Source organism: Scyliorhinus canicula, chromosome 22 (assembly GCF_902713615.1).
Source record: "Scyliorhinus canicula chromosome 22, sScyCan1.1, whole genome shotgun sequence".
Classification (NCBI taxonomy): domain Eukaryota; kingdom Metazoa; phylum Chordata; class Chondrichthyes; order Carcharhiniformes; family Scyliorhinidae; genus Scyliorhinus; species Scyliorhinus canicula.
This window is the reverse complement of record NC_052167.1, coordinates 21,334,447-21,443,963: the sequence shown is the minus strand read 5'-3', so window position 1 is coordinate 21,443,963 and position 109,517 is coordinate 21,334,447. Positions and strand designations below refer to the sequence as shown.

Here is a 109,517-nt window from a genome sequence, read left to right as displayed (position 1 = left end):
GCCTGACAGGGGGGGGGCGGGGACTGAGGGCAGTCACTGTTTGTCCAGTGAAGCTAGGAAGATTGCTGTCGGTGAACAGCGCACATTCTCCAAACCCTCTTTTTTTAAAAAAGGAAAAGCGGAAAATGTTGATAATGTACAATAAATCAAGCAGGTGAAACATCGGAAAAGGAGGAATTAACGACAAAAAAAAATGAAGACACGTGCCGGCTCTAGGAATTGATTCACTCCTCAGGTTTGGCACCATCCTCATTCTGTGGTCGTTGACGATCATAACAGGTCACCTCTTTCAGAAAGAAAGGAGACAGTGCACCTGAGATGATGATTAATGAGAGTAATCTTCAAACTCCAACAGGCCGCTTTAACTGTTTGAAATATAATGCTAATCCTGTTGGAACATCAGCTAGAAATGTTGGCTTGTCGTATCGGTGTTCATTTGAATGACATTCTTCATTTCTTCAAAGTGGGGAAAGAGTTACAATTTATTGAGTCCCAACCTCCAAACATCACAATGCAGTGACCACTCTGGTTGGGAAATGAGTGAATGCCTCCATCCAAAAGCTACAGAGAAAGGAAAATGCTGAGGGCTGTTGGAACGTCAAGATGTTTAACCGTGGGGAGTGCTTATGCGATGCAGAGTGAATGCCAACGTTGTGGGTTCACACCCCGTACCGGCTGAGGTTATCCATGAAGGCCCCGCCTCCTCAACCTTGCCCCTCGCCTGAGGTGTGGTGACCCTCAGGTTAAACCATCACTAGTCAGCTCTCCCCCCCTCAAAGGGGAAAGCAGCCTATGGTCATCTGGGACTATGGCCACTTCGCGTTTTACATTCCCATCTTCCCCGGTAACCTTTGATTTCCTTGCCTGGATGAAAGCTGCTACCAATGCACCTTGTAAGAGAAAAATGGAGAATTACTTTAATAATAATAAAATAATAATCTTTATTAGTGTCACAAGTAGGCTTACATTAACACTACAATGAAATTACTGTGAAAATCCCCTAGTCGCCGCACTCCGGCACCTGTTCAGGTACACCGAGGGAGAATTCAGAATGTCTGAATTACCTAACAGCGCGTCTTTCGGGACTTGTGGGAGGAAACCGGAGCGCCCGGAGGAAATCCACGCAGACACGGGGAGAACGTGCAGATTCTGCACAGGCAGTGACCCAAGCCGGGAATCGAACCTGGGACCCTGGAGCTGCGAAGCAACAGTTCTACCCACTGTGCTACCGTTTTAATAGGAACGATCTACATGGCTGGGGAGCGAGCTCACGGCAGGGAAATTTGTTTTTCAATGTTAGAAAAGCGGCCCCTAATTTCTGTGCGGTAGATTTCTAAGATTCTATGCCGCAAACTTTTCCGTTGGAAATGTATTGTTTTGAGTCGAGGAAGACAATCGGCAGTGGAAATGATTTCCTGAGCGTTCTGAGGTATTTCATTCATTTTATTTTGCCTTCTTACTCAAATATTTATTCATGACTGAATCATAATTAAATGCAAATTCCAATTTTAAAAATTCCAACACAGGCCAACCCACTGAAAGCAAATGGAAAGAAAGATGTGGATTTATATAGCGACAGTACAAAAGGGCGACAGTACAAGGTACAGTGACTGAGGGGAGCTCAGTGAATAGGCCCAGTAATACTCAAAGGAATAAAACGGGATGTAAAAACATAAATGGAAAGCGACGCGGCAGGTTGTTACATGAAGATATGGGTTCAACGACAAGGAAAATTAGGAGAAAAGTTAAGAGGAAAAAGGTTACTGATTAAGGTGTTAAGATTCAAAACAGAGGTAAAAAGCCAACATAAGTGTACTTTATCTGTATGCTCGCAGTATTTGGAATAAGGTAAATGAGTTGATGGCGCAAATCATCGTGAATGACTATGATTTAGTGGCCATTACTGAAACATGGTTAAAGGATGGTCATGACTGGGAGTTAAATATCCAAGGCTATCAAACTATACGGAAGGACAGAGTGGATGGTAAAGGAGGTGCTATAGCTCTGTTATTTAAGGATGACATCCGGGCAATAGTAAGGGATGACTTTGGTGCTATGGAGGATAAGGTTGAGTCCATTTGGGTAGAAATCAGGAATAGTAAGGCGAAAAAGTCACTGATAGGAGTAGTCTATAGGCCACCAAATAGTAACATTATGGCGCGGCAGGCAATAAACAAAGAAATACCTGATGCATGTAGAAATGGTACAACAGTTATCATGGGGGATTTTAATCTACATGTCGATTGGTTTAACCAGGTCGGTCAGGGCAGCCTTGAGGAGGAGTTTATAGAATGTATCCGCGATAGTTTCCTAGAACAGTATGTAATGGAACCTACGAGGGAACAAGCGGTCCTAGATCTGGTCCTGTGTAATGAGACAGGATTGATTAATGATCTCATAGTTAGGGATCCTCTCGGAAGGAGCGATCGTAATATGGTGGAATTTAAAATACAGATGGAGGTTGAGAAGGTAAAATCAAAAATGAGTGTTTTGTGCTTAAACAAAGGAGATTACAATGGGATGAGAGAAGAGTAGACTAAGGTAGACTGGGAGCAAAGACTTTATGGTGAAACAGTTGAGGAACAATGGAGAACCTTCCAAGCGATTTTTCACAGTGCTCAGCAAAGGTTTATGCCAACAAAAAGGAAGGATGGTAGAAAGAGGGAAAATCGACCGTGGATATCTAAGGAAATAAGGGAGAGTATCAAATTGAAGGAAAAAGCATACAAAGTGGCAAAGATTTAGTGGGAGACTAGAGGACTGGGAAATCTTTAGGGGGCAACAGAAAGCTACTAAAAAAGCTATAAAAAAGAGTAAGATAGATTATGAGAGTAAACTTGCTCAGAATATAAAAACAGATAGTAAAAATTTCTACAAATATATAAAATAAAAAACAGTGGCTAGGTAAATATTGGTCCTTTAGAGGAAGAGAAGGGAGATTTAATAATGGGAGATGAGGAAATGGCTGAGGAACTGAACAGGTTTTTTGGGTCAGTCTTCACAGTGGAAGACACAAATAACATGCCAGTGACTGATAGAAATGAGGCTATGACAGGTGAGGACCTTGCGATGATTGTTATCACAAAAGAGGTAGTGATGGGTAAGCTAATGGGGCTTAAGGTAGAAAAGTCTCCTGGCCCTGATGGAATGCATCCCAGAGTGCGAAAAGAGATGGCAAGGGAAATTGATAATGCACTAGTGATAATTTACCAAAATTCACTAGACTCTGGGGTGGTCCCGGCAGATTGGAAATTAGCAAACGTGACACCACTGTTTAAAAAGGAGGTAGGCAGAAAGCGGCCAATTAGCTTAACTTCGGTAGTAGGGAAGATGCTGGAATCTATCATCAAAGAAGAAATAGCGAGGCATCTGGATGGAAATTGTCCCATTGGGCAGATGCAGCATGGGTTCATAAAGGGCAGGTCGTGCCTAACTAATTTAGTAGAATTTTTTGAGGACATAACCAGTGCGGTAGATAACGGGGAGCCAATGGATGTGGTATATCTGGATTTCCAGAACATTTTTGACAAGGTGCCACACAAAAGTTTGCTGCATAAGATAAAGATGCATGGCATTAAGGGTAAAGTAGTAGCATGGATAGGGGATTGGTTAATTAATAGAAAGCAAAGAGTGGGGATTAATGGGTGTTTCTTTGGTTGGCAATCAATAGCTAGTGGTGTCCCTCAGGGATCAGTGTTGGGCCCACAATTGTTCACAATTTACATTGATGATTTGGAGTTGGGGACCAAGGGCAATGTGTTCAAGTTTGCAGATGACACGAAGATGAGTGGTAAAGCGAAAAGTGCAGAGGATACTGGAAGTCTGCAGAGGGATTTGGATAGGTTAAGTGAATGGGCTAGGGTCTGACAGATGGAATACAATGTTGACAAATGTGAGGTTATCCATTTTGGAAGGAATAACAGCAAAAAGGATTATTATTTAAATGATAAAATATTAAAACATGCTGCTGCCCGAAGAGACCTGGGTGTGCTGGTGCATGAGTCGCAAAAGGTTGGTTCACAGGTGCAACAGATGATTAAGAAGGCAAATGGAGTTTTGTCCTTCATTGCTAGAGGGGTGGATTTTAAGACGAGGGAGGTTATGTTGCAATTGTATAAGGTGTTAGTGAAGCCACACCTGGAGTATTGTGTTCAGTTTTGGTCTCCTTACCTGAGAAAGGACGTACTGGCACTGGAGGGTGTGCAGAGGAGATTCACTAGGTTAATCCCAGAACTGAAGGGGTTGGATTACGAGGAGAGGTTGAGTAGACTGGGACTCTACTCATTGGAATTTAGAAGGATGCGAGGGGGATCTTATAGAAACATATAAAATTATGGAGGGAATAGATAGAATAGATGCGGGCAGGTTGTTTCCACTGGCGGGTGAATGCAGAACTAGGGGGCATAGCCTCAAAATAAGAGGAAGTAGATTTAGGACTGAGTTTAGGAGGAACTTCTTCACCCAAAGGGTTGTGAATCTATGGAATTCCTTGTCCAGTAGAGCAGTTGAGGCTCCTTCATTAAATGTTTTTTAGATAAAGATAGATAGTTTTTTTGAAGAATAAAGGGATTAAGGGTTATGGTGTTCGGGCCAGAAAGTGGAGCTGGGACAGCAAGGCAATTAATAAGAGGATCGGGGGTTATGGAGAGAAGGCAGGAGAATGGGGATGAGAAAATATCAGCCATGATTGAATGGTGGAACAGACTCGATGGGCCGAGTGGCCTAATTCTGCTCCTATGTCTTACGGTCTTATTCTTTGAATGGTATTATAAGATCTTTGGCAACCACACCAACCTCTCCCAAGGGGGAGGCAGCCAGAGGCTTGGCTTGACATTTAAGAACATCGACTGCAACTGGATGCAGTAAAACGAGAAACAGGCTTCCGACACAGGAGATGGTCCAACACTGTTTTATTGAATCTGTTGATTGCTGTACATAATCTGCTGTGGGTTGACACTCTATTAACCTAACTGATAACCTCCTACTGGCTTGACCAGACTAGCTCTCTATCACATAGTGATGACGTTCACTGGCTTGTGCACTGCGTCTATCTTCCTGGCTGTGTCCTGTGAGAGAGGGAGAGTCTTAATGCCCTGTGGGCTTCATAGTGGTGGTGTCCTGTCTGGTGATTGGTTGTTCTGTGTCGTGTGTGTTCATTGGTTATCCTGTGTGTCAATCACTGCCTGTCTGCATCTCATGATATACATGAGTGGATATAGTGACAAGCCTCAGGACACTTCAACATATTAAAAAGTACATTGCAAAGGCAAGCTTGGGCCGGCAGGGTAGCGCAGTGGTTAGCACTGCTGCATCACGGTACCGAGGACCCAGGTTCGATCCCGGCTCCGCGTCACTGTCTGTGTGGAGTTTGCACATTCCCTCCGTGTCTGCGTGGGTCTCACTCCCACAAGGCAACTTATAGATCATCTTTTCGTCTATTCCTGATATTCAGATCTTCCTTTTGGTATGAAGCTTTGAATTCCGTTTTTTAACAATGGGCAAAATAATAATTGCTATTTGTCTCGCATCATTGGGAGGAATAAAATATTAGGTCAAAAAGCTGCTGCATAACCCATCTTCTCATTGTTTATGGCATGAATCTGTTTTAAAATCCAAAGCAGGCTTTTAGAAACCACAAATAAAGATTTTAGTGAAGATTGATTCAATATAGTGACAGACTCTTGCTGGAATCAGAATGCTAAATGCCTGCTTGAACCACTTGAATAATTGCCAGGAGTCAGCTTGTGCCATAGAAGGACCCCGCCCCAGGATCAGCTCATCCCCCAGGTCATGGACGAACCTAGTTCTGTGGCTTCCTCTGGACTGGAACCCAAGTCAATCCGGCTCTTTTCCGGGGTGGAGAGTGTTCACTGACACGCACACACACACACACACACACACTGGAGTTTAGACCCAATACCATGAGCGGGAAACACAGTGATTCCCCTCATTCCTGTCATGATATGCAGACATACAAATAATGATATACAGGCAAGCAGCTAATGGACACAGAGAACAGGACATGACCAATAAGCAGGCAGGACACTCAGGGGTGGGATCTGACTATAAAAGACAGGAGGCGCTCACACTCCGCCTCTATCCACTGATGAACATCTAGAGAGTCAGTCAAGGGTGTTGTTACAATCTCACACCTCCATCGTGTGGCTAAGAGTTAGTCTGGTTCAGTCAGACAGAGTGACCATGCTTAAGTTAGCAGAGAACTCACAGAGAACTGTGCTATTAGTTCAATAAACCTGATTGAACTAACTTCAAGGTCTGGAGTATCTTTCTGATCTAAGCTGCATCCAGTTGCAGCCAGTGTTAGACGGGTGCACCAAACACGACAGTTCCCAGCATCTCCCTCCACCACTCACTGCCCCACTCCTGGGAGGGGCGGATAAGCTAAAATCCAGCTCCTTATCTCCGGGAATAGTGACTTTGAGAGCCTGGCGGATTGCAAAGATCCACGGTTGGGGTTTCAAACCAGCTGTCTGAGATTTGCAAGGAAGGAGGTGAGTGACCACAGACCTCATTCTGCTCACTGTCGATGTGAGGCATCAGCAGGAAGTGACTTCCTATCCAGAGAATGCTAAATAACAACAACTTCTTACTTATATAACACCTACAACATCATAAAAGGTCCCCGGTGCCTCACAGAGACATTATAAAACAATATTTGACACCGAGTTACATAATGGGATTTACAAACTTTTTTTTTTTGGAAAATTATTTTACTGAGGCATTTATATATTCACACAACAAACAAATTTTTTTATAAATTTAGAGTCCCCAATTCATTTTTTACAATTAAGGGGCAATTTAGCATGGCTAATCCACCTACTCTGCACATCTTTGGGTTGTGGGGGCGAAACCCACGCCAACACGGGGAGAATGTGCAAACTCCATACGGACAGTGACCCAGAGCCGGGATCGAACCTGGGACCCCGGCGCCGTGAGGCAGCTGTGCTAACCACTGCGCCACCGTGCCGCCCTATTAACACAGCATGCATAATCGCAAATCAAATCAAGCCAACATGGCTGCAAATGACCAACTCAATGAAATATCTCAGTGCCATCTTGTTAGCTGGAATGGTGCGTGTGGGGAGTGTAATGTGTGTGTGCAGCTGCAGCTTGTCAGCCTCCCGAGTGTCAATCACAGACCCGGCGAATCCCGCACCGTTACAATCGATTGTGTTACACGTGGCGCCGGTGCCCGCCCCTCCGCAGTCTCTGAACCAGCCCAGTTGTCAGTTTTGCTGTCGTGGAACTCCACGAATTCCGCCCCCCCCCCCCCCCGGCTTCAACACTTAGTCTCAGGAACGGAGAATTCAGCTGGTGAACTTTAAATCGAGGTGCTGCTTTACTGAAATCTAATGTGGGTCAACGAGCACACCGGCGATGGAGGAACAGGGTCGGATGTGAGTTCTGACATGGGCAGCTTGACGTCACTAAGGGGCAGCGTTTGGCTGAGGAATGGGTAAGGGGGGTCAAGGTTGCATTCTTGGGAGACACCAGAGGTAACGGTGTGCGAACGGAAAGAGAAACTATTGCTGGTGATTATCTGGCTTTGGCTGGATAGCGAAGAATGGAACGAGGCAACTGCAGATACACCCAAAGAGGTGCCAGAAGATGTTGCCAGCTGTGTCAAAGGTTGCAGACAATCTGAGGAGCATGAAGAGGGATAATTGACCTTTATAACAGCCACATAGGACTTCACCAGACTATTTCACTACTGTAACAAAGCTGGAAATCATTGGACGGAGGGCGGGGGGGGGGGAGGGGGGGAAGGGGGGGGGTGTGTGCATTGGTGGCATCGGAGGCCGTCCAGGGAGAATTCACTAAGTTGATCCCAGGTATGGAGGGATTTTCTTACGAGGAGAGGTTGAGTAGGTCGGGTCTGTACCCACTGGAGTTGAGAAGTATGAGAGGCGACCTTATTGAGACATATCGGATTTAGAACATAGAACTTACAGTGCAGAAGGAGGCCATTCGGCCCATCAAGTTGGCACCAGCCCTTGGAAAGAGCACCCCACTTAAGCCCCACACATCAGATCCAGTCAAAATCTCATTGAATGGCGGAGCAGACTCGATGGGCCAAATGGCCAACTCCTGCTCTTACCACTTGTGTTCATCTTATGGATAGGTTCGAAACTGGTATTCGACGAAAGATGGGCATGTGGGTATCTGCACGTTCATTGACTTTTGAGAAGAAAGGGAGCTTAGGGACGGGACTTTAGCGATTGGGACATTGGAGCAGGAGTAGGCCATTCAGCCCATCGAGACTGCTCTGCTATTCAGTGATATGATGGCCGATCTCCAACCTCAACACCATTTTCCCACACTATGTCCCTTGATATATTCAATATTTAGAAATCCACCAATCTCAGTCTTGAACATGCTCAATGACTAAATTTCCACAGCCTCCGCAATAGGGAATTCCAAAGATTTACAACCCTCTAAGTGAAGAAATTCCTCCCTATCTCAGTCCTAAATTGTGGACCTGCTTATTCTGAGATTGTGTCCCTAGTTCGAGACCATCCCTGTGGCCAGGGACAACGTCCTTCCCTGTTATTTACCCGGTCGAGCCTGTAAAAATTGTGTATGTTTCAATGCGTTCACCTCCCATTCCTCTAAAAGCTACAAGACCCAGTCTCCTGAATGTCTCCTCGTAGGACATTCCCGCCATCCCAGAAATGGATGATCCCAATCTTAGTGTCAAAAGCATCCATAATGTTGCATTCATTGTTGGAGGGGAGGGTGAAGAAGACATGGATGGGAGATTTCAGAGGACGAAGCAGTACTGCTACAAATTGTTGCAAGTGTAGTGTTAATTTACTATTTGAACAAGACCAGGCCATATCTTATAGAACATAGAACATAGAACAGTACAGCACAGAACAGGCCCTTCGGCCCTCAATGTTGTGCCGAGCCATGATCACCCTACTCAAACCCACGTATCCACCCTATACCCGTAACCCAACAACCCCCCCTAACCTTACTTTTATTAGGACACTACGGGCAATTTAGCATGGCCAATCCACCTAACCCGCACATCTTTGGACTGTGGGAGGAAACCGGAGCACCCGGAGGAAACCCACGCACACAGGGGGAGGACGTGCAGACTCCACACAGACAGTGACCCAGCCGGGAATCGAACCTGGGACCCTGGAGCTGTGAAGCATTTATGCTAACCACCATGCTACCGTGCTGCCCCTATTTTGAAGGTACCAATCATTACAATTCCACAAGCATGTTAGCCAGTAACTAATCAAAGTGAGCATTATTATTGGCCAAGGCGACATGGCGTCACAGCGGTTAGCACTGCTGCCTCACAGCGACAGGGACCCGGGTTCAATTCAGTCCTTGGGTGACTGTCTGTGAGGAGTCTGCACGTTCTCCCCATGTGTGCGTGGGCTTCCTCCCACAGTCCAAAGGTGTGCAGGTTAGGTGGATTGTCCATGATAAATTGTCCCTTTGTGTCCAAAGATGTATAGGTCAAGTGGGATTATGCAGGTAGGGTGGGGAATGGGCTTGTTTGATTGCTGTTTTGGACAGTTGGTGCAGACCTGATGGGCTCCTTCTGCACCGTAGGGATTTTATGATTCTAAGCTAACAGCCATTTGCACGTTGATTGAGGCATAACGCAGTGTTCTTCAAAGTCGGGGGCGCAACCCGCGGGTGGGTCACGGGTGGGTGTCGGGAGGGTCGCGGAGCCGTTGTCCGCGGCGCTTCCGATCGCACAAATCACGATGATCGGGCACGCATGCGCAATGCGGCCACTATTTTTTTAAACGCATGCAGCTTTTTGTTTTACAAGTTCTGTAGTGGTTTTTATTTATTTATTTATTTATTTTTTCATTTGTTTTATTCATTTTTTTTTACAAGTTCGGGGTGGGGGGGGGGGGGGGGGGGGGTTTATTTGATAACATTTTACAGGAAAAAACATTCATAACTTTGGACAGATGGAGACTCCATACTTTCCGACACGGGAAGGCTTCACCTTCGTCCAACAGGTTCCATTGGAGGAGCGTGTACGAGGGCCAAAGGGACCCAAAGCCATTTCCTCCATTTTTGTCCGCAGCAAACAAGGTAAGAGAAAATGGTGGGTTGCACAGGTCAGCCGGCGTGGGTCGCGAAGGTCGGCCGGCGTGGGTCGCGAAGGTCGGCCGGCGTGGGTCGCGAAGGTCGGCCGGGTTGAATCTCGAAGGTTGGCCGGTTGGTAACAATGGGTCCCCGGAAAAAAAGTTTGAAGAACACTGGCATAACGTGTACCCCTGATCTGTCTGACTCTGGCGTTGCTTGGATGCCTGAGGCTTGGCTCTAAGCTGTTGGCGGAAAGCTGGACATCTTTTTAGCTTTGCACACGAGGCCTGTGCAGGGCAACAGGTTCTGGGAGTGATAGCCACGATGTAGCTTGGCGAGCGAGCCAGCCTCTGGCCAAGCTGTGAATGTGAGATTACGGTTCTTAGCTGAGCAGGAAAAAGGGATGGCACGCACTGGGATTGGCACATGACACATACACCGTCAGCACTGCTATTTCGAGACAGAGCGTTAGGGGGCCAGGGACACAGCGTCCCAACAGGCATGAGCAGGGTGCGGGATGCTGGTCAGTGATCAGAAACGCTAATCCCCTAAACTCAACAAGATAACTGACTTCCAACCTATACTGAGGTCACCACTCGCAAGCAAATTCCAACAAAGGTCAGTGGGTTGCAATTGGTGACCTTTGCTGGATTTTCTTCCTCATCACTAATAGGAAGTTGAAGACCATTTTGCAATTGCTGTTCTGAGAGAAACCAGATGACTCAATGCCAACGAGGGAATCAAATTTGGATTGTTCTGTGTGTGCTTCTGTGGAATACAAAGCGATGGTTTCATCCAGTAAGCCATCTGGGAGTTCCCTAACCTTAAAACCAGCCCCGAGTCTTGTTCAACCTTAATATCTATATAAATATTATGAGCGATACCTCAGACTTGTTTATGATAACTTTTGATGTTTTATATTTTAATGGTTTATTTTACAGTATAATTGCATCATATAATAATCATCCGCAGTCAAAATTAATAGTTTAAAGGGCGTATAGTCTCAACAAGAGATACTGTTTAGGAAACGTATTTTTTCATCGGTGTTGGACTGAGTAAAAAATGGACCCAACGAGCACCACCAGGCAGTTTGAGAGACTGTCGAGAATGTCCCGGGTCTGAGGGATTTCAGATTTCAGAAGTTGTCCTCCGATGTCAGTGATGTGGAATCGGCAGCCGGCAGGCACGTTTCTCAAGTTTCTCAAGGCACGTTTGAGGAGGTTCGGGATGGGTATTCCGTGCTTCTCGTGGTGTGCAAACGACAGCAGCCGGAATGCCTTTGGCGTGGAAAGCAGGAGAGGCAGAGAGTGTTGCAAACAGCCTTCAGACACAGAGAACTGTAGAGGCGGACTGAGATATCAGAGAGAACACAGCCAGTCCATTGCACATACTGTTATACTGTGTAGGCAGTCAGCAATGAATATTTCCCCTTGGAAGAACAGACACCTCATTAAGATTGTGTCGAGCTAATTAGTTACACTGTCACCCTGATCATTTTGTCACGGACACAGTGATGCACTAAGTTATATCACTAGACTGACGACCTAGAGGTCTGGGCTAATGATGCAATGAGTGGCAGTTTCAGAATTCTACTTAAATAAATCTGAAAATAAAACGCCGTTTGTCAGGAAAAGTGGCCATAAAGCTATTAGAACGAAGAATAAATAAAAGTACAGCACAGGAACAGGCCCTTCGGCCCTCCAAGCCTGTGCCGACCATGCTGCCCGTCTAAACTACAATCTTCTACACTTCCTGGGTCCGTATCCTTCTATTCCCATCCTATTCATGTATTCAAGATGCCCCTTAAATGTCACTATCGTCCCTGCTTCCACCACCTCCTCCGGCAGCGAGTTCCAGGCACCCACTACCCTGTGTAAAAAACTTGCCTCGTACATCTCCTCCAAACCTTGCCCCTCGCACCTTTAACCTATGCCCCCTAGTAATTGACCCCTCTACCCTGGGGAAAAGCCTCTGACGATCCACTCTGTCTGTACCCCTCATAATTTTGTAGTCCTCTATCAGGTCGCCCCTCAACCTCCGTCGTTCCAGTGAGAAGAAACCGAGTTTATTCAACCGCTCCTCAAAATCATGTTGTCAAAATCAAATGCTTTCGGGAAGGAAGTCCGCCATCCTTATCTTATCTAGCCAATAGAATTTACAGTGCAGAAGAAGACCATTCAGCCCATCGAGTCTGCACTGGCCCCTGAAAAGAGCACCCCACGCAAGCCCACGCCTCTACCCTATCCCCGTAACCCAGCAACCCCACCCAATCTTTTTAGGACACAAAGGGGCAAATTTAGCTTGGCCAATCTTTGGGCTGTAGGAGGAAACTTTCTCATCTTTGGGCTGTAGGAGGAAACCCACGCAGACTCCGCACAGGCAGTGACCCAAGCCGGGAATCGAACCTGGTGTCATAATATATACCAATATATCATGGTGCAGACACACACTGATAGGCACACACAGGGACCAATCAACATGTACAAACACCGCAGCCAATCACCAGTTAGAATACACACACTATAAAGGCAGAGGGCACCACGGTTCCCACTCGTTCTGGGTGCTGCCTCTGAGTGTAACAGGAACTCATCCAGCCCAGCACGGACTCACACCACGTGCTGAGAGAATCAACTGGGTCGGACAAGGCTTAGGTCTCTAGTTTAAGTTAGCATCATTTAGACCCACAGTCATCGTGTGTTAGTTAGTTAGAAGGAGTTAATAAAATTGAGTTGAACCTTCATCTGTGTTGGAAGTGTCTGTTCATCTCTCAAGCCTACACAAGCCAACACATCACCTAGGACCCTGGAGCTGTGAGGCAACAGTGCTAACCACTGTGCTACCGTGGAGCCGCTTCTAGTCCCGCGCTAATATGCAGTACTGCTTGAGGTGACCGTCGCATACTCACACCTCCAGAAAGAAAGGAAAATGGTTGTGTTGGTGGAGGCCCGGGCCCAGGGCAACACTGCAGGGCCTTCGTCCAGGGCCTTTAGCCACTTCATCGATGAGAGTCAGAGGTGGGGCTGTTCACTCATAATGGGGCGTTACTCCACACACCTCACACCTGGGAAACATTCATGCTAGTAGAGCTTATCAGTGCCAAGTAATGTTTGCACCACCCCAAATGCCAGGCAATGACCAACTCTAACCGACTGCCACTTCCCCCACCATCAACATCCCATGGGGATCAAAATTGACCAGAAACTCACCTGGACCAACCACATGATTGCCAGTGTTATTCTAGAACGCAGGGGTCAATACGGAGAATAACAGACTTCAGCTAGCCAATTCCCAGCTAAGTCAGGTGTCCCCAGTAAGTCACAAGTGGCCACGGCCAAAGGTTGACACCAAACGGCGACTGGTTTCCGGTAGAATTTCCCAGTTGTTTGGTTGCTCTTAGCGCATGCTGGTTATTAGGGTTTGGGGTCGAGTAGGGATCGACAATTGCTGCCTTCAACCCAAGAGGCTGGTTTAGCTCGCTGGGCTAAATCGCTGGCTTTTAAAGCAGACCAAGCAGGCCAGCAGCACGGTTCGATTCCCGTACCAGCCTCCCCGGACAGGCGCCGGAATGTGGCGACTAGGGGCTTTTCACAGTAACTTCATTGAAGCCTACTCGTGACAATAAGATTTTCATTTCGTTTCATGCCAGCTGACTTCCTATTCTGGGCTGCAGCATGTGGTTTACCACCTCACCTTCTGCCCTAGCCACCAGCACAGAAGCACAATTCAGGAATGTGATGGAATATTCGCCATTAGCCTCGATGGCTAAACCTGCAGCAACACTCGAGAAACATAACGCGGTCCAGCGGTTCACTCGATCAGCACCTCTTGCGCTTCCTTGAGCATCCGTTCCCTCCACCCTGCATACAGGATGCAACTCGCTAAGGCTCCCTTGACAACACCTCCCAACCTCCTGACCGGCGCCACCTTCAAAGACAAGGGCGTGGTGAATGTATCGTACTAGTAATTCACCAGTGTATTAGTGTCATGTTCTGCCATTGTGTTACAGCTATGTTGTGTTGTTGACCTTGTGGGCTCCACCTATGGGCCATTGTGTGGCTTCACCCACAGGGGGATATGTTGGGGCATGTACGGGCTCCGCCCATGGCTCCTCCCCTTGAAAGGAAGTATAAAGAGCAGTTGACCTGTAGGCGGGTCACAGTATTGTACCAGTCGCAGGCAGGCACTGTTCTAAGCTGATTAAAATCTCGGTTTACTTCTACTCCTGTCTTTGAGTGAATTGACGGTCACATCAAAGGGCAAGAGAACACAATGACCTCCAAGCTCATTGCCAATAATTTGCCGTATAGACTGCCCTGAATGAGAGTTGCCAAAGTCCCCGAGGACCATAGGCTGCTCTCCCTTTTTGAGAGAGAGCTGACTGATGGCAATTTAATCTGGAGGGCAAAGTTGAGAAGACGGGGCCTTCGCGGATAACCGCGACTGGTACGGGAATCGAACCAGCGCTGATGTTGGCGTTGCTCCGAATACACAAGCCAACTGTCTAGCCACCTGAGCTAAACCGGCCCACAGTACTGGAATTCGGAAGTCCATCACCACCACCTGAAGGGCAATGAAGTGTTGGCAATAAATGCTGGCCTTGTTCACAATGTCCACCCACTGAGATTTCATTTGAGAATGGACAGTTTGGTGTGCTTCATACGGAACGCCTTCAAAGGGCCATTCACAAGGGTCAGCATCACGTTTTACACGGCCATCTGGGCCATGTTATGAGTCAGCTCTGGCCTTTAAGTGGCGGTGGCTTCTCGTAGCAAAAAGAGATTGTGAATGGGCTTTTCACAATGCTGGGAAGATTGCAAACAATCCCTCCAAAAAGGAACTGACCTTTATTGCAACTCGCCATGAATCAATCCTCACCGTCCCATCGGGCAATGACAAGCTCGGGAGAATTTCAGAGCTGAACATATCCATTCAATCACAGACGACACGAAACAGGGGCTGGTTTAGCTAAATCGCAGACCCAGGCAGGCCAGCAGCACGGTTCAATTCCCCTATCAGCCTCCCCGAACAGGCGCCGGAATGTGGCGACTAGGGGCTTTTCACAATAACTTCATTTGAAGCCTACTCGTGACAATAAGCGATTTTCATTTCACATAAAAGCTGTAGTCTCTTTCCACTGGCCAAATAGATCAGGGTCACCCCTTCATTTTATCTCCAATGCGAACATACTCTTTTTTGCACAGGAAGAAGGGGTGGGATTCTCCCTTCTGGGGACAATGTCCCTCTGCCCGCCGGAAAACGGGCGAGAATCACTCCGGGTTTGTTCCTCGAAGGTCCGGGGTGATTCTCCGTTTCCCAGGGGGGTAGCAGAGCCCCGGCATGCGTCCCGCAGCTCTGGCTGCTGGTGGGGCCGTGCTGGCCAGACCACGCATCAGCACGGCGGCCCCACGCGGACCCGCGCGGAGGGAGGTAGGTCCCTCCCAGATGGCCCGCCGATTGGTGGCCCCCGATCGCGGGCCTGGCCACTACTGAGGCCACCCCCCCCCCGGAGTCAGATACCCCCAAAGTCCAGGACCCCCAACGTTATCATAGCCACTTTCTCCTGTATCGCCACCTTCAACAGTTTGTGTACATTGCGGGGGGGGGAGATCGATACACACATATGAGAGAGAAATGATAGATCAATAACGGCGGTAGGAGTTTCAGGCGGAGCTGAAATGCCAGCACGAAAACGTTGGGCCTGTTACTGTGCAATGTATTCTGTGCAATACCAAGTAATCATTTGTAGTGTTGAAAAAAAAGTGCTGGGGGAGGTTAACATCAGAGTGCATTTCTAGATTATTGGGCGGGCATTAAAAATAACTGGGTACTTTAAATTTTTTATTGATAAAAAAGAATTCCACAGATTCACTACCCTCTGAGAGAGGAAATTCCTCCTCACCTCTGTCAGAAATGGGCCCCTAGACCCTGCCACGAGGGGAAACGACCCCTCAGCATCTAACATCTCAAGTTAGAGGGCAACACAGATCAGCCTTCTGAAATTTCCCTTCCCGGTGTTAACCGCATCAAGTAACCTATTCAAAATAAAAGAGGACTGCTAAGTGCAGTGAGGATTTCCAAACAATATCTTGTTTTGACACCTTTTCTCTTCATGATTTAAAAAGTAACGGGCCGTTAAAGATACATGGAAACCTTGTTCTGTCAATTTTCTCTGCTGACTTGGGCTTTGAACCAAATGCTGAATTGACTTGCGCAGTGCTCCCTCAGTGAATGACACCAATGGTAAACGGCTCAGTAACGGGATTACCGGATCGTTCATTATGCCAACTTCTGGGTGAGCTGCTCAATGTCAGAGAAGAGGGAACAGTCGACCTGAGCTAACGTTAAGCGCACACGAATCAATCGGTGGAGCTGCTCTTTATGGGATCTTGCTCTGCACAGTTTGGCTGCTGTGTGAGCTGGTTTAGCAATGGCTACACTTCGTACATAACTGACTTGAGTGAGAATCACTCCTGGGGGGGGGGGGGGGGGGGGGGGGGGGTCAGGCAAGGGGGTGAGAATAGGAAGACATGAAAAAATGTGTTGCTTTCCGAAGGAGGAGCCAGTTACCTGTGGAGTTGATTTCATCGGGTCACTGGGCTGATTTGAGGTGACCCTGACTGGCGGTCATGGCCTGAACATGAGGTGGGATAAGCGTGCTATCCCACCCGGATGGACACAGAAGGCCTGGTTGCATTTCTGAGGTAACTGCAGCTCGCTGTTGTGTGTATTAACCAATGGACCTCAAACCTCCCATCAGAAGATGCCGAAAACGCTTCTTTTCCATTTTAATTTCTGCAGGGCCCACAGTCAAAAGTAAAGTTCGGGCACACTGTCAGCCCATGAGAGGTGCGTGTCCTTCTCCGAAATGCACCCCTCCCTCCCTCCATCCACTCCTACCCCCCAGGCTCCATGAGGGAGTCAGATGATTCCCCACCCTCGCCAATCAATGCATTGACCCCTTAGAGCACCCACATGATGCCCTGAGCCCCCCGGCTGAATTTAAATATTGGTCTTGTCAATGATGCCCGCCTCTCAGTGAGGGTGGGGGGGGGGGGGGGGGGGGAGCATCTTTAAACGACCACTTTAAAGAAGAGAGAGATTCAGAGAAATAATTCCAGAGTTCAAAATGTAAATAATGGGAGGTGGAGGAATTCATCGCACTGACAATGTTGTAATGTGGAGCACTAAGGCTGAGCACAGCAAGATCCCAAGGCAGCAATATATGACCAGTTCATCTGAGTCAGTGACAGGCAGTGGGGGGGGGGGGAGAACAATAAAGGACATTCCTGCCCAGGATGCCATCAAACTTCTTTTGTTCCATGCGAGAGAGAGGGAGAGAGAGAGAGAGAGCGAGAGCAGGCGTACGGGGTTTAGCATCCTATCCAGGACAGATTATCTTTGGCGGTGTCACACTCCCCTCACGGCTGCCCAGATTTGACGCTCCTGCTTCTGGGGGTGGTGGGGTAACGAACCCACAATGTCCTGGTTCAGATGTAAACAGGCTGCAGCCTGAGTCATGGCTGAATCAACCTGTGGCGAAGCCTGCATATCAAGCGGGCGGAACACTCAGTACTGATCCGCTGAATGATTAGACATCTGTAACCGCTGGAGCACCAGTCATGAACACCTTGTGTGAGGCAGGAAATCTACAGTTACATTAATTCTAGAAATATCATTAATATTATATAGTAGCTTATTGTCACAAGTAGGCTTCAATGAAGTTACTGTGAAAAGCCCCTAGTCGCCACATTCCGGCGCCTGTTCGGGGAGGCTGGTACGGGAATTGAACCCGCGCTGCTGGCCTTGTTCTGCATTATAAGTCAGCTGTTTAGCCCATTGTGCCAGCCCCTATAATAATAGACATCCTCATCGTTAGAGATGAGAAAGGCGATTCTGGAGGGAGGGAAGATCACATTAGTTGATCAGCTGTGGGATTGAAGGACTAGTAGAGTGAGGTTTTATTTTGGGGGCACAACAGGCCGAGAATGTCCTTCCATTGCAGATGCTTCCCTCAAAGTTACAGCGGAACAGTTTTAAAAAATAAATTTAGAGTACCCAATTCATTTTTTCCAATTAAGGGGCAACTTAGCGTGGCCAATCCACCTATCCTGCACATCTTTGGGTTGTGGGGGTGATACCCACGCAGACACGGGGAGAATGTGCAAACTCCACACGGACAGTGACCCAGGGCCGGGATCGAACCTGGGACCTCGGCGCCGTGTGGCCTTTGATCAGTTAGATGTGAATAAATACTCTCTGTACTCTGCTCCAACAACAGGGCTTAACCCCCGACTTCAGCAGATCAACTCAACAACGATCCAGGTCCCGACACAAGACAACGTCGCAACAGCGTGAATCGGACAGGATTCGACATGGAACCACATTATGGGACGGCCAGGTGACGGAAAGTTTGGTAAAAGCGGCTGGTACCTCGGGTGACAAGTAGGAGCAAGGGAGGTAAAAGTCATAGACGTTTATGGAGGTATTCCCTGAGGGGTTTAGGTAGCTGACGGCACGGCCACCAATTTAGGGTGGAGAAAATCGGGGAATGGATAAGGTCAGAATTAGAGGGCTGTGAGGGGCTGGAGGGTATAGAGATAGGGAGCGGCAAGGCCATAGGGAGGATTGAAGTCAAAGGCCTCAACACTTGGGGTTCCGAAAAGTGGAGTGGAAAGGTCTTTCCTGACAGGAAACGTGTTATTCCAGACATCCCTCCTTAAGGGAGACCCTCCCTTCTTTCAATAAAAGTAGAGTACTTGTTAAAATGGAAGAACACAGCCTTCTTAAAAACCATTCTTCACTGAACCCTCGAGATCAGGTTGGCTGACTGTGCCCTTCCAGCCTCTGTTCAAACTGAGTTGGGATGGGGTTTGATACTTTAACATTTAACGTGACCTACCTACCCCCATTTGTCCCATCCTCAACACAAAGGATGCAAAATCTGAAATCCAGTTGTTGTCCGACCAGGGAGCTAATGGTCGTTAGCGACGGGTTAACGGGATTTGGCATCAGTTAGGGTTCGGGTAACAAAGGTGAGTTCAAGTTCAAGGGTGATGATCGGAATAATTGAGCCCAGGATGTAACAAAAGTATGGTTGACTAGGCCCTAATGCACCAGGGTGACATTCCCATTATACACCCAGGTCTCAGAGGAGATGTGAGTGTGCCAGGCCACGTGAACCTCACTCAACTCAAGAAAATGCTTCATAGATCTACCAATAATGCAATTAGCTTGGCATATTGACTGATGTACCCAAAGCAGAACTCACTGGAGGTAGAATGGCAGCTCTGTACAAACACTTAAGGGATGCTAGAGGCCCATTATAAGGGCGCACGGTGGCACAGTGGTTAGCACTGCTGCCTCGCAGCGCCGGGGACCTGGGTTCAATTCCGATCTTGGGTCACCGTCTGTGCGGAGTCTGTACTTTCTCCCCGTGTCTGCGTGGGTTTCCCCCGGGTGCTCCGGTTTCCTCCCACAGTCCAAAGATGTGCAGGTTAGGTGGATTGGCCGTGCGAAAATTGCCCCTTGGTGTCCAGGGATGCGCAGGTTAGGTTACGGGGATAGGGCGGAATAGACGAGGGTGTGGGTAGGGTGCTCTTTCGGAGGGTCAGTGATGGGCTGAATGGCCTCCGTCTGCATGATAATGTTTCTGATTCTATACACCCATTGGGTTGAATAGTCTCAGTTGGGTTGTGACCTCAAGATCAGCCTCAGTTCCAGGTCAGGGATCTGGAAGTGACCTCGGTGGAAGATCCCAGAAGCAGCGATTAAAGCCAGGAGCCCCGTCCGATTGAGGCACCTGTCTGCTCAGGTGTGATTAAGATCAGTTGATACGAACTGGGGAAAGGTTAAGGCAAAAATCTTTTTTTTTTAAATTTAGAGTACCCAATTCATTTTTTCCAATTAAGGGGCAATTTAGCATGGCCAATCCACCTCCCCTGCACATCTTTGGGTTGTGGGGGCGAAACCCACGCAAACACGGGGAGAACGTGCAAACTCCACATGGACAGTGACCCAGAGCCGGTATTGAACCTGGGACCTCGGCGCCGTGAGGCAGCAGGGCTAACCCATTTAAGGCAAAAATCTAAGAACCAGTCTCTCTACCTATTCAGAGGAGAATTAGTCTGCATTTATATTATACTGGGCTTTGTGAATAAACCTGTGGTGAAGACAGACAGGCTCCAGCTCCTTCCTTTGCCAAATGCGCGTTCACCCCACTAACAGGGGCTAGTCAGTGGCTGGGAGGTTGTTACCCGACACTAACCAGTCCTCAGCCTCATTCAGGGCCTGACCACCATCTGGAAGTGGCGTGACCACTTTACCCTAAAGTGGGGGCTAAATTGAGCATGATTGACTGCTGGGCGTGTAGCCAGTGCTCTGCCAAGACACATGAAGACCACCTTGAGGCAAAAAAAATCTGAAGTTTGCTATTGGTCCACTCGTGGGCGGCATGGTGACGCAGCGGTTAGCACTGCTGCCTCACGGCACCAGGGACCCGGGTTTTATTCCGGCTTTGGGTGACTGCCTGTGTGGAGTCTGCACGTTCTCCCCGTGTCTGCGTGGGTTTCCTCTGGGTGCTCCGGCTTCCTCCCGCAATCCAAAAATGTGCGGGTCAGGTGGATTGGCCATGGTAAATTGCCCCTTAGTATCTGAAAAGGGTATGTGGGGTTTGTGCACTCATCCTCCTTTGATAGGTGTGACAGCAAAGACGGAGCCAGCCCAGCTGTTAAAGTCATCACTGACATACAGACAAAATCAACTAAGCTTTTTCAATTGATCTATCCAAGGGGTTAACGAAGCACAAAGGATTTACTGAACTGATAGAAATGGCTGTGGCCTGAATTGATTTGGAACAAGACAATTATCATTGAATTTACAGTGTAGAAGGAGGACATTCGGCCCATCGAGTCTGCACCGGCCCTTGGAAAGAGCACCCCACTTAAGCCCACACCTCCACCCTACCCCCGTAATTCCACCTAACCTTTTTGGACATTAAGGGCAATTTAGCATGGCCAATCCACCTAACCCATACATCTTTGGACTGTGGGAGGAAACCTGAGCACCCGGAGGAAACCCACGCAGACGCGGGGAGAACATGCAGACTCCGCACAGACAGTGACCCAGCGGGGCATCGAACCTGGGACCCTGGAGCTGTGAAACAACTGTGCTAACCATTGTGCTACCGTGCTGTGCTACCATTGAGAATGATCCGCTCATTTTCCAAATACAGTCAATTGTTCAGGATGAACGGGATTGGTGGGAGTGCGACAATCTGTCACCCATTCAGATGATTTATTTTTCAGGATTTTATTTATTTGTCAATGGCTTGGAAATTAGAGATCAGATAAAAACAACCAGAAGCAGGAAAACTCTGGGAGAGCGGGAGTTCGCCCCCAGACCTGGAGTCGGGAATTCTCCCACAGTCCCTGGTCAACATTCCACCCTCGACTAATTTCGCGACAAATCGGATGAAATCATCATTCGTCTCTGTTGTGTTATGCTTCTTGATGTAGCATGAGCTGCTTCCTTGATGTAGACTCTGACAAAGGAAGGTTCAGACTTGGAGATTAGTTTAGCACATTTATTGAACAGTTAACAATTCTCCTACTTGAGTTCGGCTCTCCTGCTAACCTTGCTGTAGTAACTCGGTCTAACTAACCAGTCTCAATCGCTGCTCTGGCGTCCTACATTCTCTGAATGGCTGCTGTCTTTTAAAAAAAAACACATTTGTTCTCAGAATAGAGACGATGCTGCCAAAGCCATATTCAGTGCCCGCACCTCGAGAATCAATCGTAAAGGGTCACAAGCCTGACCGGATCGAGTGGCAGAATCTTTCTTTCACTGAGAGACATGAGCTGGGTTTTGGCAGCTTCTGTGATCATTTCACCTGCTTTGGGGCACAAGTCAACACGTTCGGTGAGTTCAGCTCCCCAGTGGCCCAAAGTGGGATTTGAACCTGCAACCTCCAGACTGCTAATTGAGTATCACACCCTAAGGTGGCCCTACGCCAACCTACACACTTCAGAAAACAACTGGATGCTCTGAGGATATGGTAAACGTTAAGTTTTATCTTTTAGTTCCTTTACGTGGGTAGGAATATTGTATCCAAGTCCTGGAGAACGGGAATTCTCCCCGTGCGCTGGAGAGCGGGAACTCCATCGCAGTCCCGGAGAGCGGGAATTCTATCCCAGTGTGCTGGAGAGCGCGTATTCTATCCAAGTCCTGGAGAACGGGAATTCTCCTCGTGCGCTGGAGAGCGGGAATTCCATCCCGGTCCTGGAGAACGGGAATTCTATCCCAGTGTGCTGGAGAGCGCGTATTCCATCCAAGTCCTGGAGAACGGGAATTCTCCCCGTGCGCTGGAGAGTGGGAATTCCATCCCAGTCCTGGAGAGCAAGAATTCTATCCCAGTTCCAGGGATGGGAATTCTCCCTGTGTGCTGTAGAGCGGGAATTCTATCCCAGTCCTGGAGAACGGGAATTCTCGCCGTGTGCCGGAGAACAGGAATTCTATACCAGTTCTGGAGAGCGGGAATTATATCCCAGGCCTGGAGAACAGGAATTTTCCCTGTGTGCTGGAGCATGGGAATTCTGTCCCACTCCTAGCGAGTGGGAGTTACCTCCCAGTGAAGGAGGGCAGGAATTCTATCCCATTCCTGGAGAGCGGGAATTCTCCCCGTGCGCTGGAATCATAGAATCTACAGTGAAAAAGGAGGCTATTTGGCCCATTGAGTCTGCACCGGCTCTAATCTTGGCTCGAGGTTCAGTGTTGTAAGCTGTTTTATAATTTTTCTTTATTCTTGCGTTTATTTTTTTTAAATTTAGAGTACCCAATTCATTTTTTCCAATTAAGGGGCAATTTAACGTGTTCAATCCACCGACCCTGCACATCTTTGCGTTGTGGGGGCGAAACCCACGCAGACACGGGGAGAATGTGCAAACTCCACACGGACAGTGACCCAGTGACCGGGATCGAACCTGGGACCTCGGCGCCGTGAGACTGTAGTGCTAACCACTGCGCCACCCTCATTCTTGCGTTTATTGTCCATTCCTAATTGTCCTTGAACTGAGTGGAGGCTGCCTACGAGGGAATCTAAGAGTCAACCACTTTGATGTGGGTCTGGAGTCACCTGTCCGCGAAGCCGGGTTAGGTAGTTTCATAGAATTTACAGTGCAGAAGGAGGCCATTCGGCCCATCGAGTCTGCACCGGCTCTTGGAAAGAGCACCCTACCCAAAGTTAACACCTCCACCCTATCCCCATAACCCGGTAACCCCACCCAACACTAAGGGCAATTTTGGACACTAAGGGCAATTTATCATGTCCAATCCACCTAACCTGCACATCTTTGGACTCAGGTAAGGTCAGCAGATGGATTTTTATGACAATTGACACTAGACTTCTTAATCACAGATTTTATTGAATTCAGATTTCACCAGCTGCTGTTGTGGGATTCGAACCCAGATTCCCAGAGCATTACCCTGGGTCCCTGGATTACTATTGCAGTGACAATACCACTACGCCACTGCCTCTCAGCTTTTGAGTACGTGACGTACGTACATATAAGCTGTTACTGTTGTCCCCCTCCCAAACACTGCAGAAGCTGATGGATGTATGGGACAGGGGAATCTTTCACCTGCCCGTGGGAATTCTGCCTGAGCCATGCCCTGATAGACCCAGCGATCCCTGATAGACCCAGCGATCCCTGGGTATGTACTCTGTAAGCAGGAATGGATCCCTCATTCAGGGTCCTAGGCCCCACAGCAGTTATTGACCCTGGTCACCGATTATCATGCCTCATTTCCCAGTGGCCCCCTGACTGAAAGGTTTGAACCATTTTTCTGGCTTCCCTTTGGGTTGTTTGAAGTTTGCCCTCCCCGGGGGCGGGCCCAGTGCTGTGGGCATGGGTGCCACTATGAATAGTTCAACCTTGCCTCAGGGCAGGAGGCCATTGGGTGAATCTGAAAATAGATTGGGGAGTTGTAATGCTTTGTAGGTGACCGGCAGGTTCAAACCAGAACAACCTACTTGGCCGTGCAGCTTGCTGGAGACTTTGTTAGTTCGAAACCAGCGTAATGACTAGACAGCTTAAACAAATAACGATTACTTCAAGGACAAGTCTGAGAGCATCTCACATGACTTCAATCAGCCTGGAATCTATGCACTTGGCTGGAACCTTGTGAGTATACAGGGTGGGTGATTAAAAAAATTAATAGGATGTGGGGGTCGCTGGTTGGGCCAGTATTTATTGCCCTTCCCTAATTGCCCTCGAGGGGGCAGTTAAGCGCCAACCACATTGCTGTGGATCTGGAGTCACATGTAGGCCAGACCAGGTAGAGTTCCTTCCCCAAAGGACATTGGTGAACCAGATGAGTTTTTACAACAGTCAACAATGGTTTCATGGTCATCATTCGACTTATAATTCCAGATTTGTATTGGGATTTCAATTTCACCATCCTTCCCGGGTCCCCGTTACCCTGGGTCTCAGGGTTGCTAGTCCAGTGACAATACCACTACGCCACTGCTTCCCTAGGGCACGGCAATCACACCCCTGGCATCGGAGGCGATGCCCATGCTGTACCGAGGGTCGGGCCTGATGTATAGTTGGACGGTGAGTTCCAACGTCCACAGGCACCTTTGTAAGTGGGAAATGGATTCCGATGGCCAGGTCGCAGAGACGTGCCGGAATTTGATCCAGGCCCGATGGGGTGGGGGAAGCAACGCCCAGGGCCAGGCGATTCCTCAGAAGCAATAGCGCTCCGTTCGGCCTGACAACAATCAGGGAAATAAACGTGCCATTTTCCCAGGAGCCTGCGGCAGACACTTTAAGGAGGCGTGAGTCAGCTGTTTAACATCTGGTAACAATGGGGGGGGGGGGGGGGGGGGGGGGGTGGTGGTGTGCCCAGCACATGATGTGCCCTTTGACATCGCCAACCTGCCCCAGAGCTCTACTTGCACCACCTGAACCCGATGAGACGCTCACCTATGTGGGAATCCCCAAGACGGAATGGCAGGATGTGGGAATCGAGTGGTAGGGGTTCTGCTGTGGGCGCCAGAGCACCGTTCCCTCTAATCCAGCTAACAGAACACATTCAAATCAGCCTCTCGTGTGTTTTAGGTGATATCTCAATCTTGGGCCAATGTGTCCTAACGTGATCTTTGTTACAATTTACAAATCTGTCTTTGGTTTTGTTCATTCTAAGTTTAACTTTGTTTTGACTGATCTCCTCCCAGAACAGGCACTGAACTTCTTCTGAGCGAGGTGAAGGAATACAGGCTAAAACCTCACCTCAGGTCATTGACCAGGGAACCGTAATGAATCTTCGCACCCGGCACTTTGGGTCGTAGGTCGATACAGCACAGAAGTGGGCCGCTTGGCCCATCGCTTCCCTGCTGGCACTCCAGAAAGAACTGCTCAAGCAGCGCCACTCATTGGCCGGGATTTTCCTTGCCCCCAGCGGGCGGGTTGGGAAAATTTGGAGAGCTTTCAGCGGCTGTCCAGGTTTTCCCGTCTTGCCGCCTGGGCCCGGGAAATCCCGCCGCTCGCCGATTTTCCTTAAGCCGGAAAAGTCCCTATTTTTCAAGAATTTCTCCCAATCCCTTTGGAAAATTATGTCGGACTCCGCGGCCCCGCCTCTTTGGTCAGCGTATTCCCGATCACAACACCTCGCTGGATTTTTATGCCAATTATCTTAAATCTGTGCCCTCTGCTTACTGACGTTGCTGCGAATGGAACCAACTGGGACAGGCGGCAATACCGATGAAGGAGTGCTAGTAAAATCGTAGACCAAAAGACCTCTGACCAAGATCAGGAAGGGCCAGTTGGAAATTCTTGGGCACAAAATAAATCATGATCTAGAAAGCTCAGGCTAAAGCTCTGGGGACATGGGTTCAAATCCCACCATTGCAGCTGGTTAAATTTAAATTCAATTCATAAATCTGGAATACAATATAGGGCGGGATTCTCCCCTACCCGGCGTGACGGGGGGTCCCGGAGTAGGGGAGTGGCGCCAACTACTCCGGGGTCGGGCCTCCCCAAAGGTGGGAAATTCTCCGCACCTTTGGGGGCCAGCCCCGCGCCGGAGCGGTTGGCACCAGAAGACTGGCACAAAAGACCAGCGCCCCCGGCAGCGGGGCTGGTCGAAAGGCTTTCGCCGGTCGGCGCATGCGCCGGCAGTGACGTCAGCGGCACGTCACCACCGGCGCATGCGCGATGTGGGTTTCTCTTCCGCTTCCGCCATGGTGGAGGCCGTGGCGGCCGCGGAAGGAGAAAGAGCACCCAGGGCACTGGCCCGGAGTCTGAGCGGGGGGCCCCGATCGCGCGCCTGGCCACCGTGGGGACATCCCCGGGGTCTGATCGCCCCGCGCCCCCCCCCAGGACCCTGGGGGCCCGCTCGCGCCGCCGATCCCGCCGCCACCAGAGGTGGTTCAAACCTCGGTGGTGGGAGAGGCCTCCCAGCGGCGGGACTTCAGCCCATCGCGGGCCGGAGAATCACCGCAGGGGCCTCGCCCATCGGAGTTATGAGATTCCCGCCACCGCCACTTCCCGGGTGGCGGAGAATCTCTGCCACGGCGGGGGCGGGATTTTTGGCGGCCCCAGACGATTCTCCGACCCTGCTGGGGGTCGGAGAATTTCGCCCCCAGTGCCAGTAATGGTGGCCATGACAACCATCATCGATGGTCGTGAAAACCCATCTGGTTCACTAATGTCCTTTAGGGAAGGAAATCTGCCGTCCTTACCCGGTCTGGCCTACATGTGACTCCAGACCCACAGCAATGTGGTTGATTCTTAATACAAGTCAGGAGTGTGATGGAACACTCTCCCATTGCCTGGATGAGTGCAGCTCCAACAACGCTCAAGAAACTCAACACCATCCAGGACAAAGCAGCCCATCCACCATCATTCACTCCGTCCACTACCGATGCACAGTGGCAGTCAAGTATACCCTCTACAAGATGCACTTGCCAAGTCTTCTTAAGCAGCACCTTCCAAACTCACAACCTCCACCATCTAGAAGGACAAGCGAGATAGACACCTGGGAACACCACCATCTGAACATTCCCCTCTAAGCCACACAGAATTGTAGAATTTACAGTGCAGAAGGAGGCCATTCGGCCCATTGAGTCTGCACCGGCCCTTGGAAAGAGCACCCTACCTAAGCCCACACCTCCACCCTATCCCCATAACCTTTTTTGGACACTAAGGGCATTTTAGCATAGCCAATGCACCTAACCTGCACATCCTTGGACTGTGGGAGGAAACAGAAACACCCGGAGGAAACACACGCACACACGGGGAGAACGTGGAGACTCCGCACAGACAGTAACCCAAGCTGGGAATCGAACCTGGGACCCTGGAGCTGTGAAGCAGCTATGCTAACCACTGTGCTACCGTGCTGCCACAACATCCTGACTTAGAAATATATCGCCGTTCCGTCACTGTCACTGGGTTGAAATCCTGGAACTCCCTCCCTAACAGCACTGTGGGTGCACCTACACCACGTGGACTGCAGCGGCTCAAGAAGGCAGCTCACCACCACCTTCTCAAGAGTGACTGATCGGAGTCTGCACATTCTCCTCGTGTCTGCGTGGGTTTCCTCCAGGTGCTCCGGTTTCCTCCCACAGTCTAAAGACGTGCAGGTTAGGTGGATTGGCCGTGATAAATTTCCCCTTAGTGTCCAAAAGGGTTGGGTGGGGTTATTGGGTTACAGGGATGGGGCGTGGGCATTGGCCAAGATAGGATACTCTTTCGGAGAGTTGGGGCAGACTCTCTGGCCGAATGGCCTCCCCCTGCACCGTCGGAATTCTCTGACTCTAACATAGACATCAGCCACCTCCACTTTCAAGATAATAACCCCAGTGTGCTGTGTTGTGTTGGTTGCGCCTTGTCTGGCTGGAGTAGCCTGGATTGATTCACTTCTACCACTGTTCTTATGTACACATACATTGGTGGCAACATTCCTCCCTATGCCTATACCTTGCACAATTATTTACATCTGTTTAAAGAGAGGGTAAGGTTTGCTTTCTATTTTCTGTGGCCCTCAGGAAGTGCTCGTAAAAACCCAACCGGTTCAATGTCCCTTTGGGAAGGAAATCTGCCGTCCTTACTCGGTCTGACCTACATGTGACTCCAGACCCACAGCAATGTGGTTTATTCTTTGTAAAAGTCAGGAATGTGATGGAACACTCTCCACTAGCCTGGATGAGTGCAGCTCCAACAATGCTCAAGAAGCTCAACACCATCCAGGACAAAGCAGCTCTCTTGACTGGCGCCCCATCTATTGGTTTCACAGCCAGCGATGGTCTAAGGAACCCAGGAATAACCAGAAAGAAAACATAAGCAATATCTATCCAGTTCACCGTCAACCACCCTGGTGGCCACATGATACAATAATGGAATTCTTGAATAATTACAGCAATCAATTGTAACGGTCAGTGGTTTTAACTGTTCTGTGTTTAGCTGTGTGTCTGTTTACTGATCCTTGCTCACCGTACTTATTAATTGAGCCTGGGTGTGGACTCTGAGAAAAGTGTAGAAAGAGCTGGAAGACAGAGCCGAAGACAGGAACAGGTATTTGTATCACTGAGTGTAGAGCAAACCCAGACGTGGATAACTCCAGTGAATGAACACTCCCACCGTGACTCCCAAAGTCCCTCCTGCGAATGCAACACATTGTCGGGCGAGATCTTCCGGCTGTTCGTGCCAGTGGGATCTTCCGGTCCTGCCGATGGGTCTCCCGCCTGCCTGGGGTGGATCCAATGGGAAATCCCATTGACGGCAGTGGGACCCGGAGATCCCGCCACCGACCAATGGCAAGGCACCTCCCGCTGCCAGCAAACAGGCCAGAGAATCTCTCCACTTTGGGTCTCAAATTACTCATAACGTGCACCCCCAAATCACCCGAGTGATGTTCTGGGGACCCCGGTTCGAATCCCACCTTGTCAGATGGTGGAACTTGAATTTAATAAAAATTTGGAATTACAAGTTGAAAGGTGACCATGAAGCCACTGTCAACTGTCGCAAAAAAAAACCTCAGCGGGTTCACTAATGCTCCTTTCGGGAAAGAAGTCTGCCATCCTTACCCGGTCTGGCCTACATGTGACTCCAGATCCACAGCATTGTGGTCGATGCTTAACTGCTATGGAGCAGATTTGATGGGCCGAATGGCCTACATCTGCTCCTATGTCTTATGGCGTGGGCAATTAGGGATGGGCAACAAATGCCGGCCCGGCCAGCGATGCCCACATCCGATGAAAGAGTAAGGGAAAGTACTCATCCACGCTCAGGCCTAACAATGGTCCCCCAGCTCCGCTTGAGGAGAGGTCTGACACCTGTCAGCCATATCCTCCTGAGCGAAACAGGGGGACAGCAGCACAAAGAGGGCAACATTCCTGTGCCGAAAAACACCACCAATCAGGAACTAGGGGGAGGCCACCAGCTTCCTGCTGGCACCAGCCCCACCAGTACTCCACCGTCTTCATCATGCCAATCCCCCAGGTGGTGAAAGCCTCTTTTACAACAGAACTTGAGCGCAGTGAACCGTTTCACACGCAGCGTCTCAACGAGAGACTGCCTGGCAGCAAGAGAACTTTCAGGGCTGTCGACCGTTTGTCAGCTGCATTTTTCACCTAGCCACCCCCCCCCCCCCCCCCCCCCCCCCCCACCCCCCCCAAGCTCACCACTGTGAATAACTCCAGGAAGATCAAACATCAGGGCTTTTTAGGAAAAAAAAACCTTTTACAAATAGTAAAAAGTTAGCTGAGAATAAGGAAGGCTGTGAGGGTCCTGGGGGAGGTGCAGAGGTGATTTTCCACGGTCCCAGGGGGTTGTGGGGGTGTGGGCGGGCAGGGGGAAGGGGGATTGTTAGCTACAAGGTTAGATTAGAGAAGCAGCTGGGGCCGTTCCCCTTGGAGCGGAGGGGACCGAGGGTGATGTGACAGATTTCGATAAGGTCGACAGGGAAAAGCTGCTTGCAATTGGCTGGCGGTACAAGGACTGCAGGAAAGAGATTGAAGGTTTTTGAGTAAGAGATGCTGAGGGGTGTTGTGGGGGGGGGGGGGGGGGGGGGATTCTGAGGAAGAATTATTTTTTACACAGCGAGCAGTAATATATTTTTATATTCGTTCTTGGGATGTGGACGTTGCTGGCTGGGCCCAGTATTTGTCGCTCATCCCTAATTACCCCATAACTGAGTGGCTTGTTCAGCCATTTCAGTGTTGGCCGGGGGGGGGGGGGGGTTCAGTCCAGATTCAACCGTGTCAAGTAACATGTAGGCCAGACTGGGTAAGGACGGCAGATTTCCTTCCCTAAAGGACATTAGTGAACCCAATGGGGTTACAGTAATCGACAATCATTAGCCTTTTAATTCCAGATTTCTACTGAATTCAAATTTCACCATCTGCTGTGGTGGGGTTCGAACCCAGGGTCTCTGGATTACTAATTCAGTGACAATACCACTACACCACCACCCCTTTAATGACCTGGAGTTCGCTGCTTAAGAGGGTGGCGGCAGCAGGCTTTAAAAGAAAATTGAATGGATATTTGGGAAATACATTTTCAGGGCCATGGGGATAGAGAGCGGGGACTTGGGATTGACTGGATTCCTCTCCAGCGACGGCTCAATGGCCTCTTTTGCGTCATTATGACTCTATTGGAGTTGGAGGGGGGGGGGGGGAACGGATTCAGATGCTGGGGGTGGGGAAATTGGGGAAGCCACCCACTGGATCAGTGCCCCGAGGCATTGCCCCCCTCCCCCCCCCCCTCTGTGCGCTTCTGCTGATGGTGGGCTTCGAGGGCCAGCAGCGATGAGCATCCTGATGGGCAGGTTTGAGCTCCTGTTTGGGGCCGATCTCAGGCAGTGACAGTATCGTACCGGCATCAAATTGGCCGCTTGCCGAGTCCGGAGGTTAGTAGCTTCTTCCTCCCGCAGCAGGCCAGAGGGCCTTAATTTCCTGCCTCCTCTCACCGCTTCAAGGAACCACCCACAGGAATAAAAAGCCTTGCATCCATTTTGAGGGGCTCCCGCCTCAGGAACTCGCCCATGGATCCTAATTGGACAGCAAGCACGGTGCCCACTCCGAACTGGCCACCTGCCATGGGATTTCCCCGTCGGCGACCTTTAACCCCATACAGGCCCTCACCTGAGACCAGAACCAATGGTGACACGATTCTGCCCAATTTGAGTCTGTTTTGATTTCAACGGGCAAATTCCCAAAAGCGGGAAGGAAGATGGAAAATGGTGGAAGTGTGGGGGGGGAGGGGCCGTTCAAGCTGGGATACCATGTGACAGAAATTCCAGGAATAGACTCCGAGTTGGCGACTCCTATGAAGAAGATTGAAAGTATGACTAAATGTCGACTTCATACGGACAGTGCTCGTTTTAATTAAACATATCGCAAAAACAGAATGATTGTAAACAATGCTGACTGCAATTAGTTCAACTCCAGATTAATAAAATTAAATTGGGCAGCACGGTGGCCTAGTGGTTAGCACAACCGCCTCATGGCGCTGAGGTCCCAGGTTCGATCCCGGCTCTGGGTCACTGTCCGTGTGGAGTTTGCACATTCTCCCCGTGTCTGCGTGGGTTTCGCCCCCACAATCCAAAAATGTGCAGAGTAGGTGGATTGGCCACGCTAAATTGCCCCTTAATTGGAAAAAATAATTGGGTAATCTAAATTTATAAAAAAAACAAAATAAAATTAAATATACATTCAAAAAAATAAATGCTGCAAGTCTCTCAGGGCCTGAAATTTAGGACCCTGGTTGAGTTCAAAGTTCAAAGTGACAGTGGCACTTTGCTCATTGAAATTGAGTCTACCCAACCCCATAATATCAGGGGAAAACGCACCACCAATTAATTAGTTCAAAATAAAGTGGTTTGCCGTTACCCGGAGAACAAGGGGAGTGATACTGGTCTCGGCAGATTAGCCGCCATCGTAAATCTCCCCCCCCCCCCCCCATTATCTTTCCCACTGAAGTCAGTTCTCATTGTAGGCCGTGATTCAATCTGCAGCCTGTGCTCAGCTCATGGATTTCAGGGTCGATTAGTCCACTGCACCCAGTGGGGCGGTGTGTTACAAAGAATTTCAAAGTTTGCGGGGCAATACGAAATTTGGAAGCAATGAAAACCGTGAGAATGGTGCAGAACTTGGAAGGGACGCAGACAATGTGGTGGAACGAACCAAATGTTCTTTCGGACCCAGGAAGTGCAGAAGATTTTAGTTTAGACGGGCAGCATGGTCGGCGCAGGCTTGGAGGGCCGAAGGGCCTGTTCCTGTGCTGTACTTTTCTTGGTTCTTTGGAACAGACAGGTGGCAGATAATGTTCAATGCGGGAAAAAGTGAAGTGATTCATTTTGGTAGGAAGAAAATGGAGAGACGATGTAAAGTAAAGGGTATAAGGGGGTGCGGGGCAGACGAAGCTGGGTGTAAAGGTGCATAGATCATTGAATGTGACAGAACCGGATGAGAGAGCATTTAATGAAACATAGAGGGCGGAATTCTCCGCTCCCGGGAAAAATCGGGAGGGCCGTCGTGAACTCGGCCGAGTTTCACGATGGCCTCGGAGGCCGCTCCTCGCCCCCTATTCTCCCCTCCCGCCGGGGCTAGGAGCGGCGCTCCATAACTCTCGGCCGCAGGGACGTCGAGCCAAGAATGACGCGGCCGGCGCGCCTAATGACGTCATCCGCGCATGTGCAAGTTGGCCGGCTACAACCCGCGCATGCGCGGCTGACGTCATGACGCTGGCGGCACGAACCCGCGCATGCGCGGTGGCCGTCTTTCCCCTCAGCCGCCCCGCAAGACGTGGCGGCTTGATCTTGCTGGGCGGCGGAGGGGAAATAGTGCGTCCGATTTGGATGCCGGCCCGATGATCGGTGGGCACCGATCGCGGGTCTGTCCCCTCCCGAGCACAGTCGTGGTGCTCTTTCCTTGCTAGGCCACCTACAAGCCCCAAACGGGCTTCTCACTCCCGTTTCACGACGGCAGCGACCAGGTGTGTTTGCCGCCGTCGGGAAACGGCTGCGAACGGCAGGCCGCTCGGCCCATCCAGGTCGGAGAATCGCCATTCGCCGTGAAAAACGGCGAGCGCCGATTTTTCTGAGCGGGGGGGGGGGGGATTGTGGGGAGCGCCAGGGGGGCGTGAAATTTGTCGGGGAGCCCTCCCGCGATTCTCCCACCCGGCGTGGGGAGCGGAGAATCACGCCCAGAGTATCTGAGGCTTTATTAGTAGGGGAACAGAGTACAAGGGCAGGAGGTTGCATTGAACTTGTGTCAGAGGCTAATTCAGCCCCAGCTGCAGTGTTGTGCCCAGTTCTGGAGGCCGCACTTTAGGAAGGATGTGAAGTCATTGGAGAGGATACAGAAAAAATCCACGAGAATGATTCCGGGGTGAGAAACGCCAGTTATGAAGATACATCGGAAAAGTTAGCACTGTGTCCGCTTCAGCTCTGGGTGCTGCTCCTGGCAGCTTATGAATATATGTTGGAACATGGCAGGAGCAAAGATCCCGTAAGCGGACGCCCTCAGCTGACTTCCACTGACACCCGCCACCTTGGATGAGGCAATTGCGGCGTTACACTTCATGAAGTCCTTAAAAGTTGTGGTAGTATGACTAGGGGTATTACGGTACCTGGGAGTGTGAGCTGCCATTGGTGCAGAGGATTCGCTGCCCATTGGCCCAGGTATGTCATGTGCCGATTGGCTGAGAGGTAGGTAGCTCTGCCTACGAGGCGGGGTATAAGAATCCGTGTTCCCCGGCAGTCTGCCATTCTTCCGTACGTCTTCTGCTGGGTCCACTTCTTGTGTATTAAAGCCTATCGTTCAGACTTTATCTACGTTTCGTGTCCACTGATTCTGCATCAAAAGTATCGACAGGCAGAGGGATCTGTGTATACAGGTCCACAAGTCACTGAAGGTGGCAACGCAGGTGAGAAGGTAGTCAGGAAGGCATACGGCATGCTTGCTTTCATTGGCCGGAGCTTTGAGTACAAAAATTGACAAGTCATGCTACAGCTGTATAGGACCTTTGTTACAGCACACTTGGGAGTATAGTGTTCAATTTTGGTCGCCACACTACCAGAAGGATGTGGAGGCTTTAGGGAGGATGCGGATTTACCAGGATGTTGCCTGGTATGGAGGGCATTAGCTATGAGGAGCGGTTGAATAAACTCGGTTTGTTCTCACTGGAACGAGGGAGGTTGAGGGGCGACCTGATAGAGGTCAACAAAATTATGAGGGGCATAGACAGGGTGGATGGTCAGAGACTTTTTCCCAGGGTAGAGGGGTCAATTACTCAGTCTGTGCTGTACTTTTCTTTGCTCTTTGTTCTAGGGGGCAGAGGTTTAAGGTGCGAGGGGCAAAGTTTAGATATGTGCGAGGGAAGTTTTTTACGCAGAGGGTGGCGAGTGCCTGGAATTCGGGAGGTGGTGGAAGCAGGGACGATAGTGATGTGTAAGGGGCATCTTGACAAATACACGAATAGGATGGGAATAGAGGGATACGGACCCTAAAAAGGTTAGGCGGGCATCATGGTCGGTGCAGGCTTGGAGGGCCGAAGGGCCTGTTCCTGTGCTGTACATTCTCTTTGTTCTCTTTGGAGATAGTAAGGCTGAGAGGCGATTTGATAGAGATGTTCAAAACCAGGATGATCCTGGGCAGAGCAGACAGGGAGGAACTGTTCCCCTTTGCGAACGGACGAAGAACAAGAGGGCACAGATCGAAGGTAACTGGCAAAGGAACCAAAAATGATGTGAGGGAAAAACCTCTTTCACGCAGCCAGTGGTTGGGGTCTGGAATGCACTGCCTGAGAGTGTGGTGGAGGCAGGTTCGATTGGAGCATTCGAAATGGAACTGGATTGTTGTCTGAAAAGGAAGAATGTGCAGGGTTAGAGGGGAGAAGGTGGGAGAGCAGCACTCAGGGAAATTGCTTGTGGAGGCACAGTGGGCCGAATGGCCTCCTTCTGTACTTCTGTGACAATTCGATGATTATGTGAGTCCGAGTTACACTTTTTTCCTACATGTTGGAGGCGGGAGCTATGGATAGTGATGGCAGAGCCTCCAACGTTCTTTCCCTCACATGGCTAACGAGCTTTTAACTCCCGCCATTGGTGTGTTTGTGTGTTGGGAGGATTTGCCGATTGATGCCCGGGTTAATTTGGCCACATTATGGACGCACCTTGGTCGGGACAGACAAATTGGAGAGGATCCTGGCTCCCAACTGCTCTGCAGGAATGACTTGCTGGAACATTGTGGCAGGCCCATGAGGGGGTAGACCACAGAATGTCGGCAGTTCAGAAGGAGGCCAGTCAGCCCGTCAGGTCTGCACCGACCCATCGAAAGGGCACTTTACCCATGTCCACTCCACCATATCCCCGTAACCTAACCCGCACAGCCCTGGACACTAAGGGACAATTTAGCACAGCCAATCCACCTAAATGGCACATCTTTGGACTGTGGGAGGAAACCGGAGCACCCGGATGAAACCCACACAGACGCGGGGAGAACGTGCAGACTCCGCACAGACAGTGACCCAAGGTTGGAATTGTACCCGCGATTCTGGAGCTGTGAGGCAGCAGTGCTAACCCGCTGTGCCATCGTGCTGCCCTGGCCATGATGGATTGGGATTTTCTCTCCACCCCACCCCACCCCACCCCACCACTAAACCAAACTGCTCACACTCGCAGCCCTGGCTCAGTGCATGAAGAAAAGCTGCTTTGCTGAGCGATTGACGGGCAACCATCTTCCGGAGGGGGTCAATAAAGTGGGACAAATCAGGGAAGGACAAACAACAAACAAAAATAGCGCCTCAATCGCAGGAAATCATCTAAAGGTGCTTCACCGGAAGGTTATCAGGCAAAACGACGACACCAAGCTCCACAAGGAGACATTCGGACGGTTGACCAAAAGCCTTGGCCAATGAGTAGATGGCCTCAATAGAGAGAGAGGCATGGACATGTTTGTCGGGAGCGGATTTGGGAGCACAGCGCCGAGGTGGCTGAAGGCACAGCCATGACTGGCGTGTTGAAGGGACCAGAGAATGTGCTAAGAGCTCAGAGTCAGGGGAGTCCTCAGACTCTGGGAAGGAAGCAGAAGCTTTCATGGAGGGAGGTGAGTGACCGACAATCCGGGATTTGTCCATTCCGAATGCATTAAACTCAACGGAGGCCGAAATCAAGTGATGAATCTGTTTTTGGCGGGGCGGGAGAAACTTGGGCAGTCCAACTCGCGTTCCCCGGTCTATCTCACGCAGACGTCTTTCACCTCAAACTCCCCACTGCCAGAAAAAGGTCGGCGAGTCAAAGTTCACTGTCCCGACCTTGCCGTTGACGAACACACGGGAGCGTGTGCAACTGATAAACTGATTAAACTGGAAAGGAAGAAAAACTGGGTGAAAGGTCAGATTAAACCACCCAAAGCAAAGCTTAGCGAATAGGAGGTGGAATTACGTGAAACATTGCAGAACTGGGTTTGCGAGATTAGCTGACATATGGCATACTACAGATTTGATCAGTGGCCGTTTAAAACGACAATACTTTGATCGCTGCTCCGTCCCAGGTCGTTTACTGTTTTCCGCATCAACGTTCTCCTTGCTGATCGCTTCGCCAATATCACCAATTAATTCCACGGGCTGCATCTGGAAAGGGGCAGGTTAAGGTTGATTTTCCTGACAACTCATTTGCGAGGTTGGGAATTTCCCTCTGAGCCTCGTGTAAATGGAACTTGCGTTGCGCTTCCAGCAAAGCTACAGCAGGGAGGAAGGATGTGGGGGATTGGGGGTTGGTTGGGGGGCAGTTCCAAGGAAATTGTCGGACTTGCTCCTCTGGCACTTTGACTGGGGCGCTCAGTGTCGAACAAGTTCACCGCTTTCTCCGAAGCCTACGCCCTCTCGGAGTGTAGCTTCTTGCACATTTCCGAGTTGGCGCTGTGCAGCGGTAATTCTGTGCCCTGAACCCTCAGCGTCCTCTGCTTCCTGATGGTCAACTGGGCCCCCTTTGGCAAAGACTCGTAGATTGTGACCGTCTCTCTGAAAACAAAGGGACAACTTTCAGACTCAACATATCCTCCCCGCGGAAAAGCAACTTTCAACATTTAAAAAGCGCTTAGGTGAGCATTTGTAACGCCTTAGCGCCCCGGGTTACGGAGCAAGGGCTGGAAAATTGAATGACAATAGAAAGATGATTGGACAGCTCTGGGTCACCGTCTGTGTGGGGTTTGCACATTCTCTCTGTGTTTATGAGGGTTTCGCCCCCACAACCCAAAGATGTGCAGGGTCGGCGGATTGGCCACGCTAAATTTCTCCTTAATTAGAAAAAATGAATTGGGTAATCTAAAATTATTTTTTACAAAATAATAGAAAGGTGCTTGATGGCTGGCCCAGACACGATGGGCTTAAGGGCCTCTTATAGTGGTTAGCATTATGGCTTCACAGCGCCAGGGTCCCAGGTTCGCTTCCCAGCTTGGGTCACTGTCTGTGCGGGCAGCACGGTAGCATTGTGGATAGCACAATCGCTTCACAGCTCCAGGGTCCCAGGTTAGATTCCGGCTTGGGTCACTGTCTGTGCGGAGTCTGCACGTCCTCCCCGTGTGTGCGTGGGTTTCCTCCGGGTGCTCCAGTTTCCTCCCACAGTCCAAAGATGTGCAGGTTAGGTGGATTGGCCATGATAAATTGCCCTTAGTGTCCAAAAATTGCCCTTAGTGTTGGGTGGGGTTACCGGGTTATTGGGATAGGGTGGGGTTGTTGACCTTGGGTAGGGTGCTCTTTCCAAGAGCCGGTGCAGACTCGATGGGCTGAATGGCCTCCTTCTGCACTGTAAATTCTATGATTCTAAGTCCCGAAAGACGTGCAGGTTAGGTGAATTGGGCATTCTAAATTCTCCCTCTGTGTACCCGAGCAGGTGCCGGAATGTGGCAACTAGGGGCTTTTCACAGTAACTTCACTGCAGTGTTAATGTAAGCCTACTTGTAATAATAAAGATTATTATTATTTTGTGCTGTCAATGTCTCCGGGCAGGATTCTCCGCCCGTGATGCCCGGAAATCCCCGTCCGAGGTCATTGGACCTTTACACGGTCCGCGTCCCGCCCCTGCTGATCTTTCAGCGGGTGGGCAGAAGAATCAGCCCTCGAAGGTTGATGAAGGGAATGTGGTGGATGTTGTTTATATGGATTTGAGGGAAGTGGGAATTGACAAGGTACCAAGGCTGGTTAACAAACCCCAGGCTTACACAACAGGAGGATTATTGCCCAGTTGAAGAAAACAAACTATCTGCTGGGCAGAAAGCAGCGAGTTGTGGTACAGAGTTATTTTCGCACTGGAGGGCGGTAGACAGTGATGTCCCCCAGGGGGGTCAGTGCTGGGATCGCTGCTCTTTGTGCTATATATAAATGCGGAGCTTGGAATACGGAGTAAAACTTCCAAAATTGCCCATGATGGCAAACCAGGAGGAGAGGCAGACAGTGAGGATGATACAAATCGCCTGCAAAGAAGACAGAGAAAGAATGTGCAGACAAAGTGACAGGTGGAACTTAATACAGAGAAATGGGAGGCGATGCATTTTGGTAGAGGGGTTAGCGAGAGGCTTAATGAGAATTCTAACAAGTGCGAAGGAACAGCGGGGCCTAGGGGCACATGTACATCGATCTTTGGAAGGAGGCAGGGATATTGAGAGTGGTTAGCACGACAAATGCGGTCTTGGGCTTCATCAATGGTGGCATTGAGTACAAAAACAGGGAAATTATTTTAAACATTGGATCCCCTTATCTAAGATCATAGAATCATAGAATTTACAGTGCAGAAGGAGGCCATTCGGCCCATTGAGTCTGCACCGGCTCCCATAACCCAGTAACCCCATCCAACACTAAGGGCAATTTTGAACACTAAGGGCAATTTAGCACGGCCAATCCACCTAACCTGCACATCTTTGGACTGTGGGAGGAAACCGGAGCACCCGGAGGAAACCCACGCGCACACGGGGAGAACGTGCAGACTCCGCACAGACAGTGAACCAAGCTGGGAATCGAACCTGGGACCCTGGAGCTGTGAAGCAATTGTGCTAACCACCATGCTACCGTGCTGCCATACTGGCATTGGAGGCAGTCCAGAGATAGTTCACTAGGTTCTGATGAGGAGAGGTTGAGTAGGCTGGGCCTGTGCTCATTGGAGTTTAGCAGAATGAGAGGCGACCTTATTGAGACATATCGGATTCTCAGGGGGTTTGACAGGGTCGATGCTGAGAGGTTGTTTCCCCTTGTGGGAGAGTTTAGGGCCAGAGGGCATCATCTCAGAGTGAGGGAGTCGCCCATTTAAGACAGAGATGAGGAGGAATTTCTTCTCTCAGAGGGGAGTGAATCTGTGGAATTGTTTTTACCATAGAGAGCTGTAGGGGCCGGGTCGTTTAGTATGTTCAAATCTGAGTGGTTAGCACTGCTGCCTCACAGCGCCTGGGACCCGGATCCCATTTTGACCGTCGGTGGATTTCTGTGTCTGCGAGAGTTCTCCGGTTTCCTCCCACAGTCCAAAGATGCGCAGGGTAGGTGGATTGGCCGTGCGAAATTGCCCCTTAGTGATTTGCCGGTTAGGTGGGGTTACGGGGATAGGGTGCGGGAGTGGGCTACGGCTAGAATGCTCCTTCCGAGGGTCAGTGCAGACTCAATGGGCCAAATGGCCTCCTTCTACACTGTCGGGATTCTGTGATTTAAAAAAAAAATCTGTAATGGAATCAAGGGTTATGGGGATAAAGTGGAGTTGAGGATTATCACAGCAGATCTGGCATGATCGCATTGAATGGCAGAGCAGACTCGGTGCGCCCTTCTGCTCTGATGCCTTATGACCCCAACTGGAATATTCCATCCAGTTCTAGTCAGTGCACTTGAGGAGGGTCCTTGAGAGGGTGCCGATGAGGAAGTTCCGGGTTGGGGGAGGAGAGGTTCAGTTACAAAGTGAGGTTGGAAAAGCTGGGGTTATTGCCCATGGAGTAAAGGAGATTGAGGGAAGATTTGACAGAGGTGTACATGAGAAGGTGTGACAGGAGAAAACGTCCCATGAGCTGATGGTAAAAGACCAGGTTCACAGATTGAAGGTCTTGGGCAAGAAATACACGGTGAGGAAGAACTCTTCTCATACAGTGAGCAGGATCGATCAATGGTTCCAAAAGGAAATCGATGGGCGCTTGAAAGAACTGGAGTTTCGGGGTTCTGGGGGTCGAATGAGGGAGTAGGACTGCTCCATGGGGAGCTAGCACAGACGCGATGGGGCGAATGACCTCCTCCTCCACCAAGGTTTGCTTGTCATGCGCTCGAATAGCGAGCCTCCCACCCACTACTGGCTAAGGCTAACGGGATGAGGCCCTTAAGTGGGCAATAATCATCCACTTAAGGCCTTCGGCTGATGACAGAGAGGGAAGGCGGTGGGCAGAAACATTCCCACCAGCCTTCTAGCCACAGGCGGAGCAGAGGCAGGAAATGGCAGAGTCCCCACCCACCCGCCCAAGGAAACGGCCTCTAGCCAAACCCATCGTGCAGTAGACGTGCTTTACCTGTACGGGAAGGGTTTCTTCAGCATCTGCAGGCAGATCAGAATTGGAGAATCCAAAAACTTGACATTGCTGACAAAATCCAATGAGGCAGCAGCTTCGGAGCTGCTATTGACTCCGGCTTGAGCGAAGGGCGTGTCCACGTTGATTAGAGAATGAATCACCAGGGTTCCTCTGCAGATCAATCGGAAAAGTATTACAATCATAGACCAACCTTCAGCAAGTAACCGAGCACCAGGTTTCCATTTCCCAGTGCTTGCCCGTTCCTCATTAACCCGCCCAGGGTGGACGGGCAGGTTTAGTAAATCATACAAACCCTTTCTTAAACTGCCAGAGTTTTACAGATGGCTCGAACAGCTCTTAATGCTTCTGGCTGAAGCTTGTTGCGAATGCCTCAGCCTTGTCTTTTGCACATACGTGCTGGCCTCCTCCATCATTGAGGATGGAGATATTTGTGGAGCCTCCTCCTCCAGCGGGTTGTTTAATTGTCCACCACCATTCAGAGTACATTCTGTGCCCTTGCCACCCGCAGTGCTTCCTCCAAATGGCGTTCAACATGGAGGAGTACTGATTCACCAGCTGAGGGGGGCCAGTCTGGGTAATCAGCAGGGAGCTTCCTTGCCCGTGGTACTCATGGTCAGTCACTAAACAGAAATGTTCAATTTGCAAAATGGCAACAGAGATAGGAGCTCGGATTCTCTGAGCTACAATCGGGCTCGGTGCGCGGGGGAGGAGAATGGGCGCCCGACCCGCGATCGGGTCCGACGCCGCTCCCGCGATTCTCCGGGGACCAGAGAATCGCCGCCAATCGCGTGCGCCCGGTCGAGACGGCACCGGTTGGGGGCCCCCGCGGCGATTCTCCGCCGACAACTGGCCGGGTTTCCGCCAGCGTGGTTCACTCATGGTTCCACACAGCGGGAGCTCGGAGTGGCGGCTGCGGAGTCAGTCTGCGGCCTCCCTGGTTTGGGGGGGGGGGGGGGGACCCGTCACCGGAGGGGGCCTCCAGGAAGGCCAGGCTCACGATTGGGGGGCCACCGATCGGCGGGCGCGCGATCTTCGGGGGATGGGGGGGGGGGGGGGGTCCTGTATTGTCGGGGTCGGCCTGTGGTGTGCGTCCGTCATGTTGCAATGTTGCACAGGGCCACCACCGCAGGCGGCCGACGTGTGCATGCGCGGACCGGCGGCCAGAGGTGCATGGCCCCATATCGGCAGCCAGAGCTGCGAGGACTACCCCAGGGCCCTGCGAGCCCCCTGCATAACGGAGAATCACTCTGGACTTTCTCCAGGAAATGGTCTCACGGGCGTGGGGACACAGCCTCATTATCAGAGAATTCCACCCAGACCAGAATCATGCTCCACAGAGGCCTCTGGTGGCCAGGTCCTGACACTCCACTGTGACAGTTGACACTGAAAAATTGAATGTCTCAACATGGCGTGGTCACTCCTAAATGAAAATCGCTTATTGTCACGAGTAGGCTTCAAATGAAGTTACTGTGAAAAGCCCCTAGTCGCCACATTCCGGCGCCTGTTCGGGGAGGCTGGTACGGGAATTGAACCCTGCCTGCCTTGGTCTGCTTTCGAGCCAGCGATTTAGCCCAGTGTGTGAGCCTCGACTGTCAGTACCAATTGGGAGGAGGCAGCAGGTGAGGCAAATAAATCAATCAAACGGAAAAGGGTGAATTCCATGAAGGGCAGGAAATGCACTGTCAGATTGTCACAGCGGCTGGTTTAGCACAGTGGGCTAAGTAGCTGGCTTGCAATGCAGAACAATTCCAGCAGCGCGGGTTCAATTTCCATACCGGCCTCCCCAAACAGGTGCCGGAATGTGGCGACTAGGGGCTTTTCACAGTAACTTCATTGAAGCCTACTTGTGACAATAAGCGATTATTATTATTATTATAGATGGGGAAGACCAAAATCTACTCCTCAATAAACAGGTGCAGAAGTGAACATAACCAGAGTTAATAAGAATTTGCCTTTGACATAACCATCCCAAGAGACTTCACAGGGCTGTTTTATTAACACTGAGCCACATATGAAACATTAGAAGAAGCGACTAACAGCGTGGTCAAAAGAGGACATCTTTAAGAAAACTCTTAGTGGAAGAGTGGGAGATGGAGTTGTTTGGGGAGGGAAATATTGAGCATTAGCCATGGTCTAATGGCTTCTCATTCCTGATGTTTGCTCAAGTTTGCCTTCACCAGAAATGGCTAAACCACAGACACTCTAACTGAATTGGATATTTAGAAACAACTTCAGGGAAGTACCAAGGGCGAGATTCTCCCAAAACGGGAGAAATCGTAAAGCTGCCGTAAAACCCGGGCGGGTTTTACGGCAGCGCGCCCCTTCCCGACGGGGGACCGATTCTGGTCCCCGGTCGGGGCTAGCAGCCCGACGCCGTAGGCTCCGGCAAGACAGGCTTAACGAAAATCGTTAAGCCCGCTTACCGGAGTTAGCGCCGGCTGACGCGTCATATGACGTCAGCCGCGCATGCGCAGTTTGGAAGACTCCAACCCGCGCATGCGCGGGTGACGTCATCGCGTTTTTGCGCGAAACCCGCGCATGCGCGGGCCGGGTTGCCCCTCAGCCGCCCCGCGAATGGATACTGCGGGGCGGCGGAAGGACAAGTAGTGCGCGGGCATCGGGCCCGCTGCCCACGATCGGTGGGCACCGATCGCGGGCCCATGGCACCCTTGGCACGGCCGTGGTACTGCCGTGCCAATCGGTGCCATGGTTATAAAAAGCGAGTTGGTGACGCCGTTTTTACGAACGGCAAGACCAGGTGTGTTTGCCGTTCGTGAAAACGGCGGAAAGGGCTGGGACTTCGGCACATCTAACAGCTGAGAATCGCTGCCGGCCGTAAAAAAACGGCGGCAGCGATTCGGGTCGGGACTTCGGCGGGGGGGGGGTGGGAGAATAGCGGGAGGGCGGGAAAAATGTCGGGAAGGCCCTCCCGCTATTCTCCCACCCGTCGTGGGGGGCGGAGAATTTCGCCCCAAGTGTTGACTTGGAACTCATTGGAGCTGAACTGCTCGTGATAGTGCCGAGTGACCGACATTGGCTGTTTAGCACACTGGGCTAAATTGCTGGCTTTGAAAGCAGACCAAGACAGGCCAGCAGCACGGTTCAGTTCCCGTAACAGCCTCCCCGAACAGGCGCCGGAATGTAGCGACTAGGGGCTTTTCACAGTAACTTCATTGAAGCCTACTCGTGACAATAAGCGATTTTCATTTTCATTTCATAGTGGATGTGGGGCACTGAATTTGGTCACAGGCAGACTACTTGATGGGAGTTCATTGTTAATAAACTAAATTAATACATTTTTGAAATTTGTTTTTTTAAAAGTTAGCATATCCAATTCATTTTTTCCAATTAAGGTACAATTTAGTGTGGCCAATCCAACTACCCTGCACATCTTTGGGTTGTGGGGGCGAAACCCACGCAGACACGGGGAGAATGTGCAAACTCCACACGGACAGTGACCCAGAATCGGGATCGAACCTGGGAACTCGGCGCTGTGAGGCAGCAGGGCTAACCCACTAAATGAATACATATAATGAACCATCAAAAGTTAATAGCTTGGCTGTCGCTAGGTCAGCACAGTAGCATAGTGCTTAGCACATTTGCTTCACATCTCCAGGGTCCCAGGTTCGATTCCCAGCTTGGGTCACTGTCTGTGTGGAGTTTGCACATTCTCCCCGTGTGTGCGTGTGTTTCTTCCGGGTGCTCCGGTTTCCTCCCACAGTCCAAAGATGAGCAGGTTTGGTGGATTGGCCATGATAAATTGCCCTTAGTGTCCAAAATTGCCCTTCGTGTTGGATGGGGTAACTGGGTTATGGGGATAGGGTGGAGGTGTGCGGTTGGGAAGGGTGCTCTTTCCAAGAGCTGGTGCAGACTCGATGGGCTGAATGGCCTCCTTCTGCACTGTAAATTCTATGAGGTCATGCTGTTTCATTGACTAAGGGCAGTATGGTAGCACAGTGGTTAGCACTGTTGCTTCACAGCGGCAAGGTCCAAGTTTCCATTCCCGGCTTGGGTCACTTTGGGCCTCACGGTAGCATGGTGGTTAGCATCAATGCTTCACAGCTCCAGGGTCCCAGGTTCGATTCCCGGCTGGGTCACTGTCTGTGTGGAGTCTGCACGTCCTCCCCGTGTGTGCGTGGGTTTCCTCCGGGTGCTCCGGTTTCCTCCCACAGTCCAAAGATGTGCGGGTTAGGTGGATTGGCCATGCTAAATTGCCCGTAGTGTAAGGTTAATGGGTGGATTGTTGGGTTACGGGTATACGGGTTACGTGGGTTTAAGTAGGGTGATCATTGCTCGGCACAACATCGAGGGCCGAAGGGCCTGTTCTGTGCTGTACTGTTCTATGTTCTATGTCTGTAGGAAGTCTGCATGTTCTCCCCGTGTCTGCATTGGTTTCCTCCGGGTGCTCCGGTTTCCTCCCACAGTCCAGAAAGACGTGCTTGTTAGGTAATTTGGCCATTCTGAATTCTCCCTCTGTGTACCCGAACAGGCGCCGGAATGTGGCGACAAGGGGATTTTCACAGTAACTTTGTTGCAGTGTTTTTTTTAATGTTTTTTTTAATTTTAGAGTATCCAATTCATTTTTTCCAATTAAGGGGCAAATTTAGTGTGGCCAATCCACCTTTTTGTTTTAGAACAGTACAGCACAAACAGGCCCTTCGGCCCTCGATGTTGTGCCGAGCAATGATCACCCTACTCAAACCCACGTATCCACCCTATACCCGTAACCCAACAACTCCCCCTTAACCTTACTTTTTAGGACACTACGGGCAATTTAGCATGGCCAATCCACCTAACCCGCACATCTTTGGACTGTGGGAGGAAACCGGAGCACCCGGAGGAAACCCACGCACACACGGGGAGGACGTGCAGATTCCGCACAGACAGTGACCCAAGCCGGGAATCGAACCTGGGACCCTGGAGCTGTGAAGCATTGATGCTAACCACTATGCTACCGTGCTGCACATCTTTGGGTTGTGGGAGTGAAACCCACGCAAACACGGGGAGAATGTGCAAACTCCACACGGACAGTGACCCAGAGCCGGGATCGAACATGGGACCTCAGCGCCGTGAGGCGGTTGTGCTAACCCACTGTGCCACCGAGCTGCCCACTTTGTTGCAGTGTTAATGAAAGCCTACTTGTGATAATAAAAAAAAACATAATTGTGTTGTGAATTGTTCCAATACTAACTTAACAGAGAAACACAAATTGAGATATCAGACATCTCGGGCAGCGTTTTACTTACGTACCTATTTCGAATGTTGGTTTTGGATTGTTGACTCCACAGGCCGAGTTCGATGCTTCCCGAAATGTCAATTCCTAGCCCTCCTTGGAATTCAGTGGCTGCTTGAAGCCCAGACTGCAGTAGGATTGCCTGCAGGCGAGAGGACATTGAACTGGATCATTGCAGCAATCGCAAGTGTTTTCAATCTGTGTTGACTGCGTCGGGAGGACAATGTGTCACCTCTGCTACTTGCAATGCAGTTTAAAATTCCCCAAGCTACCTGAATAGAAACAGATTAATCTGAAACGACACTGACTTCTGCAGTCGTCGTGTTTTCAGAACTGTTTTAATTTCACACTTTTCCTCCCTCGTTTGCTCAGTAACTGCGACACCCTTTTGCTGTGATTTTAACATCTTTCAATTCACGAGTCCTCTCTATTTCCCGACTGTCGATTCTGATGAAATTGATACTTCCGCCCTTCTCTTACTTTTCAACTTCTGCATCCAAAACACAAACCGGTCCTTGCGTACGGACCAACCTGTGTTTCCAGCATTTCCTCCTTTTGACTCCTCAATTTACTGACTTGAATTTCATTCAATTACATTGCAAATAGGATATAGGGGATGGTTTAGCTCACTGGGCTAAATCGCTGGCTTTTAAAGCAGACCAAGGCAGGCCAGCAGCACGGTTCGATTCCCGTACCAGCCTCCCCGGACAGGCGGTGGAATGTGGCGACTAGGGGCTGTTCACAGTAACTTCATTTGAAGCCTACTCGTGACAATAAGCGATTTTGATTTCATTTTCATTTCATATAGTCAAGCGATTCCTCCCACAGTCCAAAGATGTGCAGGTTAGGAGGATTGGCCATGCTAAATTGCCCTTAGTATCCAAAACTGCCCTTAGTGTTGGGTGGGGTGACTGGGTTATGGGGATAGGGTGGAGGTGTTGACCTTGGGTAGGGCGCTCTTTCCAAGAGCCGGTGCAGACTCGATGGGCTGAATGGCCTCCTTTTGCACTGTAAATTCTATGATAATCTATGATTCCCCCGGTTGATTATATTATCCGGCGTTTAAGGGAAAGATTGCGAATTGACTCAATGCCTAACATTGGACTTTCCAGGGCAGCACGGTGGCAGAGTGGTTAGCACTGCTGCCTCACGGCACCAAGGACCCGGGTTCTATCCTGGCCCTGGGCCACTGTCCGTGTTGAGTTTGCACAGTCTCCTCTTGTCTGCGTGGGTCTCACCCACACAACCCAAAGAAATGAAATGAAAATCGCTTGCTGTCACGAGTAGGCTTCAATGAAGTTACTGTGAAAAGTCCCTAGTTGCCACATTCCGGCGCCTGTCCGGGGAGGCTGGTACGGGAACCGTGCTGCTGGCCTGCTTGGTCTGCTTTAAAAGCCAGCGATTTAGCCTGGTGAGCTAAACCAGCCCCTGTACAAAGATGTGCAGGTTAGGTGAATTGGCCACGCTAAATTGCCCCTTCATTGGAAAAAAAAATGGACACTCTAAATTGATTTTTAAAAAAACATTGCGCTTTCTGCATGTTAGTCAGGATTTCGCCGTGGTAATGAGGGATTGCTGCACTGTCAGAGGTAGCGCCTCTCCGATGTGACACCCGGCTGATCTGGCGATGGAGAAGATTCTGTCAACAGTTGGAACGGAGCAAGGAGTGTCTTGGCTAACATTCCTCCCTAAAGCAATGCCACTGAAACCATTCATTCATTTCCAGTTGCTGGAACCTGTTAATTCCCTGCCGATTACATTGTTGAGGTTCATTAATGTCATGTCAATTATATGGTGAAGGTTCGTTAATAACTTTGTGACATGACAAGAGAAACAGGTGATAGGGACTAATAGTTTTTCAGCCTTGTGTGGGTGAAGAGGCTGGTAGAATCCCATCCTCAAGGAGGTAAAAAACTCGAAAGCAGAGGCAGAAAAATGGAAGGTTTTCCTCGAGGCAACGGGAGGAATAGTTCAACTGGAATAATTTTCTTGTTCCTGCCAATCCATAGCCTGGATGATACCGTGGAGACCAATTCTTAAGTCTTTCTCAGTCCGCTTCACCATTTGGTGACTTGGAGCTTTTCCTGGGCCTTAAAATATCAACAGGGAGCGTAGATTGTCCAAAACATTTTTTGTGTGTGCGTATGTCTGCATATTATGGTGTTATACCACTTTCTAAAGTGTTAGGAGGATGTAGTCAACTTTCAAACAGAGTGACGGAGACGCTGTAAGTGCCCACTCTGTACAGCAGGCTTCACTAGCAAACAACTGAACCTCCATCTGCATCCATTGTCATTTTCATCCCACATTAAATGGGGAAACCTACAATTAGGGGATACCTGGGGCACTGGGCAGAGCGGGAGGTGAGCTGTGAGACTGAGCAAGTCAATGAACTCTCTCAGTAAAGAACATAGAACAAGCAGTGCAGAAGGAGGCCATTTGGCCCATCGAGTCGGCACCGACCCACTTAAGCCCCCACTTCCACCCTATCCCCGTAACCCACTGACCCCTCCTAACCTTTTTGGTCACTAAGGGCAATTTATCATGGCCAATCCACCTAACCTGCACGTCTTTGGACTGTGGGAGGAAACCGGAGGAAACCCACACAGACACAGGGAGAACATGCAGACTCCGCACAGACAGTGACCCAGCGGGGAATCGAACCTGGGACCCTGGCGCTGTAAAGCCACAGTGCTATCCACTTGTGCTACCGTGCTGCCCAAAGAAAAGCTCTGTGTCTTGGCTTCACCAACTGGCTTGATCCAGAGGCGGTGGCGTAGTGGTACTGTCACTGGACTAGTAAACCAGAGACCCAGAGTAATGCTCTGGGGTCCCGGGTTCAAATCCCCGCCACTGCAGATGGTGAAATTTGAATTCAATAAAAATCAGGAATTAAAAATGTCTAATAATGACCATAAAACCATTGTCAATTGTCGTAAATGCCTATCTGGTTCACTTATGTCCTTTGGGGAAGGGCCTGGCCGACAGGTGCCCCCAGACTCACGGCAGTGTGGTTGACTCGTAAACTGCCCCTTCGAGGGCAATTAGGGGTGGGCAATAAATGGGCGACACCCACGCCCCACGAACGCATGAAAGAAACAGTCCTTGCTGTGCACAGATTGGCTCCGTATTTGCTTACAGAACAACTGCCCCATTTCAATATGAATGCGCTAAACTGATTCATTAATACACATGCTTCCTTTCCAGGAACCTGCAGTGGTTCCAACCAGAGTAACTACAAGATATTAATTATTTAAAACAAGGAGATGATGTGAAACGAGATCAGGGATAGCTGCAGAAGTGGATACCATAATATCAAACAATAAATTGCAACAATATCCTCATTCTGGACCTCAATTACTGTTGTACATAAAATAAAACCTCATTTTCTCTGCTCAAATACAATTGTTCATTGCCATGGTTTTGTCATTATCTTGGTTTCATTGAGTGCTACAACACATCCTGCTGTACAAACATCATCAACGCCAACTTTTAAGGGCTGGTAAATTAATAATTCCAATTGCTTTCCTCCTATGTTATTTTTTTCCTATTGACTACTGCAGATCAATGGAAATATTATAAGAATATTATTACAGGAGCCACTCGGCCCATCGAGTCTGCTCCGCCATTCAATCATGGCTAATATGGTCTCATCCCCCTTCTCCTGCCTTCTCCCCATAACCCCTGACCCCCTTATTAATCAAGAACCTGAGCACGGGTGGCGCAGTGGTTAGCATTGCTGCCTCACAGCACCGAGGTCCCCGGTTCAATCCCGGCTCTGGGTCACTGTCCGTGTGGAGTTTGCACATTCTCCCTGTGTTTGCGTGGGTTTCGCCCCCACAACCCAAAGATGTGCAGGGTAGATGGATTGGCCACGCTAAATTGGTCCTTAATTGGAAAAAATGAATTGGGTACTCTACATTTATTTTAAAAAATTAATCAAGAACCTATCTATCTCTGTCTTAAAGACACTCAGTGACTTGGCCTCCACAGCCTTCTGCGGCAAAGAGTTCCACAGATTCACCACCCTCTGGCTGAACAAATTCCTCCTCATCACAAAGGATCGTGTCTTCAGTCGGAGGCTGTGCCCTCGGGCTCTAGTTTTTCCTACTGGTGGAAACATCCTCTCCACGTCCATTCTATCCAGGCCTCTCAGTATTCTGTAAGTTTTAATGAGATCCCCCCTCATTCTTCTGAACTCCATTGTGCACAGACCCAGAGTCCTCAACCACTCCTCATACGACAAGTTCTTCATTCCGGGCATCATTCTTGTGAACCTCCTCTGGACCCTTTCCAAGGCCAGCACATCCTTCCTTAGATACGGGGCCCAAAACTGCTCACAATATTCAAAATGGGGTCTAACCAGAGCCTTATACAGCCTCAGCAATTCTGGGACCAGTGTACATAGAGTCTTTGATCTACATTAATAAACCTTTTGTTTCCTTATGCTCCTGATTGGTCGCTTCCTCAAACTCAACAAGGCCCATCATAATTTTGGTCACCTCAATTGGGGCACCCCTTAACCTCCTCAGGAAAATAACCCCAGCCCACCCAATCTGTCCTCCTAGCTGCAATTCTCAAGCCCTGGTGACCTTCTTATCAATCTACACGTCTTCGATGGGTCGTCACTGGTATAATGTGAGAAACGAAAGCAGCCAATTTATGCACAGCAAGCTCCCACAAACAGCAATCGGATGCTGACCAGATAATCTGTTTACCCAATGCTGATTTAGGGATGAATATTGGCCAGGAGACCACAAATATCTCCTTTGCTTTCTCTTAAAGAAATTGTCATAGATGTAGGTGGATGTATTTATATATAGACAAGTTACATTTTACACAGCATCTCACTGCCCGTGTAGGCCTGATGGGGAGGGCCTGAAGTTGGCCTGCTGCTATCCTATGGTTTAACGGGCCCCAGGACGCGGGTCCACCCCCTACCTGAGGAGCCCATATTCGATAAGCCCCATTGGGTGATCAGTGATTGTTTTTTCATGATTCTCATGGGGGGGGGGGGGGGTTATAACACTTTCCTTCACACCCATTAAACAGGCACCTCCAACAGTGTAGCACTTCCTCAGCACTGCACTGGAGCCTCAGTGTGGATTTTTGTATTCGAGTACCTGAGGTGAAACTTGGGGAACCTTGTGAATCAGAGGCAGGAAGGTTACCAACTGAACCACGGCGGAGTCTACTTTGGGTATAGGATGTTGGCGAGACCACATCTGGAGCAGTGTGTTCGGTTTTGGTCTCCTTATTCGAGGAAGGATGTGGTGGCATTGGAGGCAGTTCAGAGGAGGTTCACCGGATTGATTCCGGGGACGAAGGGATTGACGTATGAGGAGAGATTATACTCGATGGAGTTTAGAAGGATGAGAGGGGATCTGATCGAGGTGTATAAAATACTAAAAGGGATTGATAAAGTAAACGGAGACCAAATGTTTCCCCTTGTGGGGCAATGTGGAACAAGAGGTCACAGATATAGGTTGAGAGGCGGTAGATTTAAAACTGAGATGAGGAGGAACTACTTCTCGCAGAGGGTAGTGGGAACTCGCTGCCCCCTAGTGCAGTGGAGTCTGAATCATTAAATTGTTTTAAGAGGGAAACAGATATATTTTTGATTTTAAAAATGGGTTAAAGGGAAATGGGGAACAGGTGGGGAGGTGGATTTGAGACCAGGAACAGATCAGCCACGATCTGATTGGATGGCGGAGCAGGCTCGAGGGGCTGAATTGCCCACTTCTGCTACTAATGCCCGTGTCCCTATGTTCTAGTCAGCAGCAATCCGTTTGTCATAACGAGGTTGAGTTGCCCTCCATTACCTGTAGATGGTCAATAAATAAGATGGATCCTTTTACGATGCTTATAGGTTCTTCAGTGAGGGACCAGACCTTTTCCATTAAGTCAGTAGATCCTTGGAAAAACACAACAGGTGGGAGCTGGACATCAAACAGGATCATCGACATACCAGCCGTGGCTTCAGCATCATCCCGCTCAGCTTCATTCGAGCTTTCTGTGAAGAATGAGTCCAGACCTTGGGCTTCGATTGTTACCTGTTCCAGATATAAAGAGTTGTACATGTTAAACCCAAACCCAAACCTTGGGTAGACAAGGCCTCGGGGGGGGGGGGGGGGGGGGGAACCAGTCTATTTATGCATTAAGACCCTTAAAGTGGCCAGTTAATGGTGTTTTCCCGCCCTGCCTTAACTTTTAGGCTGCTGGGAGTGGGTGCGAGGAGGCCAGGAAACAGGGAAAAAGACCCTTTCTCCATTGTCATAACCGCTATCCTTATGAGACTTACAATTTCTGGGGTCTTGTTTTACCAGAATCAGGACTGAATTCTGGGAGGAATGATGTAGTACCGCGTCTGGCCACTGTAGCGCTGTGCCATCCGGGTTAGATTGGCCAACAGCTCTCACAGGCGGGACTTCCTTCCAAGGTGGACTCGGGTAAGTGAACGGTAAATAACAGTGAACCTCCAAGAGTCGTAGAATCCATAGAATTTATACTGCAGAAGGAGGCCATTCGGCCCATCATGTCTGCATCGGCCCTTGGAAAGGGCACCCTATTTAAGCCCACATCTCTACCCTATCCCCGTAACCCCACCTAACCTTTTTTTTGGACACAAAAGGGCAATTTTAGCGTGGCACATCTGGGCGGGCGCACAGTGTACAGTGGATAGCATTGTGGCTTCACAGCGCCAGGGTCCCAGGTTCGATTCCCCACTGGGTCACTGTCTGAGCAGAGTCTGCACGTCCTCCCCGTGTCTGCGTGGATTTCCTCTGGGTGCTCCGCTGGGACCACGTGGCCCGTGCCGTTAGGGACTCAGGGGCTGAACTGAGGGGCTGGTTTAGCACACTGGGCCAAATCACTGGCTTTTAAAGCAGACCAAGGCAGGCCAGCAGCACGGTTCAATTCCCGTAACAGCCTCGCCGAACAGGCGCCGGAATGTGGCGACTAGGGGCTTTTCACAGTAACTTCATTTGGAGCCTACTTGTGACAATAAGCGATTTTCAATTTCAACCCATCGGAGGCAGAGCATCGCAGGTGGGCCCGATAATTAAATGCAGGCGGGGTTGCGGCTGTGCGCGCCACGCGTCCCGAAGACACCGATCTGAAGGGGATGCAGCACCGCGACCCGCCGTCAAACGGGCGCCTGCCCCGATTCCTGCGTCGGGAGCCATTCTGCGCCCAATCGCCGTTCCCGATTTCGGCGTCGGGCGATGAGAGCATCCCGGCGATGATGTTCACCCCGTGCAACACGTCACACCCCTCCCCCTTCTCCAGCGCCACCCCCAACTCCTCCGCCCATTTAGCCTTAAAACTATATTTGAAAAGGAAATAGAAAGAGAGATTTCTAAGTTCTAAAAGGTGTCAAAGGACGTGGGGAGAGGGCGGGAGCATGGTGGTGGTTGAGATAGAGAATAGGCCTTGATCATGAACGGGATAGCAGGTGCGAGGGGATGAAAGGCCTACTCCTGTTTCCTGTGATTCTCAGCGAGGTCAATTGTCGGGTTATGGGGTTTCATAAATGGTAATGTAACACGATAATGCTGCCCCTGCAGACACTAGCCGGCCGCAGGTTGTAGGTGTGAGGCCGGGCAGAGTGAAAAGTGAGGGACGCACCTGGCTCACGTGAAGCTGACTTTCCCGGGTCGATACGAAGATGTCGGAGTAACTCTGCTGCAAGATTCCACTATCTCCGAAGAGCAAATCCATCTTGTAGGAGGACACCATATCTGGGGTGACTTACAAAGAAAGAAAATGAATTGCAACGCATGTCTTCAAACAGGCAAGACAGAAATTGTATTTAACGCAATCCAATTTGAAATGTTAACGCGGGGTTGATTTAATTACTACCTGCTAAGTAACCCGAAGATGAAGATGAACTCCCAGTTCTGGACAGTCGGTTGTAATTATATATCACGGAGTCGTTCAGGATTTTGCGAAATACTTCACTGTGGCAAGTAAAAGTAAAAGTGTTTATGTAACTATTTCTCATACAATTCTCAGTAATTGCTGGAAATTGTGACCACGGAGAAGATAATTGCATCCAACTGAACAACAATTTAGTACTAAGTGACCTATCACAAGCCTTATTATTTTCACACCTCCAAACCAAAGACATGGAAGTACCATTATGTATGGTCTGGAGTGGCAGCTTGGCACAGTTCCTAATGGGCAAAAGTCAGCAGAGGGCACATTTGGCAGCTTCAAATAGATTTCACGAGGGTTGCTGACGTGGGGAAGAAAACACTTCACACAGTTTCAGAAGTGTTTATTCGACGTTTGAGTCTGTGACTATTTGTTGGGGCGAAGCAATGGAGACATTTGAATTATTGAATCCCTATAGATGGGCCTCGCATTAATCAACAGAAATTGGCAAACACAAACTTACTCACATAGCCCCAGCAGGGCCGACAGAGGCCCATTTGTTCGGAGCTTCTCCAGCTGCTGTGCTCTTTCCGGAACCATCTAAATACAGTTCCGCCAATCAGCCCCTTCATTGTCTTTAAAAATTCATTCACAGAATACAGGGCTAGGCCCATCGTTTGTTGCCCATCCCTAATTCTCCTCGGGAAGGTGGGGGTGAGCTGCCTTCTAGAATCGCTACCGTCCATGTGGTGGAAGTACACCCCCCAGTGCTGTTAGGGAGGCAGTTCCAGGTGAGTGGCTCGGGAGGGGAACTTGCAAGTGGTGGTGTTCCCCATGTGTCTGCTGCCCTTGTCCTTCCAGATGGGAGAGTTCGCAGGTTTGTAAGATGGCTGTCTGAGGAGTCTTGGTGAGTTCCTGCAGCGCATCTTGTCAATGACAGGGGGAGCGAATGGTTGCGGATGGGGTGCCCAATCAAGAAGACTGCAAAGTTCTGGATGGTGTTGGGCTTATTGAGTGTTGTACTCATCCATTCAAGTGGGGAGTATTCCATCGCACTCCTGACTTGTGCCTTGTAGATGGTGGACAGGCTTTGGGGGGTCAGGAGGTGAGTTACTCGCTAAAGGATTCCGAGCCTTTGACCTGCTTTTGTAGCCACATTTGGTAACATTCATGCTGAAGAACTGCTCCAGTACTGGAAATTCTACGTAAACGTTTAACTGGGTCCTAAATGCGTCTCACAGACTGATTGAGTGGATTTACTGCTGCCTGACAGTCAATAGTCCACTGTTTAAGAGGAACTTTCTACATTTTAGCTCTCAGTCTGTGTACACCAGCAAGGGAACGGTTCCCTGCAGCTATCAGTCTGAGGCTGTTGAAGGAACACAGAGCGGGATTCTCCCATTTTTGGTGGCAGAGTGCCCGCGCCGTCGGCAACGCCGTCGCGTTTCACAACGGCGTGAACGGGCCGCTGGGAGTACCGATTCTAGCCCCTACAGGGGGCCAGCACGGCGCTGTAGCGGTTCACGCCACTCCAGCCTCCCATCCCGGCGGGAGTTCAGGGGCCGGCGCGGAAGAAAATAGGCCCGGTGAGCGAGAGGCCAGCCCACCGATCGGTGGCTCCCGACTGCGGGCCAGGCCCCCCCCCCTCCCCCCCCCCCCCCCCCCCCCCCCCCCCCCCCAGGTTTGGAGCCCCCCCCCAAACAGGCCGCACCCCGACCCTGCGCGCAGAGTTCCCGCCGGCTGCAACCAGGTGCGGACGGCGCCGGCAAGATTCCGCTTTCTTAGAGAGGCCACTCGGGCCGGAGAATCGGCGGCCTGGCCACGGAGAGCGGCCCGCGCCCCGGCACCGCGCCAAACGTGCCGGCCCCAATGGCGCCGGTTCTCCGCTCCGGGGTGAATCGCGTGCTGGCGCCGGGGCACCGTGGCCCGGTTGCGGGGATTCTCCGGCCTGCCCCCGGGCTGGGAGAACCCCGCCCAGAGTTCTCCTCATTAACTCTGATCCTACCTGGCTGGATGGTGTTCCGAGTGCAGAATACTCTGCAGTTTTTCTGTGATGTATTTGGATGGTTCGGATTCGATTTCCCCAACAGACAGCAGGATATTCTTCAATTCCATTTCTGAAGGCTGGTTATTGAGAAGCACATCGAGTGCAGCCAGTCGAACGCCAGCCCCGTAGCGATTACTGCTCTGGTGAAAAATCCTGTTCATCCGCTTCTTCACCTAATTGTCAAGAAGTAAAATCTTGATAGGTGCAACAGGCCGTCGGCATCACAACGCACGCGATTTAACGCTGCGTTCTGCTTAAGCAAGAACGCAACATGGCCGTTAAATAGCGGCAGAGGCCAAAAACGGGAAACATGCTGGGCATCGATCTGTTCGTGATCTAAGCGGCCCGCCTCCCTTGGCAAATCTGGATCGTGCCGTAACATGGCGAGAAACCAATAATCGCCAGTAAAAGCCAATCCATATAATTAATGGGAGCGACCCCCTATCTAATGGCTTCCATGATCGAACGGCCTCCCCAGCACGTGGTCACGCGACGTCAATTAGTGCTGCGTAGGCCCGAGGAGATGAGTAGCCATCTTCGCTCACAAGCAAAGAGCCCTGGGGGCACTGGGGTTGCTGCCTCGGTGCTCAGTGGAGGTGGAGGAATCACTGGGGGGGGGGGGGGAAGGGGAGTGGCAGCCTCGGTCGGGATGGGCTGCCATGAGGGGGCTGGTGGATGGAGGAGGGGGTGGCCGCCCATAGTCTCGGCTGGGATGGTGGGGGAGGGGGTTTAATGACCCGCGGGTTGGGCATGCTTCAGCATCTGAGGAGTTGCGAATGCCGTTGGCATCGTGCAATCATTAGCGAACATCCCCACTCCCGACCCGACGATGGAAGGAAGGTCACCGAAGAAGCAGCTGAGGACGGTTGGGCCGAGGACAGGTAGTTGGCCAAAGAGGTAGGTTTTGAGGAGCAGCTTATAGAAGGAGAGAGAGAGGCGGAGAGCTTAGGGAGCGAACTCCAGACCGCAGGCCTGAGCAGCAGAAGGCATGGCCACGAGTGTTGGAATCGGGGAGGCCAGAAATGGAAGAGTGGAAATCTCATCGGATTGCAGAGCTGAAGGAAGTTATAGACATATGGAGGAGCAAAGTCATGGAGAGACTTGAAAACAAGGGTGAGAATTTTAACATTGAGAGACATTTCTCGGCTGGGAGGCAGTATGGGTCAGTGAACACAGGGCGAACAGTCCTAGTATGAATCAGGAAATGGGTAGCAAGGATCTACATGAACCCAAGTCTAGGGAGAGTGGAAGTGGGAAGGGTAGCCCAGAGAGCGTTGGAACAGTTGAGTCTGGAGGTATTTAAAGTGTGGATGAGGGTTTCGGTAGCAGATGAGCTGGGGTAGAGACGTGTTTGGGCAATGGGAGGCCGAGTGGCTGTCTGGCACCTATCAGTTGCCCAGAAATGAAGGAAGACCCCCATTGTGTGTGGCGTTACCTCCTGGGTGATATAGACACTTGGAAAAAGCTGCAATGCCGTCACGGCAAAGGCGACCACAGAACTTGACTGCCACTCTGTATATTTTAACAGAAGTGGGACAGTTTCTGGGAGAAGTGCATTCTTCAGGGCAAGGAGGTACATCTTGACATCCGCCTCTTCTGTAGCCGCGTTCAACCCACCCAGAATCACTTTCTTTGCCATCTCAACTTCCTGTGAACAATCACAAACGTGAGATAGAATTAGGCATCGACCTGCTTGGCTGCACATTTGTACTGCTCCCACCACCCCTCACCCTGCCAGTTTACACCCCAGAAAGAAAGTAGTGAGGTGTGCCAGGTAGACCATAAGACGCTGGAGCAGAAGGAGGCTATTTGGCCCATCGAGTCAGTTCCACCATTCACGACTGATCCAATACAATAATCCTCAACTCACTGTATCCTCATAACGCTTGATTCTCCTTGGTAGCCATGATGTGGAGATGCCGGCGTTGGACTGGGGTGAGCCCAGTAAGAAGTCCTACAACACCAGGTTAAAGCCCAACAGGTTGGTTTGGAATCAGGTGAAGGAGCTGTGCTCCGAAAGCTCGTGATTCCAAATAAACCTGTTGGACTTTAGCCTGGTGTTGTGTTGGAACCAACAATTCTACGGACACGTGCTTGTAGGATTAGAATAGCGGTTTTAATATACTCACAACAGAGCCAGCCGGTTAGCCATTGAACTTTCGGTGAACTGGCCGGCTGACCATGTGGCACTGATCTTTATACAGCAGCTCCAGGGGGAGGAGTCCTGGGCGGAACCAAGGGAGAAGCCCAGTACAATTCTCGAGCATTCCCAGAGCTACTCCCCCTGGTGGTCAGGTAGTGCAACTGCACTTACAATATAGGCACATGTATATACAGATTATAATCCGGTGTGAATCACATTCACCACATGTTGTAAGACTCATTACTGTCTCCTTGGTAGAACAGAGCCTGAATATTGCAGAAAAGAGAGACACGTGTTGCTGAAGCTTTTTGTCTTGTATGCATCAGGACAGACAAGAATACCAAATTTCAAACAGTCGCAACAATTTATACTACACGAGAAAAGTGTGCTGACTGATTGACACGGTGACTCTGATTGATTGATTGATTGAAGTGTTGTCACGAAGAAAGCATGTCATGAACATAAAGCTCCCGAATCTCCATGGTAATGTCTTGGCCAATCAGAATTGACTTGTCAAATCAATCAGCACCCCTTTCTTCCTACAGTATGAATTGTTGCAATCGTTTGAAATTTAGTATTCTTAAGCTTGATCTGATGAGTGAAAGACAAAAAGCTTCAGCGACATGGCTTTTCAGCAATAACATTGTACCTTTCTTGACCTCAGGATGTGTCGTTACTGTTGGAAGGTGGGAAACATGGCAGCCAATTTGTACACAGCAAGCTCCCACAAACAGCAATGAACAATCATAACGACAAGATAAATTTGTCACAATGTTAGTTGAAAGACGAACATTGACCAGGACACTGGGGGAAAACTCCCCTGCTCTTTTTCAAAAGGCTGCCGTGGGAAACTTTCCCATTGGCCCAAGAGGGCGAAAGGGGCCTCGGTTCAAGGTTTCATTTGAAACAGAATCTCCAACCGTGCATTGAAATATCACCCTGGATTTGGTGCACGTGTCTTGAGAGTGGCATTTAACACACAATCTTCTGATGCAAAGGAGACAACGCTGCCTGAGCCACGAGGAAGTTAATGGGAACATTTGTCAGCAAAATGCTACTTGGCAGCTCCAGAGTAACAACTATTGGCCAACCTGGAGATATATATGAGTTTAATATGTCCTGTCCTGCAAGTTGTTAGGGAATAAAATATTAAGTTACTAAGGAATAAATTGAGGCCACTAATCACAGCCAGCAATTCATTGATCATTTGTTTTTTTGGGGGGTTTTTCCCCCATTATTTTTATAAATTTAGAGTACCCAATTTATTTATTTCCAATTAAGGGGCAATTTAGCGGGACCAATCCAACTACCCTGCATATCTTTTTGGGTTGTGGAGACATGGAGAGAATGTGCAAACTCCTCACGGACGGTGACCCAGAGCTGGGATCGAACCTGGGACCTTGGCGCCGTGAGGCAGCAGTGCTAACCCACTGAGCCACCATGCCACCCCGCTGATGATTTGTAACATTACATCCACAATGCCGCATGATGGAACCATCAATTCACCAGACACGTGTTTCCGATGTGAATCTAGGCTTTAATCGACTTACTTCAGAGCCAGCCTGTTACCTGTCGATGAACACGTAGTGAACTCAGGCCGACTCTGGACAAGGGTATTTATACAGCTGCACTAGGGGGAGGAGTCATGGGCGGAGCCAAGAGTGGAGCCCAGTACAAGTTCCTGAGTGCTCCCAGTGCTACTCCCCCTAGTGGTAGGATAGCACTACTGCGCTTACAAAGACAGTGTGAATTAACATATACAAGGAGTTTGAGTGAAAGCAAGCATCCAGCAGAGGGCAGCAGAGCAAAGCTACTGATCAGCTGTTCTGGGGAATTTGCATACGTGCAGTGCGGTCAGCCTAAGTATACATCTATATTACATTCACCACACCGCAGTAATTTGTTGCACAATCACAACGTGAATCAATCGCCCATTTGCTATTTGAGTTTTGAAGGTTCGCTTTGGCACCGTCCCTGAGCTGTTTGCAGGAATGGTTCCAGGGACGAGAAACTTCAGTTATGAGGTTTGATTGGAGAGGATGGGGCTGTTCTCCTTGGAGGGTGCGAAGCTAAAAGGAGATTTAGTGTCCGAAATTATGATAGGGCTGGACAGAGTAGACGGGGGGAAACTGTTCCCGCTGTTTTGGAGATGTTAGTTGTGGGATGAATGTTGTCCGAGAAATTTGGAGAGCCACGGTGCTCGTTTGGAGAGCCGGTGCAGACACGATGGGCTGAATGGCCTCCTTCTACGTCATAAGAATTCTGTGACCTGCGACAGAAGGTCAATGATTCAGGCGCCCACTCCAGACACTCGAGTATGTATGAGCCAGACTGTCACATTGGCGCAGTACTGAGGGTATCCTGCACTGTTGGAGGGACAGTTTCTTTTTGGAAGCCCTGTCATGTGGATGTAAAAGATCCCAGAGCATTATTTGAAGAGAAGTGTGTGTGTGTGTGTGTGTGTGTGGGGGGGGGGGGGGGGGGGGGGGGGGGCTCTCCAAATTTCTTGGACAACATTCATCCCACAACTAACATCTCCAAAACAGATGGCATGGTCAATTATCACATTGCCGTTTATGCACCGTCGCTGTCTAAAAATTGGCAACTACATATCCCCCGACTTTACAACACTGACCACACTTCTAGGTACTCCATTGGCTGTAAGGCACTCTGGGATACCCTGATGTTGGGAAAGGCGCTATATCAATGCAAGTCTTCATTCTCTGGTTAGACTAGGAGAGGCAGTGCTGTTTCGTTATCTTTCGCAAGAGATTATTCTTCCTTTGCAGCAGCTAAATTGGCCTTGCTCAACGCCTGAGGAGAGTCCGCAATTCAACCAGACCTCGCCTGCTTTCGATGGGGTGGGTACGCTACTCGCTGGAAAGTACTTTGGGTTGTAAAGAGGGTGCTACATAAATGTAATTATTCATTTCTTGTCAAATGGCAGACACTCGGTGCAAGGAGACTTGTTGGTGAATTATCAATCTGCACCTTAGCAGTTCACCAATGGTACTGTAGCTACTAACCTGGAGATTACACAGGTTCCTCTGACACAGCTTCCGAATTACTGCTCCGATTACTGAAATGGTCGTCTCCCGGATTTCCCTGCTGACGATCTTCCCCTGGAGTTTAGCCTGTAACGGAAAGACACCAATCGGATTAACGTTCCCAGCGCATGGAAAACAACCCCTGGCGAACCGCGTCCTCTGAGGGTGGGATTTTCCAGCTGCCCCCCTGACCTGCTTTCCGACAGCAGAGGCGGGTGGCCATTGGCTGCCGGCGGAACCTTCCGGCCCCACCGCTGTCTGCGAATCAGGAACTCGGGCACTCACAGTTTGTTGGCAATCAAAATTAACAAGTAGAAAATTACAGACCGTTGAGCTTTAACCTCCAGAATCCAAAGTCTTTATATTAATGAAACCTTCTGGACTTCCCATACAATTCCTACAGTGCAGAAGGAGGCCATTCAGCCCATCGAGTCTGCACCAACCCTTCGAAAGAGCACCTTACCTGGGCCCGGTTTCCCGCCCTATCCCCATAACCCCGCGCATTGATCGCGGCCAATCCACCTAACCCACATATCTTTGGACTGTGGGAGGAAACCGGAGCAACCGGAGGAAACCCACGCAGACATTGGGAGAAAGTGCAGACCCCGCACATAGTCACCCGAGGCCGGAATTGAACTCGGGACCCTGGCGCTGTGAGGCAATACTGTTAACCACAGGACCACCGCGCTGCCCTGTGGATGGTTCTGAAGCCAGGAAACTCAACTGGCAACAATACTAGCAAGAAAACAGTCGATTGTGAAAAATGAAAATAGCTTATTGTCACAAGTAGGCTTCAAATGAAGTTACTGTGAAAAGCCCCTAGTCGCCACATTCCGGCGCCTGTTCGGGGAGGCTGGTACGGGAATTGAACCGTGCTGCTTGCCTGCCTTGGTCTGCTTTCAAAGCCAGCGATTAAGCCCAGTGTGCTAAACCAGCCCCTAAAATAGCTTATTGTCACAAGTAGGCTTAATTGAGAATAAGGCTTGATGATTAAAGCTTTATTGTGAACTTCTGCTTGAAGATATTCTGAACGATCTACTGATTTTCTAACTCTTTATTATGATTTGATGTATTATTTGATCAAAAGTTTTGATTTAGCTTTTCTATTGAAGAGAATCAAGGTGAACGATTTGCAAATACAGTTATATTTTTGGACTCCTCAAATCAACCAGGCCAGTAACTCTTAATTGAAGATAAAATAAGAGATCGTTCGTATCACAACCTCTTCCCGATGTGAACCTGCTGGTGTTTGAGCAGGTAGGTTGACCGGGTGAATCCCTTCAAATGAAGTTACTGTGAAAAGCCCCTAGTCGCCACATTCCGGCGCCTGTCCGGGGAGGCTGTTACAGGAATTGAACTGTGCTGCTGGCCTGCCTTGGTCTGCTTTCAAAGCCAACAGTTTAGCCCTGTGCTAAACCAGCTTTTGGCCGGCCCTGCAGCAGGCTGAGCCAAGATCGGAGTAGAATGATTTAATTGAACTGACCTCACATTATTGGGCAAGGACAGCTTCCCGTGCTCAGGCACACAGTACCATCCAGCATTGTGCCAGGCTTACTCACCCTGTGAGGCGTGATTCATACATACCAGCAAAATGTGTAAAAGCTGCTTGGTTGGGTTTGAAGAGAAGGCACTGGCGTACAAGAAGGTCCGCTGCTGAGAAATCTGTGCTTCCTTGGCGAAATCCAGATATTCCGAGAGTGCGCTGAGCGACGATTCTGTCTGTGCTGCTGTCGCTGAGTCAATCAGGAAGGAGCTGGAAAAAGTCACAGATGGTTAAGAGCCTTTTAGGGCTAGACAAACAATTGAAATTTTCTAGCCGACATGCAATTAGGTTTCAATGGCAAGCAGGTAGCCATCTCTGAAAGCAGAGTATGAACAATGAATACAACATGTTCCCGAGGGGGTGGGGTGTCCGGATCCAGTCGGAGAATATGAGATAGGATTGAAATGAGGAGAAATTTCTTCAGTCAGAGAGTGGTCGGCCTGTGAAATTCTCCACCACAAGAAGCGGTTGAGGGCAAAACAATGCATGTGTTCAAGAAGAAGGTAGATGTAGCTCGTGGGGCGATGGGGTTCAAAGGATATGGGGGGGGGGGAAGTGGGAACAGGCCACTGTGTTGGATGATCGGGCTGAATGGCCTCCTCCTGCTCCTATTTTCTACGTTTCTAAAATCATAGAATTTACAGTGTAGAAGGAGGCCATTCGGCCCATCGAGTCTGCACCGGCTCTAGGAACGAGCACTCTACCCAAGCCCACACCTCCACCCTATCCCCATAACCCCACCCAACACTAAGGGCAATTTTGGACACTAAGGGACAATTTATCACGGCCAATCCACCTAACCCGCACATCTTTGGACTGTGGGAGGAAACCGGAGCTCCCAGAGGAAATCCACGCAGACACGGGGAGAACGTGCAAACTCCACACAGCCACCCAGGGGCTGGTTTAGCACAGGGCTAAATCGCTGTATTTGAAAACAGACCAAGGCAGGCCAGCAGCACGGTTCAATTCCCGTACAAGCCTCCCCGAACAGGCGCCGGAATGTGGCGACTAGGGGCTTTTCACAGTAACTTCATTTGAAGCCTACTTGTGACACTAAGCAATTTTCATTTCATTTCATTCATTCATTTCATTTCAAGGCCAGAATTGAACCCAGGTTCCTGGTGTTGTGAGGCAGCAGTGCTAACCTTTGTGCCACCGTTCTGGTATATGACAATCAGACAATGGGGTGTAAAAATATAAATATCTTTAATACTTTTAAAGTTTTTAGAGATTTAATGTGTGTATCTGTTTTCATGGATCATATACAAGAAAATCCAAACGTGACAGCAGTGACCAAAGATTACATGCTGAGAGGTTGTTTCCCCTTGTGGGAGAGTCGAGGACCAGAGGGCATCATCTCAGAGTAAGGGAGTCGCCCATTTACGACAGAGATGAGGAGGAATTTCTTCTCTCAGAGGGGAGTGAATCTGTGGAATTGTTTACCACAGAGAGCTGTAGAGGCCGGGTCGTTAAGTATGTTCAAGGCTGAGAGAGACAGATTGTTAAACAGTGAGGGAATCGAGGGTTATGGGGATAAGGCGGGAAAGTGGAATTCAGTATTATCACATCAGATCAGTCACAATCTCATTGAATGGCAGACCAGGCCTGATGGGCCGAGTAGCCTACTTCTGCTCCTATGCCTTATTGTCTTATGAGAGGGAAATTTTTTTTTTTTTTTATATAAATTTAGATTACCCAATTATTTTTTCCAATTAAGGGGCAATTTAGAGTGGCCAATCCACCTACTTGCATATTTTTGGGTTGTGGGGGCGAAACCCACGCAGACACGGGGAGAACGTGCAAACTCCACACGGACAGTGACCCAGTTATGAGAGGGAAATGATGTTTAACAAACCTGTTGGGAGATTTGTTTTGAGGATCTAACGAGTAGAACAGATAAGGGGGAACAGGTATAGTTAGATCTTCAGAAAGCTCTTGTAAAGGTCTCACACAAGAGGTTACTAAACAAAATTAGAGCTCTTGGGATTTTGGGGAGGGGGCTGGGTGGGAAATATACTGACATGGGTTGAGGACAGGTTAAGGGACAAAAACAGAGAAGGAATAAATGGGTCATTTTCAGGTTGACGAGGGTGGTACCAGAATGATCAGTGCTTGGGCCTCAGCGACGTACAATCTGTATCAATGACTTGGATGGCTTCCGATATTGTGCTTTGTTAAACTGGAGGTGAGAATTTGCTTGCCCAAGGGAAAAGTGATTCACGTGCAGGTGTAGATTCCCAGTCGCAAAAGCAACATCGAGCGTTGACTCACATCTCATTGGCTGCCGCCTTCTTCAGCACATTCAGTATGTCAATCTTCTTTGCTTCTCTTAGTAGCTGAACAAAAGCCAGGAATGTCCTTGTGGTGGATACTTGAGACACGTCCTGTAGGTCAGTGTTTTTATTGAGGCTTTTAAAATAGTCACTCGCCTGAAAGACAATCAGAGAAATCTTTCAGGGTAGGTTTCTGTCAGTCGCCGCCTAACAGCTCAACTTGGCGAAGGAGCTTAGAAATACCGGCCAATGGGAAAGCGCGTAGAATAATTCCAATGAGGACCAGTCCCCATAACAGTTTGGACAAAGCAATAGTTGGGTCAACGCCCATGTGTTGGACAATATTTATCACGTAAGTCCATAAGACATAGGAGCAGAATTAGGCCATTCAGCCCATTGAGTTTACTCCGCCATTCGATCATGGCTGTTATGTTCCTTATCCCCATTCTCCTGCCTTCTCCCCAAAACCCCTGATCCCCTTAATAATCAGCCCTTATTAACACCCAATCCCCTTATTAATCAACCATATTAACCCCGATACCCTTATTGATCAACTGTATTAACCACGATCCCCTTATTAATCAACCGTATTAACCCCAATCCTCTTAGTAATCAACCGTATTAACTCCGATCCCCTTAGTAATCAACTGTATTAACCCCGATCCCCTTATTATATATATATATTTTTATATTAGACAACCCATATTAATCCCCTCAATCAACAAAATGATAAAATGCACATCATCTGGAGGTTGCTGTGTGTGGGAGCTTACTGTACGACAGCGCAGACATTTTGAAAGTACACTGACTGTAGGGGCTATGGGTTTTCCTGTGGGCATTAAGGGCCCTACAGAAATGCAAGTCTTTCTCTTTCATGGCCATTGGATTTATGTCCAGAACTGGCGTTGCACGCTTGATATAGTCTGGAGATGACATATGCTTCAAAGGTAGTGGGGGATGTGGGTGGAGGGAATAGGAGTTTAATCATTTTAAAGTCATACATTTTCCCCTCACTTTATAGTTCAACACGTTGGCACAGTGGTTAGCACCGCTGCCTCACAGCATCAGGGACCCGGGTTCGATTCCTGCCTCAGGTCACTGTGTGGGGTTTGCACTTTCTTCCCCGTGTCTGCGGGGTTTCCTCCGGGTGCTCCGGTTTCCTCCCACAGTCCAAAGATCTACAGGTTAGGTGGATTGGCCTTGCTCAATCTGCGGGGTTACGGGGGTAGGGTGGCAGAGGAGACCTAGGTAAGATGCTCTTTCGGAGGGTCAGCACAGACACGGTGGGCAGAATAGCCTTCTTCTGCACCGTGGGGATTCTATGGATTTAGAACAGTTTGGAAAGCGAAGTTGATGAGGGCAGGAAGAAGAATGGCAGGGCTATAGTGATAGGGGACTCAATCGTAAGGCGAATAGACAGGCGTTTCTACAGACGCAATCGAGACTCCAGGATGGTATGTTGCCTCCCTGGTGCAAGGGTCAAGGATGTCACGGAGCGGCTGCAGGACATTCTAGGTGGTGGGCGGGGGGGGGGGGGGGGGAGGTATAAAATGGGATGAGGTCCTACAAGCTGAATTCAGGGAGTTAAGAGTTAAACTAAAAAGTAGGACCTCAAAAGGTAGTAATCTCAGGATTGCTACGTGCCATGAGCTAGTCAGAGTAGGAATGTCAGGATAGATAGGATGAATGCGTGGCTTGACAGATGGTGCAAGAGGGAGAGATTCAAATTCCTGGGGCATTGGAACCGGTTCTGGGTGAGGTGGGACCAGTACAAACGGTCTGCACCTGGGTAGGACTGGAACCGATGTCCGAGGGGGGGGGGGGTGTTTGCTAGAGCTGTTGGGGAGGGTTTAAACTAATGTGGCAGGGGGATGGGATCCAATGTAGGAAGTTGGAGGGAAGTAAAACGGGGCCAGAAACAAAAAGCAGTAAGGGGGAAAGTGTAAGGCAGAGAAACCACCGTCAAAAATCAAAAAGGGCCACAGTTCAGGGTACAGTGACTGAGGAGAGTGTGAAAAGGGAGGTGGACAATGCAGGATTGAGGGTGTTGTACCTAAATGCGCGCAGTATACGGAACAAGGTAAATGAGCTTGTTGCGCACATTGAAATTGGCCGGTACGATGTTGTGGGCATCACAAAGACGTGGCTGCAAGGGGATCAGGGCTGGGATCTAAATATCCAAGGATATATGTCCTATCAAAAGGACAGGCAGATGGGCAAAGGGGGGCAGGGTTGCATTGTTAGTAAGGAATGAAGTTAAATCGATAGCAAGGAGCGATATAGGATCAGAAGGCACAGAATCTCTGTGGGTAGAGTTGAGGAATTGCAAAGGTAAAAATACCCTGATGGATGCTATATACAGGCCCCCTAGCAGTAGTCAGGATGTGAGGCAGAAAATAAATCAGGAGATAGAAATGGCATGTAAAAAAGGCAATGTTACAATAATCATGGGGGACTTCAATATGCAGGTGGACTGGGAAAATCAGGTTGGTAGTGGATCCCAAGAAATGGAATTTATGGAATGTCTAAGAGATGGTTTTTTGAAGCAGCTTGTAATAGGGAACAGGGAATTCTGGATTTGGTGATGTGTAATGAGGCAGACTTGATTTGGAAACTTAAGGGGAAGGAACCCTTAGGGAGCAGTGACCACAATACGATAGAATTTACCCTGCAGATTAAGCGGGAGAAGCTGCAATTAGATGTAACGGTATTACAATTAAATAAGGGTAACTACAAAGACATATGAGGGAGGAGCTGGCTAGAGTTGATTGGAGAAGGAGCCTAGCAGGGAAGACAGTGGAACAGCAATGGCAGGAGTTTTTGGGGGTTATTAGGGAGGCACAACAGAAATTCATCCCAAGGAGGAGGAAACATGCTAAGGGGAGGACAAGTCATCCATTGCTGACGAGGGATGTCAAGGATAGCTTAAAGGCTGAGGAAAAAGCATACAAAGTGGCGAGGATTAGTGGGAAACCAGAGGATTGGGAATCCTTTAAAAGTGAGCCGAGGACAACTAAAAAAGCTGTAAGGGGGGAGAAGATGAAGTACGAGTGCAAGCTAGCTAGTAATATAAAGGAAGATAGGAAGAGGTTTTTCAATATATAAAAGGTAAGAGAGAGGCAAAAATAGATATTGGATCACTAGAAAACGTGGCTGGAGAAGTAATAATAGGAAACAAAGAAATGGCAGACGAACTGAATAGTTACTTTGCATCAGACTTCATGGTGGAAGACACCAGTGGGATGCCAGAGCTCCAGGGGAACCAGGGGGCAGAGGTGAGTGCAGTGACCATTACTAAGGAGAAGGTTCTGGGGAGACTGAAAGGTCTGAAGGTGGATAAGTCACCTGGACCGGATGGACTACACACCAGGGTCCTAAAAGAGATAGCTGAGGAAATTGTGGAGATATTAGTGATGATCTTTCAGGAATCGCTGGAGGCAGGAAGGGTCCCAGAGGACTGGAAGGTGGCTAATGTAACACCACTGTTTAAGAAGGCAGGGAAACAGAAGACGGGAAATTATAGGCTGGTTAGCCTGACTTCAGTCATTGGTAAGATTTTAGAGTTGGTTATTAAAGATGAGATCACGAAGCACTTGGAAGTGCTTGGTAAAATAGGACTGAGTCAGCACGGCTTTGTCAAAGGGAGGTCGTGTCTAACAAATCTGTCAGAGTTCTTTGAGGAGGTAACAAGCAAGTTAGACAAAGGAGAACCAGTGGACGTGATTTACTTAGATTTCCAGAAGGCCTTTGACAAGGTGCCGCCTAGGAGACTGTTAAATAAGTGTTAAGGGTAAGATCCTGGCATGGACAGAGGATTGGCTGACTGGCAGAAGGCATAGAGTGGGGATAAAGAGGTCTTTTTCAGGATGGCAGCCGGTGACTAGTGGTGTGCCTCAGGGGTCTGTGCTGGGACCACAGCTTTTTACAATATATATTAATGATCTTGAAGAAGGTACTGAAGGCACTGTTGCTAAGTTTGCAGATACAAACAACTGTAGAGGGACAGGTAGTATCGAGGAAGCAAGGGTGCTGCAGAAGGACTTGGACAAGCTAGGAGAGTGGGCAATGAAGTGGCAAATGAAATAAATGTGGAAAAGTCTGAGGTTATGCACTTTGGAAGGAGGAATCTAGCCAATGACTATTTTCTAAATGGGGAAATGCTTCGGAAGGCGGAAGCACAAAGGGACTTGGGAGTCCTTATTCACGATTCTCTTAAGGCTAATGTGCAGGTTCAGTCGGTAATTAAGAAGGCAAATGCAATGTTAGCATTCATGTCAAGAGGACTAGAATACAAGAGCAGGGATATACTTCTGAGGCTGTATAAGGCTCTTGTCAGACCCCATTTGGAGTATTGTGAGCAGTTTTGGGCCCCATATCTAAGGAAGGATGTGTTGGCCTTGGAAAGGGTCCAGAGGAGGTTCACAAGAATGATCCCTGGAATGAAAAACTTGTCGTATGAGGAACGTTTGAGGACTCTGAGTCTGTACGCGTATGGAGTTTAGAAGGATGAGAGGGAATCTTATTGAAACGTACAAGATACTGCGAGGCCCGGATAGAGTGGACGTAGGAAAATCTAGAACCAGAGGACACCATCTCAGATTAAAGGGGCGATCCTTTAAAACAGAGATGAGGAGGAATTTTTCAGCCAGAGGGTGGTGAATCTGTGGAACTCTTTGCCGCAGCAGGCTGTGGAGTTCAAATCACTGAGTGTCTTTAAGGCAGAGATAGATAGGTTCTTGATTAATAAGGGGATCAGGGGTTATGGGGAGAAGGCAGGAGAATGAGGATGAGAAAAGTATCAGCCATGATTGAATGGCGGAGCAGACTCGATGAGCCAAGTGGCCTAATTCTGCTCCTGTGTCTTATAGTCTTATGGTCTTATAGGCTTACATTGGGTAATTGTCATCACATGCACATTGGGGCAGCAGGGTAGCATGGTGGTTAGCATAAATGCTTCACAGCTCCAGGGTCCCAGGTTCGATTCCCGGCTGGGTCACTGTCTGTGTGGAGTCTGCACGTCCTCCCCCTGTGTGCGTGGGTTTCCTCCGGGTTCTCCGGTTTCCTCCCACAGTCCAAAGATGTGCGGGTTAGGTGGATTGGCCATGCTAAATTGCCCGTAATGTCCTAATAAAAGTAGGGTTAAGGGGGAGGTTGTTGGGTTACGGGTATAGGGTGGATACGTGGGTTTGAGTAGGGTGATCATGGCTCGGCACAACATTGAGGACCGAAGGGCCTGTTCTGTGCTGTACTGTTCTATGTTCTATGTTCCCTCTCATGCCAACTCTTGCTCTGTACTTACAAGAAGCCCAAATGTTTAGGTGGAGCTGGGCCTATTTATAGTAATTATTTTTAGCAATTAATTTATTTCTCGGTACTAAGACCTGTCTCTTATCTTCTATCTTAGAGTTTTGTTTTGATATTACACCAGAAGGTGTTACAGTTCAAAGAAAAAATAATTCCACTCTTGTAGGTTGTTGAACATGCAGTGCTTAACTGGCCGTGACTATATGCAGCAAGACCTGGACAATATCCAGGCAATGACTATCTCCGACAAGAGAGGACATGACCACCGCCCCTTGACATTCAATGGTATTACCATCACAGAATCCCCCACCATCAACATCCTGGGGGTTACCATTGACCGGAATCTGAACTGGACCCAGCCACATTAATACTGGGGCTACCAGGGCAGGTCAAAGGCTGGGAATCCTGCGGCGAGTAACTCACCTCCCGACTCCCCAAAGATTATCCACCATCTACAAGGCCCAAGTCAGGAATGTGATGGAATGCTCTCCACTTGCCTGGCTAAGTGCAGCTCCAACAACACTCAAGAAGCTCGACACCATCCAGGACAAAGCAGCCCCGCTTGATTGGTACCCCATCTACCACTTTAAACATTCACATCCACCACCGCCGCACAGTTGCAGCCGTGTGTACCATCTACAAGATGCACTGCAGGAACCCACCAAGGTTCCTCCGGCCGCACCTTCCAAATCCGTGATCTCTACCACCTCAAAAGGAGAGGACAGGTACAGAACCAAGATATAATGACCCCTCTGTAGCCTTCCCAATGCTGATTGATTGCGCTTTAACTACTTTCTACACATAGATTTTAAACAGCTGGCTCAGTTACGCTGTAAAACCAACTGAATTATGAGCCCTAAACTTAAAACACAAATTGCAATGCTGAAATCTATTGTAGTAAAGATGAATTTAACAAATTTAATTGCTTTGAAGTGGCGGCCTTGGCTCGAGAGCCTCGTGTTAAGGCCCGCTCTCCGACGGAAAGCTGCTTACTGAGTTGCTGTCTTTTGGTTTGTGGGCTTTGAAGCTTTTTCACCAGAATTTCCAAGGTTTCGTCAGCTGGCACGTTTGCGGAACTGACTGCTTTCAAAATGGGGCGGCCGCCGCCGTGGAGATAAACACGGCGGCCATTCCGCAGCCGCCAGGTCCCACAAAGGACGAAGAGCTGGCTGACCCGTTGGGAACGTTGGGATGGTGGGTGAGGCCGTGGGGTAGGCCGCGGAGCCTATCGAGTCTGTCTGACCATTCAGTGGAAACCCTGGTTGACCTGTGAACTCTATACACCTGCCTTCACCTCAGGTCACGGACCCGATTTTGCACTAATGCAAAATGGCGACATATGCGAGTGTCTTGGGAGGTAATGGCGCACCTACTCGCCTCCCCCCCCCCCCTTATTTTTTTAATCATTTAATAAAGAGATCAAAAAGGGAAATCTTACCCCTGTAATAATAATAAAGCAGATGAGGCTGTGAAAGCTTAAAGAAGCTCTCTCCAAAATATTAAACGAGTCGCTGGGACTTTAGTTGCAAACCACATGGCAGAAAAAGACAAAACAAGATTGGACTTGAAATGTATCTCAGAACTTTGAACTGAACGAACATATAAAGAAGGAACCAGCTAGGCCCTAAGTAACTTTCCCATGTGCCAAGTCTTAAAGATATTCCCTGTCGTAGCCAGCGCCGGCTCTAGGGTTGCTGGCGCCCCGGGCAAGCTGAACTTCGGCGCCCTTGGGGGGGGGGGGGGGGGGGGGCCGAGGGGGGGGCGGGGCCGAGGGGGGCCGAGGGGGGGCGGGGCAGGGGGGCCGAGGGGGGGGGCAGGGGGGGCCGAGGGGGGGGGCAGGGGGGGCCGAGGGGGGGGGCAGGGGGGGCCGAGGGGGGGGGGCAGGGGGGGGCCGAGGCAGGGGGGGGGCGGGGGGGGGCAGGGCAGGGGGGCGGGGCGGGGGGGGGGGGGCGGGGGGGGCGAGGCCGAGGAGGGGCGGGGGGGCGAGGCCGAGGAGGGACGGGGGGCGAGGCCGAGGAGGGGCGGGGGGGGCGAGGCCGAGGAGGGGCGGGGGGGGCGAGGCCGAGGAGGGGCGGGGGGGGCGAGGCCGAGGAGGGGCGGGGGGGCGAGGCCGAGGAGGGGCGGGGGGGGGCGAGGCCGAGGAGGGGCGGGTGGGGCGAGGCCGAGGAGGGGCGGGGGGGCGAGGCCGAGGAGGGGCGGGGGGGCGAGGCCGAGGAGGGGCGGGGGGGCGAGGTCGAGGGGGGGGCGAGGCCGAGGGGGGGACGGACCCGGGGGGGGGGTGGGGGGGCGGACCCGAGGGGGTGGCGGACACGTGGGGGGGCGGACCCGAAGGGGGGGCGGACCCGAGGGCGGGGTGGGGGGGCGGACCCGAGGGGGGGGCGGACACGCGGGGGGGCGGACGCGGGGGGCGGACCCAAAGGGGGGGCGGACCCGAGGGCGGGACGGGGGGGCGGACCTGAGCGGGGGGGCGGACCTGAGCGGGGGGGCGGACCGAGCCGGGGGGCCGCCCTGGGGGTGGGTGGCCACCGCGCATGCGCTGGTTGGCACCGGCCCAACTGCGCATGCGCGGGACCCGAGTCTCTGGCGCCCCCGAGCACATGGCGCCCCGGGCGACTGCCCGAGTTGCCGGTGCCTTGAGCCGGCCCTGGTCGTAGCTGTTCACAATGCTGATGTCTCATTGTACAAACACTGGGTGAATAATTCCTGCCCGACTGAATTTCGCCATCCAACCCATTGTGGTCAGATTTGGTACTGCGGGGAAGGGTTAGGCACAGTTGGGCGAGGCGCCATTCTGGAGCGTGCCTGCTTGAGACAGAAGGGTTCAAGTCCCCCCCTCGTCGAAACGGTTGCTGCACTGCTGGAGGTGCCCTCCTTCTGATGTGAGGCTAAACCCAGTTTGCCATCTCAGGACAATGTAGAAGATCCTGAAGTAGAGGGGGTGGGGGGGGGGGGGAGGGTAAGGGGGGAGAGAAGGGGGGAGGGGAGGCAGGGGAGGGATGGGGAAGGGGGGAGGGAAGGGGGAAGGGGAGGGGAGGGGGGAGGCAGGGGAGGGAGGGGGGAGGGGTAGGGGAGGGGGAGGGAGGGGGAGGGAGGGGGAGGGGTAGGGGAGGGGGAGGGAGGGGGAGGGAGGGGGGAGAGAGGGGAGGGAGGGGGAGGGGAGGGCAGGTGGGAGGGAGGGGAGGGAGGGGGAGGGGAGGGGGGAGGGGAGGGGGGGAGAGGGGGAGGTGAGGGGGAGGGGGGGAGGGGGGAGGGGGGAGGGGAGGGGGAGGGGAGGGGGAGGGGGGGAGGGGGGAGGGGAGGGGGGAGGGGAGGGGAGGGGGGAGGGGAGGGGAGGGGGAGGGAGGGAGGGGGGAGGGAGGGGAGGGAGGGGAGGGAGGGGAGGGAGGGGGAGGGGAGGGGGGGATAATGTAGATCCTTGAATCAGCAACACAGTAACTGACTATCTGCTCGTTATCACATTGCGATTGTGGGATCTGAACTTGCAATCTGGCTGCTGCCAATCACAATACAGCAGCTGAACACTCATCGGATGGTTAAGCACTTTTGGACATCCCAAGGTTATGAATAGGCGCACACATACACACACACACATACATAAAAGCATACACACACACAAATGCACACACATACACAAAAACACGCAAAAATTCAAAAACACGCAAAAATTCAAAAATACACACGTGCACATAAACACGTGCATACATAGACAAAAGCAGGTACACGCACATTTACACACAAATGCACATGTACAAATAAATGCACACACTCAATTGTAAAAACACACGCATACACACACTCAAAAATGCACACACACACAAACATGCAAAAATGCACACACACATACTCGGCTGGGCTAAATCGCTGGCTTTTAAAGCAGACCAAGACAGGCCAGCAGCACGGTTCAGTTCCCGTACCAGCCTCCCCGAACAGGCGCCGGAATGTGGCGACTAGGGGCTTTTCACAGTAACTTCATTTGAAGTTTACTTGTGACAATAAGCGATTTCTAATTTCATTTTCATTTCCTGTGACACTGCACACAGGAAGTCAAGGTCTCCCAGTGTACAGGCGAAAGATTGAAGCTGGGGATGAATTGGACCAGGATTCAAAGCGGTTCGGCATAATTCATCAACCCCATTGTGCCCGGCGTGGATCCGGGGGCAATGGATGAATGGCGTGCAAGCTCCAAATCGGGCTTCGTGTCAGGCGCCGGGCCGATCGTGAGTCGCCTGACTCAGTCTGCCTGAAACCATCAGCATCTCCCCCTCGCTGCAATCATCCAGCACTCGGGATTCACCAACATGGGGCAGGCGTAACAGCACCTGGAGCGTCTCCGAGGCCATTGGAGATCCCCGGGTGGCTGGGGACAGGGCAGGGCCAATCGGGCACTGCTAGGGTGTCAGGGTGACCAGATTGGCACTGCCAAGGATTGGGCCCAGGGGGAGCCTTGCCAAGTAGAGGGGAGGTGAGGGGGGGTTCCCAGCCGCTTCCTCAAGCTAAATCGCACCCGTTATTTTCAAGTCATGCATGCTTCCCTTATACAGAGAAGCATAAATAATAGAAGCAGGAGGAGGCCATTCGGCCCGTCGAGCTGCTCCGCCATTCATTATGATCATGGCTGATCGTCAAGTTCAATACCCTGATCCTGCCTTCCCCTCATATCCCTCTATCCCTTCAGCCCCAAGAGCGAGATCTAATCCCTTCTTGAAATTACACAACGTAGGGGCAGCAGGATGGTGCAGTGGTTAGCACTGCTGCCTCACGGCGCCGAGGACCCGGGTTCGATCCCGGCTCTGGGTCACTGTACGTGAGGAGTTTGCACATTCTCCCCGTGTCTGCGTGGGTCTCACCCCCACAACCCAAAGATGTGCAGGGAAGGTGGATTGGCCACGCTGAATTTCACTTTAATTGGAAAAATGAAAAGAAAATATTTAAAGAAAAAGAAAATACACAACGTTTTGGCCTCAACTACTTTCTGCGGTAGTGAATTCCACAGATTCACCACTCTTCTCTCTGAGTGAAGAAATATCTCCTCACCTCAGTCCTAAAAGGTTTACCCCTTATCCTCACACTCTGACCCCGAGTTCTGGACTCCCCCACCATCGGGAACATTCTTTCTGAATCTACCCTGTCCAATCCTGTTCGAAATTTCTATGAGATCCCATCTCACTCTTCTAAACTCCAATGGATATAATCCTAACCGACTCAAGTGTCCCCTCATATGACAGTCCCGCCATCCCAGGAATCAGCCTGGTAAACCTTCGCTGCCCTCCCTCCATAGCAAGGACATCTTTCCTCAGACAAGGACATCAAAACTGCACACAATATTCCAGGTGTGGCCTCACCAATGCCCCTATACAATTACAGTAAAACATCCCAATTCCTATACTCAAACCCTCTTACATGGCTTACTATCAAATGTGGTTTGATAATGCGCTGGGGAAGCAGCTTGTCAGGATTGGCAATTTTTAAAGGTGCAAATGAAATAGAACATAGAACAGTACAGCACAGAACAGGCCCTTCGGCCCTCAATGTTGTGCCGACCATGATCACCCTACTCAAACCCACGTATCCACCCTTTACCCGTAACCCAACAACCCCCCACCCCCCCTTAACCTTACTTTTATTAGGACACTACGGGCAATTTAGCATGGCCAATCCACCTAACCCGCACATCTTTGGACTGTGGGAGGAAACCGGAGCACCCGGAGGAAACCCACGCACACAGGGGGAGGACGTGCAGACTCCACACAGACAGTGACCCAGCCGGGAATCGAACCTGGGACCCTGGAGCTGTGAAGCATTTATGCTAACCACCATGCTACCCTGCTGCCAAATGGAGGTTGCTGTTGTAGAAAATTCCAAACCCTCGTAATCCTCCGTGTTCTCAGTCCTAAATAGCCTCTCCCGTATTTTGAAACTAAAGGCCCGGGTTCTCAACCCTCCTGTCAAGCTAGAAGGCCTTTCGACATCTACTCTGCCAAACCCTCCACGAATTTCATGCATTTCAATTAGGCCGCTGTTCATTCTTCAAGACGGCAAAGGGACACAGCGGCTTGTTCTATTCAATCCCTCCTCGCAGGCCAACCCCTTCCTCCTGGTAATTAATCGAGTGACCTTTGCCCTTTGGAAGGCAAGTGTATCTTTCTTTCAATAAGGAGACCAAAAGATGCTCTTTGAACTCCCCGGGTGGTCTCATCAAAGCTCTACAGAATTGAAGCAAGACCTCCTTATTCTTAGCAACCTGCAAAAAGGCAAACACACTATTTTCCTTTCTAATTGCTTCTTCTGCCAGCTCATTAACTATCTGCGGTGCATGTACAAGGACACCCAGATACCCTCTCCATATCAACTGAGAAATGGTCACTCATCTTTCAAAAAAAAAAGAAATCAGGCTATGTTTTCCTACCGATGTGATATTTTCCCACATTTCCCCACACTGTAGACCATTTCTCACCCACCTCTCCCACTCTTTTATCCAGCCTATATCCCATGGCAGCCTCCCTCCAACCTGCTCACAGTTTATTTCCTAACTCTGTACCGGCATTGAGCTTGGATGCGGTAGGTTCAATTATCTTCTCTATGCCACTGGTGGAGACTGTCTATAACCGCGGCCTGAGCTCTGATCGCTGCTACTTTAGTGGTGAGCACTGCTGCCTCACAGCACTAGGGACCAGGATTATTCCTCCCGGTTCTCCGGTTTCCTCCCACAAGTCCCGAAAGACGTGCTTGCTAGGTGAATTGGACATTCTGAATTCTCCCTCTGTGTACCCGAACAGGTGCCGGAGCGTGGCGACTAGGGGATTTTCACAGTAACTTCATTGCAGTGTTAATGTAAGCCTACTTGCGACACCAATAAAGATTATTAAATTCTCTCTTCCGACCTCTTCCATTGGGCAGAAGATATAAAAGTCTGAGAACACGCACTAACAGGTTCAAAAAACAGATTCTTTCCCGCTGTTACCTGGGGCGGGATTCTCCGACCCTGTAGAGCGTGGTCGGCGCGGCGCCGGTCGGGGGACGTTCCACGGAGCACCCCCCGTGATTCTCCGGCCCGGATGGGCCGAGCGGTGTAAAAAGAAAACGAGTCCCGCCGGTTCCGTTCTAACCTGCTCTGGACACGCCGAGGGAGGAGGAGGAGGTGATGGGGCCCACGCTGGTGACGGAACGACGCAGCATCGCTGAATCCCCCCCCCCCTCCCCACCTGTCCCGGGCACGTCCGACGCTCAGCGGGCAGAACAGGGTGGCACCACACCACCTGTGACACCCAGGAGGCAGCTAGGCCCATCCAGGCCCGGTCCCTCCAGGGGACGGCCGCCAAAGGGGATCGAGGTCACCGGGCAGGAAGGGCAGCAGGCCGCGTCCCACTGTAAATAGCACGACAAACACCTGCTCACCAACATTCCAAACTGCCTCGGCTCCCTGTCAGACAGGTATGAGGGAGGCGCAGGGCTGGGAGCTGATGGTGTGGATGCGAAGCAACAGGGCCTAGCATGGAGCGGGTCATCATCATTCTCCATCCCATGGACCAGACCAACTGATACTGCCAACCCAAGGTCTGCACCTTGTAACGCAGCAGGTGATGCACTTCAAGGCAACTGTCAATGGCCGGAATAATAAATGTGATTGAAGGACTGACTTGGATGGGGGGGTAGAGGGGGGGGGGGTGTGGAGGGAAGAGGGGAAAGAGATAAAGCAAGAGGCAATAGAACAAAATTCAGGCAAGAACCTCCAAGGCCACTTCTAAAACGGAATATTAGTTGAGCTTCAGACAGAACATAATGATAACACTTCACAAGTGCTACCAAAGCTCGAATCACAGCTTCCATCTCAAAAGCCGGACAAAGACTTCAAGATGCAAGCTTTCAAATTAATTCAAAGATTGCATCTGACTTTACAAAATTTCATTGGCACAAATACAATGACAAGGGGAAAAAAAACACAAGGGCAAGTAACACGGAGGGACCAAGGTTGTTTCGATTCTGTGCTCCCTCCTACTCAGTATTCAGTCAGAAACTTTCATCCTTGGCAAGAACATACTACTTTTTTTTTTCTTTCTTTTTTTAAAATATAAATTTAGAGTACCCAATTATTTTTTCCAATTAAGGGGGCAATTTAGCGTGGCCAATTCACCTAACCTGCCCATCTTTTGGGTTGTGGGGGCGAAACCCACGCAGACACGGGGAGAATGTGCAAACTCCCACACGGACAGTGACCCAGGCCAGGATTCAAACCCGGGTCCTCAAAGAACACACTACTGACCACACACTCATTTTACTCAGCGAAGAATCGACATTTTCAGATAATAGCACTTCAGCGTTCGAATAATGTTTGTCTCCCATCAATTGTGTTGTAACAGTGTAATAAATGGATTTAAACATCATTCCGCTGATGCATTGTTTCCTTCTTTTGTTCGATTTGCACGTGGTACGAAAGACGCTATTTTGCGACAGCAACATTGTCCCAAACAATCATGAAATGGCGGTCATTTTAGTCAAGCAATATGGTTGGCGTCAGGGAAAAAAGGTGAAGTTAGATTCGCCCCGGGGTGGACTATCATGACGCGAGTGTCAGAAACCTGATGGCGGAGCCTCACGGGCAGCAAGCACCCCCCCCCCCCCCCCCCCCTCCAGTATTTAAATAGCCCGTCGCGATTAACAGCGGAAGAGAACTTGCATTGTTTGGGAAATCAGTCGGAGAGATTACAAGGGTCTTTTAAGGACTGGAGAGCAGGTTCTTGACTTTCAGGTAAACACTTATTAAAAAGCAGAAATATAGAATTATTTACCGTAAGGGTCCATTGAAAGAAAGATTTGCATTAATATATATGGGGGTGGTGAGGTGGTGGCGGGGTGGTGAGGAGGTGGCGGAGTGGTGTCTGGACCAGTCATCGAGAGACCCAGGCGTAATACTCTGGGAACCCAGGTTCGAATCCCACCACAAGAGCTGGTGGAATTTTAATTCAATAAATGGTCGAATGATGGCCAAGATACGAAGGTCGTAAAAAGCCATCTGGTTCACTCATGTCCATTAGGGAAGAAAATCTGCTGTCCTAACCCGGTCTGACCTACATGCGACTCCAGGTCCACAGAACAATGTGGTTGGCTCTTAAAATGGCCGCACAGTTAATTTAGGGATGGGCAATACATGCTAGCAGCCAGCGATGCCCGCATCCCACAAATAAAAAAAAAAGGCCCTTTCACAATCTCAGCCATATGGTTGATCTGTAACCCCTGTTGAAATGAAGAACAATGAGACAGCACTTAGCAGTCTGTCATGTGAGAGTACCTTTAAGAAATGGGTGTATATAAATGGGTGTGTATATAAATATCTGTAGTGGGAGTACCTTTAAGAAATGAGTGTTTATCATAGAATTTACAGTGCAGAAGGAGGCCATTCGGCCCATTGAGTCTGCACCGGCTCTTGGAAAGAGCACCCTACCCAAGGTCAACACCTCCATCTTATCCCCATAACCCAGTAACTCCACCCAACACTAAGGGCAATTTTGGACTCTAAGGGCAATTTTATCATGGCCAATCCACCTAACCTGCACATCTTTGGACTGTGGGAGGAAACCAGAGCACTCGGAGGAAACCCACGTACACATGGGGAGGATGTGCAGACTCCACACAGACAGTGACCCAAGCCGGAATCGAACATGGGACCCTGGAGCTGTGAAGCAATTGTGCTATCCACAAGGCTACCGTGTTTACAACTGCAGTGATGTCAGAGAGTGGGTGGAGCTGGGCTGTCTGTCAGCTTTTTACTTTCGTTTTTGAGCAGGCTGCAGGGCGTGTTTTAGTATCATTTTCAGAGCTGGATAGCTGCAGTCACAGTCAGAAGGTGTCTGAATCTCTCTCTGTAATCTAAAGACTGCAAATCGATCCTGCTGATTTAAAACTAATAACAGTAGTGACTTTAACCTGATGTGCTTCTGGTAAAAGGTGTTTTAAGTCTCATGGATGTTAAAAAGGAAAGCTTAAAGGTTTAATTAGTGTTGTATTCTTTAGCGGTTGTATTTGAATTAATGGTTGCTAAGATGTTCACTGTATGTTTTAAAAAGGTTAACTTGAGTTCATAGAATAAACATTGTTTTGCTTTAAAAAATACTTTTCCATTTCTGCTGTACCACACCTGTAGAGTGGGCCGTGTGCTCCCCATACCACAATCTATTAAAAGCTGTGGGTCAGGTGAACTCCATGATACACTTGGGGGTTCTCTAAACAGGAGTGAGGTAATGACCAAATAATTTATCCTTGTGTCGTTGAGGGATCCACCACGTATTGTCTTTTGTATCCACCTCGTGCCAGCGGGTACAGGCAGCGCCTCAGATTAACGCCTCATCTGAAGGACGTTGACAGTGCAGCGCTCCCTCAGTGCAGCGCTCGAGGTGTCAGCCTGGAATGTGCGCTCGAGCCCCTGGAGTGGGAGGTAGAAAACATACAAAATACCAAAGGTCCTCATTCCTTCATCACCTCATCGAGAGCGGGTGGAAAAACCAGAAATGTTTCCACATTGATTCAATCAAGCTCTGGTCAGAATATTAACTGGTATCGCCCGAGCGAATCTAACTTCAATTTTTTTTCCGACACTATCCTTCTGTTGGTTGTGAACACTCATAGAAAGCCCCTGGGGTTCTTTTAATATGTCAAAGAAACAATATATACACGCTGGTGTCATTTGTCGCCAGATATTGTGGATATATTTTTTTTAAATTTAGATTACCCAATTATTTTTTCCAATTAAGGGGCAATTTAGCGTGGCCAATCCACCTACTCTGCACATTTTTGGATTGTGGGGGCGAAACCCACGCAGACACGGGGAGAATGTGCAAACTCCACACGGACAGTGACCCAGAGCCGGGATCGAACCTGGGACCTCAGCGCCGTGAGGCGGTTGTGCTAACCACTTGGCCACCGTGCTGCCCGATATTGTGGATATTAATAATAGCGGCTCACACAGGCCATGGTTCAAGATGTAATTAAGGCCAGTTCTGTAAAAGAAAGTTAGCAAACAAACTTGCAATGTTAGATCACACTGTGGGTACTTACAGACGTGCACAATTTGCAGGGCCCCTTCACCAGGTTCCCAGTCAGAGGGAAGGGGGTGTGGATCCCAAGGTTGTCCAGCACTTCCTGAAGATTTTTCCCGGAAAATTCCACAGACCTTTCTTCTGAGGTCAAGTAGAAAAGGTGTTGTCTACGGTGGGAAATAATTGTTTCAATCGAATGACTTCCGATAACTGCACCTTTCACCCGGTCGGTACGTGGAGCACAAAAACGCACTTGGCCGAATTCAGAACAAGGGGCGCACGAAACACACAGATTCCGGGAATTAAATAACAACGTGGCGTGAAACGGATCGTAGAATTTACAGTGCAGAAGGAGGCCATTCAGCCCATCGAGTCTGCACCGGCTCTTGGAAAGAGCACCCTACCCAAGGTCAACACCTCCACCCTATCCCCATAACCCAGTAACCCCACCCAACACTAAGGACAATTTTGGACACTAAGGGGCAATTTATCACGGCCAATCCACCTAACCTGCACATCTTTGGACTGTGGGAGGAAGCCGGAGCACCCGGAGGAAACCCACGCACACACGGGGAGGACGTGCAGACTCCGCACAGACAGTGACCCAGCCGGGAATCGAACCTGGGACCCTGGAGCTGTGAAGCGATTGTGCTATCCACAATGCTACCGTGCTGCCGTGTTTGCAAACCTGAGGATTAGCAACCCAAGCAGCCTCTCAACATTTTGCAGTGCTGCTCAATTCTCCGCGTTCTGACAGACGGACAAACGTTCCAATATCCGGCCCGGAGTTTTCCCTGCCCTACAAATCCGGGCAACAAATAAAGAACAAAAGCGCCTTCAGCGGGATTCTCCGTTCGTGTTGAGGTTGGAGGAAGGCTAGTGGAATTCTACCACAGCAAACCTGCCACCGCACCTGGAGGATTCAGCGACCGTGGAGGGGCTCGAACCGGCGCCGCGTGAAACACGATCGATTCCAATGGAGAACGGTGACAAGCTGCAGCCGCGTATCAACATTCCGCTCTCCACACACACTCATCCCAGCCAACAGGATGGCACTGGTTGCCCTGGAGCGCGTCCATCATATTGATGGGTCGGCTGGGGCCAGAGGGCACCTAGGAGGGGTGGCCCGGGGGGGGGGGGGGGGGGGACGGACACCCATAAGACCTGTGGCACTAGGTTCACAGCGGGCAGTCAGTGGCGTGCGCAGTAGGCAGGCTGGGGCAGTGGTGTTCCGTGCCCGTCCACCCCAACCCTAAGGCTCACCTCCTGGCTGCCCCCCCTCCCCTCTCGCCACCGGGAAATCCCCCCCGGTGGAGACGGAGGATCGCGGATGCCCCGGAGAATTCCGGGTCAGGCCCGCAAATGATATGCCAACAGCGGTGTCACTGAACGTGTGCAGTGGAGCGCAATGACGGCATTGTTGAAGCACCGGAGAATTGCGATTTTCCGCGAAACTGGCGCCGGCCACGATTTCGGTGTCGAAATCGATTCTCCACCCAATCCCGTTTATCCGCCGGCCGCCGGAGAATCCCGACCCTCATCTTTGGCGTTTTCCGCACCTCATTCTCCACTCACGCAAACTACTGCTGCTGCTGAAGGAAGTGGAGCAGGATGCCACCATTTGCCAGCTGTCTGCCAGCTCCCCCCGGCCGTGTCAAGTGAAATGACTTCAGCTACAGCATTAAAGTTGGTGTGTGACGGAGTATCTGGAGAGACACGCTGGGAGGCTGGCGTACGAAGATCGGTCGTTTATTTATCCAATCACAGAAAAGTGGGCGCCACCGACAAGGTTGGCATTGCCCATCCCCGTTTGCCCATGACCTTTTTCTGCCACTTCCCCGAGGGGCAGCTAAGAGTTGACCACATCGCTGTTGGCCTGGAGTCACATGTAGGCCAGGCCGGGTAAGGACGGCGGATTTCCTTCCCTAAAGGGCGTGGGTTTACAATACAATCAGAGCCATGGTCGCCATTACCGAGGCTAACTTCTAATTCCAGATTTTATTGATTGAATTCAAGTCCCATCAGCTGCCGGGGTGGGATTTGAACACCTGTCCCCAGAGCGATAAGCCTGGGGCCTCTGGATTACTGGTCCAGCGATGTGACAAACGTGGAAAACAGCGGGAAGAGCCACTCGATGACACTGCGATGCGGATGCTGAGTGTGGGGCGATGGAAAGGGACAAATGTCAGAAACCCGCAAATCAGGGGGTCAGTGAAGATTGTGGGAGCATCGAAGGAAGCAGCCAAGAGGAGATTGACGTGGCCTTGCCGCTGTGAAGGGATAGAGAGGGGACTGGGAGGGGGGTAGAGGTGGGTGATGGAGACGGGACTGTTGGCAGGAAGGAGGGGAAGGCCTCAGAGCAGTTCAGTGCAGTGGCGAGAGACTGGAAGAGGAATGAGCGATTAAGGAGGAAACGCAGAAGAGCAAACTACCAGCATTGCGGCGACCCCCGAGTAATATCGGAGAAGGAATTTATCTAGCACCGTTCGTGACCTCAGGATATCCCGAAGCCTTCTGCGGCCAATAGAGTGCTTTCAGTGTGGATACTGTTGTAATAATGGGTGCCTGGCGGCCATTTTGTGCACAGTAAGGGCACCCACTCACACACACATACACACTCACACACACACATACACACAGAGGAAAGGGCCAGATACTCTTTCTTGTCATTTTAGTTGTGGAATAAATGTTGGCCAGGAAATCAGGAGAACTTCCTTAATCTTTGAACAACGCCGTTATCTAAAAGGGCAAATGAGGCTTGTATCGTTTCCATGGGAGAGCACCACCCTTTTCACAATAAACTTTATCCCTCCATTCCACAGCCACACACAAGAGCAAGTAAAATTTGGCAAACCTTGAGCTGATCTTGGCACCGACCGTCGATTGAAGATTGAGGCTGACCACGTGACTCTCCTCACTGACAGCTGCTTTGATAACACCGTTCTCCACAGAATAAAGGCCTTTACAGGTGGGCTGCCACTGAACTCCCAAAACCTTGAATGAAAGGCCAACATTTTCTGTTTATCAAACATCTGCTTTAACTAAACGGCAAACTGAAGGACTTCCAAGCTTCTGAAATGCACATCGCGGTGGAAGATCTGAATTGCCTCCCCTGACCCTTTCTTTGAATTAAGCAGTTGGGTTGGGGAATGCCTGCTGCGGTCGACAGGAACATACAGGAGCGCGGATAGGCCATTCAGCCCCTCCAGTAAGTCCGGTCAGCCATTTAATAAGATCATGGGCGACCTGAACCTGGCTTCAACTTCACACGCCTGCCTGTTTCCCAGAACCACAATGCAGCCTTGGGACACATTGAATGACCGAGCCTCCACAGCACTGTTACAGATTAACGACCCTCTGAGATAAGAGATTCTGCCCCACCTCCATTTTAAGTGGCAGACCCCTTATTTGAAACTGTGCCCCTTGATTTTAGATACCCCCCCCCTGTGAGGGGAAACGCCTCCTCAGCATCTATTCTGTCACGTCCCCTCAGGATCTGGTCTGCCCCAAATACGATCATCTCTCATTCTCCTCAACTACAAAGAATTAGGGTCCAACCTGTTCCAACTTCCCTCATAAGGCAACCCATTCCTCTCAGGAGTCAAATTAGTGAAAGTTCTCGGAGCTGCCTCCATGGGGAGGTAATGGCATAGTGGCAATGCCACTGGACAAGTAACCTAGAGGTTGAGGTGACACATGTCTTCAAATCCCACCAGGGCAACTGGTGGAATTTAAATTCAATTGATAAATCTGGAATATAAAGCTAGTCTCAGTTGTGGCGACCATCGTTTATGGTTAGGAACACAAACAATGGCAGATTTCCTTCCCTGTAGGACATGAGTGAACCCAGGTGGGTTTTTATGACTATGGCTTCATAGAACATAGAACATAGAACAGTATAGCACAGAACAGGCCCTTCGGCCCTCGATGTCGTGCCGAGCAATGATCACCCTACTCAAACCCACGTATCCACCCTATACCCGTAACTCAACAATCCCCCCATTAACCTTACACTACGGGCAATTTAGCATGGCCAATCCACCTAACCCGCACATCTTTGGACTGTGGGAGGAAACCGGAGCACCCGGAGGAAACCCACGCACACACGGGGAGGACATGCAGACTCCACACAGACACCCAGCCGGGAATCGAACCTGGGACCCTGGAGCTGTGAAGCATCTATGCTAACCACCATGCTACCGTGCTGCCCTAAATCATGATTCATGATCAGCGTTAGATTTTTAACTGCATTCCTGGTGAAGTTCAAACCCCAGAGCATTGCCCCGGGGTCGCCCGATTACCAGCCCTGTGACTACACCACTACGCCACTGCCTCTTCTCTCATTCACACCGTCTTGGGGATTGATGTCGACTGACCGAAGAACTGAGCGTTGACGGAAAGTGGCCAGGGGTCCAGCCACTTCCCAATCGCTGAGATTATACCCATAGGGAGCACAGATAGGGGAAAGGGGGTTGAAGACGTCTATGGTGCCGGCAATGTGGCAGTTAGTTTCCAACAAAATCATCCCGGATTTGTGGGTTTCGTTAGCAACAGAATCGACAGAACTCCTGCAGCGCAGAAGAAGGCCATTCGGCCCATCGGGTCTGCACCGACCCTCTGAAAGAGCATCCTATCTAGGCCCACTCCCCCACCCTACGCAATCCCACCTAGACTTGGGACACCAAGGGGCAATTCAGCATGGTCAATCCACCTAACCGGCACATCTTTGGCAAGGCTGGCATTTGCTGCCCATCCCCAATTTGCCCACTCCTTTGCGATGGGATGGGATGCTGGTTGCTTGGCGGAGGGTCGAGGGGCAGAGGCGAGGATGCATTTTCAGTTGGAGGACGGACTGTTCACAGGACAGCGTCCGGCGAGCGCATGAGCTTCACGCCTGGCCGCCGTCGCACCACGCTGCTGAGAAGGTTCCGGAAACAAGTGCTCAAGCACATCCAGGCAAGGGTGGACAGAACAGCTCAGCAGTCAGGGCTTGGGAGGGACGTGTGGTCTACTTGGCTGGTGCCGCAAAGTTGCAGGAGCAACTTCCTGCCACCAGAGGGAAGCATCAACTAAACCCTCATTGGAAAGGGAGCGAAGCACTCCATAGTATAGGAAAATGTCACAGCCACCATGGCGACCCAGTGTCCCAGTATGACTTCCCTCCCACGTCACCCACTAATGCCTGAGCTCACAGCGAGGTGGGGTGGGGGGGTTATTAATAATAACAAAAAGAGATCCTTTTCCCTTCAATCCAACTTTTCAACTAGGATTTACCCTTTCAATTCGTCCTGATGCAAAAAAATCCCTTCCGTGAATTTATTCCACAAATTGTTCATATTCTGAGAAGGAATGTTCTTAGTCCCAGTCTCTAACCTGCTTGAAGGCTTGCAAGGTCCACGGTAGTGGTCTCCCATTCGGTGTTGGCTGCCCCAGAATAAACGGCCTGCTTGCTTCAATTTAATTTGCCTCCTCTTAATCTTTATATTCCCCCCCCCCCCCCCCCCCCCCCCACCCCCCTTCTCCCACAGCGCAAAATAAGCTGAATTGCTCAAATCTTCCTTCATAGGGTCTGGTCACCTGTTTCTGACACACACCCCCAGACCCACTCCTCCACCCTATCCCCGTAACCCCAACTAACCTGCACATTCCTGGACACTAAGGGGCCTTGGGGGTGGGGCGTCAGGAAGTGAGTAACTCGCCGCAGGATTCCTAGCCTTTAACCTGCTCTGATAGCCACAGTATATGTATGGCTGGGTCCAATTCAGTTTCTGGTCAATGGCAACCCTCAGGATGTTGGTGATGGGGGATTCGGTGGTAATGCCGTTATTATGTCATGGGGTAGTGATTAGATCCTCTCTTGTTGATGGCCATTGCCTGGCACTTGTTTGGCACAAATGCCACTTGCCAGCTACCTCTCACTTTAACAGGAAAGATCCAGTTCCAAGGAATCAAGCGGAAGGAATTGGACATAAATATTCACAACATAGGGCAGCACGGTGGCGAACTGGGGCTGTTTAGCACAGGGCTAAATCGCTGGCTTTGAAAGCAGACCAAGGCAGGCCAGCAGCACGGTTCGATTCCCGTACCAGCCTCCCCGAACAGGCGCCGGAATGTGGCGACTAGGGGCTTCTCACAGTAACTTCATTTGAAGCCTACTCGTGACAATAAGCGATTGTCATTTTCATTTCATTTCAGTGGTTAGCACTGCTGCCTCACGGCGCTGAGGATGTGGGTTCGAATCCCGGCCCTGGGTCACTGTCCGTGTGGAGTTTGCACGTTCTCCCCGTGTCTGCGTGGGTCTCACCCCCACAACTCAAAGATGTGCTGGTTAGGTGGATTGGCCGCACTAAATTGCCCCTCAATTGGAAAAAAAATAATTGGGTACTCTAAATTTATTTTTAAAATATATTCGCAAAACACTGCCTGGCATTTGGGTAATTTAGCAGAAAAATGGACGAAACTGAAAGAGGGGCAGAAAATCTGTCTTGGCCATTGGCGTAAAGTAGAATAATGTTGGGCAGAGGCCATGATGCGATTGATATGACGTCCACCCTTCCTCACCACCCCCTCAGATGAATTTCCTGATGTGTTTAACGGGTCAATACCTTCTCGTTTATAAATTCCTCGTGCACAGCTGACCAGTCCTGGTGCCGTTCCAAAACAAAGGCTTTAATCGCCGTTCGCATTGGAATCGTGTCCTTGCTGCCCTGGTTATTGGTCATGGGTTGTTGTTTCTTTGCACCCCCCCCCCTCCCCTCCCCCTCCCCTCCCCCCTCCCCTCCCCCCTCCCCTCCCCCCTCCCCTCCCCCCTCCCCTCCCCCCTCCCCCTCCCCTCCCCCCCTGGCCCAACATTCGGGTTCGACAGATCTACCCTGCAAAATGCAAGCGGGGTAATAAAGATTGAAACATTTTTTGTAGCTGTGGCTGCGACAGGAGGACTTGTTAGTGGGAAAGATGTTGGTGGCTTTTGATGTCTTCAGGAGGTCACCGTTGGGGGCATACCACATTCCATTGCAAGAGCTGCTGTGTGCGCTATTCCCACTTTATTCCAAAGTCATGTTTCAGGGTAGAAAGTTCATGGCTAACCCTCATTTCAGGGACACCCAGGTGCTTTGCAATTATCATTCTGGCACAGGGAGCCCTATTTAATCTCTGTATTTCCCTGCAGTGTATTGCAGCCATAAAGGCTTAGTTACACACTGTAGTTTTTGGCATGTGTGTATCTACACCACATGGACTGCCGCGGTTCAAGTAGGCAGCTCACCACCACCTTCTCAAGGGCAACTTGCGGTGCCTAATAAATGCTGGCCTAACCAGGGACACCCATGGTGAAGAAATGAATTAAAAGGAACAGATAACTCAGAGGTTTATAGGGCCCAAGGAGATCAGAGAGAAAGATACAGGCGATTTGGAAGGTAGGGTGAGAATATACACGGCGCACAGGGGGGGTGATTGGGTGAATGGGACTTTTTTTTTAAATTTAGAGTCCCCGATTATTTTTTCCAATTAAGGGGCAATTTAGTGCGGCCAATCCACCTACCCTGCACATCTTTTGAGTTGTGGGAGTGAAACCCACGCAGACACGGGGAGAATGTGCAAACTCCACACGGACAGTGACCCAGGGCCGGGATTCGAACCCGGGTCCTCAGCGCTGTAGGCAGCAATGCTAACCACTGGGGTGAACAGGACTTACATAAGAACTAGGAGCAGGAGTAGGCCATCTGGCCCCTCGAGCCTGCTCCGCCATTCAATGAGATCATGGCTGATCTTTTGTGGACTCAGCCCCACTTTCCGGCCCGAACACCATAACCCTTAATCCCTTTATTCTTCAAAAAACTATCTATCTTTACCTTAAAAACATGTAATGAAGGAGCCTCAACTGCTTCACTGGGCAAGGAATTCCATCCTCCTCCATCGGCCCTGTTCCCGCCAGCTCCCGTTCAGTAACTATCTAGCCCATAACCAGGGAATCACCTTCTCTTCCCCCTTCCATTAATGCTGCTCCCCTCCTCACCGCCCAGTGAGAATCAATCCCCTGTCTATTTCACACCACACCTCCGCGACATCAAAGGAATGCACAGGGTCATTTTTCCCCATGTACACCCAGTCCTATCTCGCCACAGCCCAGCTCTGCCCCTCCGTCATCTCCGGATTGGCACACTGCTTGGCCGGCACAACATGAGCAGAAATTTCCTTCGACTGAATGTTTGGGAATACCGGGACCAATCTCTTCGGGCCCCGCCGCAACTTCATTCCCGAGCCACCCACTCCATCCCTCACCACCCCCCCCCCCCCCCCGAAACAGCCCAACGCAGAATCAGAGCTGCCAATCAAATGCCTGAACCGTCGCTAAGACCGCCTGTTTACGCCTCCATAACATCGCCTGATTCCTTCCCCGTCTCAGCTTATCCACTGCAGAAACCCTCAGCCATGTTTCTGTTACCTCCAGGTGTGATCCTCCCAATACATCGCAGGCTGATCTCCCATAAACCTTAGGTCATTCAGTGCTCTTATGTCATGTTCTTACTCACAACAAGTCCCATTCACCCAATCACCCCCCTGCACACCGGGTACATTCTCACCCTACCTTCCAAATCGCCTGTATCTTTCTCTCGGATCTCCTGCGGCCCCATAAACCTATGAGATGCCTCTTTCTTTTAATTAATTTCTTCACCATGGGAGTCACTGGTTAGACCAGCATTTATTGCCCATCCCTAATTGCCCTTGAGAAGGTGGTGGTGAGCTGCCTTCTTCAACCGTCTGCAGTCCATGAGGTGTAGGTACACCCACTGTGCTGTTAGGGAGGGAGTTCCAGGGTTTTGACCCAATGACAGTAAAGGAATGGCCGATACATTTCCAAGTCAGGATGGTGAGTGACTTGGAGGGGAATCTCGAGATGGTGGGGATCCCAGGTATCTGCTGCGCTTGTCCTTCTAGATGGTAGCGGTCGTGGGTTTGGAAGGTGCTGCCTGAGGAGCCTTGGTGAGTTACTGCAGTGAATCTTGTCGATGGTGCACACGGCTGCCACTGTGGGTCGGTGGTGGAGAGGTTGCATGATGGTAGAAGGGGGAGCAATCAAACGGGGCTGCTTTGTCCTGGATGGTGTCGAGCTTCTTGAGTGTTGTTGGAGCTGCACTCACCCAGGCAAGTGGAGAGGATTCCATTACACACTCAATTTGCACCTTGTAGATGGCGGATCAGGCTTTGGGGAGTGTGGAGGTGAAGCCAACAGCGCGGGTTCAATTCCCGTCCCGGCTGAGGTTATTCATGAAGACCCCGCCTTCACAAACTCGCCCCTCGTCTGAGGTGCGGTGACCCTCAGGTTAAATCACCACCAGTCAGCTCTCTGCCCCTCAAAGGGGAAAGCAGCCGATGGTCACCTGGGACTATGTCCACTTACTAGAGGTGCTTCATAAATGCGCGTTTTGTAATTAACATGAAGACGGGATGCAAAAAAATACATAGTTGTCGCAACTGTGAACTTGAATGGGCTGAAGACTTTTCAGACTTGTCGTGATCCATCTAAATGCAGAGTCGATGTAATGAGTTCCGAAAACAGGTGGACACCTTGGAATACCATCTCTGTTTCCTGGACGTGACACCTTTGTTCAACTCTCTTACTGACGGTGTGAGGCTTCTATTCAGTAAGCTTCACATCGAAACACTCAACCCACCCCAACTATATCACTGATTTTGTTAACCTTGCATCAGTGTGAACCCATTCAGCACCCAGGAACATTAGAACTGCAGATATGGAGGATGTGCCCATCGAATGGTCTTGTTTTGAGTTTAATGGTCAGGATATCTGCTCCTTTGTGTTCTGTCAATTAACTGTTCATACCTGTTTAGGGCGGCATGGTGGCACAGTGGTTAGAACTGCTGCCTCACAGCGCCAGGGACCCGGCTTCAGTTCCGGCCTCGGGTCACTGTCTGTGTGGAGTCTGCACGTCCTCCCCGTGTGTGCGTGGGTTTCCTCCGGGTGCTCCAGTTTCCTCCCACAGTCCAAAGATGTGCGGGTTAGGTGGATTGGCCATGCTAAATTGCCCGTAGTGTAAGGTTAATGGGGGGATTGTTGGGTTACGGGTATACGGGTTACGCGGGTTTAAGTGGGGTGATCATTGCTCGGCACAACATCGAGGGCCGAAGGGCCTGTTCTGTGCTGTACTGTTCTATGTTCTATGTTCTATACTGTTCAGTAGAAGAACTGCCCGTAGCCTTTCAGTGACGCAGGTTGTAGACATCCTGTTGCCAACTCTGGTTGGATGCGTTTCTGGAGGTTTCGTCACTGATGCCCCCTCCCCTAGCCACCCCACCTCGGTGCCCCTACTCTTGCCCATTGCTGTCTTCCTGGGTCAATTGAGAAATGAACAGATCCTTTGTTACCTGGTTGGATTGTTGGAAAAGAAACAGGGTATAGGGGTACCCAAAAAATATATTTCTGAAGAGGGGTACAGGGCCAAAAACATTTTAGAACCATTGGGCTATGTAATAAATATGGTGACACCTCATTGTAGGTCCTTGTCAGACACCACAAGCTATTTCCCTGCAATTCGAGTAATTAGCCATTGTCCCAACTCTCTCTCAACTGTACAATGAATCTCCTCACCGGGTTAATATTTAGAACGAAGAATAAATAAAAGTACAGCACAGGAACAGGCCCTTCGGCCCTCCAAGCCCGTGCCGACCATGCTGCCCGTCTAAACTACAATCTTCTACACTTCCTGGATCCGTATCCCTCTATTCCTATCCAATTCATGTATTTGTCAAGATGCCCCTTAAACGTCACTATCGTCCCTGCTTCCACCACCTCCTCCGGCAGCGAGTTCCAGGCACCCACTACCCTCTGTGTAAAAAACTCGCTTCGTACATCTCTAAACCTTGCCCCTCGCACCTTAAACCTATGCCCCCTAGTAATTGACCCCTCTACCCTGGGGAAAAGCCTCTAACTATCCAAATAATCGTTTATTGTTACAAGTAGGCTTCAATGAAGTTACTGTGAAAAGCCTCTAGTCGCCACATTCCGGCGCCTGTTCAGGGGAGGCCGGTATGGGAATTGAACCCACGCTGCTGGCCTTGTTCTGCATTACAAGCCAGCTGTTTAGCCCTCTGTGCTAAACCAGCCCCCATAAATTTAGAGTACCCAATTCATTTTTTCAATTAAGGGGCAATTTCGCATGGTCAATCCACCTACCCTGCACATCTTTGGGTTGTGGGGGCAAAACCCACACGGGGAGAATGTGCAAACTCCACACGGACAGTGACCCGGGGCCGGGATTGAACCTGGGACCTCGACTCCACATGGGATTTGACTTCAATTCTATGAGCGCTGGTTTAGCACACTGGGCTAAATCGCTGGTTTTTAAAAAGCAGACCAAGACAGGCCAGCAGCACGGTTTAATTCCCGTACCAGCCTCCCCGAACAGACGCCGGAATGTGGCGACTAGGAGCTTTTCACAGTAACTTCATTTGAAGCCTACTTGTGACAATAAGCTATTTTCATTTTTCATAATGAACTGTTTTCTTGCTAGTATTGTTGCCAGCAGAGTTTCCTGGCTTGAGAACCATACACCGTGTCGGGCAGCGCGGTGGTCCTGTGCTTAGCTCTGCTGCCTCACAGCGCCAGGATCCCAAGTTCAATTCCGGCCTCAGGCGACTCTATGTGCGGAGTCTGCACTTTCTCCCCGTGTCGGCGTGAGTTTCCTCCGGTTGCTCCGGTTTCCTCCCACAGTCAAAAGATATGTGGGTTAGGTGGATTGGCCGTGATCAATGCGCAGGGTTAAGGGGGTAGGGCGGGAAACCGAGCCCAGGTAAGGTGCTCTTTCGAAGGGTCGGTGCAGACTCGATGGGCTGAATGGCCTCCTTCTGCACTGTAGGAATTGTATGGAAAGTCCTGAAGGTTTCATTAATATAAAGACTTTGGATTCTGGAGGTTAAAGCTCAACTGTCTGTAATTTTCCACTTGTTAATTTTGATTGCCAGCAAACTGTGAGTGCCCGAGTTCCTGATTAGGGAGCAAAATAAAAAGCGAGACCCCCTGGATGGTGGAGATCTGAATTAAAAACACAAAATGGCAGAAGGGAAGGTTCCGGCAGGTCGGGCAGCGTCTGTGGAATGAGATTGTGATTCTCCTTCAGAATCATGTGACAATAAGCGATTTTCATTTTAAATTTCATTCATTTGATCTACTTCACCTTTGTGCGTCCGGTAACTGGGATATAGGCTGAGATAAACTGACACTCAAATTGGTACTGGTAAAAGCAAAATCCTTCAGAGTTACATCAGCTAATCAGTGAAATGGAACATACCCGATTGGATGCTCCAAATACAAAATCCGGTCTCTCACAACTGAGAAGGTCTTTGATTTTGGTCACCTGGTCATTGTCCGTTTTGTAGGTGACTCTGCAGTTGCCAGACACGTCGACCTGAAAAAGAAGATGGGTTCGAGAGGATGGGTTCGATAACCAATCGGTCTGCCCTTAATGGCACAAAAGCAAAATATCAAAATCTTAAATAAAAAAACAGAAAATAGAAGCAAGTCAATAGTCAGGAGCAGGAGTTAGGCCTGCTTGGGCCTACTCCGTCCTGCCCAAACACCCTGTACGCCCCACATAACTCTTGTAAATCAAAACAAATCTACTGCCGTTGTTTTCCTGGGAAGAGAATTCAACAGCCCGAAGACCCTCCCTGAGAGAAAAATGGGAGACAAGCTTTGGATTTCTCCCGCCAGGGGAAACTAGTTCAGGTTGATGACCTTTCATCTGAACCCCATGTTGACCTGAGGCGTTAACTCCGGTTCCTCTCTCTGCAGATGTTTATCTTTTTTTTTTAGGTCCTCGAGTGGGTCAGCTTCACTCCAGGAAGCACCCTGTTTGTTATACAGCTCCCAGCTCACCCCCTAAAGAACTGGCAGTTGGGACAGGCAACCACTATTAGTAAGCAAAAGAATTAAACTTTAAAGGTCACACAATCAGCTCTGAAAGCTTTGTCACTCACTCACTCACTCACACACACGATGTATTGATTTTGCCCTCGACAATTGGCAGAACTGCTCATGCCTCAAGTAAGGACCGACAACTTGAGTTCGGCCTTGAATCTAGACCCTGACAGAAATCCCCCGTAGTCTCCCCTGGATGTGTTCATGTGCAGGCCTCGGATGATTCAGAGAACGCTGACTCACAGAAGTAGTCATTCATTCCCGTTGTGTCCCAGGTGGAATTTTGAATGAACTGTCCAATTGATCCCACTTCCCTGTTCTGGCTTGACAGACCAGCAAATCTTTTCCCTCCATGTGCTACCTTTCGAAACTCATTACCCAACTTGTTTCCGCCACGTTCTCAGGCAGTGCACGCTGAATTATGCCGACTGAGTAAAAACATGTTTCCTCATAGAATCCCATACAGTGCAGGAGGAGGCCATTCGGCCCATCGAGTCTGCACCGACCCTCCAAAGGAGCACCCTGCCTAGGCCCACACCGCTGCCCAACCAGCTCAAATATCTGTAACCTAACCTGCACATCTCTGGACCCGAAGGAGCAATTTTATCATGGCCAATCCACCTAACCTGCACATCTTTGGACTGTGGGAGGAGACCGGAGCACCCGGAGGAAACTCACGCACACACGGGGAGAATGTGCAAACAGTCACCCAACGCCGGAATCGAACCCGGGCCCCTGCCGCGATGAGGCACCAGTGCTAACCAGTGTGTCACCCTGCCGCTCGAGTGGCCCGAGTTGGGTCCCAGGTGCTGCTGTGTCCAGAACGGGCCCAGGTATCATATGAGATGGAAGTTCAAGATTAAATCCCCAAAAAAGCATTGAGACTACTTGAGAGTGAAGGAGTCACACAGAGTCTGCTCCCATTATAGCTGCTAGTAACGTTCTTATCAGCCATGATCGAATGGAGCAGAAGACCTGATGGGCCAAATGGCCGAATTCTGCTCCTATATCTTATGGACTTATTAGTGAAAGAAGTATAGAAGCAAATGAACCCGAGGAAGGGCCAAGTGGTGTACCTGTGGGAACTGAAGTAGTGAGAGGCCACAGATGCACTGTTGCAAGTTGAGAATCCAATTTCTGAGAGTCTAAACGAAGCGACCTCTGCTGTGGAGACACCACCTGCTGAACTACGTCACTCCCGGAGGAAGAGAAAGTCCCCTGACGCAAGCTGAGCTCATCGTAGAATCTTAGAATCTACAGGCAGAGGAGGCCATTTGGCCCATCGAGTCTGCACCGGCCCTTGGAAAGACCACCCTACCCAAGCCCACACCTCCACCCTATCCCTGTAACCCAGTAACCCCACCTGACCTTTTTTGGACACTGAGGAGCAATTGATCACGGCCAATCCACCTAACCTGCATGTCTTTGGAGTGTGGGAGGAAACCGGAGCACCCGGAGGAAACCCACGCAGACGCGGGGAGAACGTGCAGACTAGGCACAGACAGTCACCCAAGCCGGGAATCGAACCTGGGACCCTGGAGCTGTGAAGCAACAGTGCTAACCGCTGTGCTACCGTGTCACCCCATGGACTGTGTTAAATAACTTGTTTATTGTTGCTTTAAGGAGCGAGGGATGTAGTAGCGAATCTTTTTAAGGGGGGGTGCAATGTTTTCGGAGGGTGGAGGGATCATATGACTCGATCGGCCAATTGGGTCGGAGAGCACGAATCCTGGAGTTGAGCGGGGGTTTCCCCAGCTAGTCTGGGACGAGTTGAAGTGTAGTCGGTCGCACATTTCATAAAATCGGCTCATAGTTTATTCCTTATCATAAGAAATAATTTGTTCAGTTACTAAACTTGGTGCTCACCCATTCTTGAATTATCACAGAGAGGTAGAGAAAACTGGCATGATCAGCGTGTAATCTCCCAGGTCAAGAAGGCCTATTCCTGGTTCATATTATCCTCCATTCCCAGACATGAAGCACGGAAAGAAAGGAAAGAAAGAGAGAACGAAGAGACACGCGAGTGTGAATCGCATTTACATTGGGGTTTTTGTCTCTTCCCCAAGGATATCCCAAAGTGTTTCATGTGCATCGAACAGCTGTCACTGTTGCTCCGTCGGCGACTGTGGCGGCCATTTTGTGCACTGCCAGGACTCGCAGGAAGAGGGCGTCAAAAGGAAGAACGGGGAAGGAAACCCAAATTTGTTCAAATGATACGAACGTGTTACCTCGGTGATTGTCCCCGGATCGGTCTGCAGCTGGAAAAGGCTGACCAGGCCTCGCTTTAGGTTTAGGATTAATCCTGTTTCTTCAGGAGAGCCGTACAGGGCCTCTATCTGAAAAATAAAATGCAATAAGTCACTCCTGAAAAGCCTCAAATTTCAGGAGCGTTACTCCGCAGAAACCACAGAATCCCTGCAGTGCAGGAGGAGGCAGGCCATTTGGCCCATCGAGTCTACTCTGTCAACTTTTGCCCAGCATCACGAGGACAGAAAGAGTCCTGGAGTTAATATCAATAATAATACAGTTTAAATTCAAACATGACACTGCCACAACTTCCAAATAACCGTGAGACACTCCGATAGGAAACCTATATTAATGTAAGTCTACAGGTTTAGGTTCCATAAACACAAGAATCTAAAAAATAGATTGTTTGTCCATTTGAACTCACTACCCTATTCAATAAAGTCATCTTCTACCGCAACTCCACCTTCCCAACCCCCTTAATATCCCATAAATGCATCCGTGTTAGCCTTGAGTGCACACAACTGACCATCTGGCCGGGATTTTCCCGCCCCACTGTGGCAGAATCCAGTGCGGGGCGGGGGCGGGGGTGGGGGTTGGGGGGGGGGGGGGGGGGGCAGCCAACAGCCCATTGACTTTCGGGCGGGACTGGAAAATACTGCCCTTTGAGTGAAGACGTCCCTCTCGTCTCCATCCCGGATGACCGACCTTGTTCTGAGATTATGATCCCGGTGCCCCCGATTAAAGAGGAGAAATGAATTACCTTTCCAGAATTCCAGTGAAAGATTACAGGCTTTTTCAATGTTGTAGGCCCCAGCAAAGCCTCAATGTCGATATTCTTGAAGATGTTCTGGTCCTCCGTTCGTTCTGACACATTCAATAGCTTTACTTCCTGTATCTGTTCACCAAAGCAGAGGGGCACACGCACAAGAGTGTAAGATTATAATTTTAACAATTTATCCAGGGATAGAGTGTCCAGTTCCTTGTCTAATTCTCCAAACTGCTGCAGACCCGGATGTGCTTTTCAGGCTTGTCTAGAATTACAGAGCTCGTTACTTCCAAAACAGACTCTAATTGGCTCGGATCATAGAATTATACAGCCCAGAAGGCCATTGGTACCTGTGCCACTTAAGCCCTCACTTCCACCCTATCCCCATAACCCCATCTAACCTTTTTTGGTCACTAAGGGCAATTTATCGCGGCCAATCTACCTAACCTGCACGTCTTTGTACTGTGGGAGGAAACCGGAGCAGCCGGAGGAAACCCACGCAGGCATGGAGAGAACGTGCAGACTCCGCCACACAGACAGTGACCCAGCCGGGAATCGAACCTGGGACCCTGGCGCTGTGAAGCCACAGTGCTAGCCACTGTTTGCAAGAACGATCCAATTAGTTCCATTTTCCTAAGCTTGCCCCTTCTGAACATTATTATTCCATCTGCTTCCAGCTCCCTGTCGTTAAAAATTATCGGAACTCGCTGCATATTCATTTCCTTCATGTCACGGCTGCAGTTTTGCCATTAACCCTAAGTAAGTGCACTCTTTTTACTGGTCCCTATCTCACTGAAAACTGTTTTTCTTAACTTACTCAATCAGGAAACTTGAACATCCCTCATCTATCTCTCCTTAACCTACTCTACTCTAAGGCGAAGTACGCCAGCTTCCCCAATCTTCCTGCGTCAATGAAGGATTTCAGCGAGTGGGGAAGACCATTCAAGCGCCCAGCAGCCATTTGAAAGCATTTCAAAATCAAATTGAATCTGAAACTTACTAATGTTTCTGAACTGTTAATATTAGCGTGGAAGGGCAGCACGGTGGCCTAGTGGTTAGCACAGCTGCCTCACGGCGCTGAGGTCCCAGGTTCGATCCCGGCTCTGGGTCACTGTCCGTGTGGAGTTTGCACATTCTCCCCGTGTCTGCGTGGGTTTCGCTCCCACAACCCAAAGATGTGCAGGATAGGTAGATTGGCTATGCTAAATTGCCCCTTAATTGGAAAAAATAATTGGGTAATCTAAATTTAAAAAAAAAAATATTAGCGTGGTTATGGGCAGGGACTGGGAGGAACGAAAACCTTGTCCCCTGTCCCTTGAGGTCCGTAGGTTCCTCTCCGAGTCACTCTCCATCCTGACTTGGAAATATATCGGCCGCTCCTTCGCTGGCGCGGGGTTGATGTACCATCGATTGCACGCGAGGCGAGTGATTTACCAAAGTCTGGCTTTAATTAACTAGAACACAGCTCTGCGATCGTCTACAGTGGAAAGGGACGATCGTCAGGCGTTTGAGCATTTATACCTCGTTAATAGAGGCGTGGTTAACTCAGCCTCTCGGCCAATCGGTCGCGAGGCACATGACCGACCAGGGCCAATGGTAAGCCGACGTTCTGGCCCAATGGCAGACGAGTATGCAGATCATATCATCACAGGGGTCAAAATCGTGGAAGAACCCGCTGTCACCTCACCCTGCGGACCTACATCACATGGACTACAGTGGATCTGGAAGGCAGCTCGCCGCCACCTTCTCAACGGGAATGAGAAATGGGCAATAAGTGGCAGTCTTGGCACTGTCCTCACATTCAACCAATGAATAACAAAAAGGATTACCATGTTCGGGCAGTTTCTGCTGTTGGAAATTCTAAACAACTGTGTAAAGACAAGGAATAATTTAGCTAGCATTGGGACTTGCTGGAAAGTTATATTTCCAAGACTAAAATCATTATCGGGATATTGGATGGCTGCGATCTAAGCTTTTTCGATGAGAGTTATCATACATATTTTGGCACCAATAAACCGGCAGTGATATCGGACCAGTCACCATTAGCTTGATTAGAGTGGTGGGTTTTGACGGATGGATTAAAAGGAGCGGGGATGGAGGCAGTTAGGGAAGCAAATTCCGGAATTTAGACCGCAGGTCGCTAAAGGCACGGCCGCCAACGTTGGAGCGTTGGGAATCCGGAACGCCTGAATTGGAAGAGGGCAGGGATCAGAAGGCTTGTTGGGCTGGGGAGGTCACGGAGAGGGTGCGGCCTATGGAGGGGTTAAAGCGCTCAACCCGCAATCACCCAGATCTCAACCTGCAGGGGTTAAAATGGAACAAAACAACAAAAAAAGGGCGACGCACTTACTTGCAAATGAACGAGCTGCTCCTGCTGATTGCTGCTATTTCCCCAAACCACGCGGAGCTCGATGACTGCTTCAATCCGGAACCCGGCTCTGGGCAATTCTGCCACGCTGGACAAGGTCTCCAATAACAAATCCACATTGTATTGGTACTTAAACAATGAGCCGGATCTGTATGCAAGACCTACAGTCTGCGCTAAGGCAGAAAAAGTACAATTATTACATTTTGTGAACAAGTATACATTGCAATAATTAAGGGGCTGGTTTAGCTCTCTCGGCTAAATCGCTGGCTTTTAAAGCAGACCAAGCAGGCCAGCAGCACGGTTTGATTCCCGTACCAGCCTCCCCGGACAGGCGCCGGAATGTGGCAACTAGGGGCTTTTCACAATAACTTAATTGAAGCCTACTCGTGACAATAAACGATTTTCATTTCATTTTTCATTTTTTCATTTCATTATATAGCTGACCTCTTGGTATCCGTTCTTCAACAGAGTGTGTTAAATCATAGAATTTACAGTGCAGAAGGAGGCCATTCAGCCCATCGAGTCTGCAACGGCTCTTTGAAAGAGCACCCTACCCAAGGTCAACACCTCCACCCTATCCCCATATCCCAGTAACCCCACCCAACACTAAGGGCAATTTTGGACACTAATGGCAATTTATCATGGCCAATCCACCTAACCTGCACATCTTTGGACTGTGGGAGGAAATCGGAGCACCCGGAGGAAACCCACGCACACACGGGGAGGATGTGCAGACTCCGCACGGACAGTGACCCAAGCCGGAACCGAACCTGGGACCCTGGAGCTGTGAAGCGATTGTGCTATCCACAATGCTACCGTGCTGAAAGTGTGTTTTGAAATCATTTCACATCTGTTCAGGATTTGAATAGGGGCTGTTTAGCACAGGGCTAAATCGTTGGCTTTGAAAGCAGACCAAGGCAGGCCAGCAGCACGGTTCAATTCCCGTACCAGCCTCCCCGAACAGGCGCCGGAATGTGGCGACTAGGGGCTTTTCACAGTAACTTCATTTGCAGCCTACTCGTGACAATAAGCGATTTTCATTTCATTTCATTTTCGAATAGGGGGGAAAGCCTTTTTAGTTCTCTGGCTTAATAAAGTCCTTAATGTTTCAAACTTCCCGACTAGCTTCTGATAAAAATGGAAGGAATTGATATATATATATTGCATTTTATATCTGTTGCAGTAATGTTTTCAAAAGCAATTCTCCAACAGACCTGGAGTATTTGCATATGGAGCCTCTGTGTAGTTTGGAAGAAGTAAGGCTTATGCAATCTCTAAAGATGTGCCGCTTTGAGGGTGATGATACTTGGACTCACGCTGTTGGATTAGATGTTTCATGTGTTGGATAGGGGCCAGCAGATGGCATTTTAGGGCCGTGTTTTAACAATAAAATTTTAACGATGAAATGGCTGAAGGAAGGTTGGCTCGGACTGGACACATGCTGATTATTCCTGAGCGTCAACTATTCCTGACAATTAGAGAATTCATTTATTTTTCATTTATCCACATGTTGGATCGGTGTGGTAAAATGGCCAACAGCCTGAATTTTAGGCCCGATATAGAATTGATCACTTTAAGTTAAAGCCACAGTCAGAAGCACAGACGGGCCAGATGGGAATTCGGAAATCTAAGTGTGAACACGCTGGACAGAGACAGACAGCCGGGGAGAGTCTGGGCCTTCCCTGGTAGACACGACAGTGGGCAGCACGGTAGCACAGTGGGTAGCACTATTGCTTCACAGCTCCAGGGTCTCAGGTTCAATTCCCGGCTTGGGTCACTGTCTGTGTGGAGTCTGCAAGTTTATTATCATAGAATTTACAGTGCAGAAGTTCTCCCCGTGTCTGCATGGGATTCCTCCGGATGCTCCGGTTTCCTCCCACAAGTCCCGAAAGACGTGCTGTGAAGTCATTTGGACATTCTGAATTCTCCCTCCGTATACTCAAACAGGCACCGGAATGTGGCGACTACGGAATTTTCACAATAACTTCATTGCAGTGTTAATGTAAGCCTACTTGTGACAATAAAGATAATCATTATTATGATCGGATGATAATCGGCCCCATTCAAGTGGATCGATTGTTGTGGATTGCCCAGATGAAGCCAGACTTTCTGGCACCTCGATCACCTTACATGGAATAAGGTCACGTGCAGACAATGCACCTGGGGATGGACCCCTGGGCTTGGGTTCATGGTGTCCTGTAGACTTGCAATCAGCAACTCCATTGGGTGTTGCGATCTCCGCCCCAATACCTCATTGGCTGAAGGCCAGAGAAGCTTCTGGAATAGCGCAAAGAGGGGGATAAGAAAGAGGTATCCAGAGACCACCCCCCCCCCCCCCCCCTCCCAGTGAAGACCCGACACAGAGGCAGCGGAGAAGAACATAGAACAGAGAACATAGAAAAATACAGCACAGAACAGGCCCTTCGGCCCACAATGTTGTGACGAACTTTCGTCCTATATTAAGAACAAATTAATCTACACCCCATCATTCTACCGTAATCCATGTACCTATTCAATAGCCCCTTGAAGGTCCCTAATGTTTCCGACTCAACTACTTCCACAGGCAGTGCATTCCATGCCCCCACTACTCTCTGGGTAAAGAACCTACCTCTGACATCCCCCCTATATCTTCCACCATTCACCTTAAATTTATGTCCCCTTGTAATGGCTTGTTCCACCCGGGGAAAAAGTATCTGACTGTCTACTCTATCTATTCCCTGATCATCATATAAACCTCTATCATGTCGCCCCTCATCCTTCTCCGTTCTAATGAGAAAAGGCCGTGCACTCTCAACCTTTCCTCGTAGGACCTACTCTCCATTCCAGGCAACATCCTGGTAAATCTCCTTTGCACCTTTTCCAAAACTTCCACATCCTTCCTAAAATGAGGCGACCAGAAATGAACACAGTACACCAATTGTGGCCTTACCAAGGTTGTACAGCTGCATCATCACCTCACGGCTCTTAAATTAAATCCCTCTGCTAATGAACGCTAGCACACCATAGGCCTTCTTCACAGCTCTATCCACTTGAGTGGCAACTTTCAAAGATCTATGAACATAGACCCCAAGATCTCTCTGCTCCTCCACATTGCCAAGAACCCTACCGTTAACCCTGTATTCCGCATTCATATTTGTCCTTCCAAAATGGACAACCTCACACTTTTCAGTTTAAACTCCATCTGCCACTTCTCAGCCCAGCTCTGCATCCTATCTATGTCTCTTTGCAGCCAACAACAGCCCTCCTCACTATCCACAACTCCACCAATCTTCGTATCGTCTGCAAATTTACTGACCCACCCTTCAACTCCCTCATCCAAGTCATGAATGAAAATCACAAACAGCAGAGGACCCAGAACTGATCCCTGCGGTACGCCACTGGTAACTGGGCTCCAGGCTGAATATTTGCCATCCACCACCACACTCTGACTTCTATTGGTTAGCCAGTTCGATATCCAACTGGCCAAATTTCCCACTATCCCATGGTGACCAGACTCCATGGTGGACCAGAGGATAGAAGGAAGCAGCGAGCGAGACGCACCTTCACAGACAAGGGCCTTGAGAAGACCGAGAGTCAGAGGATGGGACCCGCAGCTCAATCTAGTTCATCGGCACACGTGGTATTAAGAATCTTAAGACATACTATAGTTGGGGCAATTTAGGGGATAACTGTATTATTGATTTAATTTATTGTCACATGTATCGAAGTAGAGTGAAAAGTATTTTTCTGTGGCCGAGGGAATGTACACAGTACGTACATAGTAGCCCAAAATGAATAATCAACAGAGAACATTGACAAATGGTACATCGATAAATAGAGATTAATTACAGAGCGGAACAAGGGGCCAAACAAAGCAAATACACGAGTAAGAGCAGCCTAGGGCGTCGTGAATAGTGTTCTTACAGGGAACAGATCAGTCCGAGGGGGAGTCGTTGAGGAGTCTAGTAGCTGTGGGGAAGAAGCTGTTCCTATGACTGGATGTCATAGTTCCCGTACCAGCCTCCCCGGACAGGCGCCGGAATGTGGCGACTAGGGGCTTTTCACAGTAACTTCATTGAAGCCTACTCGTGACAATAAGCGATTTTCATTTTTCATTTCATGTGCGGGTCTTCAGACCTCTGTACCTTCTGCCAGATGGAAGGGTCTGGAAGAAGGCAATGCCTGGGTGGGAGGGGTCTCTGACAATGCTGTCTGCCTTCCTGAGGCAGCGGGAGGTGTAGGCAGAATCAATGTGGGGGTGGGGGTGTTTTAAAATAAACTTGGATTGAATTGTGAGCTTGTATTTGTCCATCTCGCAAATAAGGGAACCTGGGTAAAACGTTTGAATAATAAACTGGTCAAAGTGTCTGAATTTTACAGACAAAATTCTGCATGGTTTCAGAATTTACATATCCATTTTGGACAGGCTGAAACACTCAACTCGTTTGAAAGGTACCTGGATCTGCATCTGAAATTTTGTCATCTGCAAGACTATGGACCAGGTGCTGGAAAGCGGGATTGGAATCAGTGGCGAGATTCTTTTTCCCCTTTTTGGCTGGCGCAGACATGGGGGGCTGAATGGCCTCATTCTGCACTATAACCTTTCTATGGTCTAATTGAGTTGGTAGGTAGAAGGAAAAATCATCCTTTCTGAGCTGAATCCAACTCCCAGCTTTCTGAGGCAAACAGATGCTTTTCACCTATTACTCAAATCATAGTGTTTCAACTTCTTTAATCTACTTTAACAGCCATAGTCCTTTTACACAGTAAAGGGGGCCGGTTTAGCAGACTGGGCTAAATAGCTGGCTTTTAAAGCAGACCAAGGCAGACCAGCAGCACGGTTCAATTTCCGTACCAGCCTTCCCGAACAGGCGCCGGAATGTGGCGACTAGGGACTTTTCACAGTAACTTCGCTTGAAGCCTACTTGTGACAATAAGCGATTTTCTTTTTTTTTTCATTTCATTCCAGCAGAAAGACATCAAAAGAGCGTTACAGAGCTGAACGTAAAGTAAAGTAAAGTTCCAAATGACCATAGGCTGCTTTCCCCTTGGAGGGGGGAGGGGGGAGAGCTGTGATTTAACCTGAGGGTCACCACATCTCAGGCGAGGGGCAAGGTTGAGAAGGCTTCATGGAGAACCTCAGCCGGTACAGGAACTGAACCCACGCCGCTGGCCTTGCTCTGCATCATGAACCAGCCGCCCAGCCAACTGAGCTAAACCAGCCCCGGTTGCAGAGATGCAATCAGAGATTAGATGGCGAGCCTTGCGGAACAAGGGGCCAAACAAAGCAAATACACGAGCAAGAGCAGCATAGGGCGTCGTGAATAGTGTTACAGGGAACAGATCAGTCTGAGGGGGGGAGTCGTTGAGGAGTCTAGTAGCTGTGGGGAAGAAGCTGTTCCCATGTCTGGATGTGCGGGTCTTCAGACTGCTGTACCTTCTGCCTGATGGAAGGGTCTGGAAGAAGGCAAAGCCTGGGTGGGAGGGGAAAGGCTCATTCTGAGGGCCAGCACAGACACTGAGGGACAGAATGGCCTCCTTCTGCACCGTAACAATGCTGCGACTCTGTAAACAAAATGAATTAACGTGGGATGCGGGACCATGTCCTAACTGAACAAAAACAGTATTGATTTCTTTGCCGCGTACTGGATTACGAAGACACTGGTCCACTTAGAGAGGGAAACAGAAGATTTAGGCTGGTGGATACAGAGCTAGTAACTTAAAAGGAAATTGGATAAATACTTGGAAGTGGGAAAACTGCCGGGATACAGGGAAAGAGGAGGGTGATTCAGAACTAACTTCACTGCTGTTCAAAATTGTCAGCTCAGAATCGATGGGGCGAATGGCCTCCCTGTACTGTGCTTCTCTTCTGAGCAAAGGGACTTAATTAACATATTTTACAACCTTAGGAACTCGAAACATTCCGATGGTGTAGTCACTTAATGTAATTAGGAATCTGAATATAATTATATATAGGGGGGGCGATTCTCCGAGTCCCACGTCGGGCCGCAGAATCGCCGCAACCGCGCCACGACGCCGGCACACGAATCTCCGCGGTGCGTAGAATCGGCACCATTTACGCCGGCGCGTTTGATGCGGCGCTGGTCGCGACAGCGCGAACACTTGGGCTCCATATTGGAGAATCGCCCCACGGTTTACAAGCACACGGGTGCACACACATTTTACACAGAATAAATATGACCGACCAAACCCGAGCCTTTCTGCCACGCGCATTTTCCCCATCTATTTATTGATGTTACGCTGGGAAATTCTTAGTCAGTGACCCCCCCCCCCCAACAGCCCTGCTCCTTTCAATCCCATCTCTTCCCTGTTCAGGCACTGACCATATTACACACCAGCTCCGAAGGTCAGGTTGGATTAATTTGAGGCGCGGCATAGTGACGCAGTGGTTAGCACTGCTGCCTCACGGCGCCGAGGACCCGGGTTCGATCTCAGCACCGGTCACTGTCCGTGAGAAGTCTGCACATTCTTCCCATGTCTGCGTGAGTCTCTACCCCACAACCCCAAAGATATGCAGTGTAGATGGGTTGGCCACGCTAACTTGCCCCTTAATTGGCAAAAAATATAATTGGGCACTTTAAATTTAAAAAACACAGGTTGGAATCATTAGTTCCACCTCGTGGTGAACAAGGGAGGCTTTGGTAGGATTCTCCGTCTGTTCACGGCAGTTCACGGGATTCCCGCTGCAGTGATTGCGAGATTCTCCGTCGGCCGACGGCGGAATCGGGAAAGGTGATCAGGCGAAGAATCGCCGGCGAGGCGTAAGTCTTGGCCAGCGCTGGCTGCCTGACGGAATGCCGTGTGCCGGTGCCTCGACAGCGGCGTCAATGTGTTCTACTCCGCTCACGCAGTAAACGCCGTTAGCATATCATTAGCGGCCCAGACCCGGTATTGTCCTGGGCTTCCGCGATGCTCCCCCTCCGCCAGGAGGCATTCCCGACGGCGAGTTTCACTTGTGGTTTCAAAAAATCAGGAAATCAGAAAGTGTCCGAGATCACCACAGTTTGCTGACAGTTCTGCCGTTGGCCGGGGGTCTTCTGCCAGGGCTGGGGGCAGTAGGGGGAGGGGGAGGGCAGAGGTGGTGGGGCTGGCGTGGATGGGCACGGAACTCCGTTGCCGCAGCCGGCAAGGCAGCAATGCGGCTAGGCACACCTCCGACCGTGAACCTAGTGCCACAGGTCAGATAGGTGTCTCCCCCCCCCCCCCACCCCACCCCCCACAGGCCATGCCCCTCGGTACCCTCTGACCCCAGGCGACCCATCACCAGCCTGCCACCAGGAACTTTTAACTTGAGGGGTTCCACTCCGCGTGACCAGGGGACCCTCCCACTCATCCCGCCTGCCACTGGGAGGATTTTGCAGGTCAGACTGTTGACCATACCTTCCTTGGCCATCAGATCCTGGGGTGGCTCAGAGGCAGGGAGACCACCCACTGGGCGACAAGACAATCACTGGAAAAATCAGAAACCTCAATAAAACCTGGCTGACATTGAGCCTTCTTGCCTCGTTCCAACTCAGCTCGCCTCACCTTCAGCTGATGGCAGTGTGATGATCACCAGAATGAGCAGCCACTTCCCTGACACTTCCGGACTCGCCATCTTCTGCATGAAGTTTCACTTTTTAAAGATCCCCGGTCAATTTCAGGGGGGGGGGGGGGGGGCGAGGCTGGGGGCTTTTTGAGCGTCTGGCTAGACAGGGATCAGGAAGGGTAACGTCAGCTAGTGTGACGGAACTGGAGAGAGGCAGAGTCTGCACCGCTGGCAAAGGAATGTTTCAAAAAAAAGAGTGAAACTGACGAATCTTTGCCGGAACTCCTGAAAGTTTTGTCATCGAACGAGAGGTGGGCGGGAGAGGTCACTGACTCTGCCACGGGGTGGGTGACTGAGAGTGAGTCTGCGTGTCTCTGTTTGGGGTGAGTGTATGTGTGAGGGTGACTGTGTGAGTTTATGTGGGTCTATGTGTAGGGTGTGTGTGAGTCTGTGTGGGTCTATGTGTAGTGTGTGTGTGTGAGTCTGTGTGGGTCTATGTGAAGGAGGTGAGTGTGTGGAGATGTGTATGGGTCTATGGGGGGGGGGGGTGTGTGTGGGTCTATGGGGGGGTGAGTGTGAGTCTGTGTGGCTCTATATGTGGGGGTCTTTGTGTGGGTGTGAGTCTGTGTGGGTCTATGTGTGGGGGTGACTGTGAGTGTGTGGGTCTATGTGTGGGTCTTTGTGTGGGTGTGAGTGTGTGTGGGTCTATGTGTGGGGGTGACTGAGTGAGTCTGTGTGTGTATGGGGGGGGGGGGGGTGACCGGTGTGGGTCTTTGTGTGTGTAAGTGAGTGTGTGTGTGGGGGGGTGTGAGTGGGTCTATGTGTAGGGGTGACTGAGTGAGTCTGTGTGTATGGGGGGGGGGGGGGGGGGGGGGGGGGTGACTGGGTGTGAGTGAGTGTGTGGTTCTGTGTGCCCTGTATGATTATATGCCAGTTTGTGTGGGTCGTGTGAGTGTTTGGCGGTCTAGTCTAGTGTTATCTGAGAGTGTGTGTGGTTGTGCCAGTCTAACTATCATCTGCGTCAGATCTCTGGCCTCTTGAAATGAACAAAGACTGGAAACACTGCTCTGCAAACCAACCCAAACTGGTGTCACACTTTCAACCTCCCCAGGAAACAACCTAATTGGCAGATGGAGCCTGAAACAGTATTGGCTTCAAAGGGAAGAATTTGACAGGGCAGGAGGGAGAAGCAGACAAAGAGAAACTTGTTGTCAAGAGCGACAAAATTATACTGACATGGAACAGTGTGATTCAGTACAGATTTGATACTGAATACATCACAGTATTTTACAAAAAAACACAAGAAGTGCAGCTTATTAAGCCTCACTTTAAAAATCAGTTGTATGAGGAATTAGGACTGACTTTATTTATATAGGGTGATATATCTCTAACAATGTACAAAATTGCACACCTGAAGAGCAGAGCTTTATTCAGGGAACCCACAACAAAGATGTGCTGACTTAAAAATGTAAAAGTGGAGTTGGACACTTTAGGAGTTTTCAAGCGGTTATTGGATAGGCACATGGAGCACACCAGAATGACAGGGAGTGGGAGAGCTTGATCTTGGTTTCGGAAATTCTCGGCACAACATCGAGGGCCTGTTCTGTGCTATGTTCTATGTTCTATGTGCTCCAATCATTAATGTACGCCAGAATCCCCCATTAACTTTTAGACTTTCACAGTAACTTCACTGCAGTGTTAGTGTAAGCCTACTTGTGACACGAATAAAGATTATATTATTATCCAGTGTTAGAGGGTGAGATTCCACAATGGGAAGGCCGGACAAATTTTCTCTCCGAGTTGGGAAAGTTACAGACTCGGCAGACCTCACTCCGGAGAAACTTCCCCGAACGTTTGGAATTTTGTTCCGGGGATGGGGCGGGTGGGGGCTACGAACTGGAGTCGGGCAGGCCGACCGCAGAGATAGGGTTGCCAACTGGGATTAAATGTATTACTGGAGGTTTCATCACATGAGTATGTGCCCCTACCCCCACCCCACCCACCCCAGCCATTAGTCGGTCAACAGTCCCACCCTCGTGACGCACGGCCTTCCGAGGCCAGTTAGAAGGTAAAAAGACTCATTATCCAATTGAATAATGCTTCACATCAGCCCAACAGCCTCTTTTCACTCCCCCCCCCCCCCCCCCCGCCCCCGCCATTTATCTCATTATTTTTATATTGGTAGAGAGAAATGTTCAAAGAAAATGACAAAGAGAAACAATCCTTTGTAATGCCTCGATGATTTATCTCCAGCGTTGCACACTGTAGTGACCTGGAGACTGGGCTTCAATTCCTGGTGACTCCAGGCCAACCCTGGAGGGTTGTCGACCCAACAGGAAGTAGTGGGGAGGGGGCGGGGGGGGGGGGGCAGTGTGGGTTAGGCAGCTCCGGTCAGATGTCGAGGTGAAGCAGTTTGTCCTGTGAGGCCAGAAGTGGCCAGAGTTGGCTGGAGGGGCTTTGGAGGTGGCCTAGAGCAACGCACAGGTGACTGCAAGCTCCAATGGCTGTCTAGCGGGTTGCTGACTCTGTAAGAGGTGACCCATCAT

The 109,517-nt window shown here is 50.1% G+C and overlaps 1 protein-coding gene across 3 annotated transcripts; it reads right to left on the bottom strand.

Moving 5' to 3' along the window:
* Positions 1-21,374: 21,374 nt before the first annotated feature.
* Positions 21,375-107,440, bottom strand: LOC119956102 (microsomal triglyceride transfer protein large subunit-like). 3 transcript variants are annotated; one of them, XM_038782963.1, is made up of 18 exons: positions 106,971-107,440; positions 99,426-99,616; positions 97,070-97,204; positions 96,291-96,398; positions 93,434-93,550; positions 83,983-84,122; positions 81,148-81,295; positions 64,793-64,950; positions 62,563-62,731; positions 60,958-61,065; positions 57,224-57,436; positions 55,747-55,961; positions 53,727-53,824; positions 53,493-53,614; positions 51,689-51,919; positions 45,884-46,008; positions 40,613-40,783; positions 21,375-21,622 (listed from the first exon to the last, which is right to left on the bottom strand). In XM_038782963.1, the coding sequence occupies exons 1-18, from the start codon at positions 107,047-107,049 to the stop codon at positions 21,532-21,534; spliced, it is 2,619 nt and encodes an 872-aa protein (XP_038638891.1). In that variant the 5' UTR covers positions 107,050-107,440; the 3' UTR covers positions 21,375-21,531. The 3 variants fall into 3 exon arrangements, with proteins under 3 accessions (XP_038638891.1, XP_038638892.1, XP_038638890.1); XM_038782962.1 differs by lacking the exon at positions 21,375-21,622 and adding an exon at positions 35,723-37,103 and having other exon boundaries at positions 106,971-107,439; XM_038782964.1 differs by lacking the exon at positions 40,613-40,783.
* Positions 107,441-109,517: the final 2,077 nt, after the last annotated feature.

Bases quoted from the DNA above. Each gene is read 5' to 3' on its own strand.
- LOC119956102 (XM_038782962.1), bottom strand. From the start codon at position 107,049: ATGCAGAAGATGGCGAGTCCGGAAGTGTCAGGGAAGTGGCTGCTCATT. The intron at 96,399-97,069 runs GTAATTCATTTC...TTTATTTTTCAG, and splicing joins TTCACTGGAATTCTGGAAAG to ATAGAGGCCCTGTACGGCTC. The intron at 37,104-40,612 runs GTAAAGCACGTC...CTTTGTTTTCAG, and splicing joins AAGAAACCCTTCCCGTACAG to AGAGACGGTCACAATCTACG.